This window comes from Urocitellus parryii, chromosome 4 (genome assembly GCF_045843805.1).
Source record: "Urocitellus parryii isolate mUroPar1 chromosome 4, mUroPar1.hap1, whole genome shotgun sequence".
Classification (NCBI taxonomy): domain Eukaryota; kingdom Metazoa; phylum Chordata; class Mammalia; order Rodentia; family Sciuridae; genus Urocitellus; species Urocitellus parryii.
The window spans coordinates 23012766-23155626 of NC_135534.1; the positions used below are offsets into that span (position 1 = coordinate 23012766).

At 48.9% G+C, this 142861-nt stretch overlaps 3 protein-coding genes and 1 pseudogene across 3 annotated transcripts; 1 reads left to right on the top strand and 3 right to left on the bottom strand.

Annotated features, from left to right (window-relative positions):
* Positions 1–19066: 19066 nt before the first annotated feature.
* Positions 19067–35342, bottom strand: LOC144254375 (1-aminocyclopropane-1-carboxylate synthase-like protein 1). Its single transcript, XM_077797466.1, has 15 exons — positions 34550–35342; positions 33221–33511; positions 30246–30305; positions 28296–28366; positions 27131–27200; positions 26222–26288; positions 24766–24863; positions 24194–24271; positions 23376–23476; positions 22299–22388; positions 20975–21020; positions 20723–20864; positions 19541–19683; positions 19286–19439; positions 19067–19194 (listed from the first exon to the last, which is right to left on the bottom strand). Exons 2-15 carry the CDS (start codon positions 33509–33511, stop codon positions 19151–19153), a joined length of 1455 nt encoding a protein of 484 aa, XP_077653592.1. The 5' UTR covers positions 34550–35342; the 3' UTR covers positions 19067–19150.
* A 6464-nt stretch (positions 35343–41806) lies between these two features.
* LOC113193789 (sperm motility kinase 4A-like) lies at positions 41807–43452 on the top strand. The gene is made up of 2 exons (XM_026404571.2): positions 41807–43117; positions 43204–43452. The coding sequence occupies exons 1-2, from the start codon at positions 41807–41809 to the stop codon at positions 43450–43452; spliced, it is 1560 nt and encodes a 519-aa protein (XP_026260356.2).
* Positions 43453–49832: 6380 nt separating this feature from the next.
* On the bottom strand, positions 49833–50425 carry LOC113193785 (translation machinery-associated protein 16 pseudogene; annotated as a pseudogene).
* A 522-nt stretch (positions 50426–50947) lies between these two features.
* Accsl (1-aminocyclopropane-1-carboxylate synthase homolog (inactive) like) lies at positions 50948–107658 on the bottom strand. Its single transcript, XM_026404874.2, has 15 exons — positions 107576–107658; positions 60923–61464; positions 59684–59743; positions 59206–59276; positions 58789–58858; positions 58493–58559; positions 57298–57395; positions 56997–57074; positions 56208–56308; positions 54952–55041; positions 54206–54251; positions 53967–54108; positions 52456–52598; positions 52216–52369; positions 50948–51269 (listed from the first exon to the last, which is right to left on the bottom strand). The coding sequence occupies exons 2-15, from the start codon at positions 61421–61423 to the stop codon at positions 51187–51189; spliced, it is 1704 nt and encodes a 567-aa protein (XP_026260659.2). The 5' UTR covers positions 61424–61464; positions 107576–107658; the 3' UTR covers positions 50948–51186.
* Between the last annotated feature and the right edge of the window lie 35203 nt (positions 107659–142861).

Consider the following 142861-nt stretch of genomic DNA (forward strand, 5'->3'; position numbering starts at 1 on the left):
AAACCTGAAACCTGAAACAGAAACCTGAAACCAGAAACCTGAAACGAGAAACCAGAAACCTGAAACCTGAAACCTGAAACCAGAAACCTGAAACCAAAAAGCAGAAACCAGAAAGAGGCGCCTTATTTACCCCGAGAGGAGCCCATTGGTGTCTTTCGTTCGCCGCTGCCGGATCTCGGTGGGACCTCCAAATGTTAAGGTTGGGCGAGCGTTGGAGAAGGAGACAACCAAGAGACTGTCTCATGCAACAGCAAAGGGTTTATTGGGGGTCCAGCATGCTGGGGCTCAGAGCTCACTAGAATAGAGCAAAGAGCCCTGAGAACAGCTTAAGCAGAGCTTATATACTTTCCTTGGAGAGGGCAGGGAGGGAAGTTACATTCTGCAGTTTGGCAGTTGGGGACAGCACATTCTGGGAACAAGATTAGCAAACAGTTCGCAGTTGGGAACAGCACATTCTGGGAACAAGATTAGCAAACAGTTCTTAAGATTTCAACAGTGTTTTGTTAAGTATTTAGAAAAACGGATTGACAAGTACTTATTTTATTAACCTTTCAGAGCCTTGATTGTTCTTTCATTGGTGCCGATACCTGGGAGGGGGAATGCCTTGCTGCTCGAGGGCCCCCCAATCTCTCAAGGCTTGCTGTCCTCATCCACTCTTTCAAGCGCTGCTACTACTCGCACAACACTGGCTCTTCAGTAGGTGAGTTCCCCTATGGGGTATCCAACTTCAGATGGGCCAAGCAGGGGCTTTGACCATGATCATCTGACAAACTTCTGACACTCAATCTGGAGGAGAGAACGCACCCCACCAGGACCTTCACTGTCACGGTGGACTCTCTGGAACCCGGCTCATGAGCGGGAGGTACTGAGGGGTGGAAGAACATACACTCCTCTCTCTCTCTCTCTCTCTCTCTCTCTCTCTCTCTCTCTCTCTCTCTCCCTCTCTCTCTCTCTTTCTCTCTCTCTTTCTTCTTCTTCTCTCTCTCAATAACCACCCGTGTATGAGGGCCTCTTCTTCCCTCCCTGCAGACTCCCCCTTATTAAATTCTGCACACAAGATTGGCCTTACTATCAATTAGACAATCAAAGTCAATGGCCTCCAGGAGGATCCCTAGATCCCGCAATTCTCAGAGATCTTTTTAACTTCTGTGAGTGCTCAAAAAAGTGGAAGGAGATCCCCTATGTTGAGGCTTTTTCTCTTCTTCATTCTCACCCTGACCTATCCGGAAGATGAACACCCTCCCTACCTACCTCCGCCATCGGCTCCTTCCAGCCCCTCAGGTGCTCCCCCTGACTCGCCCAACACTTTTAGTCCCCCCAAACTAGGTCCCACAAACCATGGCTCCTTTAAGAGAGGTTCCTGGACCTGAGGGCATTATCTGGGTACATGTCTCATTCTCTATGAATGACCTCATGCAACTTGAGCAAAGGTTGGACTCATTCACCACAGAAGAGAGTTTCAATGGGTCCTCCAGGCTTATAGCCTCACTTATATATTATTGGCTAATACTCCCCTTCTTGAGGAACGTACCAGAGTCTGAGAACTTGCCAGAGCCCACACAGATGAAACTCACCAAGTTAATCCCAATCATCCTCTGGGGCCACTTTCTGCCCCAGAATCTCCCAACTGGGATTATACACAAGCTGGCATACTGAGTAGGGACTGATTCTCTGCATGTATTATTTCTGGGCTCAAAAAAGCAGCACGTAAGGCCGTGAATTTCCAAAAATTACAAGTGACCCCATCGTAATTTCTGGATCGGCTTATGAAAGCCCTTCAGCAGTAACCTAGATCCTGAAACCCCAGATGGCCGTCATGTCCTTATGACATATTTCCTCTTGCAGAACTACCCCGACATCTGGGCCAAACTAAAAAAGCTCAAACAAGGCCCTGCCACCTCCCAGACTGAGAAATTTCAGATGCTCGCCCAGGCCCTGCAGGGTGCTTCCTTGGATCATCACCCATCACCGCAGGTGAAACCCCCCCCCCCGGGTGCCTCCTTCAAGTGTGGCAAGGAGGGACATTGGGCCAGGGCATGCCCCGCACCATGCACTCTGTGTACCCCATGCCCTAAATATCAACAACAAGGTCATTGGGGCTCTGACTGTCCTAGATCCCGTAGGAGGCCTATGGCCAGGGAACCCTCCGACCTTCTGGGCATGGCAATCAATTGACATGCCTTAGGTCCTTGTCCCCGGACATAACAATCAATAGTCAGGAACCCAGGTGGATGGACACAAGGGTTGACTTTCTCCTTGACACGGGGCTACCTTCTCAGTCCTGACAGAATTCTGGGGGCAAACAGTGCCATTCACCTCTTCTATTGTCGGGGTAGGTGGAAAGACCATCTATCCAAAAAAGACTCCCCTATTACTCTGTTCCTTAGACAACTTCCCATTCTCTCAGATGTTCCTAGTTATGCCCCAATGTCCAGTTCCTTTGCTTGGCCAAGATATTCTCTCTAAATTCAATACAAGAATCAACATCTGGTCTCCTAGCATCAGTCAGGCCCCAGAATCGGCCTGTTTATCTTTTCTGGCCCTTTTGGCAGAATACTGGCCATTCTGCTCCACTTGTGAGGCTGATATGAAACACCATACTAAAAAGGACCCCTTACCTATGAACCTGGTCGACCCAAATGTATAGGATACCCACACCCCCTCCCTCATTTCCTGCCCACCAGTTAACATTCATCTCAAAGATCCCAACACCTTCCCCAATCAGGCTCAATACCCCTGTCCACAAAAGCTCTTCTAGGCCTACAACCTATTATTCAGGACCTTCTTAGCAAGGGGTACCTCCGTCCAGCTCATTCCCCTTACAATACTCCAAAAATAGCGTTAAAAAAGCCCAATGGGTCCTATCGCATAGTTCAGGATCTATGACTCATCAACATCTCTTTTAGGCCCATACATCCTTTGGTTCCCAACCCATACACCCTGCTGTCTCAGATCCCCCTCAATGCCACCCACTTCTCAGTCATAGATTTAAAGGATGCTTTCTTCTCCATTCCCCTTGCCCCAGAATCACAAGATCTTTTTGCTTTTAACTGGACAGATCCCACCACCAGACATTCTGGACAACTAACCTGGACTCTCCTTCCTCAGAGGTTTTGAGATAGTCCACACCTCTTTGGACAAACCTTGGCCTCCGACCTCCAATCTTTTCACCCCCAGTGCCCCGGAACCCACCCTCTTGCAATATGTTGATTATCGTCCAGCAAAACTCTTTGCCCACCTGTGGAGAGGAAAGCACTCCACCACAGCCTTTAAGGTTACAGTGGCTCTCAGGAACTCCTTCCTTGGGCAGATTGCTAAAGTCCTAGTCCTCTCACTTTTAAGACTCGGCCGCTAGAGAGATGCTTACCCTCCCCTTCCTCTCTCTTGCCCTGCCTCTCCCCTCTTTACGGCCCTGGGAGTATCCAGCCTCTCCAGGATGGGTCCAGAAAAGCCTTGTCCAAGGTCTCCCACAGCTTCAACTATCAGTATTTGGTGATGACCAATCTCTGCAGCTCGAACCCACCACTTAGGCACTCCTGATTTTTGGCTCTAGCAGGGACTCCCCTTTTGCCAATAAATCAGTTTCCTTCTTCTCTGCATCCTCTTCCCTCCTCCTTAAATGGGTAATGTGTCCTCTCTGCTGTTCAACTCTCCCCTACAATGCTTCTTGGATCAAATATAGCACCCAGGCCTGGCCCACTTATCCCTTAGACAACCAAAGCAGATGGCCCCTTTTTGGATCCCTGGATCCGTCCATTCTAAAGGGTCTCTACAATAACTGTGAGCATTCAAACAATGGGTACAGATCACTTATGTCCAGGCTTTATTCTTGCTCCGATCCAATCCTGCTCTCTGCACCTCTTGCAAACCTCTACAAATTCTTCTAGCCCATCCAAAGCCCATCCAAAAGGCGCTCAACACATGACACAGTTCTCCTACTTAATTTCTTGGCCTTAAAGGGATATCAGGCTTCTCCATAAAAGGCTCAAATAGCATGTAAAGAGATCACATATCTAGGGTTCTCTATTTCTCAAGGGAAAAAGGCCATTACAGTAGACATAAAATAGCTTATTGTGTCTATACCTACACCAAAGATCAAAGGTGACATACTCTCCTTCTTGTGTTTGGCTGGGTACTTCAGGGCCTGGATTCCTATCCCTCTATTCAAAGGGATCTCTACAATTAATTTCTCCCTCCTCGCCAGGCCAATATATAATCTGGCCAAAGACCCCCAAGATGAACCCCTACTCTCAGAGGTAGGGAAGCCCTTTAAAAAGGCCCTCCTCTGGGTATGTGCCCTGCATCTCCCCCACCTCTCCTGACCCTTCACCCTCTAGGTACATGAAAAACAGGGACAAAGTCTGGGTGTTCTGGGTCGGGAATATGGCCCGACATTTGCACCAGTGGCCTACCAATCCAAACAGCTTGACCCCTCCATCAGGAGCTGGCCCCCATGGCTCAGAGCCCTAGCAGTGGCTCATGACCTCCAGAAGGAACAAGGGGCTACTGTCACTTCCTCTTTCCAGGGTTCTATCCCTCCTTGTCTCATTCCTTGATCCTGCCTCCCTCCTCCCATCTTCTCCCTCACAAGCAAACCTGGAGAGATCTGACTGCTCTCAATGGGAAATCTGGTAACAATGGGCCACAGTCCTCCCTTGGCCGCCTTCGTTCAGAGCGTGGGAGAAAATGCCTTCTTTATTACAAAGCCCGTGCTTTCTTGGTGTGACTAGAACAGTGATAAGTGAGAGAAGCAAGCTGGTTTAGAAAGCTGGGATATTTTGAGAAAGGTAAAGAGAGAAGCAAGCTGGTTTCAGAGACACCCAGGTAGGAGAGAATTTGAAGAGCAGCCTTAATAAAGAGGAGAGGGAGCTAGATTGGTCTAGGAATGAAGAGTGGAATTGAGGTTGTTAGGTGCAAGACAGGCTGGTCTGCAGGGCATGCCAAACAAAGTTAGCTGCAAGATGACCTGGCTTCTCAAACCCTCTGTCTGTTCTTTATCCCCTGTTTGCTTCAAGCTCAAATGCCCAAGCCCCTGCTCAAGGCTGAACCCCCCTTGTGCCAACAAGGCAACCTGCAGACTCAGAGACCCCATTAGATTTGGGCTATAAAAACTCCCTGTGCCTGTTCCTTCCCTTTATCATAAAGTTCATTCAGACTCAGGTGGGTAAAAAATTTCTAATCAAGCTTTTAACCAACTTCTCCTCAGGGATTACCAACTCCTGGCTACTGATGATACCTCCAGTGGAGACCTAAGCCGAATGGACTGACATCATCATGGATCTGTGGTGGCAAGGAACCTTCGTTGATCTGGTTCCTGAAGTTATGCCGATCTTTTCTGCCCTCCTGTGGGGGCTCCTTACTTCCATCCCCTCTGATTCTCCCAAACCGCCCCATGTCAGCAGGAAGCAACTAGAATGAGTGGATGCCACTCTCATTTAATAACAAAGAGGGGGGAATGTTGGGAGTCGCCCCTGCTCCAAAGATTAACTTCCCCATCCCCCATGAAGAGCTGTCCAATGGTGAGCCCTGCTGGCTCACATGATCCTTACCCATCAATCAGAAAGCACTCCATGACAACTGTCAAAACATAAAACTGTTAAACTGTTTCTGGCCCCAGCTTGAGGAGGTATCATGGTTGCTGCGGATGCTGGGCACTGCTGGTGCTCCAGGTGGACCTGTCCCCAGTGCCAGAGCAAGGATTCTTTGGCAGTGACTCCTCCATGAAAGTGCAGAGGGGTGCTGATGCTGGGGAGCAGGGCCCCTGGTTGGGGAGCCATTTTGTGGCAGGCAGGACAGGTGGGTAGAGGCCGCTGGGCCCAGAGTGCTTTTGTCCCCAGGACCACCATCCCCACCGCTGCTGCAGCTCAGGCTGCTCTGAACGTGCATGAGCTTCTGGCTCAGGACCTGCTGCTGGTGGGAACTGAAGGCCGGGAGAGTAGAGGCCACAGTGAAGAGCAGCAGGAGCTCATCACCAGTGCGGCCCTCCTTGCGTGGCAGCCCATAGTTGGGGACAGTGGAGTAGATGCGAGTAACCTTGTGAGGGAGCAAGGCCACAGCCTCCTGCAGCTCCGAGCCCAGCGGCCAGCCACCCAGCAGCTTGCTGCGCCACCTCGTCCATCCGGTTGGTGGGGCTGCCCAGGTCATCTGCGTTGTTGACCTTGATGGCCAAGTCGCTTGTAAAGTGGTAGCAGTCCTTGGCGAAGTCCTCGAAGGAGGCGAGAAAGTGGTGCTCAAGCTGAATGCACAGGTCCCGCAGGCCGCAGGGGACCTGCACACGTTGCGGGGATGGCAGCTCCCAGAACCAGTGTCCACACCTTCCCTCTGCAGCAGGCAGCGCTTCTCCAGCTTCTCCACCATGCCACCTCCAGCGTGGGCTGTGGCCGGAGGCTGGGGGCACGCGTGCCTGGGGCCTGGATCGGCAGTGGGGCTGGAGCTGGGCGAGGAGGGGCTGGTAACCAAGGCAACATGGTTTGGCCCACACTCCCACACCGGGTCTGTCACTGCAGGCTGCTCCCCAAGGGAGTCGCCCTGCCCACACCTGCGCCCAGGCCAGCCTTAACCCGGGTCATAGGGCCAGCATCACCCTAGCAGCGGCTATGGCCAGACCCCTCCACCAGGCCTATGGGCTGAAGAAGCCCAAGAGCAGCCTCTCTTGAAATTGCATTTTAAGTGTGAGAAGCCATCCATTGGAGGCCTGAGAGGGACATCACATGATCTTGATTAAATTTTAAAATCACCCTTGTTACAGGCTGGGAAATATATGAGAGCAAAACTCAATGTAGAAGCATGGATGAGAAGACTTATTCCAGGAATAAGAATATGGTGGTTTGGTCTAGAGACTTCTTTAATGAGGAGAAAATGATTCCCATAGAGTTTGAAGGTAGAGTCAACAGAGTTAACCATTTGCTAATTGCTTCAATGTCAAGTATTAAAAAGGAGAATCTTGACAGACTCTAAGGATGTGCATTTCCCTAACTGCTAATGAGGTTGAACATTTTTCCATCTTTTTATGTTGGCCATATGTATTTCTTCTTTCCAGAAGTGTCTATCTAATTTGTCTACCCAATCATTAATGGTGTTATTTGACTTTGGAATGTTTTATGAGCTATTTATATTTTCTAGATATTAATCCTCTGTCAGAAGCGTAGCTAGCAAAGATTTTACTCCATTATAATAGGTCGTCTTTTCACATTCCTGTTTCCTTTGTTGTGTAGAAGTTTGTAAATTTGATGCCATTCCATTTATTTATTCTTGACATCATTTCTTGAGATTCAGGGATGTACTGAGAAAGTCATCTTCTGTGCCTGTACGCTGGAGTGTGAGCCCTATATTTTCTTCTAGGAGTTGCATACTTTCTGTTCTAACTACTAGGTTTTCAATCCATTTTAGGATGATTTCTGTGCTGGGTGAGACACAAGGCTCAACTCCATTCTCCTACATATGGGTAACTGTTTTCCCAGCATTATTTGTTTAAAAGGCTATCTTTTCTCCTATCTCTGTTTTTGGTATCTTTGTCAAGGATTAGATGAATGTAGATGTGTGGGATTGTCTTGGTGTCTTCAATTCTGTACCACTGGTCTCTGTGTCTGTTTTTATCCCAATACCATACACTTTTTAAAAAAAATTACTATAGCTCTATAGAATAATTTGAGTCAGGTATCACAAGACCTCTAGCATTGCTTTTTGGCCTGGATTGCTTTGTCTATTCTGGGTCTTTTATTCTTCCTAAAATGAATTTAGGGCTATTTTTTCTATTTCTGTCAAGAATATCATAGATATTTTTTTAAAGAGAGAGAGAGAGAGAATTTTTTAATATTTATTTTTTAGTTTTCAGTGGACACAACATCTTTGTTTGTATGTGGTGCTGAGGATTGAACCTGGGCTGCACACATGCCAGGCGAGTGTGTTATGGCTTGAGCCACATCCCCAGCCCAAGAATATCATAGGTATTTTGAAGGACGATTTAATTGAATCTACATATTGCTTTTGGCAGTATATCTACTTTAATTATGATACTCATTCTGTCTACCCATGAATAAGGGGTGTTTTTTCATTTCTGAAGTCATCTTCAATTTCTTTCTTCAATGTTCTATAGTTTTCATTGTAGAGATCATTCACATCCTTGGTTGGATTCATTTCTAGGTAATTTTTGAGGCCATTGTGAATGAAATTGTTTTTCTAATTTCTTTCTCAGCAGAATAGTTATTGGTGTATAGAAAGGCCATTCATTATTTGTATGTTAATTTTGGAACCTGCAACTTTGCTAAATTGTTTATTAGCACTAGCAGCCTTTTGATGGAGTTTTTGGGTCTTCTACATAAAGGATCATATCATCTGCAAACGGAGATAGTGTGCATTTTGCCTTCCTACTTTAATTCACTACTCTTTTTTTTAAAGAGAGAGAGAGAGAGAGAGAGAGAGAGAGAGAGAGAGAATTTTAATATTTATTTTTTAGTCTTCGGCAGACACAACATCCCTGCCTGTATGCGGTGCTGAGGATTGAACCCGGGCTGCATGCATGCCAGGTGAGCGCGCCACCGCCGGAGCCACATCCCCAGCCCTAATTCACTACTCTTGCAAAAATGATCTAGCTTTGTATTGAATAGAAATGGTGGGAGTGGCCATCCTTGTCTTGTCCAGATTTTAAGGGAAATGCTTTCAGTTTTTCACATTTATTATGAGGCTGGTTTTGTTTTTTTCTTAAATATCCTTTTTGATCTTGAGGTAAGCTCTTTCTCTTCCTAGCTTTTTCCTGTTTTTATCATAAACGGGTGCAGAATTTTGTCAAGGCCTTCTCTTCTTCTATTGAGATGACTAAGTCCTTCAGTCTATTTATGTGATGAATTATGTTCACTGATTGGTTTATATTAAACTATCCTTGTGTTTATGGAACAAAATAAACTTCTTTATGAGGTAAAGTATTCTTTATGAGGTAAAGTATTGTTGAACATGATTTGCTAATATTTTATTAGTATTTTTTCCTTTAAGTCCATGAGGGGTATTTTTCTGTAGTTTTCTTTCCCTGATGTATCATTATGTGGTTTTGGTGTGAATGTGAATATTGGTTTCATAGAATGAATTTGGAAGTATTCCACTTATTTCTCTTTCATGGAATAATTCAAGGAGTATTGATGTTATTCTTTAAATGTATGTAGAATTCACTGAGAATCCATCTGGGCTTCCCTTTACTTTGCTGGAAGGATTTTTTTATTGGTGCTTCTATCTCATTTTTTTTCTGTTTGGGTTTTCCATGTCCTCTGGACTCAGTTTTGGAAGATTTCATTTGTCAGAAATGTCACAATTTGTTTGAGGTTTTTATAATTTATAAGAGTGTAAGTTTTCAAAATATTCCTGAATGATATGCTGGATTTCTGTGAGAATGTATTGATTTCCCCTTTTACATCACAATTTTGTAAATGTGGGCCTTCTCTATTTTGTTAGGCTAGGGACTTATTAATAATCTTTACCTTTTCCAAAAACCAATTCTTTATTTCATTTATCCTTTGTATATTTTATTATGTACATTGATTTCACCTCTGATCTTAATTGCAACATTTCTTCAACTGGCTTTGGAATTGGTTCATTCTTCTGTTTCAAGGAACTTGAGATCCATCATTAGGTCATTTATTAGGGTCTTTCTGATTTTTCCTGTAGGTACTCAAAGGATGAACTTTCCTCTTACAATTGACTTAATAGTGTCCCCAAGGTTCTGATATATTCTGTCATTATTTTCATTTGAGTCTAAGAATTTTTGAATTTCTCCTTTCATTCATTCTATTACCCATCATCATTCAACAGCCATATTGTTCAATCTCCATTGTGTTTATATAGTTTCGTAGGATTTTGTTTTGTTGATTTCTTTCTTTGTTTGTTTGTTTCTTTCTTTCTTTCTTTCTTTCTTTCTTTCTTTCTTTCTTTCTTTTTTGGCACACATCCCCAGCCATATTTTGTATTTTATTTAGAGACAGGGTCTCATTGAGTTGCTTAGGGCCTCTCTTTTGCTGAGGCTGGCTTTGAACTCACAATTCTTCTGCCTCAGTGCCCTAACCACTGGGATTACAGGTATGCCCCATCCCACCTGGCTGTTTTTTTTTTATTTCTAATGTCATTCCATTATGATATGATAAGATGCAAGGAATTTTTTTTTCATATTTGCTAATTTTTTTGTAAACTAGAATATTGTCTATATTGCAGAATGTTCCATGAATCACTGAAAAGAAAGTATATTCAGTTCTTGTAGGATGAAATATTCTACAGATGTCTGTTAAATCCATTTGATTTGTAATATTTTTCAGGTCTTTAAAGACTAAAGAGTCTTTACTGAGTTTATGTCTGCATGGTCTATCTAATGGTGATAGAGATGAATTGTAATCACCAAATTATTATACTGGGGTCTATCTGATGCTTCCATTGGAGTAGTGTCTTTTTATATAATTATACACACCCATGTTTGGGGCATACATATTTATAATTTCTATCCTATTTGATTGTTTCTTTTACCAGTTTGTAGCAAAAAAAAAAATAGGTAAAGTAGAGACATGTCAAAGAAGCAAAAGCTAAGAGCCCCACCAAAGGATATTCAAGTGTCACCAGACAGAAAGAAAGGGACCCCAAACAAAAGACCTAGATGGTTGAAATGAATATGTGACAAATCCAAGCAAACACTGCCAATGTAAAGCAAGATTTTGCAGTTAAAAGGCAAAATTAAAATAGACAACAAAAGAGACTAGGGTTGTGGCTCAGCAGTAGAGTGACTGCCCAGCACATGTGCGGCGCTAGGTAAATCCTCAGCACCACGTAAAAAAAAATACATAAAATAAAGGTATTGTGATCGAACTACAGCTAAAAAAATACTAAAACAAAATAGACAACAAAAATATCCAGGGATCATAGTTTACAAAAGATTACTGGTATTCTAAGGCTCTTTGGAAGAAGGGTAAAGGTACCAATTTTAGACTAGAAGTTATACATATGTGTTATAGTATATAGGCTAACAACCAGAAGGAAAAGAAACAGGATATATAATTTACAAAAAAGTAGAGGAAGATAATTTAAAAATCCGGAAATATCTAAGAGAGAACAGAGAAATAAACCGATGCTGGGAGTTGGTTGATACTGGAAAGAGCACAGAGTGCAACCCAAAGCAACTCTGCCTGCACCTGGCTCTGAGGCTGGAGCTCTGTGACAGTTCAGCCATTGGTCACTCTCTTTAAACTCAGTCTCTGATTTATAAATATGGAAGATAATGGGGTCAGCTCCCAAGGACTGTGAGTCAGAAATGAGGCATGTGATTCCCCCAGTGTTGGGTCTGCACACCTTCAGATCAAAACAGAGGGAGAAAAGAAACTAAAAAATAACATGGATTAGAGAATAGAAGTACTGGTTTCACTTCTGTTGTCTTAAAGAAGAAGTTAAGAGTCAGAGTCCAGAGAGGATCCAACATGGCGGCCGGCGAGGAAGCAGCGACTCCCACGTCTCCACTTTAACGGGATAAGAAAGTCCCACCTGGACAGCTGCAGCCTACATATGGAGGAGCTCCTAGCAAAATTCCCTTTAGAGGAGAGCAGCCGTGATCTGGTAGGTTTATTGGAAGTGACAGTTTGTCCCAGAGAAGTGGATCTTGGGCGGCCACTCGGGCACAGAGGTCTAGTCCGCAGACATTAGCCACCCCGGCAAGGGGCTCCCCCGGGAGGCCTAGCTCTCGCTTTGCAAGCAGCCACCCCACCTGTCCGGTTCCTAACCACGCGGCCACAGCTAACCAGCTCCACAGGTGGCAACGCGGCGGGTGCAGAAGTAAAGTCCCGGAGCCAGAAATCGCTTTTGCAAGCGGCGGTTACCCTGAGCGGCTTGGGCCGCCCCGCCCGAACCCGCAGTGGGCCTCCGCCATCCGGGCTCCCCCGGAAGGCATAGTGCTCACTCTGGGAGCAGCTGTTTCTCCATCCCGGTCCCTAACCACGCGGCCACAGCTAACCGGCTCCACAGGTGGCAACGCGGCGGGGGCAGAAGTAAAGTCCCGGAGCCAGCAATCGCTTTTGCAAGCGGCGGTCACCCTGAGCGGCTTGGGCCGCCCCGCCCGAACCCGCAGTGGGCCTCCGCCATCCGGGCTCCCCCGGAAGGCATAGCGCTCGCTCTGGGAGCAGCTGCTTCTCCCTTCGGGTCCCTAACCACGCGGCCGCAGCTACCCGGCTCCAGAGGTAGCACCTCGGCGGGTGCAGAAATCAAGTCCCGGAGCCAGCAACCGCTTTTGCAAGCGGCGGTCACCCTGAGCGGCTTGGGCTGCCCCGCCCGAACCCGTAGTCGGCCGCCGCCAATTTCCAGCGAAATCGAGGGGCTCCAGACAGATTTCCATCGTGAAAAGTTCGGCTGTGGGAGCTCCTTTTCTCCGCACGGAGGGGTGCATAGCCTGATAGGCAATCGCCCTGCGGCTGGAGTCTGTGGCGCACACTGGGGAGCGGCAAGGTGCCAGAGCGGGGGGAGCAAAGATACCTGCAGCCCACTGGAAAGACAGGCCAGGGGGTAAATTTCAAAAACACAACAGTTGCACCAAGCAGAAAGAAACGCGAGCAGTATGAAAAGACAAGGAAAGAAAGGACTACAAGCTATGCAGGTCAACTCAACATTAGAAGAGGTAATAGCTGCAACTGATGGAATGTCAGATAAAGAGTTCAGGATATACATGCTTCAGATTATCTGGAGTCTCAAGGAAGACATGAGACAGCAAAATCAGACAATGAAAGATCACATTGACAAACAAATCCAGGAAGTAAAAGATCAATTTCACAGGGAGATAGAGGTAATAAAAAACAAACAAATAGAAATCCTAGAAATGCAGGAAACAATAAACCAACTTAAAAACTCAATTGAGAATACTACCAGCAGAGTAGATCACTTAGAAGAGAGAACATCAGACAATGAAGACAAAGTATTTCAACTGGAAAAGAACATAGACAGCTCAGCAAGTCTGCTAAGAAACCATGAGCAGAACATCCAAGAAATATGGGACAATATCAAAAGACCAAATTTAAGAGTCATTGGGATACAAGAAGGCACAGAGCTCCAAACCAAAGGAATAAACAGTCTATTCAGTGAAATAATACGAGAAAACTTCCCAGACTTGAAGAATGAGACAGAATCCCAAATCCTAGAAGCCTACAGGACGCCGAATATGCAAAATCATAAGAGATCCACACCTAGACACATTATAATGAAAATGTCCAACATACAGAATAAGGAGAGAATTTTAAAAGCTGCAAGAGAAAGAAAGCAGATTACATTTAGGGGTAAACCATCAGGATAACAGCTGATCTCTCGACACAGACTCTGAAAGCTAAAAGATCCTGGAATAACATATTTCAAACACTGAAAGAAAATGGGTTCCAACCAAGAATCGTGTATCCGGCGAAATTAAGCTTCAGGATAGAAGATGAAATTAAAACCTTCCACGATAAACAAAAGTTAAAAGAATTCGCAGCTAGAAAACCATCTCTTCAAAAAATCCTTGGCAAAACATTACAGGAAGAGGAAATGGAAAATAACATTGAAAACCAACAATGGGAGGTAGGACAGTAAAGGGGGGAAAGTAGTCAAAGAGGATAACAAATCAGGTTTAGTAACATCAATAAATAAATATGGCTAGAAGAACAAACCATATCTCAATAATAACCCTAAATGTTAATGGCTTAAACTCACCAATCAAGAGACACAGGCTAGCAGAATGGATCACAAAACAAGACCCAACAATATGCTGCCTACAGGAGACGCATCTGATAGGAAAAGATATTCATAGACTGAAGGTGAAAGGTTGGGAAAAATCATACCACTCATATGGACTGCGGAAACAAGCAGGAGTGGCCATACTCATATCTAATAAAATAGATTTCAAACCAAAGTTAATCAAAAGGGATAAAGAAGGACACGTCATACTGCTCAAGGGAACCATACACCAACAAGACATGACAATCATAAATATATATGCCCCAAATAATGGCGCAGCTGTGTTCATCAAGCAAACTCTTCTCAAGTTTAAGAGTCTAATAGACCACCATACAATAATCATGGGAGACTTCAACACACCTCTCTCACCACTGGACAGATCTTCCAAACAAAAGTTAAATAAGGAAACTATAGAACTCAATAACGCAATTAACAATCTAGACTTAATTGACATATATAGACTATACCACCCAACATCAAGTAGTTACACTTTTTTCTCAGCAGCACATGGAACCTTCTCAAAAATAGACCATATATTATGTCACAGGGCAACTCTTAGACAATATAAAGGGGTAGAGATAACACCATGCATCTTATCTGATCACAATGGAATGAAACTGAAATTCAACGATAAAAGTAGGAAGGAAAAATCAAGCATCACTTGGAGAATGAACAATAGGTTGCTGAATGATCAATGGGTTTTAGAAGACATCAAGGAGGAAATTAAAAACTTCTTAGAGTTAAATGAAAACACAGACACAACATATCGGAACCTATGGGACACATTGAAAGCAGTTCTAAGAGGAAAATTCATTGCTTGGAGTTCATTCCTCAAAAAAAGAATAAACCAACAAATAAATGATCTCATACTTCATCTCAAAATCCTAGAAAAAGAAGAGCAAAACAACAGCAAAAGAAGTAGAAGGCAAGAAATTATTAAAATCAGAGCTGAAATTAATGAAACTGAAACAAAAGAAACAATTGAAAAAATTGACAAAACTAAAAGTTGGTTCTTTGAAAAAATAAATAAAATTGACAGACCCTTAGCCATGCTAACGAAGAGAAGAAGAGAGAGAACCCAAATTACTAGCATACGGGATGAAAAAGGCAATATCACAACAGACACTTCAGAAATACAGAAGATAATCAGAAATTATTTTGAATCCTTATACTCCAATAAAATAGAAGATAGTGAAGGCATAGATAAATTCCTTAAGTCTTATGATCTGCCCAGATTGAGTCAGGAGGATATAGACAACCTAAACAGACCAATAACAATAGAGGAAATAGAAGAAACCATCAAAAGATTACCAACTAAGAAAAGCCCAGGACCGGACGGGTATACAGCAGAGTTTTACAAAACCTTTAAAGAGGAACTAACACCAATACTTTTCAAGCTATTTCAGGAAATAGAAAAAGAGGGAGAACTTCCAAATTCATTCTACGAGGCCAACATCACCCTGATTCCGAAACCAGACAAAGACACCTCAAAGAAAGAAAACTACAGACCAATATCTCTAATGAACCTTGATGCAAAAATCCTCAATAAAATTCTGGCGAATCGGATTCAAATACATATCAAAAAAATTATACACCATGATCAAGTAGGATTCATCCCTGGTATGCAAGGTTGGTTCAATATACGGAAATCAATAAATGTTATCCACCACATCAATAGACTTAAAAATAAGAACCATATGATCATCTCGATAGATGCAGAAAAAGCATTCGACAAAGTACAGCATCCCTTTATGTTCAAAACTCTAGAAAAATTAGGGATAACTGGATCATACCTCAACATTGTAAAAGCAATCTATGATAAGCCACAGGCCAGCATCATTCTGAATGGAGAAAAATTGAAGGCATTCCCTCTAAGATCTGGTACAAGACAGGGATGCCCTCTCTCACCACTTCTGTTCAACATAGTCCTTGAAACACTGGCCAGAGCAATTAGGCAGACGAAAGAAATTAAAGGCATAAAAATAGGAAAAGAAGAACTTAAATTATCACTATTTGCAGATGATATGATTCTATACCTAGCAGACCCTAAAGGGTCTACAAAGATGCTATTAGAGCTAATAAATGAATTCAGCAAAGTGGCAGGATATAAGATCAACACGCATAAATCAAAGGCATTCCTGTATATCAGCGACAAATCCTCTGAAACGGAAATGAGGACAACTACTCCATTCACAATATCCCCCCAAAAAATAAAATACTTGGGAATCAACCTAACAAAAGAGGTGAAAGACTTATACAATGAAAATTACAGATCCCTAAAGAAAGACATAGAAGAAGACCTTAGAAGATGGAAAAATATACCCTGCTCATGGATAGGCAGAACTAACATCATCAAAATGGCGATATTACCAAAAGTCCTATATAAGTTCAATGCAATGCCAATCAAAATCCCAACAGCATATGTTGTAGAAATTGATAAAAGAATCATGAAATTCATATGGAATAATAAAAGACCCAGAATAGCAAAAACAATACTAAGCAGGAAGTGTGAATCAGGCGGTATAGCGATACCAGACTTCAAACTATACTACAGAGCAATAGTAACAAAAACAGCATGGTACTGGTACCAAAACAGGAGGGTGGACCAATGGTACAGAATAGAGGACACAGTAACCAATCCACAAAACTACAACTATCTTATTTTTGATAAAGGGGCTAAAAGCATGCAATGGAGGAAGGATAGCATCTTCAACAAATGGTGCTGGGAAAACTGGAAATCCATTTGCACCAAAATGAATCTGAATCCCTATCTCTCGCCGTGCACAAAAGATAACTCAAAATGGATCAAGGAGCTTGATATTAAATCAGAGACACGGCATCTGATAGAAGAAAAAGTTGGTTATGATCTACACGCTGTGGGATCGGGCTCCAAATTCCTCAATAGGACACCCATAGCGCTAGAGTTAACAAATAGAATCAACAAATGGGACTTACTCAAACTAAAAAGTTTTTTCTCAGCAAAAGAAACAATAAGAGAGATAAACAGGGAGCCTACATCCTGGGAACAAATCTTTACTCCACACACTTCAGATAGAGCCCTAATAACCAGAATATACAAATAACTCAAAAAATTAGACAATAAGATAACAAATAACCCAATCAATAAATGGGCCAAGGACCTGAACAGACACTTCTCAGAGGAGGACCTACAATCAATCAACAAGTACATGAAAAAATGCTCACCATCGCTAGCAGTCAGAGAAATGCAAATCAAAACTACCCTAAGATACCATCTCACTCCAGTAAGACTGGCAGCCATTAGGAAGTCAAACAACAATAAGTGCTGGAGAGGATGCGGGGAAAAGGGCACTCTTGTTCATTGCTGGTGGGACTGCAAATTGGTGCAGCCAATCTGGAAAGCAGTATGGAGATTTCTCGGAAAGCTGGGAATGGAACCACCATTTGACCCAGCTATTCCCCTTCTCGGTCTATTCCCTAAAGCCCTAACAAGAGCATGCTACAGGGACACTGCTACATCGATGTTCATAGCAGCTCAATTCACGATAGCAAGACTGTGGAACCAGCCTAGATGCCCTTCAATAGATGAATGGATAAAAAAAATGTGGCATTTATATACTATGGAGTATTATTCTGCATTAAAAAATGACAAAATCATAGGATTTGGAGGGAAATGGATGGCATTAGAGCAGATTATGCTAAGTGAAGCTAGTCAATATTTAAAAAACAAATACCAAATGACTCCTTTGATATAAGGGGAGTAAACAAGGACAGGGTAGGGACGAAGAGCTTGAGAAGAAGATTTACATTAAACAGGGATGAGAGGTGGGAGGGAAAGGGAGTGAGAAGGGAAATTGCATGGAAATGGAAGGCGATCCTCAGGGTTATACAAAATGTCATATAAGAGGAAAGGAGGGGTAAGACAAGTTAATACAAATGGAAGAAATGATTTACAGTAGAAGGGGTAGAGAGAGAAAAGGGGAGGGGAGGGGAGGGGAGGGGAGGGGGGATAGTAGAGAATAGGACAGACAGCAGAATACATCAGACACTAGAAAGGCAATATGTCAATCAATGGAAGGGAAACTGATGTGATACAGCAATCTGTATACAGGGTAAAAGCGGGAGTTCATAATCCACTTGAATCAAACCGTGTAATATGATGTATTAAGAACTATGTAATGTTATGAACGACCAATTAAAAAAAAAAAGAAACAAATGAAAGAAAAATAAATCCAGTATTTACTTATGATAGAATGTTCATCAATTGTTTAAATTTTGTGGTAGATTTTTATGTTATAATGAAAAAAATGTAAATACATATATTATAATGAAAAATTGTAATATTTGGAAAGACACTAAATCTTACAGTTTACACATATGTTTCATTCACAGAGTCCACAAAATAAATAAAAAATATGCTAAAAAAAAAAAAGAGTCAGAGTCCACGTTTTCTTCTTTCTCTTTTTGAAGTGGCCTCTTGCATTGTTTCCTAGGCTGACCTTGAACTCATGGGCTCAGGAGATCCTCCTGCCTCAGCATCCTGAGTAGCAGGGAGGACAGGCGAGCACTCTGTGCCCAGCTGAGTCAGCTTTCCTAAGCAGGGGTGTGGGCAGCTGAGAAGCTCCTCAGCACACAGCTTGAGGATCAGAAAGCACATTTAGGCTCTCAACTAAAGCACACCTGCAGGTGGGGCAGGCAACCTCGGGTCCACTTAGCCAGGCGGGTCACCCTTGGTCAGCCCAATACCATGGCAGCCTCGGTTCTGGGTTCCAGTCCCAAAATTCCCCCATAGCCATTGCTGGGCTACTCTGCTTTGGGGATGTCAGAGAAGAGAGCTCCTTTCCAGGTAGGAGGAGAGTCCCGATCCTGAGGGGCCACTTCAATGCCCATAGAGAAGCCCCTCCTGACTCCCACCTTGGGGTCCTGTCCTCTGGTCCCCAGCTGAGACCTTACTAGGTTCCTGATGTGCTCAGATCTGAACAGACTGACTTTACCCCCTTCCCCCTAGCAGGTTGTCACTTCCTTTTCCTTCTTGGCTTACTCTGTGTGCACTGCTCCTCTGGTTTGTTTCCCTGGCAACAAAGAAGCATGCAGACGCCATCACCAAGAAGGTCCAGGTGGCTTGTGGGCTCTGCCCTCCTCCTGTAGCTGAGGGCGGTGGCCAGGAGCCCTCTCCACTCCCCTGTTCCACAAATGACTCAGACAGAGACACAGAGACGTCTAGGGGTCCCAGGTTGTTTAATAGGGGACAGCAATGGCCAAGATGAAGCTCAGCTTAAGGAGTCTCCTGCTGCCACCCAGACGGGCAGGAAAGAGGTCCTCGGGGCAAGTCCAGCCCGTCTTGCAGCCCCAGATCCAGATGGTCCAGGTGGGAAGCAGTGGCTGCTGACCAGACACTGAGCAGCCCATCTGCCCTGGTCCCTGGGCTCCTGGGCCTGCCAGGGAGGGGCTTCCTCTGTCACTTGGGGTTGCTCTCAAGCACCTGCCGGACCCTCTGCATCCCTGAGAAGGAGAAGTGAGGGCTGTGAGCGCTGGTGCTGCTCAGGTGGGGACCAGCAAACCCTTGCGAGGGGCGCGACAGGCGGCTGCTCACCCAGGCGAAGCCGCTGAGGCCTGTCTGAGAAGACCACGCGGAACCAGCCGGGCTCTTTACACTCAAAGGCCTTGCCAAAGGACAGCAGCACCTTATTGTCCAGGAAACGGCGCCACAGCAGCATCTCCTCCTCAAAGGTGGCCTTGCGCAGGTACTGGAAAGGGGCGGGTAGAGGCTCAGGACACAGAGGAGACCCCCAGGCCTCTCACCTGCTGGAGGAAGGCTTGTGCCCCGCCAGCCTGCACCCCAGCTCACCTTCCTCAGGTCAACCCAGATGAAGAAGCCTGCCCCACGACTCAGGAAGGGGACCCCCAGGGCCCTGAGCTCCTCTGAGACATAGGTGTGGGCAGCCTTGAGCCGGGCAAGGTTTTCAGGCAGGTACACGCGGTTGATCCAGTCTGAGAGGGAGGATCAGGAGGGGCAGGAATTCAGGGGTCCCTGAAAGCCCCCCCCCCTCAACCCTGAGGCCTCCAGCTCCAGCCTCCACACGCCCAGTGGGAGCCCAGAGCACAAAGCTCCTCAGGATGCAGAGCAAACCGAAGATGTCCCTGGTTACAAAGTGAGGCTTTGGAGCCACAAAGACCAAGGGCCAGATCCCAGCCAGGCACTGACGGATGATCACCCATCTATGTAATTGTGTGCCTACCACCGTAGGCAGGATTAGGAACGGTTCCCTCACTCCAGAAAACACCCTCATGCCACTTACAGCCACGTTGGCCTCTGCCCCACAACCTGATCTGCTTCCATCACTCTAGTTTGCCTTTTGCAAAATGCCCAGGAAGTGGAACATTATGGTATGTAATCCATTGAGACTAGCTTCCTTCACCAGCCTAACACCTCCAGGACGAATCTGTGCTGTCGGGGATCTTACTGCAGAAGCACTTCATGCGTGGATGTGTCCATGTGGTGGTGTCTGTACCCCTCACTCAGGGAAGAACAACCAGATTGTTTCCAGCTTCATTTCCACGTGGGTTTTTGCATGCATGTGTGTGCACTATCTAGAGGTGGGATGGCTGGGTGGCGTGGTCATTGTTTTCATGAGAAACTGGCAAATGGCTGTCAAAGTGGCTGAACCACCTGAATCCCCAGCAGCAATGCATGAGAGTTCCAGCTGCTCTGCCTCCTGCTCAGCCGGTGACGTCGCCTGTGTTTTTCACAATGTTAGGTGTTACTGTGGAGGTGGGGTATGTGGTCTTTCTTTTCCTCATGATGAAGAAAATATAAGATTTTGAATTTCCTAGGATCCTGGGGAGGAACAAATGAGATACAGCAAGAGCACCTGCAGGGCTCAGTAAATGGTGGCCATGACAGGTCTCTTTGCCATCTGACCTGGCTTTCTGAACCTGCAAGCAAGATACAGCCACTGATCCCTGGAGGGCCAGAGACAGACCATAACCCTCCCCCCCCCCTTTCAGGGCACCAAACCCAGGCAGTCACCACGGTCCTGGAGCAGCTTTGACACCTGGTACTGGACCAGGCCACTGAGGCCGTGATAGCGACAGAGGGAAGCCACAGCGGTGGCCACGTCCTGGTTTTCTGTGTACAGCGTGCCAAAGCGGAGCCCGGACATCCCGAAGTCCTGCAAGAAGAGACAGCCGAGGCCGTGACCACCCTCCACAGAGGGAGCTGATTCCACCCACCTGTCTGCCTCCCATCCCTCTGACTCCCCGCAGCCAGCCAGACACTCACCTTGCTCATGCCCCACAGTACGTGGGTCTTCTGGGGGTCGGGCAGCCTGCAGAGGGCACAGTGTGGGAACAGAGGCAGCCAGAACCAGGGTGCCCAGGCCCATTTCCACGAACAAATGAGGAGATGGATGGACGGATCTGGTCCTGGGTCCTGGCCCTGTTTCCATCTCTCAGAACCACCAATTCCTGTGCATCCCTTAGAGCAGGGTTAGCAAACAACAGACTGCAGGAAAATCTACCTGGGGTCTGTTTTCATAAATAAGGTTTCATCAGGTCAGAGCCGCGCTCACTGGCTGACAGAATGTGCATGACAGAGTTGAGGGAGAGGCCCTAAGGCCTGTAAAGCCTTAAATTTATGTGCCATCTGGCCCCTTAGAGGAGAAATTTGCCAACTTCTGATCTAGAATACAGCTCAAGTATCAATTCCTCAAAGACCTCCCGACTCTCTCCAGCCAGTGGGGTACCCCACCAGGTCATCCCAGAGCTCCCCAAAATTCTCCATTTAGCACTTGCCACCACCGAGGTCAAAATGACTACCTGGGTGTTGTGCTGCTATGGTTTGGGGTTTATCAAAGATTCGACATGGGAAGGGCCAAGGTCTTGGTCGTTCACTGATGTTCCCCAGCACTAGCACAGGGCCAGGCACAGAGAGATGCCCCATAGATATTGTTCCCATGACTACCCAAGGCTCATGGGCAAGTCTCTATTTTCTCTGTGTCTCACTCTCCTAATGCATAAAATGAATGGGAGTCACACTCCACATGCCATCGTCCTCACAGAGCTTTTGAGAGACAAGTGACAGAAAGGCCACAGCAGGGCTGAAAAGTCGGTAGGAACATCAGGAACTGTCATCCTGCCTCGGGGTCACAATACAGACTTCGCAGACGATGTGGTCCAAGTGTGTCCAAGGTATCTTGGTTATAAATTCTGTGCTCAGACGCAATCTAATGGATAAGGCCACTAATTTAAACAGCCCAAAGCGCTTATTTGCTCCTTGAATGAGAGGAAGGAAGGAAGGAGGGAGGCAGGGAAGGAGGGAAAGAGGGAGGGGGGAGGAACCGCAGCTCCACTGGACACGAAGGAACGGCCAGCAGCCAGTTTCCCATCTGCCCTCTGGAGTCCGAGGGCCCCGGGTTGGAGGTCTCAGGGTCTCCACAGAACAATCTCAAATCCACGGATGCAGCCCAGCCACCACCTTCTTGGGGCCTGAGGACCCTTTGGGTCAGCCAGGTGTGAGCAGCATGGCCCTGGCCAGGTCACACCCTGTGGGCCCAGCCACAGAGAGGCCAGTGGGGCTGGTGGTCAGCGGAGCCCAGGAGCCTCACCTCTCCAGGCTCAGGACGCTGCGGAACTCGAGCGACTCCTGGAACACGGACAGCATGTAGATTTCATCCATGATCACGTGCAGCGAGTGCCTGCCACGAGCAGAGGGCGGGAGGAGAGCTGGGCCACATGGTACAGCCACATGTGCTCCCAGGGAGCAGCAGGTCACAGCCCAGAGGGACCCGCCTACCCAGGGTGTCCAGACGCGTTTTCTCCAGGAACACCCTCCTTTTGCCTATTTTCTCAACCAGGAAGCAGCACTTACAAAGCAAAGGGGAGAGGAGCTTGAAGCCCTGTCAGGGAGAGCCTGGACCTCGGGGTCCTCCCTGGAGAGGAACATTTAAGGAGGAGGCTCAAGGCAGACGGACCCACATTCAAATCTGGCCCGACTCTTGACGGGTCCACTCCAGGGCTCCCAGGGCTGGGAGCATGAAGTGTCTATTTCTTTCTTTCTTTTTTTAATATTTTTCAAGTTATACATGGACACAAAATCTTTATTTTGTTTATTTATTTTTACGTGGTGCTGAGGATCAAATCCAGGGTCTATCATGTGCGAGGAGAGTGCTCTACCCCTGAGCCACAACCCCAGCCCCAAGTTTCTATTTCTTATGGAGCTGTTATGAGGATTAAAAGAAACAGCAAGCAAAGGGCTGGGCCATGCAGTGAGGGAAGCCATTACTATCACGAGGAAGAGATGAAACCCCTGTAATCCCAGCACCCAGGAGGCTGAGACAGGAGGAGGCAAGTTCAAGGTCCACCTGGGCAACTTGGCCAGACCCTGTCTCAAAATAAAACTTTGAATACGGCTGGAATGAAGCTCAGTGGTGGAGCACTAGCCTAGCACGTGTAAGGCCCTGGGTTCAATCCCTAGCACCACCACAACAACAAAGAGCTTAATTTTAGAAATAACATGGAACAGAGAGAAATGGCATCTACCAAAGCCCTACCCTGTCACTGCCGCGCTGCCAGGGAGAGGCCAAGGCAGGTAGAAGCCCGTGGTGGGGTGAGAGGGTGCAGGGCCTGCAGAAGAGCCCACCCCAGAGCCTGGATGGACCCAGGACCTACTCGGGGGAACTCACCTCTTGGCAAATCCCAGGAACTCCTGCAGCTCTCCCAGGGAGTAGATGTCCCCCAGAGGATTCTGGGGGTTGATGAGGATGAGGCCCTTGACCTTGACACCCTGAAACCATCCACAGGCAGAGACCTCAGCTCCTCCCCAAGGCCACGCAGACCCACTAGATGGGGCTGATCCCTGGTGGCTCCCAGGGAAGTGAGTGTCCTGGGGACATGGTCAGGACCCACATGAAGCACAGTAGGACACAGAATGACATCTGCAGCATCGGGCTGACTATGAAAAGAAAACCAACACAGAGCACAGAGGGGAATGTGCCCACGAGCCAGGAGAGGGCCTGTGTTGCAAAACTCAAGGGCACGGGTTTCAACTTTCAACTTTCCTACAGTGAACACGTGACCGCTCTAAGGTCCAAGGTAAAATCACCCAAGTAGACAGAGGGTTGAAAAGTGGATTAAAAGGAGCCCCCAGAGAAGGGGGCCCTCTGCGTTTCAATCCCCTCGAAGTGAACAGGACCACCCCCTCCACCTCTCAGGAGACTCACTAACCCACAGTCCCCCAGCTCCATACTTGACCCCTAGAAGCCGAGTCAGAGGCAGTGGGGAGAGGGGGCCACGTTCCACGAAGCTCCCGGGTTGACTCTCTGCACAGAGGCATGAGGGTCTTGTTCCAATGGGCAGAACCTCCAGGTTCTGTGCCACCACACTACCATGTGTCCCCATCATGGCCACCAACCAGCTCTCAGGAGATGAGCCACGGGAAGAGGGGTCCAGGCTGTGTCCAGACCCACCCACTCCCAGCCCTGGTTGGACTCCATCTGCAGACCTCAGATCTAGCTCCTTGCAGGGCCGTCTCCAGCTTCTCCACCGTGAGCTGGAAGGGGCGTGTGTCCTGCCCAGTGACCTGGAAGAAGATCCACCAACGTCTCCAGCCAAATTCAGGGACCCCCAACCCTGAGTTCTCAGGTCCCTCACCCCCCATCGCCTCAGATCAGTCCCTGGAAAACAGGTGGGGCCACTTCCTCTTCCTGTCCTCCATTCCACAAGTCACAGCAGGGACACCTCTTATGGCTCTCAGGTTTCCAGCAGAGACCCGTAGGGGTCCTCTGGTGGGATCCCAGGGCTTCCATGTGAAGGTCTCTGTCCCCTGTCCATCACCCTTATTTTGGTGGCTGGTTCTTGGCTTCTATGTGGACCCCAGGAATCTTAGAGCCTAGAGCAGGGGACCCTCCAGGACCCAGGCACAGGCAGCCATGTGGCAATGGAGGGCTCCAAGCCCTTTCCACAGCAGCTCCAGAGCCCTCGGCATGGACTTCCTCCCGTGCCCACCCACAATTCAGGCCCAGGGAACCCCTGGCCAGGAAGGCCCAGGCCCACCTGAGACACAGGAGCTCTCACCTCACTGTCCAGATAGACATAGGCCAGTCGGACGTTGCCATAGAGATAGATATGCTGTGTGATGGCTCCGTAGTAAGGGGTGGGGATCAGGAAAGCCTCTGGGGACAGGAACAGGCAGGACCTGTCATCCTCTGGCTGGAACACTCCTGACCCCCTGGGCATCGTAGAGGATCATCTGGAGCATGTTCCAGCTCAATTCCCCAAACTCTAAAGCTCAGGCCACTGACATTGGTCCCCTTCCTAATACAGGTGCTCCTGTGCTTATGGGGGTTCTGTTCGGATAAGTCCACGTAAGTCCAAAATGTCGTTAAGTCAAAAGTACATTTAATCCACCTGACCTGCCAAACCTCCCAGCTTAGCCATGGAGGGTGGTGTCCATGATCTCGTGGCTGCCTGGGAGCTGGGCTCACTCCACTGCCCAGCGTAGCAGAAAATATAGTAGCACTTACCGACAGCAAGGACAAGGAATACAGTTCAAAATCTGAAGTACAGTTCCCACTGACTGTACACGCCTTCACACCATGGTCAAGGTGAAAACCCAAAAGTCAAGATCTTTTGCAATTAATGACTAACATTGCTGAGCACTTACTATGCTGGGGACTGTGCTCAACTTTGGTTAGGAAGGTCCCTTTCTTTGATTATTCTAGAAAGGGTTGGCAATTGCCTATTATATTCTGACCAGGGATCTTCCTGGTGACTCTTTTTGTGTGACAGTTCCTTAACCTCTGGGCCTCAGGATCCTCACCTATAGGATAGGTTTGCCATAGAACCAACCTCCCTGGGACACTGCGAGGTTAAATGAGATATTATGGATGTGTGGAGCCTTATGCCAAGGCCTGGAATGTAGAACGTGGTCGATAGACCCACGGCCATTACCAGTATTGGTTAAGCCATGGTGAACAGGCCTCTGTCCCCGGCAACAGACACCCCTGACCAAGGCCAGGTCTTAAGAGCATGGCTTGTGCAGCAGGCCTGGCTGGCTGCCTACTCAACAGCCATCCCAGTGTCCCTCCTTGCTAAGACACGAGGGGATGGCAGGCCTTCCCCAGCCGTTGGGGACAAACTAAGTTTGGCTCTCTCCTCCCCTTTGACCCAGGACTGCTCTGGGAATGGGTTCAGTCATTGTAGGTCAGTACAAAGGGGCTCTGTGGAGACCCTTCTGGGAAGTTCTCCCCCCTCTCCCCTCCCCCGATGTAAAAGAGATGGCACCAGGTAACCTCCTCCTGTTCCTCCTGCTCTGGGCCATGGTGTCACAGGAGGAGGCAGAAAGCCCAGAGCCAGCTCCTCTACCCTCCCCTGGTATGGCCACGCCCTGGGAGTCTCCTCAAGCCATTGATGTAAGACCTCTGTGGCCTCCTGTATTCTATTCTAAGCACATTGGGCAGCCCGTGAGGTCAGACAACTGGGGGTCCTGCCGTGTAGACCCCAGTTCAGAGCAGACCCTGAGTTCACTTACCCCCCACCTCGCACAGCACCGTGGCCAGAGCAGAGAAGACAGAGGCACAGCCATTCAGAACAACCACCTGGGGTGACATAGAGGGACAGGATGACGGAGTTCCAAGAGGGAGTGAAAACCCATAACCTCTGTCCCAGTTCATCACAGAAGAGAGTCAGGTTCCCCCTCAGCATCCTGGGGCTCTGTCTAGACAAACACCCTCCTCCCCTACAGCCAAAGTCATTTGAGGGGACCCTGCTCTCATCACCTGAGCAAGAACCCAGGAGCCGGTCACTCAGAGGGTCTTGCCTGAAGGTGAGGAGGCCAAGAGGGCTCACAGCACAATGTGGGGCAGAGATTCTACCCCAACTCTAAATATCTAGGGCCAGCTGAGTGCAGTGGTGCACGTCTGCAATCCCAGCACATGGGGGGCTGAGGCAGGAAGATCATAAGTTGAGGCCAGCCTCAGCAATTCAGTGAGACCCTCAGCAACTTTGCAAGACCCTGTCTCAAAATAAAAACAATAAATAAAAAAGGGTAGGGATGTAGCTCCTTTATAAAGCACCCCTGGGATCAATCCCCAATACCAAAACATAAAAATTTTAAAAATGCATCCAGGGTCAGGGGTCAAGAAGGGAGCAGGCATTGCTCATTCTGTTTTGAACCAAATGAAGATTGACAGCTGGGCTGGGGCTGGGGCTCAATGGTAGAGCACTTGCCTAGCATGCGTGAGGCACTGGGTTCGATCCCCAGTGCCACCTAAAAATAAATAAATAAATAAACAACAAAAAATATAAAGGTATTGTGTCCATCTACTACTAAAAAAATATTTTTAAAAAATAAGCTGATCCCAACCCACCTTGCCCTTGGCCAGCCAAGAGTGGGAGCAGAGCAAAAGGGCAGGAAAGAGCAGAGGAGGGGGCTACTCACATTCTCTGCTTTGAGGGGTGCTGGGCTCTTGCAGTAGTAAGACAGGAACTTAGCCACTTCCTCCCGGAGGCTAGAGATCAGACAGACAGATAGGCCGTGCTTTCCAGAAGGTCCTCAAACCACTGGCCACCCCAAAGCTCCTCTGGGGAATTCTCAGGCCCCTGCCATTATTCTCCCCTCATGTCCCACATGGGCATTATGCTCTGCACCTGTCCTCACTCCCAGGTGCCCTCCCACATGTGCTGAGTTTTCTTTCCCTGTAGTTCTACATTTATCCTACACCCAGATGTTATTTTGAGAACACAACACTATAATTATTAATATTTCCATTTTACAGACAAAGAAACAGGTTTAGCCACTGTAATCCCAGAAACTCAGGAGGCTGAGGCATGAGGATCTCAAATTCAAGGCCAGCTTCAGCAATTTAGTGAAATCCTCAAAAATTTGGTGAGACCTTGTCTCAGAATAAAATATTAAAAGGACTGGGGATGTAGTTCAATGGTAAAAGGTCACTGGGTTTAATCCCCAGCACAAAACAGAACAGGTCTGAAGAAATTGAGCCACTTGCTGGTAAGTACAGAACACAAACACAAGCCCAAGCCCAGCGGCCTGTCTCCAGGCTCAGCATCCTAACCACTGTGTTTAAGAACATGTGCTTTGGAATCAGTCTTGGGATCAAGTCCTCAGCCACTGAACCCCTGTCCTCTGGTCCCTGGTGTCTGCTCAGGCAGTAGAGCCAAGCATCAGTGTTGCCAGACATGGGATCTGACTTCTATCAGCTACTGACAAGAAGAACAGACTCCTCACCCAAAGGCCCTGCCAGTACGTCAGACCCAGGTCCATGGAAACCAAACTGGGAGCTCCTGAGCCAGGCGGGGACAGGCAGGGAACCCCAGGATCTCCAGGCCTCCAGGACTCGGCCCTTGGCCTTCAGAAGGCTCTCTCCACCTGCCACCCCTGATATTTGGAGCTGGACAATTCTTTGTTGGGGAAGCTGTCCTGTGCACAGTAGGTCTAACAGCATCTCTGGCCTCTACCCACTGAAGGCCAGGAGCATCTCCACCTCCAAGTTATGACCCTCCAACCTGTGTCCAGGCCTTGCCCAACATCCCTGGGGGAGCAAAACAGCCCATGTGGAGATCCACTGTCCCACAGCAGTACTTACAACAGGTGCCCCCTCCAGTCAGGGTACTGCAGCAGGGGCGGCTCCACGCGCAGCATGTCACTCTGAGTCAGCTGGGGACAAAGAGGAGAGGGACTGGCTGAGGGACCCACTGCCTCCTGCTTCCACACAGCAGTGGGTCCCAGAGAAACCCCAGAGGGACAGCATGTCCCATGCCCATTTTGCAGATGAGGAGACTGAGGATCAAAAAAGTGAGGTGACTCTGCCAAGGTCCCACAGCCATTTAGTGGCACAGCTGAGACCCAAACCCAGAAATCTGGACTCTGGTCGAGTGCTCTTCATACAACATTGCCACCAAAAAAAAAAAAAGGTGTGGCTTGCACAGACAGTGCCAGGAGAGGGAGCAGGGTGCTGTCACCTCAGTCTTGGCTCCAACTTCTAGAAGGACTGAAGACCACTTGTTCTCTGGCAGGTTTGGCTTAGTATCACGTTGTGGAAAAGGTGGCATTTTCTGGACCATCACCTCTGTGACCAGGTGCTGGGTTAGACCTCTAGGGCATCACAGGCCAAATGTCAAAGAAGAACTAATAACGCAGGGTCCTTGGGTGGTGGGAGCAGAGGAAGGGAATCAGCCACGTGTCCAGCCATTTCCCTCCTCCTGGCATCCCTCAGAGCTGGTCCCACATGTCCCCATGGCCCACTGTGGCTTCTGAACTCTTGGTACGTGGTGAGTCTAAATGAGACACTGGATTTTGAAAACTTACTATGAGGAAGTATGTAGACTATGTTGACAGTCGTTATATTGATTACATGGTAAAATGGTCATGTCTTAGTTACACGATGTAAATGAAATAAATTATTAAATTCATTTTACCAAGCTTTCTTTTAACTTTTTAATAGAAAATTTCAAATTACATATATGACCCAGCTTCTATTTTTTTTCAGTGCTGAGCTGTCTCAGGAAGAGCTGGCTTTAGGGAAAACCGGTTTGAAGACCCTCCCTACAACCCACCCCCTGGGGCTTGGATTTTTCTCCTTTGGAAAGCTGTCCTCTGGGGAAGCATTGCTGCCTCTACAAACCCAGCTCCAACTGGAGACCCCCTGCTCAAGGAACTGGATTATGACATCCAGGAACTTTCCAGATTTCCAGGAATGCTGCAAGCTATGTTGGAATCAGTCATTTTTTTTAGTTGTAGATGGACACAATACTTTTATTTATTTTTATGTGGTGCTAAGGGTCAAACCCAGAGCCTCACTCGGGCAAGGTCCATGCTCTACTAGAGAGCCACAACTCCAGCCCGGAAACAGTCTTTTGAGAAATAATTTAAAATAGACCAAGCAAAGAATTATAAAAGCAAGGGAATGAGGACATGAATATAGTCACTTCCCGCTTGTCCTGCACTGTGCTGCCACCCCACTCTTGGGGTCACGTTCCATATGGTGGGAATACAAATGAGCTTGGGCCACCATATCTCTTTTCCAATCCTGCTGCTCCAGGATGGCACACCTGGAGCTTGAAATTGGTAATGGAAATTGCCAAAGTCACCAATCAGGACTTTGGGTTCCCCTGAAGGGCACAGTGGTACATGCCTCTAATCGGGAGGCTGAGGCAGGATTGAGAGTTCAAGGCCAGCCTCAGCAACTCATCAAGGCCCTAAGCAACTCAGCGAGACCTTGTCTCTAAATAAAATATAAAAAGGGCTGGGGATGTGGCTCAGTGGTGAAGCACCCCAGGTTCCATCCCTGATACAAAGAAAAGAAAAAAAAAAGCAGGGCACTGAGTCCCCTGGAGTGAGGGACCCAACACAGCAGGAGGGGCAAAGGGGCAGAGCCTGAACTGATGAAGAATCAGGATCTCAGGGAAGTGATGGGCCTAGATCACCCAGAAAGTGGTTCCCAAGGCAACCCGGGTCCCCTGACCCCCTGGCCAGGCCAAGAGCCCACAGCAGGTTCTTTAGGGAAGTATTCTAAAGAAGGTTCCCCTGGACTCACCCGCCCGGACAGCAGGTCAAAGCAGAGTTTGTTCTCACTGGTGCCCAAGTTAATGATGCCCTGGAGACGAGAGGAACAGGGCCACGTGAGCATGGCAGAGGAGTGCCCGCGAAAGGAGCCCACAGGGTCAGCAATCGGGGAGCTCTGCCACCCTGCCCTCCCGCCACCCCTCCTGGTCTCACTCCAGCCCTGCCCCCCTTGGCCTCAGGCTCTCTCTTCCCATTTCTAAAGTTCTGCTCAAGTGCCATCTCCTCCAGGAGCCTGCCCCCAATCCCACCTAGAAGGACCTTTCTTTTCTAGGGTTCCACGGCTCTTAATCTGTCACCCTCTAGAGCACTGCTGACTTTTTGCTCAGGGCCATGGGGACAGAAGTCCATGCTCTACTCCCCTGCTGCAGGCAAACTCCTAAAGGCAGATGCACACCCAGGACGTTACAGTATCTCTCAGCCGCTTAGCAGGAATCCATACATGTTTACAGGATGAAAGAATGTACACACAGAACTATGTTCTCCAGGATCAGAAACCAGGTGGAGGTCAATAAGAATGAGCCCTGGGCACATGCAGTGGCACACACCTGTCATCCCAGCAGCTTCACACACCTGTAATCCCAGCAGCTTGGGAGGTTGAGGCAGGAAGATCATGGTTCATAACCAGCCTCAGCAACTTAGAGAGGCCCTAAGCAACTTAGTGAGACCCTGTCTCTAAATAAAAAGACAAAATAGGGCTGGGGATATGGCTCAGTGGTTAAGCACCCCTAAGCTCAATCCTCGTACCCCCCCCCAAAAAAAATGAGCCCTCATAGGCCTGGGATATAGCCTGGGTTCAGTCCCCAGTATCCTCCCCACAGATAAAGAACGGCCTCGTGTCAGTGTAAATGTTCCCCCTGGAGACCCAGCCAACACCTGAGCCCCACTGCAGAAGGTCTTTATTCTCATAGGAGAGATATGATGCAAGGCCCAGCCCAAGCTCTCCCTTAGAATCCCCAGGGACGCAGTGCTGCCCCCCACCCTGCTGACTCCCGACTTCCAAATTTAGAGGGGCAAAGGGAGTAAAGGAAGAAGGAAAGATGCAACATAGACCTGGAATGAGCAGAGATGAAGACACCTAAGAGGCTGTGATCTCCCCCTGGGGGACAAACAGCCAATGCACCTGCGAACCCTGACAGCTCTGCCTTCCAAATACACGCACAATCCACCCGCTGCCAAGCTCCACTGCAGAGATCCTGGCCCAACCCCATCACCCCGCCAGCTTCTCCACTTCCTGTCTTCCCCACTCCCTCACCTATCGTCCAGCCTCATGCACAGTCCAAAGCATCTCTTAAAAACAGACATCAGATCATATCGCATCTCCCTGCAACACCTCCTCGCCCACTTGATCCGAAATGAGAAGGCTCACCGTGGTCCTTGACACCCATGGGACCTATGACCACACCACCTCATGACCTTCAAACCTCACAGCTTCATTGCAGACCAATGGTCCCTTTTCTGTCCCTTGAACCATCCAGCATGGTTCCCCCCTGGGCTCTTCCCCAGGTACAACATGGCTCACTCCTGTTTGGTGAGCAGCCTCTACAGTGGCTCCCAGGGATCTCCACCCCCTCTAATCAAACACTCGAATGTGGGCTGGACCTAGCGACTCATCTCTGATGATCAAAATAAAACATGCAGACGTGATGGGATGCCACTTCTGAGACTGGGTAATACAGAGTCTGTGGCTTCATCTTGGGAACACCTGGCCTCATTCTCCCAGGTCATTTGCCCTGCAAAAGCAGCTGCCAGGTAGGAAGTGGGCTGGTGGGAAAGCCCTGTGGAGGGAAATGAGGCCCTCCAGTCACCAGGTGAGTGAGCTTGCAAATGGCGCCTCCCCACCCTCTCCCTGTCCCTCCCCCTGGGAGATGTCACCACAGCCCCCAGATTCAGGGCAACTCCACAGAAGATCCTGACTGTGAGGCACCCACCAGGATTCCAGAAACTGAAACTCTTCCTACCTGAATTTCTGAGATTTGAAGGAATTTGTTACAGCAATTGATAGCTAATACCACCTCTCACCCTTCTTTTTTTTCGGGTTTCTGTCCAAATGTCACCTCATTAAAGTAGCTTTCTGTGACCACTTTTATTGAATAGCAACATTAGCACCATTCTCTATCCACTTCACCTGCTTTATTTTTCTCTACAGCACTTATAACCTTATATTATACAGAGATACTTTTGTCTGTTCGCTGTCTCCCACCCAGAACATAAATGCATAGAAGAGAAAAACTTTGTTCTTGCTCACTGTTAAAAATGCCAGCACCTACTAGAGCGGCTGGTACCTGGGTGCTGCTGAAGACATAAAGATTATTAAAGAATAATTTGTGCAGCTCTCTGATCTGTGAAGGTATTACTAACAGTAGTAATAATAATAACATAAAAATTGGGCAGGTAATATCACTATAATAGCAGCAACATTTATTCCCTGTACCCCAGAGCAAGCCCTGAGCTAATCCCATCATAAATCCCATTTAATCTCCACTCTTCTGCAGCAGGTATAATTACCCCATTTTGGAGATGAGCAGAGATTGAAAGAAACGGAACCATCTTGCACTGAACCCCAGCTCTGTCCTAGCTCCAGAGTTGAATGGTTGGGGCTAGGGATAGCTCGGGGGTAGAACACTTGCCTGGCATGAGGGAGAGCTTGATCCTAACCCCAGCCCCACAAAAAGAAAACAAAATCAAGGTGACTAGTGGCAGGTTATCCATGCAGGATCACTCTACAGCTCTTGAACTCTTCCTTCACAAGTCCGTGTCCACTTAATTATAAATGGGGGGTCACTATAATAGGCCTCTGCTTATGGGCCTCTAGGACCTCCATCAGAAGCCCTCCTGGAGGCAGAGGACCGTGATATCCCCTACAGGTGCCAGCTGGGTGCTGCCCAACAGTCAAGGAAGGTACCCGCCCCGCAGTTCCCTCTTGGGCCCGGGAAGGGCTTTGCTCACATTGGGGTTCTTGTCCTCATCATACTCATCCCTGTGGTAGGTCCTGTAGCCCTCCTCCGCCGAGTCCCAGAACCATTTGATGACTCTGCCTCTGGAGGACAGGCAGGAGCTGGCAGAGGAGAACATGGCGATGGGATCACCAACTCCACAGATCTCTGGCAGCTTCAGCTCTGCTCTTCTGGAGCATTCTCCTTCCACGTCACCCCGACAGTATCGGCCCATGTCCTGGGTGGAGGCCAAGCCCAGACAGGTGGCAGGCTCCCTGCATTCCTTCTGAGGAAGTGGGAACATCTGCAAAAGACAGAAGCAGTCAGTGCCCAGGGCTGCTCAAGGCCCTGGGAAGCACCACCCAGAAATACAGTCGGTCACCATCCCCACCCCCATCCCCGCCCCACCTCACTTTATTTTGCAACAGGGTTTCCCTGTGTTGCCCAGGCTGGCCTCAATGATCCTCCTGATTCCACCCACTAGTCATCTGCCCCTTCCTTTAAGTTCATGCACTCACCACTTCCTGTGCCCCTAACTAGCTGCAACCATATGTGCCACCACTTCAAGGAGCAAAATCTGTTAAGGACATATAGTGAGCCAGGGCCTGTGCTGGCTACATCTGAGTCATTTCAATAGATTGCTGCTTTGGCTCATTTCATTTCTGCATACGTTTTTCCTTGACCAGCCTAAGGGGTCACCAGTGTTCTTTTTCCATCTTTGCTTATCTCAATTTCAAAACTCCAGGTTAAGCTGGGTGCAGTGGCACAGTCCTGTCATCCCAGTGGCCCAGGAAGCTGAGGCAAAATCAGCCTCAGCATCTTAGTGAGGCCCTAAGAACTGAATGAGACCCCGTCCCAAAGTAAAAAATGAAAAGAGCTGGGGATGTGACTCAGCGGTTACAAGCCCCTGAGTTCAGTCCCTCATCACAAAATCATCATCATCATCATCATCATCATCATCATCCAGGCTAAAATTCTCCACACACATCACTGCCAGGGAGTCTAGATGTCCTGTGGTGGAAAGGGTGGGGTGGGATTACTTGGTGTCTGGAGCAGATGGTGATGGGAACTGAGGGAAGGAGGGGTAGGAGTCTCCAACAAGGGCAGAGGCCCAGGTCCAGGTCTTCATGCTGCAAGCAGGAAGGGGCACCAGGAAAGGGTCCTCCTGCCAGCAGAGGTGAGCGCCTCCACTTCTCTGAGCCAGTTTCATCTGCACAGTGGGTGTACCAGCAGCCACCTCACTGGACACCAGTGAGGATGTCACATGATCAAGATCTTAGACCAAATCCTGGCTCGAGGCCACAGTTCTATAGAATATGGGTCCTTATATAATAGTCCTCACCTATGTTCCCGTCCTAAAGTATAAGCCTCCTGACATCAAGTGATGTCCGTGGGCAACCCAGAAACCAGGGTGCCCTCCGCGGTTTAATTTTGGTTTGGGAACGATGTCTTCTCGGGCTCCTCCCCCAGTTGGCAGGGCTCACGGAGGAGCTTCCCTAGACCAGACAACCGGGTCTGAGGAAGGACAGCGCGGTGGGTGGTGGCCTGGTCAGCTGCACAGCCTGGGGCCTGGGCCGGCCCGTTTTCCTGTCCCAACAGTCCTGGAGCGCAGGGCCGGTTCTCCGCGTCCAGCGAGTCCCAGGACAGACTGTGGTCACCCGCGAGGGATCAGCCCTCGGAACCCCTCTGGTGGGGCGCCCTGCAGGACGGGGGCGGCTGGGGCTTTTCCAGGAAGAGGAAGCGCGACCAGTGCCCGGGGCTTGAGCGCCAAGCGCTGAGGCTGAAAAGTGCCCAGCGGCCCCGCCGCGTCCTCCTCTGCAAAGCGGCGGGTCGCACCTACTTGGAGACCGGCGCTGGCGCGGGGCGGACTCGCGATCCGTGTCCGTTTTCTTTGCGGGGAAAACGCCGTCCCGAGCTTCCCGCGCGGGGAAGACGGGTGCGGGACTCGGGGACGGGGACCCAGCGCCTGGGCCGGGCTTCCGGGATTGCTGCGCGCAGCTCGCCCCCTCGCGACGCCGGCGGGAGGCACCCTCGCTGGGGCCTGCGCGGTGATGGCCGCACAGGTGGGCGCTCGGCGGAGTCCAGGCCTCCCCCGCACGGCTCTATGGGCGGCGAGAGGCTGAGGAGTAGCTGGACACCGGGAAGGGACAGACCTACCCCAGGAAGGGGCGGGCCGCCAACTCCCACCTCCGCCCTCGGTGGCCGCGCGCGCGACGCTGGAGCAGATCGGTCCACGCTGGCACGTGGGGCGCCACCCGCGGCATCCCGCCCTAGTCCCCCGGTTCCCTGAGGCGTTTAGCGGCACAGAAGTTTCTTGGCAAATGTTGCGACCCACGAAACGTCCTCCCCGAATTATGGTAGGCGCATCGTGAAAACCTCCTTCCTCCTGCGCCTCACAGCCTTGTGACAGATCTGTGTGGGGTTTCCTCAGCCCCCTAGGTCCTTAGTGGGAACAGACTCCCGCTGAAAGAAAGGAAGAGAGGGAGGAAAAGAAGGAAGAAACGGAAGGAGGCAAAGAAGGTTGTTCAACAGGAGAAAAACCGAAGTTTGTTGACATTGTACTTAATGGACAAACGCGAGCCACCCAAGGATTGCAACAAAAAACGGAATTTTAGAGACATGACAAAGGAAAAGGACTCTGAGTCTCTTTAAACTGCACTTTAGAAAAGGCAAAGAGAGAGAGAGGGCGTGGGGGGGTGTGGATGAGAGATAAAACCCAGGGGCGCTTCACCACTGAGCCACATCTCCAGCCCTGGCTTTTTAAAACGACCTATTGGTTGCAAATGGACACAATACCTTCATTTTTATTTATTTTTATGCGGTGCTGAGGATGGAACCCAATGCCTCCCTGCTAGGCAAGCACTCTACCACTGAGCCACAATCTCAGCCTACCCCAGCCCCTTTTTATATTTTATTTTGAGACAGTCTCACCGCCTTGCTTGGCAGTCTCCCTAACTTTCTGGGGCTGGCTTTGAACTCTCAGTCCTCTTGCCTCAGCCTCTGGGATTACAGGCATTCACCTCTGGTATAGTTAATGTAGATTCCTGTAGCACCATCTCTCAGCCAATGGGAGTTCAAAGTGTCTTCAGTGGATACTGTTCTTCTCCCTGTGGAGGGGAGGGGGACCTTGTCTTTGTAAATCTGTGTCCTGTATTTAGGCAAATAGAGGGAGGGCAGCGAGCTCTCCAGCATCTGCTTCTTAAGGACTTCAGCCTGACAATCTATATTTTGAGGAGGCATATGCTGGCCTGCCACACGTTGATGCAATGTTTTCTGACCTCTACCTGAACCCTGAATACTCTGGCCCTGGGTGCATCAAGCAGGTAGAGTCACTCATCTCTGAGGGATTTCAACAAGAAAGTCTCCTTTTCTTGTGAAAGGAAATAAGCAGACTCCCTCCACACAGGTGTGGCTGGGAACTTCGTCATCTGGCCACTCCCTGTCTTCACTTTGTCCTTGCCACTCAGTAACTTTGTGACCTTGTGCATGTCTCAGGAATTTTTGGCCCTCCATCTTTTCTTCTATAGGATAAAGAAGTCACTTCCCTCCATGTAAAGAATTCTGTTTAATTCAGCTAAGGTGTCTTAATGAAGGCCTGTTTTGTGGTAGATCTCTGCAGAATACTGGGATACCTCTATGGGCAAAACAAACCGCAAGACTACCCACAGGACTGCAGTGAACAGTGGGAAGACTATTTTAAAAGGGCAGGAACTGGGAGCACTGGAGCACACCTGTAATCCCAGCGGCTGGATTGCAAGTTCCAGACCCTGTCTCAAAATAAAAAGGTTGGGGATGTAGCTTAGTAGTAGATCACCCCCCCCCCGCCAAAAAAAGGGACATGCATGTAGTCCCAGCACTTGGGAGGCTGAGGAAGGAGGATGACTGTGTCTAGGAGTTCAAGGCCAACCTGAGCAACATAGTAATAGCCCATCTCAAAAGGAGTGTGGTGGTGGGGGTTCTATAGACATAAGGGGTAGTTAACCCCACCCCTACAAACACTGGCATCACATCCCACCCCGTACACACACCTTGCCTCTTAGGAAGAGATGGTTGGGTTCTGAAGGATGAGTCCTAGCACTATGGAGCCTGAGGTGTTGGAAGCAAAGGGGATGGTTTGAAGACGTCCAACATTACTGGGGTTTTTGGAATTTGGTGGAAAGGCTGGAGATACAAACAGGAGGGAGACCATGAATCCCTGAAAATAATTCATGATAACGACTGTGAACTTCTCACTGAGGACAAAAGTGTGGAGAACTTTTAAAGTGCTATATATATATATATATATATATATATATATATATATATATATATATCATATATATACATATATATATAACATATATATATATTTATATGCATATAAATGTGTGTATATGTGTAATATATAGAGATTTTTTTAACTTTTGTCAAATAACACAATCACAACAATTAACTTTTCCAAGCTGGAGGAAAAAAACAGACTCAGGATCAGTTTCTCCTACAGTACACTCAACACAGAGCCTGGAGATAGCAGTGGACTCCCTGAGGTTGACCACTCACACCCATAAATCTGTTCCCACTTCTGTCACCAGAAGTCTGAACTCATGGAACTTCAGATCAACTAGCTGTCACTTGGAGTTCCCTCGACCCCCACTTTATACTTCGTTAATTTGCTAGAGCAACTCCAGAACTCAGGGGAATACATTTAACCACTTATTAGAAAGGATATTTGAAGAACTGGGCATGTGGCTGAGGGGTAGAGCCCTTGCCTAGCATGAGTGAGGCCCTGGGTTCAAAACCCAGGACTGCAACAAGTAAAAATAAAAGGTGTTTCAAAGGATAAAAATAAGTAACCAGATGAAGGGGTAAACAGGGGAAGGTCTGGAAGGGTCCCCAGAACAGGGGCCTGCGTGCCAGGGAGTTGGGGTGCATGACCCTCCCGGGATGTGGATGTGGTTTTATTCCTCCCCCTGTAAGCTTCCACATCTTCAGCTGGCCAGAAGCTTCCTGACCCCTCCCCTTATGGACGCATCATGGTGTTGACATGACTGAAGCATAGTAACTGGAGAAGTGTGAGTGGACAGAAAAGGGCCTGGTCCATGCTGACGGACAGCTGGGACTCCCAGCAAGGCCCGAGTGCAGGTTCCCCTTGGCCCCTCTGACAGCCTGCCTTTCTCGTGGTCGGTTGCAGTTCCTTTCTAAAATAGGGGTCTCATCACCTACTGTCAGACAATTTCCGTTAAGGTAAGTCAGAGAATTTCCGTTCAGTCACTCTAAGACCCACAGGCAGGGGAATAGGAGTCTCCACCGCCCGGGCTGGAGAAGAGCAGTTCTGGTTTCTACCGCCTGCCTTGGTCAAGGAGTTCTGAACCAGGGACCACGGATGAAAACCAAAGTATACTTCTTGGATTTAGTTTCCATTCTAGAATAGGGCAATAGGTCATTCCACAAAATTGAGTAAGTGTTCTGATGACATGAGCAGAGGCAGCTACCTTTACAGAGAGGGCTGAGGGGAGCAGCAACATGCTAGGCTGAAAAGCAAGTTGGTCTTGCAAAGTTCCTTCATGTGTGTGGCAGGGGGTGGCAGAAAAATCGAAAACATTATGAACATCAGGTCACTTTAGTTTTATCATTTTTGTGAAAAGATGAAAGCTGAGGGAACTTACTTATCATTCCAGTTGAAAATGGCCTCTGGGAAAGTAGATTATCTTTAAAATCCTGGTTTCTGAGATGAACAGGTTAGTTTCAGCTTGGTGACTGGAACTTCGACGTAAGTCCATTTTTGTTTTTAACTAGGCCTCTCGGGCCCTAATGTAGGAGCTCAGTCCAAAATAAGGCCCCTTGTCATTTTTATTGAACTCTTTCACTTAACACAAACTGGTATGGCCACCTCAGGGATCCACAGCCTGGCTAGACTTTGTGCAGAGACATCAGCTTGTTACCTGCAGAGTCGGGATTGGATTTGTGTTCCATGGAGTCGAAGAATGAACACTGCCCTGGAGGTAAGCAAGGAAGCAGGAATTTTATTTAAAAGGAAAGTGAGAGAAAGATCTAGAACCCCCTGCACAGAGCACCTGGGAGGAGCAAGAGTGCCCTTTAAGTCTTGCAGCGCTCCTCCTTTTCAAGGCACATAAGGAAAAGTTGATAAGTTCCTCTTTATTGGTTTTGGTATTACAACTGTCCCACAGCCAGCATGGGCCAGATTATGGATGATGCAGTCACTTTGGGCAAGATGGAGACTTCCACCTTTCTAAGAAGCAGGAACTGTCTTATAACATGTTGCAGCAAGTTAAGATGGCTGCCCTTGTGCTTGCTCTCTCATCAACCTGTACTGTCCCTTCCTAGTCTCCAATGCCTAGCCTTTTCCACCTCAAGCTCAGTCTGGTCCCTTGAAATACATGTACTGTAAACCTTAGGGCAAACTTTCTTTTTAAATCAGAAGGAATAGGCAAAGCCAAATAGCCCATAATACTAAATAACACTTGGTTAATCTAAAAGAAAGGAGAGAAAAAGAGCATGTGGCACCAACAGGAAACAGTCAATTGAAGCCAGTCATATCCATTAAATGTGAATGGACTGAAGACCAACTGAGAGATCACCATGTCATCATCAAGAATCAAGAAGAATGCGTTTGCAAGAGACCTAGTTTATATTTAAAGACAAATAGCTAAAGATAAAAATGGAAAAATAGGCCAGGAAAATAGCAATAATGAAAAACGGAAGTGTTCATAGTAAGTGTGACATGGGAGACTTCAAGACAAAAGAATTTCCCAAAATAAAAAGGAGCTTTTCAAATTGATGAAATTGATACTGGTCTTGGAAAATCAGGATTGGGTTCTTGTTCCCCTGGTGTTGAAGATTAAACACCCAAGAAATGCTGAGGCAAGTGTACGAAGCAACGTTTATTTAAGAGACAGAAGAGAGGAGAGAGAGAGGTAGAGAAAGACTTGGGGGTGGGGGACCCAAAGCTGGTGCCCGTGGGAGGGGGTATATGTTATTCCTTTCTAGATCTCAGTTTTCTTCCTATCTTGCCTCCATGACCAAGAGGCAGGAAAAGAGCCGCCCAGGGGTGCTCATTAGCAGCTCCTCACGTTGGGAGGAGCAGTTCCTGGAGGTATAGGTAGCTTTGGTAACTGGCCGAGAGGGTGGGAAGTGCTGTGGAGGTGTTAGCATTTCATTTCCTTGTCGTTGAATCAGCCCCATCTTCCCTAGGAATCATTCATTATCTATGCTGACTGTCTGTCCCTTGTCCCCATTTCATTCTCCCCTCTGATTAAGGGAACCCTGACTGCTGTAAGGGGAAATGGGTGAAGACCACTCTGGCTGCTTCAGGCTGAGAAGGGGTGACATGGGGTAAGCGGTTTAAATTTCCCTTTCAGGAATGTTTTGGGTTGGTCAAGAGGTCTCTGGTAAAAGTAGGGTTTGGAAAGAGCAGGTTGTAAAGTCTTCTGAGAGGCAGGTGTTCTAAGAAACAAGAAGCTGTGAGTGCTGGGATGAGATGAGTACAGACATTTGAATGTGATGATAATTTTTTTTTTTTTTTTTTTTTTACCAAGCGGTGAAAGAGCTGAGCTGTTTTCATGGCCATGCGGGGGTGGACGTGGCCTCTGTTTGGCTTGAAAATCTTTAAGGATATTAGTTACATTATCAGATGTGGGAAGCCATTTCTGACACGTGATTGGGTGGCTCCCGTTAAGGGTCTGAGGCGCTTTGGCTGTGTCGAAGCTTTCCTGGCCCTTTCCTGATGAGAGAGCCCATCCGTGTGGGGGTGTGCCTGACCACTGACCCCGGGGACCCAATCACTGACCCTGAGCTTGGAGTGCAGCCCCCCTCAGCCTTCATTGGATGGAATTCTCCCCTGAATCTCTTGTACCCCAATAAAAGTCTACTCCCAGGCGTGTTCTCTCTCTCTCTCCTGCTAGCCCTGAGTAATCCTTGCTGCCCTGCTGGGCGGTTAGAGGTAGGAACCAGAGAGGTGAGCCGTCTCGGATCTAGCAATAGAAATAAAGTAACTGAGTCTGTGTGTTTTATTTCGATCTCATCTAGCTAACTTTATGCCTAGAACCTCATTAATGAAACCATTGTGCAGGCCGCATGGTAGAATCAGAGTTATCGGGAATGTAAACTCAACACTTAGTTTTTATAATATCACAGATGTCCCCATAAGATATAGTTAAGATATCTAACACCATGTGTTTTTTTTTTTCAGCCTGAATAAGACAGAAACAGCTTGGGCAGAACCCAACATGCCTGACCCAGCGGGACCCTGCGTCCTTAGAAGGAGAAGTTTGAGCCCTAGGTTCGGCACGGCCACAATGAGGGAATTTCAAACTGTATATAAGAGAGTGGCTGCGGTTGGGTTTTGTCCATAAGAACAGAAAGCTCTTGGTGGTGACCTGTTGGACTCCCAGAAACTTAGCACGTTTGGTAGTGGCTGATGGTTGGTGGGTGGTGGCTGGTGGTTGGTGGCTGGTGGCTGGTGCCTGGTGCCTGGTGGCCGGTGGTTTTGGTCTTTGAATATTGTTTTTTTTTCTTTCTTTTTTTTTTCCTTTTGTGTTTTGGGATTCTTTGGGGGGGTATTTATTTTATTTATTATTATTTTTTTAGCTAGCATCCTAAGATGGTGTTCCATTTTAGGATAAGCAGTGAGAGTAGTGAGAGCAGCCTAGAGCCCCCAGAGCTGGGCTCCTATGAGCCCGCCTTCACAGACCATTATGAAGTTGTGCGGGGCATCGGGGAAGGGGGCTTCGCCACGGTGAAGCTTGCCCGCCATCGCCTGACTGGGACAGAGGTTGCAGTGAAGGCCTTGGCAAAAGTACTCTGGAACCTCCCCTTCCTATCTGAGCCAGATCTGATGGCGGGCTTGGACCACCCAAACGTGATCCAGCTCTTCCAGGTCATCGAGACCATCAACTACGTCTATGTTGTCATGGAATATGCAGGTAGGGGCAACCTACGGAAACTCATCGCAGAACCTGGTGGCATGCCGGAGGAGGAGGCCCGCAGGCTGTTCAGGCAGACCATGCAGGCCGTGCAGTACTGCCACATCAAGGGCATCGTGCACCTGGACCTCAAGCCAGAGAACATGGCGCTGGATGACAGAGGCAACGTGAAACTCATTGACTTTGGCCTGAGCGCCCGATTCACAGCTGGGCAGAAGCTGAACAGGTTCTGGGGCACTCTCCTCTACTTTGCCCCTGAAATCGTCCTGGGGAAGGCATACGAGGGCCCCCCTGCCGACGTCTGGAGCCTGGGTGTCACTCTCTACTTCATGCTCACGGGGAGACGCCCATTTATGGCCAGCACTGCTCAGCAGGTGAAGAAGCTGATCTTGGAGGGAACTTATGACACTCCCCTGAATGTTTCCGAGGGAGCCCAGAGCCTCATCCGTGAGATCCTGACAGTGGACCCCACCCAGAGGCCCACCCTAGAGCAGGTAATGAGGCACCCGTGGCTGAGCCAGGGTAAGGCAGCATCGCCCAGTCCTTCTGTCCAGGTGCTCCCTGAACTCCCAGATCCCACAATTATAGCAACCATGGTCAACATGGGTTACGACCCCTATAACACCTGGATGTCCCTGGCCAAGAAAAAGTATGACAATGCGATGGCCACATACCTCCTGCTCAAACACCAGAGAATCCAGGGGGCGGGCTGCAAGCTCCAGGTGAAGCGCATGAGTCATGGGAGAGTTGGGCCTCCCCTGGGGCCTGTGGATTCCCCCTGGGTCCTCCCCAAGAAGCGTTCCAGTGAGCCTGCCCTTCCCTCACCCCGTGAGCAGCTGCAGCAGCCTGGGGAGGCCAAGCAGACCCAGCACAAGGGTGGTGGCAGTGCCAGCGTGCCCGCCATCCAGCTGCACTTCCTCAACATGGACACACCCCCTCCCAGCCTCACCTCCCAGCCCCACTGTGTGCCCAGCTCACCCAAGCCCCCCGTGAGCCTCAGTAGGAGGGCCCCAGAAGAGGACAGCTCATCCTCCCAAGGGACCCCTGAGACAGGGCAATCCCACCACCGCGTCAGGGGTTGGAAGAGGGTGAGGAGGAGCATCGTCACCTGCACCCAACAGCTGTGCTGCGTACCATGCTTCAGTCGCTCAGCGATCAGGAGCACAGTGGCTCCAACGGACCTTCCAAGCCAAGTCAGAACCAGCAGAACCGACGGCCAGCCAGAACACTTCAGTGCCACCTGGCCCCGGCTTCCCCGCCCAGGTCCCAGGCCGGCAGGAGCACCTCTGCATCCACCAGGAGTCTCCTCTGCCCCTCGCTGTGAAGACACATCATAGAGACTTTTCCCTGCCCTTTGTCCTTTCTCCCATGCTTTGGGAGAAATTTATTTTTAATTTCTTTTTTTCACAAATCGTCTAATAAAATTGATCTTTTAAATATTTTTAAAAAGGTAGTTTTGTTTGTTTGTTTATTGTTTTTAAGAGGGAGGCCTCAGGACAAAGGCCTGAGCCTAGCAGCCATCCTCTCCTCTCACTTGCCTTGAGCCAACGGCGATGGGGACTTGCTCCCCTTGACCTAGTGTAGACAGAGATTCTCCTCTTGAGCCAGTGTAGACTTGATTCACTTTGAGCTGGTTGCCTTAGCCAGAAGGAATCCTTCTCCGGGTCTTCAGGCCCTTCCCTGCAATGTGGAGAGGACACCTGTGGCAAGGCGTTGGAGAGTCCAGAGTGTTCTGTGGCTTCCTGGCCACAATCCCCTGTGCAGGGAGCAGAGCTGGGCCAGTGGGCAGGGGTGGGCCTCTCTGCAGTGGGGGCTGGGTGCCTAGCCAAGAGCTCCTCTGGTCACAGCTAAAGGTCATGGAGAGGGGACACATGAGATTCAGGGAGTGGAGACAGGGATGCTACTTAGGTAAAAGCATGGTGCACCTGAGTGGAATGGCTCTTATCTTTGGGGTCTGTTGACAGAGAATTCTGTAAAGTGAAGTGCACACAAATAACAAGTCAGCGACGCTCAGGTTAGGACAGGGGGCTTCGAGCACCTTCCAGCCCCGGATCTCTGCACTCTGGACGCCCACGGCTGCTCTGGCAGCTCTTCCCGCCCTTCCCTGCAGCGGTCAGAACTTGATACCGCTAACAAAACGGTGTCCTGTGTGTCACCTTAACATTCTCCCCGTTTTCACCTTGAGACAAGAAGAAAATTTTAATGTACAAATACTCTCTCAGGCTGTTTTTTTTTTAAAGATTTCTTTTTTTAGTTGTAGATGGACACAATACCTTTGTTTTGCATATTTTTTATGTGGTGCTGAGGATCGAAGCCAGTGCCTCACACATGCCAGGTGAGTGCTCTGCCAATGCGCCACAACCCCAGCCCCTTCTCATGCTGTTTTCACCATATATATATTATTTTGTAAGAGTCAGGAGAGAAGAGAATCAGTATTATCAGGTTCATATATAATAGATTTTCTCCAATATATCTAGAAAGTTGCTCTCAATCTATAATAAATATAGCTCCTAGAATTTTGATTTTTGTAGCACTTTAATAATGATTTGGGCCGGACTCATCTTAAATAACTCCAAGTTTTAGAGTCCAATTTGTTAAAACTTTAGTCCTATAACAACATGGCTCCATGAAGAAATGCTTCCAAGGATCTCCTGAGCAGCTGGCAAGAGGGCAGCCCTATCACGGGCCACGTGCTACTTTGGTAGAAAATGCCATGTGCTTATCAAGCCCTCGGTCACACAAATGGCAATTAAACTCTAAAACTGGTAAAAGGTCTTGTTTGCTGAGAATTCCTTGTTAACACTGAAGACCCCGGAAGCTACTCCGCTGAGCCCAAATCCCTGCTTTACCCTCCTTGTGCCTCATTTTCACAAATGTAAAAGGTGGGCAGCAGTAGGTTCCTCTGACAGGACCGAAGGCTCAATTGAAGTTCAGAGTCGGATGTTGTCCTAGACCCATGCTGGCCACCGTCCCACACATGTTCATGCCTGTGTAACCTAATAAAGAAACTAACTTCCATGATTAGATCACTTTCAAAGTAAGACCTGGTTTGGGGAAAGTGTTGAGTTTGACCAAGGCCACCTTCACTTTATGTGATGAAATTTCCTTCCTGACCTGTCCCAAGTCCTAAACATAGGGTCACGTTCGTCTGATCAGAATCACTAGGAGTTAAGAAGATGTGAAGTATTTGAATCACCAAGGGGAGTTCTTCAATGGCATTTGGTGGAATGAACATGAAGTTGTATAAAAGATGTATACATGTTGCAAAAACAGACTGAAATATTCTGAGTACATCAGGAGAAGAAAAGGACAGAAGGTGTGTTTAGGATGTAAATTCAGAAAACACACACAGCAAGGGTCAGGTTGCAGCTTGTATGGGTCCTGGGGTATCGATCTATCTAGTGGCTTTGGTCCTGGGCCCATATAGTGCTGCACCCAGGAGAGAGCCTTCCACCTCCTTGGAGAAGGTGGACACAGCGGAGGGGCAGCCTGGAAACATCAGTGGCTCAGCATCCTTCTTCCTTGCACTTGTGACTGGGAGTAAGAAGCAGGTGCAGCTCCTTGCTCCTGTGATATCACTGTAGCCTTTTTGGAGAGTTTTAAAGTGGATGCCACACAGCTACCTTCAGGTATCACTGGCCATCCCGTGTGTACGATGGGCGTCCATCTTCAAAGACAGGGGCACGAGTTCCGCCATGATGGATAAACCCTACCTACTCCAAGTACTTCTTAGGCCACTCCTCGTAGGACACCATATTTTCTGTTGATTCACTTCTATTCCATCTGCTCAAGCTTCAAATTTGGGTTTCTTAAAATACCCAGTTACTCCAAGTTGCTCCACGACTAAGTAAGCTTAGAAAATTCTCCGTAGATTCCTTTCTTGGAGAACTGTCATTTACATCACTGTTCAGACTATCAACATTTTCCAAACTCATCTGTCACCAGGTAAAACTAGTGGATAGTTAGCAATACTAATATTGGGATACTTGATACTTAAGTTGAGGATTGTTATGTTGATTAAAAACAGAGAATGCATGTAGTTTCTAATGCATAAAACATAATCAGGGCTCAATAAATGCAGAGTGATTATTACTAAGCCTGGTAATAATACCCTGCTGTATTCTGAGCATCGCACAAAAAAGCTCTTCACATTCATCAGATGAATGCAAAAATGAAACAGAGTAAAATCTGTGCACCTCCCAGGGCTTAAGTTGAAGAGATTGTCCACACCAGATGCTGTCAAGAGGGTAAAATATCCAAACCTCGTGTATGTTGCTGGTGGGAAGGTAAAATGGTACAACCACTTTGGGTAACTCTTTGTTGATTTTTTTTTTAATGAAATTAAATCCACATCTACCTATGTTCTAAAAATTCCCCTCCTAGGTGTTTACCTGAGAGAAGTGGAAATATATAACTTCAAATACGTTGTGCACAAATATTTGTAACTTTTATTCCTGCAGTCAAAACCCAGAAAAAAAAATGTCGGGGCTGGGGTTGTAGCTCAGGTGTAGAGCGCTCGTCTTGCATGTGCAAGGCCCTGGGTTTGATCCTCAGCACCACATAAAAAATAAGTAAATAAAATAAAGGCATTGTGTCCAACTACACATCAAAAATATTTTTTTAAAAAAACAAATGTCCATCAATGTTAAATGGATACATTGCAACATTTATCTGATAGGCTACATGACAGCAATGAAGCAGAATGAACCACTAATACATATGACAACGTGGCTGAATATCATGTTGAATGTACAAAACTCCATACACAAGACACGCCTCTATGATTCCATGTACATGGAGTTCTGAACCTGGCAGGATTAATCCCTAGGAGCATATGAGGCAGGGATTGGCCAGGGGTGTAAGAAAAGAGTTTCCTGGAGTTCTCTACCTTGATTAGGGCATGGGTTACTTGAGTATAAATTTTAAAACTTAAGTGGATTCTTCAGATGTATGCATTCTAGCTGGGCATTGTAGCACATGCCTATGATCCCAGTGACTTGGGAGGCTGAGGCAGGAGGATTGCAAGTTCAAGGCCAGCCTCAGAATTTAGCAAGGCCCTCAACATCTAAGTGAGACTCTGTCTTTAAATAAAAAATAAAAAGGACTGGGGATGTAGCTCCATGGTAAAGCATCCCTGCATTCAATCTCCCGTACCAAAAGAAAAAAAAAAGATATATTCATTCTCACACATATAAAGTATATGTGTGAGAATGAATATAAAGTATAACTTGATTTTTTGTTCCACTAAAAGAGCTTTTTATCACCTGTGTATTCACTTTCTGGGATGCTTTTGCTTCCATCTGACTTGGATCATCCTAACTTATTTTGAGTCAAAGCCAGGACCTCTGGCATTGTATCTGCAAATGTGTCTCAGAGCTCTTGACCCCATAAACATGTACAGACTCTGTATGTCAGATGTGCTGGTACCTTCTCTACTTCACAGAGCATGCACGAATTCTCCTGCATGGGAGCACTTTGGGGTTACCTCACCAACCTGGGAAAACCCCCAACATCACCTTCAGCCCTGAGGAACATGGGTTTGCTGTTTTCCTACCCTTCTCCTGGTAAAAAAGGAATGCTGCTTAGAATTCTCCTCTTGTGCTGTGTCTCATTTGTTTACTCCAGCCTGTGGCCCACACTTGGCTTGACATTCTCCATCTGAATCTTGAAGAGACAATAGAAACAGCCTTTCCTCCTGAGGAAGGCACGATCCTTCCAGCCAGTGCCAATGAGACCGTCTATTAGCTCCACTGCGGAGGTCCCCAGAGCATCCCTGGTTTCCACGGGCTCCAGCAGCCTTCCAGGGAACGCCCTTTGCTTCCACGAGCCATAACTGGTTTCTGAACCTTGTCTGGTGTGAAACACCTTGAAGAGCCGGGAATCTAGGGTTGGGTCGGAAGAGTACAGTCACAAATCCAAGGGACCGACAAAAGCCATCAGTTGGTACTGAAAGCATTTTCATTAGCTTTAAAATAGTAGTAGCCCCTGCTCGGCCACTCCCCAGCCTCAGTACTCAGGTACACAGGGCTTTGCAGAGAACTCAGAGGTGGGGTGTGAATTGAATTTCTGAAAAGTTTAGGGATGGAAATGGAAGACCCTAGGTGCTAGAGATTGAATATCTTCCCTAGAAATTCATGTTGAAATCCTCACCCCAAGATGATGATAGGAGGTGGGGCCGTTGGTAAGTGATTATGTCTTGAAGGCAAAGGGAGACCCTCACCCTTTCTGCCACATGAAGTTATAAAAATATGGGTCCTCAACAGATACTATATCTGCTATATCCTCGATCTTGGACTTGCCAGCCTTCAGAACTACGAGAAATTAATCTTTATTGATTTATAAGCCATCTGGTTTCTGGTATTTTTTTATAGCAGCCTGACAGACTAAGATACCAAGATTGTCACCAGAGATTTGTTTTGGTTTTTTTTCCACATTTTTAAATTAAATTTTGTTTTTAATTTTCAGGAGTAAAAAAGTCATAACACTTAATATAAACTGCTGACAGTTGATATCAAGTAACTCCATTCATTAATGTTTTCCTTTCCTTGAAAAAATGAATGTATTTTCCTTTCCTTGAAAATGAATGTATTTAATATCACATCTTTTAAAAAACAAACTCAAAGATACTGTGCTTATTAACAATTTCTGTGAATAGCAAAATTCAAATACATCCATGTTTTTCATGATACTGTTATATGTCAATTTAACCTTTTAAAAACTTATTACTTTTCACAATGAGAAAGTAGAAAACAAAACGTAATCAAAAGGAACAAGCCTGAGTCATTTATTCTCTTTGTCAAAAGATAACAGGTTAAATGTGGGGTTCAACCTAACCATAGAGACAGACTGCTTCTGTTTCTAACCTTTACCTCTGGCTCAGGAAAAAAAAAAATCAATGATCATGCACAATCTATTGGTAAATATGAATTCACTATCAAATTCTTCCCTGTTTTATAAGGAAAGGAATTAGGTTTAATGCTGAAGAAAGGAATCAATTTAACACAATGTTGCTATTATCAGAATTTAAGAAATGTACACAGGAACCTCTTAGAAAACAGGTTACTGTCCATTCACCCTAGGAGATTAGGCAATCCTAAATCCACATAAAAATATTTCAAAACATGTTTTGTCCTCACACATATTCCTTTTCCTCTGCACCAAGTTAAGATTAAATGTCTTTAAATGACCACTTCTGGTATGTGTCCCTCAAGAGCTCATGTACTGGAAGCCTGGTGCCTACTGTGGCGATGTTAAGGGGTAGTGGTACCTTTGAGAGGCGGCCTAGTGAGAGGTCATTACTGGCCCTTCCCCACCCTCTGGTGTCCAGTCTCACCACCCTGTCACACCTTCCTGCATGGATTGTGATGTCATCCACTAGGAAGTGCTACAGCCTGAGGCCCTTGCCAGAGCCAGAACTAAGTTCTGGTGGACTTTCAGTTTCCAAAACTTTGAGCTAAATAAACATCTTAATAACCTAGCCTTGGGTATTTCATTATAGTAACTGAAAACAGACTAATACAACTTCTATTTTAGCAACTTAATGTAAATAAAAAGCAAACTTCATTTCTAAATAAAAATCATAACACCATTTTTTAAACTACAAATGGTGCTATTATGTAAGAAGATGACTTAAATAGCAAATTCTTATGTCTAATTATTTATGACATGAAGCTCTCAAATTATTTTCAACTTAAGACAATCAGGCTATTGGGGGGTCATTTCTTTGGCTGAGTCATTTGATTCACCTTTTAGTTCCGAGTCCCCTAAATTTTTTTGTCTACAGTTAAAATACTTTCCCTCTTGCCTTTCTTAGGAACTGCATCATTAGCACAGAGTTTTCTCATTTTAATGTTTGGCAGTTTCTTCCGATCAAAATCCCATTCCCTAAAACTTTTCAGATCCTTTGCATTTAAGATGCCTGGCACCTCAAGGCCACATCCTCCAGACTGCGGTCACTGTGCTCCATTGGCTGCTTGATAATGGAAAAGTGCCACCTTCCCCACCTGTCCCTGATGCTGGCGTGTAATTCCATCTGCTCCAGCTCACTGCTAAACCTATTTAAGTACCTTTCAACTAATTCACAAGCATCTTTGTTTGAACGCCCCAATTTGGGGGGATCCAGATGATTTTGAAACCGCTGCAGTTTTTCCACCAATAAGATGGAGACGCAAGGCCTTTTCATTCTTTTTTTTTTTCCTTGTTTGTGGGCCTTTCTCATAATCTGAGCCGATTTTCTACTACTTGGATGGATGACTTCTTTCCTGTCCTGTATTTCCTCCCTTTGGTACTTCAGGCATGGTGACATCCAGGAGGTCACAGAGAAACTCCACACTCCAGACCCAACAATCACAGACCCCAGCCGAAGCAGCTGTACTCCAGCCTGAACACGTGTAGGACCCAGAGATTGACGTTAAAATGCTTTTTGGAAAGGCAAACTCGGTAAGAACTCTGGCATTTGGAAGTAGAAATACCCACAGTCCTCCCCCCCCCACCACACCACTTAGCAGCTCCCGTGAAGGCAGACGGGATCGCGTAAGGATCCTCAAGACACTGCATCTGACACTTAGTGCTCCACCAGTCAAGGGACGCTTCTTTCCTCGTTTTCTGGTCTGCTCCAGACAGTATTTTTCACCTACAACCTGCCCTAGGACAGGAAAAATCTCATTCCCAAAGGCGATTATAAAGAATGTGAACAAAAAATAAAACAGGCATGGAATTTAAACAGGATATAGAATTTATTAGGTATTGACTATAAAAATAAAACCATCTAAATAGAAACCCCAAGAGATCCCTTACAGATCCCTTCAGGTACCTGTAGATCCTCCCACCCTAACCCCGATAAAAACACCATTTTGTATACACAAGGGCCAGTAAAGACTGAGACGCAAAACAGCCAAAGATGGCAGATGCTTAGCTTAGAGGGGCGACTGGGTCAGATGAGACGTTTCCTCCAGGAAATGTCTGTTTTGTGGTCAGTCGTCAGCTCCTGGACCAGAGGCCAACATCGGGGCTGAGCCAGCGTGTGCCTGGCAGAGCCGCTGGCCACAAGGCAGGCGATCTACTCCTTCATTGCATCCTCCAGCTCCTTCACCATCCAGTCGTAATTGTGTTCCTCTAGCGCCTGTTTGAACCGATGCATGGCTAGAGGGTCCACATGGGGACAGAGAGAAATGATATCATAGGTTTTCAGGTGGGACCCAGATGCCCCCAGGTCATCAGCGCCTCTTATGTAGGCACGTCAAACTTCAGCCCTCCTTCCTTTGGGCTAGATTCCCAGGCAACCTGTTATACCTCTGGTGGTTCTCTGTTACGGGTGGAACCAGAGACTGAACTCAGGGGTACTCAACCAGTGAGCCACATCCCCAGCCCTATTTTAGTAATAAAATTATTTAGAGATGGGGTCTCACTGAGTTGCCTAGTGCCTCGCTTTTGCTGAGGCTGGTTTTTCACTCGCAACCCTCCTGCCTCAGCCTCCTGAGCTGCTGAAATTACAGGTACGCCACCAGGCCCAGTTCTGATGTTTCTTTGGGAACTTCATTGTCATATCATTAGCCTGCCAGGCATTCAGGGTCTCTTATCAAATTCTGTACCCTGGGGCCTACCTGCTTCTTAACTCTTCAGTCTGTTTTCCACACTAGACCAGAAGACATTTCCACATGGAAATGAATGACTCTGCTATATTCCTAGCAGGTGGAACCATGCCTGGCATGTAGTGGGATATCACAATTGTTCAGATGTCACATTCCCCATGGAATAACCTGCAGAGACTCCCACAGTCACCCATCTTTCCTGGGCCACCAGCTCCACAAGGACAGGGTACCACTTCATACTAGCTTATGGTCTCAGTGCCTTGCCCAATGGCAGGTACCCAGAAGGTGTAATGAATGAATAGACTGATGCTCAAGGTGCCCATCACTTCCTGTTTACAAAGGAGCATAATGTAAAATGACAGTGAAAGCAGAAGGCCTAAAGCTAGAGGCTGCAAAGGGAAAAATAAAAATAGAAGAGGAAGATTCAGGAATTGAGTGAGAACAGTTGCTGAGGCATCTTTAAAGGATTCCAGGCCTGGGAGGTCCCCACCACTCACCCAGTTTGAGTGGAACGTGATTTTCTGCAAAGATGATGCGGAACCAGCCCGGCTCCCTACACATGTAGGATTTGCCGCGGGAGAGCATCAGCTTGTTGTCCAGGAAGCGGCGATGGAGTGCCCGTTCTTCCGCAAATGTGCACGGTTTCAGGTACTAGCAAAGGCAGAGGGACGGAGCTGAGCCCAAGATCCACCTGGCAGGTCTGCCCGAGAACACCCATCCTCACCCCCAGAGCTCACCGACTGCAAGTTGACCCAGACGTACAGGCCACAGCCATGATTGACAAAGGGAATCTTCAAGGCCCTCAGCTTCTTGGTGACGTACTTGTGAGCTGTCCGAAGCCGGGAGTGATTAGCAGGCAGGTACACTGTGTCAATCCACTCTGGAGGGGAGGAGGGAGAGCGCGGGCACAGACCTTATGCAGACCTCTGCCCAGGGTTGCTTCCCGAATATTCTTTGCCTGGGCTTCCTGAAAACGATTTCTATTCATGATGAGTGATCTGATATTTGAGCTGATGGTGTCCACATCCAATGCACCCATCTCTTACCAAGGGCCCTGGAGGACACTCTGGGCCTCTCACTGTCCAGTAGGAATGCTCCCTTGGGTTTACACCCCTGAGGTACGCCAGGGTCTTCTATGAAGGCGTTGACGCTGCTGTCCTCAGCGAGCAAGTCAGCAGGAACTCGAAACTTCCCCTGCCTCCTGCCTTGGACCTCACCCAATGGGCCGAGAGGAGCCTAGATTGGCTCAGGTTTGCTTTTAGCCTAGTTATTCTCAGCATTGACAGCAAAAAGAGCCACTTGGAGAGCTTTGAGAAGCCCCAATGCCTAGGTTATCCACTCGGTAACTAAATCAGCACAGTTTGGGGGTGTAGCTCGTACATCAGTATTTAAGCTTCAAGGTCTCCTACATCCTAGGTTGAGAAATGGTGTTCAAGGGGCTGGGATCTGGTCTGGCCAATTGTCAAAAAATCCTGATTCCATGTAAGGAAGCATTCAGTTGGATTTCTCCATTTCCCCATCCAAAGCTGAACACAAAATTTTTCTCTAAACCTACTAATCTAATGGCATGAGTTTGGTTCATCATATGGCAGGTGTTCATTTTTTGATACCTTCATTTTATTTTTAGGAGGTGCCGAGGATCAAACCTAGGGCCTCGCACATCGCTTCTCACTGTAATTCTAACTCATTTTCATTGATGTCCTTCTCTGGATATAATGCCAGGCAAGCATTCTACCACTGAGCCACAGCCTCAGCCTCCTTCCTTTTAAAAAATACCTTTATTTTATTTATTTTTATGCAGGTATTAATTTAAATCTTCCAGCCTGGCATCTGTTTTATTACAGGCAATTTAAAAAGGGGGGGGGGGGTCTCTTCTAATCTTGGGCCAAGGTATTAAAGAGGAATGCTCCTCTGAGGCACTCTCTTGGGATCCAGGGAAAAGTAAATCTGGGAGCCCAGATCTAAGCACACCAATTTACCCACATGGCTATTCTCCTTTGGCTACCTTGGAGAACAAGATTTAGCTGTATTGGAAGAGTCGAGAGGTTTCTTTATAATCTTTGCCTGAAATAAGCAGGGCCCTGGGACGGGATCATAGACGTTCACATAAATACTGAGCTAGGGGTAAACCTGAGACAACGAGCCGGGTCTAGGTGTGCAGAGGGCATGTCAGAGGCCCAAGAAAACCCAGAATTCCCCATGGCCACGAGGTCCAGCCAAGATGCTGCCCTGGGGTGGAGCTTGGTACCTCTGTCTTGGAGCAGTCGACGCAGCTTGTACTGGGTGATGCCAGAGATACCATGGAGGTAGCCAAAGATGCTCACGGCAGAGGCCACCTCTTTGTTGTGGGTGTACAGAGCACCGAAGCGGAAACCAGAGATGCCAAAATCCTAGAGGCAGAGAAGGAGGGGAAGGAACAGCGGGTTTGTTCGCTTTCTATTCCTGGATCCCCCTCCTTCCAGACCCAAGGACACAGCTGGGGCTCACCTTGCTGGTACCCCAGATCACATGGGTCCTGTCAGGGTCAGGCAAACTAGAGAAGAAAAGGGAAAAAAATAAAGTCAAAATCTATTTCCATCTGGAGGATGGCGACTTGAGTGTCTATGAGTGGAAAGGGGACAGTCGACTTAAGGCCCTTTCTAGATAACAAGGCCTAAGGGGCCCACAGTTCCAGGAACAGTTGGCCCAGTTAAGCCAGGAACATAGGTCTCCATGAAGAACCAGATGGAACAGCCCCCGAGGGCCCACTGAGTGAAGTCCAGACCCTTGCCTGGCTGACTCTCCCACAACTGGGCCACGGCCACATTCTGGCTTGGCTCTCCAGATGTTTGCTGCCCACCATTTCTAGCACACGTTGGCCTGTATTTCTTCTTGTCCCACTTTTGGTGAAGCTGTTCCTTCCACTGGCATGCCCTCCCCTTGCTTTGTTGGAATCCTATCCCCGGGGCCAAATACCACCCCTAAGAAATTTCTGTTCTTGGTCTATTTTTGCCTGCGCCAACCTTCTGAGGCACTTTAACTTGAGGCCAAGGTAGAAAGGACATCAAAGGTCAAGACAGCAGATATATGAATCGACATTTAAACTAGAAGATACTTGGGAGGGAAGATGACACTTTGGTCATGTTTACCACCTCTGTTGCCCACCTCTTAGGGCATAGCCAGGTAAGCAGATATCTCAAACTCACCCTGAAAAGCAGGCACCTCATCCCTAACCTCATCTGAGACCAACTTACCATTCTATGCTCAGAACACTGTGGAACTTGATGGATTCATCAAACACAGACAGCATGTAAATTTCATCTATGATCACATGTAGATGATGCCTATAGTTGGGTGAAAGAGGGGGAAACAAGATCTAGCTTCTCACTGTGATTTTAATGCATTTTCATTGATGTCCTTCTCTGGATACAGATCAGACGGTCCCATCACCCCAGGAGCCCATCCCAGCCTCCCAGGGGGCACAGTAAGACAAAGAAAGGTCTTGAAAAACCAGAAGAGACCTCACACCTGGCTTAGGGATACTGAGAGGGAATAAAACAAAAAAGAAACATGAGAACATCTTATCTAACCCGTCAACCATTAAGCAGAGATCACCGTCTTTGGCCTTGCCAAAGATCGTGGGGACAAGTGACCACGGACTGAAACTGTCCCAGAGTCTTTGCTCTAGTGCAGCCAGGTGTTGTCAGCCGGGGTCTGAATCCAGTCGTGGACTAGTGGGCTGTGAGCACCTGTGCACCACCCATCTGCTGTCCCAGCAATCCCTGACAGCATGCCGTCATGCCCATTTCACAGAGGAAAAGGAAATAAGGTCTAAAAATGTAAAGTTAATCCTCCAAATAGCAGGTTCAAGATCTGGTATTGACACTCAGCTCTGTGGGGTTGCTGCCCACAACTCTTGTATTTTTCCTGTCCCTATGCCCTGCCACTAATTGGCCTCAGTTAGTTCTCAAGTTTGAATAAGTCCGCATCTTCTAGAAAACAAAAGATTATCCGCCTTAACTCAGAGCTATTTCAGAAGTCTGGAGAGAACAGATGTTGGTGTGTTCTTAGGAGGGGGCGTGAAAGTTCTACAGAAATCCAGCCTCGTCTCACAAGGACCGAGAGCGTCCTCCTTGGAACCTCAGGCAAAGTAGTTGGGGAAACAGATGCTTCTGCTGTAATAAGTAGAAATGCCACAAAAAGACATTATGACTACTTCATAGATGTCTACAAGGGAAAACTCCAGAAAGGAAAGGACAACAATGTTGGGAATGGTAAGCATGCAGGCACCTCAGCCTCCAATTCAATCTCCAGAGTTACATGCATTGCTCATGGTACATAACTCTGCAAAGAACAATGTGCACCAGGAACGTTTAGGCAGATGACCTCTGGTTCTGCCTTCCTGACTACAGGTGACAGGAACTCTTTCCAGGGACACCATCTAATCTCGAGGGATAGAACTCATACCTTTTGTAAAGTGAAGTGCACACAAAATAAACACTCGGGTTACCTTTTGGCAAATTCCAGATATTCCATCAGTGAGTCTTGGGAGTAGACGACACCCAGAGGATTCTGGGGGTTGGTGAGCACAAGGCCTCTGACCTTTTTTCCCTAAAAAGGACCAAACCACAACAAAGGGAATGCAAGTCCTTTATAGCTACTCCAAATTCTGCCAAGGATCCTTCCTGGACATCTTAGTTTGATCTTTAATGTCCCTTGAAGCCCATTCTAAAGGCTTGGTGGCCAGCCTGAGGGGCTCTGGGAAGGTGGTGGGACCTTCAGGGAGTGTGGCCAAGTGGAAGGAAGTTAGTTGTTGGTGTGCCCTGAAAGGTGATGTTCATACCCTGGCTCCCTTCTAGCTCTCTTCACTTCCTGGTCACCATGAGGTGAACAGATTTCCTCTGCCATACACTCCGGCCATGATGTTCTGCCTCGCCACAGGGCCAAAGACAGTGGGGACAAGTGATCATGGAGCGAAACTGAGACAAAATAAATCCTGCCTCCTTTAGGTTATCTCAGATATCTTGTCACAGTGAGAAAAATCTAACAGATCAGGACATTCAACATAGGACACCTAATAAGGCCGAGATAGGATCTTGAAGCAGCAATTACCAAACTGCCTGCTGAGCTGGAGGAAGCAGCCGTGAGCAGGACTCTCAGCTCTTATGGGGACCTGCCCCTGATCACTGGCAGCCTCTTCTAACTTCAGGTCTTGGTGAGCAGGTTGTATCCGTCTCAGGGACTCAACTCTTTGTAAGGCCAAGCAGTGGCCCCCCTGAAAATATGATTCCTTCCTTACCTTCTGCCTAGCTTCAAGCAGGGCTTTCTCCAACTTGTCCACGGTGAGCTGGAAAGGCTCCGAGTTCTCTTCAGTTATCTGGAAGAGAGCCACTAGTGAGAAATGCCCATGGAAAAGCATCTGGATCTGGATCCTGCATCCCCATCCACCAGGGCACCAGCCCAGCATGTCATCACCCCAATTTCTCCAACCCTCCCCCCCATCACATACATGGGGACAGAATAAGGTCCCCTATACTCCCCAAGTGCCCCAGAACTATCCCTTGCCAAGGTGGGCTGAACAGTGAAGGGCCCATTCTGACCTCACTTTGCAGGTGGACGGGAAAGAGCTCAACTTTTGCATACAGGTGGGAGACAAAGGTGAAGCCACCATAGAAGGGAGTAGGGACCAGAAAGGTCTCTGGAAGCACAGAAAGACACAGCTATTAGTCGAGGCTCTGTCTGTCAGAACCTTCCAGGCCCCCCAGAATGACAGCAATCCCTTCTATCAGGGGATTGATGTTCTCGGGCTCAGGTTTCATAAAAAAAAATTTTTTTTTTGATACTGGGGATTAAACCCAAGAGTGCTTAACCATGCGCCCCATCCTCAGTCCTATTTTGTATTTTATTTAGAGATAGTGAGACCCTGAGTTGCTTAGTGCCTCTTTTACTGAGGCTGGCTTTGAACTCGCAATCCTCTTGCCTCAGCCCCCCAAGTACCTGGGATTACAAGCTTGCGCCACTACACCGGGCAAAATTTATCCATTTTTATAGGCATAATGTGGAGAAGAAAAGTCTAGTTTCCCTTTGATGGTGAAGTAGACAAGGAGAAGAGGAAGGGTCACCGTTGTGAATGGCTCAGAATCGGGGGCCTGGATCATGCTGGGCTGGCTAGTGGAAGGAACACTGGTCATCAGGAAAGTCTTGTGTGCTTCAGCCAAACACTAGAGGCCAAGGTCCATGCCCATGAAGGGCTCCTGTCATTTGGACCTGGTGACCTCCTATGTTCTTTTCTTCCTACCCATTTGGCCTCACTGATGAGCTAACCAAGGCCCCAGACTTTCATCTTGGCCACTTCCTCCCATGTAACCGGATCTCTTTAATACCTGAGCCTCTTGCTTGGGCAAAGCTAAAGAGAGATTGAGGACAGAACTCTCAGCTTTATGTGATCCAGAAATAATTCGCATTTTTTGAGAAACAGGGGATCTATAAAGCCCAAGCCAGTGACCAAGGCTCCCTGTATTACTCTTGAGCCCAGCTAGGAACATAATGATTCGGCAGCCATTGTCAACATTCCTGGGTGTCCCTCCTTGAGACCTGACATGTCTTTTTTTCATAGTAAATGAGGACTCTCCATCCCTCGCTTCCCCAGAAACAATAGCAGCCAGTGTAGACGGGCCAGCTCTTTGAGGGAAGGGCCTCGTATCAGGATGCTCTTCCTCCCCCGCCCCAGTGCCTGGCTTTTCCTGCCCATGTGCCAACATTTCACCGAGAGGGAGAGCCGAGCCGCCGACTTACCACCTGGATCGCCGAGAACCATGAGCAGGGCAGAGAAGATGGAGCAGCAGCCATTTAAAACAACCACCTGAGGACAACACACCGGGTGGGGGAGAAGAGCAGCACCCATGGAAGAAGGTGAAGATGTGGCCGTGCCATCTCCCGCCCTCTGAAGGGGACAGGCACCAGGCGCCTCCTGAGCTGGGACCCGCTGGCCTCTACTCTGCCTCGGCCCGGAGGTCTCCACTGGCTCTCCCCGTATTCCCCAGTTAATACAGAGGTTCCCCAGGATTAGAGCCCTCCCCAGGCTGACTCACATTTTCTGGATCCAGGCGAGTGGGCGCCCTGCAGTAATAGGTCAGGAACCGAGCGACTTCCTCCCGCAGGCTGTGGACAGACCCAGAGACACCTTCCTCACTCGGGGTCTAGGTGTCAGACTTTTTCAAAGGACCCAGTGTCCGACTTCAAAGAGATCTTTGCCACCTAGTCCAACCTCGTCCTATAGGTTTCTGGACCAAGGACATCACCCACCCCAGCCCAGGTGACGGGGAGTCCGTGAAAGCCGGGGTTTGGAGTTGGAGGCGAGGCTAGGGCACCTCAGGCTGCCTCCTGCCGAGGTTCCTCTGCAGGCATTTCCTGGAAGTTGTTACTCAGAAAGACAAGAATAGGGCATGTCAAATCCCTCCCTGGGTGAAGATCCGTGGGCCAGGATCCTGGGGGTGCAGGTCACTTACAGTGGGTGCCCTCTCCAGTCGGAGTACTGCAGCAGGTCCTCCTCAATGCAGTTCATGTCATTCTGACACAACTGTTGACAAACGGAGCTTGAAGCAGCTGAACAGGGTAGCCCAGGAGACCTCGGCCCACTCCCAGTCTGCATGCAAGTGTCTGCTGTCCACTTACATGGCCTCCCAGAAGAGGCGTGGCACTAACGCTGCCCACTCCTTCGTGAACAGACGCCCCATCTTGTCAGATTATGCACAGAAATGTCCCATTGGGAAGTCGGCGACAACCTCCCCACCCCAAAGCTTCCTTGGCAGCCTACCAGAGAATACCCCTGGCCACCGCCAGCAAGGCCCGGAGGTTAGGGTGCTGTTCTAGAAGCTCTCCGTCCACTGCCTTTCCCCGTGTTCTACTCATCTCCCCCATGAGGCCGAGGAACATGCTAGAAGACTTGAAGGGGCGAGTCTCAGCACAGCTCAGAACTCGACTTACCCTTTCGGTTATCAGATCCACGCAGAGCTTGTTCTCACTGACACCAAGGTTAAGAAAGCCCTGGAGGTGGAAGAACCTGAGATCAGCCTCTGGTAACCCTGCAGACACGCCAGTAAATACTCTCAGGTGAGCTCAAAGGAAGTCTCGCTGCCCCCTGAGGCAACTCAGTCCATGTTTGACAACTTTAAGCATTTAGACCTTTCCAAGGACCAAAATCTTACAGCCTGCCAATTTCCTCCTTTAGAGCCACAAAGATAATGGTAGCTGTATTGTGTCCCATCTACCAGTCACTGGGTTATCACGTGCCGGGTGCTGGACTCAGTGCTTCACAGTGAGCAGCCTTAACTTCTGAGAAGAGGGTCTTCAGTGAGCAAAAAGAGTGAAGATGAGAAAAGTGGAACAGTCAACCAGCCATGTGACCTCGTGTGATGGGCAGAGCGCCACCTGCCTGACCTGGACCCTGACCACCACGGGCCCTGACTGGTCTCCATCTCTGCTCTTACAGGTCAGGACGTCTCCAGGAGATGTGGCCCTTCACAGAGCAAGAGAGACGGCCCACCGAACCCCTTGGGAAACAGATGGCCTTTGGCCACACTTCCCCGAGATGGGGACAGACAGGGGATGCGTGGCTAGGACTGGCCTCCACCTTTAGCTGAAGAGCTGTTGGCTCTCCTTGTTGGAGACTTTTGTCCCCTTGTTCCACCCATAGAGCAGCATCTTAACAGCTCCCGCCCACTGCTGTCTGCACTTCCTGCCATGGCACTCACTGTCCCTCTTGGGCCACAGGGGCCTTCTTTCCAAGCCCTCCCTCTGGGAAGCTTTTATGGACCCTGCTGCTCCTTCCTGGAAGGGACCCAACAGGGCTGGCTGGGTCGGCCTTTAAGACCCTTTCCCAGACCACCTGAACCGGGGCCCCCTAGGGCTCTCAAAGCATTCACGTTTGTTTCCCTGCTGGCCGACCACAGCCACCACACACCACATTCCACAGGCCAGCGTGGCTCTCCGCAGTGACCCGAGGGACTGACTCCTAGGGGTTACGAGTTGGGACTTAGGGAAAGGTGGTGGGGGTAGAAACCCAGGTCCCATTCTCCAGCTCCCTGGGCCATGCCACCTTATCAGCCTTGCTGGAAGGAGACGACCAGGGCTCATCGGGTGTGAAAGGCAAGATGGCAGACAGCATTTGGCACAGGACTCAGTACATCCCAGGGATGGGGCCTCCAAGCTGTCCCCTGTTCTTACCAAGGGGTTCTTCTCCTCGTGGTATTTGTCTTGCAGGTAGGCATCATAGTCCTGGAAGTGTGACTGGTAAAAGTCAGAGATGTCCACCCCGCGGTTGGACAGGACGTGACTGACGAACGAAGGTTGAAAACTACTTTGCCAAACTGGCTGGTCAGGTTGCCTAGGTGATGGGGACTTCTTCCAAACCTCTTGAGAGTTCAGGGAAGGGAGAGACTCGTGGAGCCTCTGGTCCGCTGCAGCCTCAGTCCACAGGAGGCTGATCACCTGGCACACAGTATCGTTTATGACATCCTCCTGCTCACGGACAACTTGAATGCGATTTGCTTCTTCCAGTGACTGGGCCTGCCTTTGCCTGGTTGTCAGCTTCACGAAGTGATCCCCTATGGTCTGCTGCAAGTTGAGCATCAACTCCAACAGCTGAGCATAGATGCCCCTGTCTCGGAAGTCCATGCCACTCTTCTGGTTACAAGGTGTGGGGTCAGCATCCAATGGGTTACTCATACTTCAGGAAATTTTATTGTCCTCAGAAGACTGACTGGAACCTACGAGAAAGAGAACATGCACCGACACCAAGGAGATTCTCCCTGCCTCGGGTCCAGGCAGGGGTAGGGTCAGAACTTCTTGATCTCAAGCTCATCACTGGATCTTTCCAGAGCTCTGCCTCCGTTTCAGGTTCAGAGTGGTTCGGGAAATGACCTACTCATGTAAGGGCGATGCCCAAGTGACCAAGCACAGACACTAGTGCACCTCAATCAAGTGGCATTAGAAGGAGGTCTGGGAAAGAGCCTCAGGGCCCAGTGAGGAAGGGGACTGAACAGGTGCTCTCGGTTTTCCATCCTGTGCTTCAACCAGAGCCTGCTTTATCGGGATCTAAATAGCAAAACCAGATTCTGCTGTGGAAATTCAGCCCTTCTCTTTACTGGTTTCCCCCAAGTTTGCCAGACCAGGTACCCAGTCCTTCCATCGTATCTCACATGGCTTCCTGTTAATGACTTCAACCTACTTGCTAGGAAGCTGCCTTAGGCTCACATCACTAGTGACCAGAGCCTGAGAAGATGCTTCTCAAACTCCGAGTCCACCAGAGTCACCTGGAGGGCTTGTTAGGCCACAGGGGGTGGAGCCAAACCACTGGACTTTGGTTCAGTATGTCTGGGGCCAGACCCGGGAGTCCTCATCTCGACCAAGTTCCCAAGACCACACATGGAGAATATCGGACTGTTCAAATCAACATTATTTCTGAAAACATGAAAAAAGACAGGTGATCTTCTTAAAGCCTTAAAGAATCAAAATAAATTAGATCGCAAGAATCTAGAAGGTAAGGCAACTTGAGGCAAACAGCTCTAATTCTTTCAGACAATGTCCATATCACCAGATAACAAGACCCATTTCCCAAAATCGAGACTTACGCCGCTTCCACTAAGTGCTACAATTTCAAGTTCTTTTTCCATGAACATCCCTCCCATGAAATACAGCCTTATTGCTGCTTCTCCAGATTTATGGCACCAGCACTTCAGATACTAAATGCTCCTCCCAGCCTCTCCAAACCATGTCGTCTGCTTGAGATGTTCCCATGGCAACCTCTATTTTTCCTCCATGACCCTTAATATCATACTTGTCCAGTGTATGCCCAGACCAGCCATCACCGTCACAGCCTTAGCACAGTGCCTGGCACACAGCCGACAGACCCAGCTACTGAGCAGGAGAAGCCCAGCCGCAGTTGGTGAAGACAGGAGCCAAGAACTAAGACCTGGCTCATGGCCGATGGAGCAAGGGCTGCGGAAGCCACAGGACAAGGCCGTGCCCAGGCTCATGGTGCAACCCTCACCAACAGTGGTACAAAGACCGTTGTTCACCAGCCAGGGGATCACACTATTGAGAAAGTCTTTGAACTACTGGGTGTCTACACCTAGAGTAACCCTTTATCCCACAAGCAGAACTTTCTAGCTTGTCTGAACTCACTCTCCCACAAGGAAGAGGGTACCTCAGTGGGGCCCTCAGCTCTGGGTAAGGCACCCGTCCTTGGGGACTCCTGGACAGCATGGAGAGGCGCTTCAGGGAATTCCCTTAACTTTCCACAGGCAGCATTAATCATCTCTGCGGAGCCTGAGGAGAGCTAGTAGGAAGGCCAAGATGGCAGCGGCGGCCCTCACAACAGGGACGAGTTCGTCACCTTCACCCAGGCCTAGACTCACACATCAAGGGTCTCCATCCCGCGTCACCTAAGAAAATCAGAGACGGCAGCTCTGTGGACAGTTAGAGGACTTCTCAAACAGAAGACAGGGCAGAAAATGGGGGTCACAGCAGGCAATGGGAAGGAATGATTTTCCTGAAAAATGTGTTTTCTGGAAAGAAGCGAGCAGCGGCAAGACCAGGAGGAAGCCTCGAGGTCAGCCCTCTGCCCAAACTTGCCTTTGGTACAGGAAAAGGGAAAGCCAGAGTCAGAGGTCAAGGGTCGGACGTTCTATTTCTCCTCCAGCAGAAGCAGAGGCTAGAGGAGAAATGAGGCATTTTTTTTTAAGAGGTGGATTTCATGAAAATCAAAGGGAGAAGAGCGGTGTAGGGAAAGGGGACGGAGGGCCTGGAGGAGGGACGGAAAGGGGAGGAGCTACAGGAAGAAATTGACAGAACAGTGTCAGGTGCAGGCATGTCTGTCACAGTGAATTCCACTTTCAGGTACCAATGTGCCAATTAAACAAAATCAATTAACAGGAACACCAACAGTGTGTGTGTGTGTTGGGGGGTAGCACTGGAGACCAGAATGGAGCAAATTAAATGTATTTATGAATGTCAAGATGAATCCCCCAACTATGTGAATCATAATGCACTAATTAAAATCCTTCACCAATGACGCTGTTCCACAAGGCAACGTGCCCCTAAGATTCAGCCCTAATTGCCTCTCACTGGGGCGCACAACCCTTTCCTCCAGTCTTCTTGGCTAGTCCTTGGTTTCAGTGTTCCTTGGCTTCCCATCGCCTGCCTCCGGGTTGTCACTCAGGGACCTCAATGGCAGCTACCAGCAATGCCTCAGATAAGATCAGCTGCTGCCAACTGCCCCTGACAAGCGCTGAGGGACCGACCTTGAACTGTAGAAGCTGGGAACATGTCAAAACGGGTAGGAACGGGCTGCCCTCCTGTTCCTTACTGTGCGGGCGCGTGACTCTGGTCTAGGACCCTCGTAGGCATCACCTGATTTCCAAAATGGCTCTTTGAAGAAGCTACCACTGTTAGCCTCACTTTATAGGTGAGAAACCAGAGGCTCAGGAGAATGAAGTGAAGCACACAAAAGGGGCCCGTTTGATGGGGGAGCTGTAGGCCACCTCAGTCAGCTGCCGAGACCCCAGTGTGCCCTTCAGGCCATCCGCTCAGAGGCCTCTTCTGGGAAGAGTGCGCAGGCCCTCAGTGCTTGGCCCTCCCTTTTGGGATGCCTGGGCCCCTGAGCCCCAGGCACAACTTGGTGCAAAGCTCCTCACTCACTGCCCACCCCAAGGCCTGCACCACCCACCACCCACACTTACCTAGTCTGTGTTCACCCAACCTTCACCAACCTAAACTCCTTCCTCGGGATGAAAAGTGTCCTTACAGGTCAGGGCTGAGACCCGGCGCAGCCCTCCTCTCACTAAGCTTGCCTCAAGTTCTGCCCTGAAAGCTCTGCTTTTAAGCACAAGGTGGTTTCATGGGTAATAATAAGATCCATCCTTTCCTGGGCGTCTCCCCAGGGAATCCTTATTACCTCAAATGCCTTTCTTTGCACCATTACAGAGAAATGGCTTAGCAAGGAACCACGTCCTGAAGCCTGGGCTCTCAAGCTTGAAGGGTATGAGCATCACCTGGAGATCTCAGAAAATACCAGGCCCAGGCCCTTTGAAGGAGTTAGGGCCTGGGCCTGTGTGCTTTACCCAAGCCCCCAAGTGACTCTAACTTAGCAACCACTGGGGACTACTGCAGCAGGGAAACCCAATTACAGCGCAAATGAGCTTCTAATTGTTCCCTGTTTCTGGGGAGGCCATGATTTGAGAGCAGGTTGAAGTGAGTTAACCCAAAGCAGGAAGGAAAACTTGGCCAGGGAGGAGGGGGCGTCTCAGGACGGCTGGGTCCCTCCTCCAGGCCCATCTGCACGTGTGTGGCCTTGGCAAGCTGACCCAGCCCTTCTGATTTTCCCTTTCTTCTTGTTAAAGATGGAGGTAATAAAATCTCTCTCTTGGGAGGTGATGTGAGACCCAGGGGAAGGCTGTGCACATGCTGTGTACAGGGCAGGTAGAACCGCCACGTGAGGGGTGTGGTGGGGTTGTCAACTGTGCTCAGCAGCTCCTGGTCAGCCAGAAGCAAAGCCAAAAGCAACCTGTGGCCCCAGGAAACCGTGCTCTGTGACTTCCCCCCTCCCCCAAGCACTGGGGACTGATCCTGGGGTCTTGCACGTGCTAGGCAAGCTATATCCTCAGTCCTGTTCTTCAATTTTATTTTGAGACAGGGTCTCACTGATTTGCCCAGATGGGCCTCAAACTTACAAACTGATGCCTCAGGCTCCTGAGTAGCTGGGATTGCAGGCATGTGCCACGGTGCCCAGCTATTCTCAAACTTTAAAAGGTGCTTATTTAAAATACAAACGCCTGAGCTCCATTAAGGTTTTGTAATTCAGGTCTATTGTTGGGTCCAGGAATCTGCACTTTAAAATAAGCATGGCAGGTGACCCTGGACACTCGACACCTGCCATGGAGACTCCACTCTTGGGGGAGCATGAGCTGTGGGCAGGCACTCTACCCAGAGGCAGGGCCTCACGTTTCCCCCACCCTGGCTGCACGGACAGCCCATCTCCGCCTTCGTTGGTTCACCTCCCATCTCTCTGTCACCTGTTAGAACATTTACTGCAATGTTCATCTCATTCATTAAAAAATACAACTGGAAACAGTCCACTGAGCATCTCTTGGGTATCAAGCACTTGTTAGAGTCTGGGATTATCAAAATGAAAGACAGTTTCCTAAATTCAAGGAGTCCTCGAATAAGCTTCCTAGAGTCTGGTCACCTCTTTCCTTGACACAAGACACTTCAGTGGTTCCCTTACAGAGGCAGCAAATTCAGACACCCCCAGGGACACAAAGTGTAACACACACGAAACTGACACAAGACAAGGGAAGACAGGGGAGGACGCTGGTGAAATGCAGCTGCCACCCCTCCTATATGCATTCCAGATCAAAAAGCAAAAAGTGGCTGGGTGCTGGGCACACCCCGGAAATCCCAGCAACTCAGGAGGCTGAGGCAGGAGGATCGCAAGTTTGAGGCCAGCCTGGGCAACTTAGTGAGCTCCTGTCTCAGAAGAAGCAGGACTGGGGATCTAGCTTGGTAATAGAGAACCCTGGGTACTGCAAAAAAAAAAAAAAAAAAAAAAAAAGATACATATCTATCTCTCAGGCAGATAGGGCTTCAGGGTGTCGGCTCTTGCTCACGTCCACTGCCTGGACTGCTCTGCCCCAGACACCTGCCTGGCTCCCTCCCTCCCTCCCCTCCTTCCCCTCTTTACCCAGATCTCACCTTCTCCCAGAGGACCACTGTCACCACCCCTGAACTCTGAGACCTGCTCCTCCCCGTCACAGCGCCCTGGCTTCCCCTCCAAAAGCATTATCTGACTGACTCATCGTGTCATTATTTATGCCCAGATGCTTCAATGCTGATGTCCAACGCTTTCAATCTCTAGAAAATCAACCACAGGAGGACAGGGGTCTTCAACTGTTTTGTTTACTGATATTCATACAAAGAAGGGCGTCTGGCCACGGAGGAACTCAGTGATTGCTGAAGTTTGGATCTGAAATGTCCCCCAAAGACCTATGTGTTATTAAAGGCTCTGGGGAAGTGGAGACCTCTATGTCGGGACCCTTGGGAGGTCTTAGGTCATCAGGGTGCATAATGTGCCTCAGAATGGGGAGGGGGGACTGTCTCTTCCGCTCTCTCTCCAGCTTCTTGGGTGCCAAGAAGAGAGGGCTTTCCCCGACCCCAGTCTCCCACTTGCCCCAAAGCAGCAGGCCAACCTTCCATGGGTAGAGACCTCTGCTCTTGGAGCCAAAATAAACTCTTTCTCTTTCTGAAGCTGATTCTCTCAGGAATTGTTAGAGCAGCAGAACGTTGTCTAACAAGGTCTGAGAATAAATGGGTAAATGAATGAGTAGATGAGGCATGGACGGATGGTGAATATCAAAGTGCCACTGCTGGAGGCTGGGTCCCTTCGGTTCTGGAAGCTTCTCTGGTCTACTGCTGTCACGGGTCTAAGTCACAGAGGGGTTCTTGGTTAGTGTGTGCTGAACACTCATTTGTAACCAACATCGATTAGCGACCAACAATGAAAATAAGGGAATCGTCCAACTGTAGGGACCTGGAGAATGTTGACCAGAGATTTTGCCGGAGGACCACCCTCCAGCCCTTCCTGGGAGCGCAGAGCCGCACCATGACGCGCCAACAGAGGTCGCTGGAACCTCGTTTTTCTTGTCCGCGTGGAAAAGGGAGAGACGGCGGTGCAGACGCGGAGAGGCAGCGGGTGAGAGGAACGAGGAACGGCAAGGCCAAGCGATGGCGGGCCACCCTTCCCAGGGAGCAGCCGGCGTCCGTCACCGAGGGCGGGCGCGGACGCGCAGGCTGCGCGGGACTGCAGCGGGCCAGGTGCGGCGCCCGGGGCGCCCGGCCCTTCCCACCCGCTGCGCCCCCTGGCGGCTGTTGGGACCTGGGAGAGGCGAGCCTTGGCCCAGGTCCCACAACTGGAAGACCTCTGGATGGGACTGGAAATCGGGATTCGGCAGAAGAGTTGTGGCATCTCCGCGCCCAAAGCAAACAGGATCCCAGGTCCAGCCCCTGGCTTGGCCTGAGTCAGGCGGCCGTGGGCTCTAAGGTGGAGGGAGGTGGCGGAGGTGGGGACTGGCCACACAAATTTACTCCAGAGGGAGCAGCCTGGCAGGCCCAGGTGAAGGCAGGTGGAAAGAGGCCGCAAATGCCCCTCTCGGCCCATCTCAGAGAAGGGCAGCACTGAACCTGAAGCCCAGACAGAGGCGGGGTCCCCCACAGGGTCCCTGAGACGACCCCAGGTGGTGCACACCTGTTCTGATGCGGCTCTCTTGGCTCCGATGGGGCCCAGGGCCACATTACAGGCCTCCTAACTACTCAGTAGGAAAGCCCCGAGGCTCACTTAGGAGGGCCAAACTGGGGCCAAGGTCGGCTACTTGCTTTGGGTGGACTGCAGGCCCATCTGAAGCCAGGGCCAGCATGTCCTCTGTCCAGATTCCTGGACTACAGGGACAGTCCCCTAATAATTTCATTAGGGCTGGCCTGGTCTGTAGGTTATGTGAGGTTCCCCGGTGTGGGGAGCATGAGGAGAAATGTCACAATGTCAGTCACCCAGCTAGTTGCAACCCTGCTGCCCTCTGGGGAATAGTCTTCCTTAAACCACTGGCCTTGCGGCCTGTTCTGCGAAGGCACTGAAAGCCCCCACCACAGCCCAAGCTCTGGCTGTTCTAAGAGGTTCTGGGAGTGGCACTCACACGGGACCAGGTCATAAAGACCCTGGAGAGGAAAACTAAGCCTTTGCTCTACTTATTCCTACTCTTCACTGATGGGGGCTGAGCTTACAGTAGGTGCCAAATAGCTGCTTTTTTTACTTGTTTACTGTTTACAAGGAAAAACAGATCGACAAAGCAGTGCTCTGTTTCCAGGAAATTTTTTACCCAATTTGAAAATGACATCTGTGTCCTATTGGACAATAGAGAGGAGCAAATTTGCATTATTCATTCATTCAAGAAATAATTATTGAGTAATTGCCATGTGCTAGACACTGTTCTAGGTGCTGACAATACAGAAGGTGACAAAACAGGAGCAGTTCTCTTGCAGTTTACCTTCTAAAGAAAGTGAACAGCATATATAAATAAATAGAACATAATTAGATAGGCACTGTGGAGAACACTCAAGTTAGTATAGGGGGCTGACAGCAAGAGAAGGTGCTATTTAGAGTTAGGCAAAGACCCACAGGAAGTGAAAAAGCAGCCCACATAGATTGCTAGGGGAAGAGTGTTCAGGCAGAGGAGTGGCACATGCAAAGGTCCTGGGGAAGGAGTGTATATTTGTTGTATTTGAGAAATGTAATCTGTAAGGTTTTGCAACCTTGATGAGGACTTTGGCTTTTATTCTGTCCATGGTGAAAAGACAGCACAGTTCTCCTTAATTGTCAAAGGAGTTCCTAAGTGTCTTATGGAACTGGCTGGAAGTCCTCCAACCAGTCAGGATACCCAGGGTTGTAAGATAGTCCCTGGCCTGGAGTCTATTGGTTCTCAGTGCTGAGAGAAGAGTGTCTTTGCTCTGAAGCCATCTGGGGCTGTCAATTCCCAGGGCAATATTTTCAACCAGGGGGCACATGGGGCTCCTGTGAAAGCTTTTCCAAAAACAAAGGCCAGTCTCCCCTCTGCTCCGCTGACCCTTCTCTGGGGTGGAGCATGGATAAGCACTGCGCACTAAGACCCACTGTCCTAGGGCGGATGGGTTTGTGGGGTGTCAGGGGGCCTCTCGCGCGTCCTAAATGTTATCTGCATGGACATTTGGTGGATAAGGACTGAGCTTTCATCAGATGTCCCCAAAGCTTGTCTGCCTGAAGCTCTGTCTGGCCCAGGAGGCCCCGCCCCCCGCCCCACCCTCGCGCGCGGCCTTTTCCCGGGCTCCTCCATCTCGCTATTTTGCCTGGCAGCCTCTCCCTCCTTTCCAGCACTCAGCAGGCTGCCAGGATCCAGCACCTCTTCAAATATGAATAACCCCTCTCCCTGCCAGGGCTGCGGCTCCGTCCCGGCAGCCTCCCAGGCTCTTCTATTTGCGTCCCCCAAAGTCTCACGCTTCGCCCTCAAAGAGGCCGTGTGTTGCCACCACCCTTCCCCCTGGACCAGGGCTTGGTGTGCTACTTCGACACAAAGAAAAGGGTTTTGTTTCATTTTCCATTGATGCGATCTGCTCCTGTCACCCACTCTTCGAAGCCAAGGGGCGCCCTTGGAGATCCCTGTGCTGGGAGAGACACCAAGTGCGCCAGCCCTGGGCTGGGTAGGCAGCAGGGACCAGCAGCGCAGGTGGCTGGGTGTCTTGGTTCCCGCAGGGACAGGTGGCTGTCTGGCTTTAGCGGGCACTGAACTCATCTGCTGCAGCCGGGGCCTGTTTGCCCAGGTTCCTTGAGCTGCTGCGTCTCCGTGGTTTGCTGTGGTCTCCCATGGAGATGTCAAGAGAGTCAGGGGTTCAAAGCCCAAGTTCAAGTCGCACTCAGTCACTTACAAACTGTGTAGCTACAGGTGATCTACAAAGCGTCCCTCCAGATCGCCTTCCTACCTGCAAAGTGAGGGCCGGGAGGAGCGGCTGAGAGACCGTGACCATAAACTTGAGCCCCTCCACTCCTGCCCTGCTGTCCCCAGACCATTCTTCACCTGCCTCTTAAGCTTTCCTTCTTTCAGTCACTTTTCCATGAGCCACACTTGAAGCTCTCGCCAGGTTCCTGAGACTGAAGCCCTTCCAGGGAACATTCCAGAGAGACCTCTCTCTCCCCACAGCCTCCACCATGCAGCAGCCCTGGGAGCCTCTGACCCATGAGGAGTTGATGGCTTGCTCCCAGTCACCCCAAGTTCACAAGCTCTTCTGCTGGGAAGCTCCTCTGCAGGAGGTCATCTCCTTGTCCCCCAGGCCTCCTCTGACCCATGAGGCTCTGTCAACTGGGTCTCCCCCAGAACCAGACACTGTGAAGTCATCTCTGCAGCCTCCCTTCCTCCTAGGAAATCTTGGGCAGGGACAGCACCGTGTTCCCCCTTGACCCCCACCCAGCCCACTCTGCTGTGTTCTCCTGGGAGCCAAGGAGAGCTCCTCTGACCCCCAGGGCCTTTCAGAGAGCAATCTTGGTGCCCAGCTGCTGTCCATGGGCACATCTCTTGAGGCACTTGGAGTTCTACCGAGCACGGAGCACCATCAGCACCTGGCCCCACACCTTGTGGCAGCTGAACGTTGGTGGCCCTCGGTGAGTCTTCTGGTATTCACGCCCTTGCATGTTGACTCTGGGCTTGACCAGGGGACTTGCTGTGATCCAGGGGACATTCACAAAAAGAGCTTGCTACAAGTGCAAGGGTTGCCGAGGAACGTTTGCCCCGCCCAGCCAGCCCCTATACTGCAAAGCTCAGACCAGACCTCAGAGTGGCCACAGGACCTGCGGAGGGACAGAGAGGATGGAGGCACCTGGCACATCCCAGCCCCAGTGGGTGACAGCCAGTCACAGATCAGGCCAAGCAAAGCAGAACCCCCAGCAGAGCCCGTGGGCTCTCACTATGAGCCATAACGGAAGGAATACCTGCTATTGTTCCCAGGCTGCAGATGCTGATCTGAGGTTCGGGGAGATTACCCGAGGCTCCCGGGGTCACCAGTAAGCCAGGGTGGGCTGCGGCCCTGCACCCCCTAGGCCTCTGGCTGGAGGGAGCTTAAGGGACTGACAGCCCTGGCCACTGTCTCTGGATCCATGTGGTCCTCTCACTGAGGCTGGTGACTGAGCACAGTGGGCACAGCACAAGCGTGGCCTCAGGGACTTTCCTGGACTGGCCTTGCCATACAGGACTCTTGGACCCCAGCCCCTCTCTCCTGGTGGGGCCTCAGCCCTGTGCCTCTCCCACCCCCTCTGATCCTCCCTCTGCTCCACGGTGAGTCCTCCAGCAAACCCCTGGCACCTCTGTCCCACCCAGTGGGGGAGCCGCGCTCCAGCCTTGGGGCCTGCCCAGGCACCTCTGTTCCCCTCTAGACACTTCTCCCAGGAAAAACAAACATCTTCACACATCACTCCCATCCCGACCTCAGAGTTCTAAGGCCGCAGGAGAGGAAAACCCCCAGGACAAGAACAAGACACAGGGTCCCCCAAGACACCTGGCCGCTCAGGAGCCTCCAAGGAAGGACTGGCAGCTGGCAGCGATGTTGACCTTTCTTTCTCTGCCCCAAGCACGCGACACACACCTCCCTGAATCCTCTCAAACACCCTGAGACACGCAGAGTGCTTCCCTTGTCACAGGTGAGACCCCTGGAGGTGGACAGCGCTGAGTGTTCAGGCCAGAGGGAAGCACCCCAGGTGCCCTGTCAGGGTTCCTTGGAAAAGCTACTTAGCTCCTCTGAGCCTCAGTTTCCCTGATTGTCAAACTGGGACCTCGCCATCTCTTCCTCCCAGGGCCACTGTGAGCGTGGAGTTCACACCTCCGGGCCAGTCCGTTTCCCTCTACACCGAGTGTCTGCGCCCGGCATTAACATGTGCAGGATGAGGACTATTTTTAACCGCCAGCTCCAAGCTGATCACCAATCGCAGGAGAGCTGCTATCAGGCCTGAGTCAGAATTCAGTGTTGGTTGCATTTATCCTTATGAACACACACACACACACACACACACACACACACACACACACACAGAGCACATCAACAACGAAAACCCTGATAAATTAGCAAGGGACACACAAAAAATCAAAGACTCCAAGCCAGAACTCAAAAAAAAATCCCCTGGATTCTTTCCCCATGAAGGGAGGTTTTCCACCGAGACCAGCCTGTGCCGTGGGGGACTCGGCGGCTCTGCCTCTCCTTGAGAAAGCTCCTGAGATAAAAATAGCCAAGCAGCAGGCCGCCCTTCTGGGACTGGAGAAGTGGAGGGGAAGGACAGGGGGGCTCGCTCCCCACGCTCCCCATGTGTCCATGAGAAACAGGAAGGAGAGTTCGGCTCCCCAATGCGGGGTCTGAGGGCCAGGAGGGGAGGCCAGGGGTGGGGGACTTCCTGCTGAGGGCCAGGAGGAAAGAGTTGACTCAGAGAACACAGAAAATTCTGCTTGTGTTCTCAGATTTACCCAAGGAGAAATAGACACCCCGAGAGGGCAGTCGCTGACGGACCTGAAGGAGAGGCCAGCTGCTACTGTCACCAAACAAGAAAGACTGGGAGAAGCCCCTTAGTACATTTTTTTAAAAAATCCAAACAAAAATTTACAAGGCCCAGGGGACCCTGGCTTGACGGTCTGGAACACACCCAGGGTAATGGCATCACTTCCAAGAGGCCCGCGTTCGGCACGGCTGTCCTGGCCCCAGGGACCCCTGTTAGATTCCGTCTTTCTCCTTCCTAAGTGATCTCAAGGCCAGCCCGAGATCACGCAGCGCCTCTGGAGAGCCACAGCCCACGCCATCAGGCAGGCATGCGAGCAGGACCTTCCAGAGGGTTCAGTGCCTTTTTAAGGCTTCAACATGCAGATGAAGCTTCCATCCAAGTCCAGTGACGGGGAGCAGCTGCCAGGTCACATGGCAGGTCCCCAGACCTCCAACCCAGCGAAGCTGCTCTGCCTGAGCCACCAGCGGTTCCCAACAGCAATGAGCGCACGCCTGCTGTGTGCCCGGCAGACCAGGTCCATGGGGCACGAGGGTGGGAGGCTGGGTTCATTTGTCACGAATCCAGAGCAAGCCTCTGGGATAAGGTGCCATAGGAGCAGAGACCTAAAGGCAGGATACGGTGAGCCACACAGATGTCTGCTAGAGAACATTCCAGGCCGGGACAGAAAGCACAAAGGCTTTGGGGCTTAGCATGTTGCAGGAGTAGCAAGAAGCTGGGCGCTGGCGAGGAGCTACTTGGAGATGACAGAGCAGCAGGCCCAGCAGCCCCTGGAAGGACTGTGGCTGTCTCCCAGATGGGGCTTGGCAGGCTTCTGAGCAAGATGGGTTCCCTATAAAAGAATCCCTCTGATTACAGTGTCGCCATTGAAGAGGTCAAGGGTGGGACTCTACAGAAGGACACTGCAGTTACCCCAGAGTGACAATATGGCCTAGGGTGGTCACTGTGAGGGTGGTGAGAAGTGGATTCTGAGTAGCCGTCAAGCCGAGACTTGATGCTCCAGTGTTCATGGGGTGGAGGGGAGGGAGAGAGGCCTCAAGGTAACCGCAGGGCCTGGGCCTGCACAAGGGAGGACTGAGTTGTGGTCTCCAGGGGTGGAGGATGGTGGGAGGGGTGAGTGGGGGAGGGGCCGAGTGCATGGACCAGCCTCAACTCAGAGATTCCCCGCTGCCTTTAGTATGCAGCACCCACACCCAAGCTCAGCGCCCCGCTGTGTGGCTGAGAGGTGGCCTCTGTCTAGGCTGCATTACAGCTCCGACACCAGTGCCCCATCCACTCTCACCCATCTCCACACCACCAGCTGGGCCCCGACATTCCTGTTCCGAGGGATGCACCCATTATGGAAATATGGCTTGAGCCAGCACTTGCTTCTGTCTACTGCTTTGTGGTTTATAGAGCATTCTTCTAGCATCCACACGGTCCTCCTCAGGAGCCTGTGAGAGATGTGACGGAGGCCATTGCTGTTCCTTTCCACAGAGGAGGAAACTGAGGCACAGAGGGTCCCTAGGGCCAGGCTGTTCCGCCACACTCTCAGGGTGGATCAGGACCCTTGTCTGCTGAGCCCTGGGTGACAGCCCCTGGGCCACACACTCTGCTCAGCGAGGGTGGATTCCAGGATGACCACAGAATGCTGCAGACCCTCTAGCAGCTGCAAAGAATTTGGTCTGTGGCTGACCTGTCCAGCGAGCAGCTGTGTGCAGCAGTCCCGTAGCTGTTTAAATGCATATTTAATTAATATTTAATACAATGTACATGAATTCTTCAGTCATATTGGCTACATTTCAAGTGCTCACTGTGGCTACTGGCTACCACAGTGGGCAGCACAGATGTAAAACTTTTCTGTTACCACGGAAATTCTACTGGACGTGCTGACAGGACCACCCTTCCTATCCCCGCCCCCCAGCCCCACTGCCAGAGTTGAGGGCCTGTGGGTAGAGTGTCACTGCTCACCGCCTCCATCACTGCCAGCTTCTTCCCTGGCAGCACACCACCTGTACTGGGACTTAATGGTTGTTTTTAGGTTGATTCACTTTTTAAGCTTAAGTACTTAGATATGCCTTGTCCTAAGCACAGAGCCCTGGGTTCAGTGTGCAAGTTACACACATGTGCATGCTCTCTCTCTCTCTCTCTCTCTCTCTCTCTCTCTCTCTCTCTCTCTCACACACACACACACACACACACACACACACACACACACACACACTGTGAGGATCCATCTCTCTTCTTGCTTGCTTTAAAAATATCTTAACATCATTTTTATTGGTGCATTACAATTGTACCTAAATAGTGAGTATCACTGTTACATATTCACACAGGCACATAACATTGGGTCAATTTCATTCTCCCATCCTTCTCCTGCCCCTCATTCCTCCCTACCCCTGGCCCCTTCCCCTTCCCAGGTTTCCCCCCATTTTCCTCTCTAGCTTCCTCATACGAAGGAAAACATAAGACCTTTTACTTTCTGAGTCTGGCTTATTTTGTTTAACATAATGCTCTCAAGTTCCATCCATTTTCTGGTAAATGACATGATTTTGTTCTTCTTTATGGCTAAGTAAAACTCCGCTGTGTATCTATACCACATTTTTTGACCCATTCTTCTGAGGATACTTAAGCGGATTCCACAGTTTGGCTATGGTGAACTGTGCCACTATGAACATGGGAATGCATGTGTCACTAGAGTACGCTGACTTTAAGTCTTTAGGATAAATACCAAGGTGGCATAGAGGGTCATATGGTGGCTCCATGCCTAGTCTTTTGAGGAAACTCCATACTGATTTCCCTAGTGGTTGTAGTAATTTACAATCCCGAAAGAGTGTGGGAGTGTATCTTTTCCTCCACATCCTCATTAGCATTTGTTAATATTGTTATTATGGCTGCTGTTCTAACTGGAGTGAGATGAAATCTCCATGTAGTTTCGATTTGCTTTTCCCTAACTGCTAAGGATGTTGAACATTTTTTCATATATTTTTTGGCCATCTGTATATCTTCTTTTGAGAACTTTCTATTTAGTTCATTTGCCCACTTGTTTTTTTTGTTTTTTTTTTTTTTGGTGGTTTTTTGAGTTCCTTATTTTGAATGGTAATCCTCTTTGGAAGAGTAGCTGCCAAAGATTTTCTCTTATTCTGCAGACCTTCTCATTTCCTTTGCTGTGCAGAGCTTTTTAATTTGATGCCACCCTACTTATTAATTCTTGGTATCATTTCCTGAGATGTAGGAGCCTTATTGAAGAAGTTGGTGCCTGTGCCTATATATTGGAGTGTTGACCTATGTTTTCTTCTAGCAGTTGGAAAGTTTCAGGTCTAATTTCTACATCTCTGATCCACTTTTTAAAAATTTGTTCTAATTAGTTTTATATGACAGTAGAATGCATTTTGACACATCATGCATAAATGGAGTATGACTTCTCATTCTTCTGGCTATACAGGATGTAGCATCACACAGGTCATGTCATCACATACGCACGTAGGGTTTGGTCCACTTTGAGTTGACTTTTGTGCATGGTGAGATAGGGATCGTCTACATGTGGAATTTCATTCTTCACATATGCAATTCTACATAACCAGTTTCCCCAGCACCATTTGTTAAAATGGCTCTCTTTCCTCCAGTGTATATTTTTGGTTCTTTTGTCAAGGAGCAGATGTCCGTATCTATGTGGGTTTGTCTCTGTGTCTTCTAGTCTATTCCATTGGTGTACTGTTCTATTGGTCTATGTGTCTGTTTTTAGGCCAGTATCTTGCTGTTTTTGTTACTACAACTCTGTAGTATAATTCGAAATTGGGTATTTTGAGGCTTCCAACATTTGCTGTTTTAGTTACAATTGCTTTGGCTACTCTGGGTCTTTTATTCTTCCATGTGAACTTTAGGACTCAAAAGAATGTCGTTGATATTTTGATAGAGATTGTGTTAAATCTGTCGATGACTTTTGGCACTATGGTCATCTTAACAATGTTGATTCTGTGTATCCATGAACGTGGGAAGTCTTTCCATCCTCTGGTATCCTCTTCAATTTCCGTCTTCATTGTTCTATAATTTTATTGGAGTGGTCTTTCATCTCCTTGCTGAGGTTTATCCCTAGATTTTGTTTTGTTCTGAGGGTACTGTGAATGGAATTTTTCCTCTGATTTCTTTTTCAGCAGTCTGTTATTGGTGTGTAGGAAAGCTATTTATTTTTATATGTTGATTTGATGTCCTGTTACTTTGCTGAGTTTGTCTTCTGGTGGAGCTTTTTGGGTCTTCTAAGTATAGGATCCCATCATCTGCAAACAGTGATAATTTGACGTCTTCCTTTCATATTTGTATTGCTTTTATGTTCTTCTCTTGCCTAAATGCTCTCGCTAAAAATCCAAGTACTGTATTGATCAGGAGATGAGAGATATGATGAGAGAGAGAGAGAGATGAAAGAGAGACAGACAGACAGAAATGGTGTATATACATAATTAAAATAATAACCATAGAAGGCAGAGGAATAGAGCAGTAGAGGAAGTGGACTGCAGGAGGGAGGTGGAGAGGGAGGAGCAGGACTAGGGAATGAAGTGGATCAAATCACGTCCTCTGCATATTCAAATGTGGCATAAGGAACCCTTCCGTTATGCATAAGGATGATGCACCCATCCAAAGAAAGAAACAGAAAATATGCCCTATACAGGGGGGGGAACAGCCCATAAAACTACCCATGAGGATGCCCAGATATTGAATTTGTTAGACAAAGGCTTTAAATTGGCTCCTATAAATATGGTCAAAGAACTAAAGGAAGCCAAATATAAAGAATTAAAAGAAAGTGTGAGAACAATGCCTCACCAAACAGAAAATTCATAGTCTCTTATGATTAAAAAAAAATGTGGGCTGGGGCTCGGGCTCAGTGGTAGAGCACTCGCCTAACATATGAGGCCCTGGGTTCGATCCCCAGCACCACATAAAAATAAATAAATAAAATAAAGGAATTGTGTTCACCTACAACCACAAAATATCATAATAAAATTTTAAGAAACATGCATCCAGTAAACTAGGGAGAGAAGGAACCTTCCTCAGTTTGATAAAGGACAGCTATGAAAAACCCATGGTTATCATTATTTTTCACAGTGGAAGACGGAAAGCTTTCCTTGGAAGATCAGGAACAAGAAAAGATGTCTACTCTCTTCTTCTCTCCTCCCTTCCCTTTAGGGACTAAACCCAGAGCCATTTAAATTTCACTTCATCAAAACTAAGAATTTCTGAACTTTGAAAGACACTATCAAGAAGGTATAAAGATAACCTCAGAAGAGGAAAAACAAATGAAAATTGTATATCTGAGAAGGATCTAGTATTTGTAACACACTTAGAACTCAATACTAAAAAAGACAACCAAATTTTTAAATAGGCAAATGCTATGAACAGATATTTCTCCAAAACATATATGCAAATGTGTCAATAAGCATAAGAAAAAGTCCTTAACATCATTAGTCATTATTAATTATGGGCAAAGAAACCAGATACCATGTCCTGCTCACTAGGATGGCTAGAATCAAAAGTAATGACAATAATTAGTAACTAGCAAGGATGTAAAGAGACGGGGGCCCTCATAGGCTGCTGGTTGGATGGTAAAAGGATGCAGCCACTTTGAAACGGTTTGGCAGTTCCTCAAAAGGTCAAACATAGTTCCCTATGACTAACAACTCCTACACTAGGTTAGTACCCAAGAGAATTTTATAAAAATATGCAGGCAAAAACATGTATACCAATGTTCCTAACAGTTACTATTTGTAATAGCCCAGAGTGGAGACAACCTAGTCCATCAACTAATGAGTGGGTAAACAAAATGGGGTACACATCCCTAACAATGGAATATCATTCGATAATAAAAAGGAATGAAGTGCTGACACGTGTTGTGCCCTGATGAACCTTGAGAACACTGCGTTAAGTGAAAGACAGTGGCCCCAGGAGACCACGCAGCACAGGACTTCATTATGTGAAATGTCCAATTTACAGATCATGGATGGATGGTGGCAAGGGGCTAGGGCCACGGGGAATGGAGGGTGACCATGGATGGGTACCAAATTTCATTTTGGAGTGATAAAAATATTCTGGTATCAGTTAATGGTGATCATCGCACAACTTGGTGAGTCTATGAAACCACTGAATTGCTTACTTTTAAAGAATGAATTTTAAATGTGAATGATATCTCAATAAAGTCTTATTTTTTAATGAGTTCTTATTATGATGATTTTTATATGATCCTTGCCCCAAGCCTAGAAGAAATCCTTCTATCCTGGGTCCGAGGGTGTTGGCACACCCCAGCAGGCCCACGACGAAGGCCCCTCAACCTCAGGCTGCACACGGCTGAGCCAAGTCTGGGGAAGAAGGCCCTGCCCTCACTGAGCAGCAGCTGCGGCCTAAGGACTTGGGTCAGGAGGATCAACCTGAGTGGGTCTGGAGCGAGTTGGGCTCTGGGTCTGGGCTGCTAGCACGCACAGGTGGAAGCACAGCCCGGCCAGCACAGGCCCCAGGGCTGAGGTCATCCAGGTCCAGCTGAATTGTCCACCCAGAGTGCTGAAGCTCCCCTCCCAGGTACCAGATCTCCAATCTCCTTAACCAGAGCCCTGGTGGTCAGGGGCCCAGTTCCTTCCCCTGGTGGGGGTGGTGGACAGACAGAGGCCCAGAGGCAGGGAGTGGCCAAGGTCCCTGCTGGGTGAGGAAAAGAACTCTCGTCCCCTGGGTCCCTAGCTTCAATGTTCTTCAAGAAGCATTTTTCCCAAAACAGTCCTCCCTTGAGACGCTGCTGGTGCCCCGGGGAGTCATCTATATTTACAATTTATGGCAAGATCAGTACTATTTGGCAGTGGCTGTTGCCAGCCCAACCACGAGCCGCTCGCCCCCACTCCTCCCCTCCCCAGCACCCAGAAGCTTCCCGGAACCACTCCGCCCGCCTTTCTCTCTGTCCCCAAGGTCAGTCACCATTACGTGCATCATTTTTCAGGCCCAAGGCTGAGCACTCTACATATGGGACCTGCTTCCACCTCCTCCATCCAGAGGGTGGGGAATGCTGAAGAGGCCCACTCTCCAGGAGGAAGCCGAGGCAGAGAGTTACGTCAATAGCTCAGAAAGGCACCCACCTGGCTGCACCCTCCTCACGAACACTTGGAACCTTCTTCAGGTAATATACACGGCTGGTGCCCTAAGGCCAGCAGACAAAATAGGCAGCCCCAGGGGCCACCCTTCCCCTCTGCTGCAGCTTTAGCAGACATCAGTCACCTACCCCAGCTCCTTTTCCAGGGCTTTTGCATAAAGCCTGGCAGACTGTACACAGGGAGATTCATCATACAGACCACAATGTAAGTGGTGCCCTGGAGTTGTGCAGTGCACAGCCTACACAGCTGTATGTGTGGGCCCTGCCTTTTCACCAGGCCCTGCTTCCTTCTCCTAACTTAGTGACTTCTGTCCATGTTGGAAGACCTGCCTCAGACCTCCTGGACACTCTTCCTCTGGACCTCCACAGATAAGTGCCTTCCCTTGGGTATTGGAAGGCTGCCTCTGTGCTGTGCCTGTGTATCCGAGTGTCCTTGACAAGCTCAGGAGGACAGAGGCTGGCCTTGAAATTGCTTGTCTCCCTCCTCACCTGACAAGACGCCAAGGGCTCTATAAATATTTGCTCACTGGCAGGTCTCCAAATTATGAGGGATGAGACAAAAACCCCAGAAGCGAATCAGAGATTTTCAGAGCTGGAAGGGTTTCTAGAAGAACAGCAGTTTTTAGTTTATTCATCAGGAAACTGAGGCTCGGGGAGGGAAATGACTGGCCTGGAGTCCTAAGATCTGTTCGAGCTCTGATTCCTCTCTCCATTCACCACCCTGGGGGGCTCTGTTCTTGGCCCTGCTTCTTCCCCAGAAATGTGACAGCAGGTTTATGCTACAGCCCCCAGACTTGTCTACTTGATCTCCACTAAAGTCCCAAATCACAGAGTCCTTTAATTTGGGGATTAGAAATGACCTTCAAACCAGGTATGGTGGCACACATCTGTAATCCCAGCGGCTGGGGAGGCTGAGGCAGGAGGATCTCAAGTTCAAAGCCAGCCTCAGCAACAGTGAGGTGCTAAGCAACTCAAGGAGACCCTGTCTCTAAATAAAATACAAAATAGGGCTGGGGTTGTGGCTCAGCAGAGTGCCCCTGAATTCAATCCCCGGTACCCCCTATCCCCCCAAAATGACCTTCACGGCCTGACCCAGCTACCCTTCAGCTCCTGAAGACCACCTATTCTTTGTCCTGAGTAGGCTTCTATATTTAGATGCTGTCCTTTTCTGGTTCTATTAAACCAAATATTTATTATTATTATTATTATTATTATTATTATTATTATTTACAGTTATAATGCTTCCTTTATTGCTTAAAGCTAATAACTGCTTACAGCAAATATTTTTGAGCAATCACGTTACAAGGGCCTGATTTCTCATCAAACCTCAGGTCTGAGCAGCTGGGAGGAATTTGGACCGTCTCCAATCCTGCTGATGACTAGTGCCTCTTCTCCCCTCCCCCAGCTCAGCCAGGACAGCAGCAGCTGCTCCCCAGGGGACCTCTGTTGCTAGACTCCTGCCTCCTCCAGGCCTGCCCACAGTGACTAAGCCAGCCAGCAGCACTGCGCCACCTCCCAGCAACCCGGGGTTTTTCCACTGGAGAGCTGCAGGCTCGCCCTGCCTGGCCCCCTGCCTGGCCCCCCAGAGCAGCCATGGGCTGAGAACAAGCCAGGGTCTCACGGCCCCATCTTCCTGGGCCTCAGCATTGACTTTATCAAGACGCAGAAGTGGGGGACCCATCAGTGCCACCAAGGTCTTCACTATCTGGAAGGGGAGTCTGGGGACCGTGAGGCCACAGGGGGAACAGTCTAAAGGGAGGGTCCCTTTATTCAGTCCAAAGAACATTTGTTATCAGAAGGAGAGTTGAAACTTTTGAAAATGATCAAAAAAGACTAAAGAAAACCAAGAAATGAGCCCAAGAAACTAGCGGCACACCGGACACCCTCACTTCTTATCCTCCTCCTACTCCTCACAACTGGCTTAGCAGTTCAGTGTGTTGGGGCAGGGCTGGGGCTCAGTGGTAGAGCGCCCGCCTAGCACGTGCAAGGTGCTGGTTCAATCCTCAGCACCACATAAAACAAATAAAATAAAGGTGTAAACAAAGAAAGAAGCTTAGTGTGACTGTCCCATTTTACAGGTATGGAAACAGAGACACAGGAACACTAAATACTCGCCCAACGCCCAAGGTCGGAGGAGTGGATCTGACTGCAGAGCTGTGATGCCATCGCCCATGGCCCAGGCTCTTTCTGGTACCCCATCCTGCTGGGAATCAGCGCCACACTTGAACCCAGCCTCATTCTTTGGTGAGAACCTCTGCACCAGGACAGGCCTCCAGGCAAAAGTGGAGCCTCAGGTCTGGCTCTTTTGGGTCTGTGCTTTGTCCTCGCTCAAGGAGCGATGTCGCTTTTCGCCTTGGGACCGCGCCTTCTCCACCTGCTTGGTAAGGACTTGGTGGCCTGGAAGCTCACGTCCTCCCTGCTGAACAGCCCTCTCTGCCACTGGAAGGGAGTGGGTAGGAGGCAGGGCAATGCTGGAGACAAGAGTGGAGGCTTTGCCACCGAGGCCCCTCTGGGTGTATCCTGTGCAGCTTTGGGCAATGGACTTAACCAGCCTCAGTTGCCCATTCTGCAGAATGGGGCTGATATCACTACCAACCTCACTGTGTAGGGTGGAGAAATGCTACTGAGTGCATGAGTCGTGCCTTGCAAAGTTGGAATACAGTGAGCAGAGCGTTCAGGGGGGTCCTCCTGCCCGCCCACCCAGGGATCAGCCCAGGCTTCCAGAGTAATGCACTCCCAGGAATTGTGGTCCCCATCCTCTAAAATGACCCCAATGGCCCCACCTCCAGTAGTCACACCCCGTGTGGTCCCCTCCCACACTATGCCAGGGTGGGTCTGCAGGAGCCATAGAATACAGCAGAAGTGATGGCATCTCACATCTGAGCCTAGCTGAGGACAGCCTCTTGTCTTTCCTCAGCTCATCCCTGGGAGTGGCCAGCTGCCACATCCCGAGGACACGTGGGCAACCTGTGGCCACGTGGTGAGGACTGAGGTGCCATCAAGGCCTGCCAAGGACCACAGGGCAGCCGGGAAGTGGCTCCTGCCCCAGGTCAGCCCTCTCGGGAGTGCCCGGAGCTGGACAGAGACCCTGCGGGAACGGGGGCGGGACCACGTGCTAAGCCCCGCCCCAGGAGCAGGAGAGGATGGGTGCCCCTGGCAGGCAGGAAGATGCCACTCAGACACTGTTTCCCAGCAGGAGATAACTGCACTACCTGCCCCCACGTGGGCAGAGCAAGAGGGGCACCTGCAGCTTGTCCCCCAGAGAGGCACTGTCCTGAGCCTATTTCCTCAGCAGTAAGAGAAGGGCCCGGAGGGGCCTCCCCTGGGCTGACACGATGGCCAACAGAATGAGCTCCAAGCCAGGGGCGCTTGTTAGATAAGGAGGGGTCCCCTGTCTGCTGTGAAAACATCCAGCTGTCACCCACCCAGAAGGCTCCACGCACATGACTAAATGCCACTCTTTACAGCCAAGTCTTGTCATTGCTGAGGGACACCAGGCAGTCCTGGGTTTTGGTTTTGGTTTTTTATGTTTGGCGGTGGTACTTGTTCTAGAATCACTGTCTTCTCATGATACAAATCTAAAAGAGCTCAAAACCCTGTGGCATAAAAGGTGACTATCTTTCCTTACTCTTTGGTCTAAACTGTCTCACTCACAGATAGCTATTATTGGGATTTATCTATAATCTTTTAGATAAATTTCCTATGCATAGACAAGTGTATTCATTTACTTATGCCTATTTAACTCCAAAGTAATAATAACATATACATTGTTTTTCACTTTGATTCTTTGTGTGTGTGTGTGTGTGTGTGTGTGTGCGCGCGCGCGCACTGGAGATTGAACCCAGAGCCTTGTGCATGCCAGGCAAACACCCTCCCTTTCCTTTTTGACAGTGTATCTTGGGCTTCTTATTGCTGCACTTAGAGCCACTTTTTTCTCTTTCCTTCAATCGTTTAAGAATTATTTATTGAGCAACTACCATGTGCCAGACCCTGATCACATTTCACAGACTTATAAATACTCAGTAGATTCCAGGCACCTTTCTACCTAGGGTTTCTCAACCCCAACACTATGACATAGAGAGCCGGATAATTATTTGTCTTTGAGAGATAAATAGAAAAGAACACTTAGAAGGAGCACCCTCTCTCCCTTTTCTTTTTCCTAGAATGAACTGAGATTGGGCATTGTACTTTTTATGTCATTATTTACAAACACATCTAACATGCTATGGGAGTGGAGTAGTTTGACTTCTTCTTCTTCTTTTTTTTTTTTAAGAGAGAGAGAGAGAAAGAGACAATTTTTTAATAACTATTTATTTATTTATTTTAGTTCTCGGCGGACACAACATCTTTGTTGGTATGTGGTGCTGAGGATCGAACCGAGGCCGCACGCATGCCAGGCGAGCGCACTACCCCTTGAGCCACATCCCCAGCCCAGTTTGACTTCTTTTACAACGAGAAAGGACACTCTTGAGTCAGGAAGAAAGTCAAGAGGGTGGCACATGGAGAAAGCCATGTCCACCGGCTGGATCACAATGCGTTGGACCATTTCCTAGGACATCTAATGGCTCTATGTTTTTGCTAGCATACATAGCACTGCGATGAACATCTTTATACATCCCTCTCTGTACACAGCTTCAAGCATATCCCTGAGCTATATTCCTGAAAGAGAATTTGCCACCATCAAGGATATATGTTTTGGATGTTTGAAAGAGAATGCTAAATTGCCTGCAAACAGTTAGTCAGACTCACCCTCCCCTCGTATATAAGGGAGCCAGCTTCTCCACACCTTGGCAGCACCAGGTCTTTTTGGAGTCTGAGCACACAAAGTGGGTATAAATGGGGACTTGTGGCGAGAGCCAAACACTTGCCTCACTGACCACAGCAGACCACTTCCTGGGCCACCACCTTCTCGGGGGAGCCCACAGGGTCATCCAGAAGAAGCCCTTAGCAGGACAGACAGAGAAAAGGCTGGGAGGGGAAGGTGCTCATCTGTTCTCCTGCATCCTCTTAGCATGTGTGCATGGCTGATTTTTCACCCCTGCACTCGGCACACAAGTACTCAGCCGCACGGTCATCTCTCAGTGTCCCGGGGGGCTGCAGGAGCCTCCATACCACAACCTGCAGAGGCTCAAGTCCTTTATATAAAATGACCACAAATACCCTCCTATATACTTTCCACTGCCCCTAGATGACTTATAACACCTCATGTAAGTGCTCTATAAACAGCTGCTTCACTCTATCGTCTAGGAAATAATAAGCGGAAAGACTGTATATGGTCAATACAGACGCAATTTTTTTCAAGTATTTTCAATCCTTGGTTGCTTGAATATGTGGATATAGAACCATGAGTGTGATAAAGAAGGTCACCTGCATTTGTGCAAATATTCATTGCACAGCACAAGTATTTACTATAAGACTCCAGGGCGCTAGGTTGGATGTACTTGTATTGTAGTTAAGTTATCAGATAAAATCCTCGCCATCTTCCTATTTATATTCTTACCTGGGAACACTTTTTTCACTCCACACATGTGTGCATATTTCACCACCCCATATGAGCTTAGAATAGGCCAGTTCATCCTTCCAAACACAGTCTTGATATATTTCTTTAGCATTTGTTGGGGGGGACTAATTTTATACATGCAAAAATTATCTTTTTTATTTTTAAAAAAACTCCCTTATTCTGCCAGGGATGATGGCTCATGCCTATAATCCCAGCATGGGTTCGGGAGGCTGAGGCAGGAGGATCACAAGTTCAAAGCCAGCCTCAGCAACTTAGAGAGAGACCCTAAGCAACTTAATCAGATCCCATCTCAAAATATAAAAAGGGCTGGGGATGTGGCTCAGTGGTTAAGATCAGGACAAGGCGAGCCAGAGACAAATGTAGGAAAAGAGCTAACTTCTACGGTGACATTTATAAAGCATGGGTCAAAATACACTTCAGGCTCCTTCCTGGCTTTGTGCTGAGTGCAGGGGACAGAGATGAGCAAAGCCAGGCACAGTCCCTGGACTCAAGACGTGATACTGAAGCCGGGAGGCGGCCAGAGTTTAAACAAACTCAGTGATAAATCATGGTCAGAGCTGCCTTAAGTGCTCTGAAGAGCCAGAGCTGGCCAGGGAGGACTTGGCTCCAGGGGATGGGATGGGGTGGGAGGTGGAGGTCAAGGTGGAGGGGCCATGTCACAGATGTCCAGGGGAGGTGAAGGTAACATGGCCGGGAGAGGCAGCGGGGCCAGGCGTATAAGATCCTAATACTGAGGGAGTAAAATCATGGAGCGGGGAGAGAAAGGTGGGGGACTCAGGTTTCTGGTTCATGGGGTGGGGGGGGGGCTTGCTAAAGAGTGGAAACATTGGAAGAGCCCCAGGTTACAGCCTGGAGCGCAGCACCATTTTTTAACTTATTTGGACTTTGATGTCCCTGCTTTTCCATCCCACAGTTTGCCCAACTTGAGTCACCCTCAGTGCCTGGGGATGGAGGTAACCTTCGTGGACGTGTTTACGAATTCTTCTTAAAATATAGTGCAAACTGCTCACGCCTGGCTCCCGCGTCAGCAGGGCCTCGAGCGACGGCAGCACTTCTTGTCCCTGTTCCATTTTTTAATTTTCTTTTGCTATTTTCCAGACCAGACAACTTCTCAGAAGGCTCCAGAAAGGGTCTTAAGTTTGGAGAACAAAGTAAATCAGTTGCTTCTGGCTCTGCAGATTCCATTTCAGCGTTTGGAGAAATGGAATCTGCTATGGGTGGCTACCAGGAACAGGACAAAGCCACTCCGCACAGACAGCTCAACAGTTCTCACGTTGCCCACTTAGACATGAGAGGGGTCAAGGCAAACATACCCAGTCCTGTATGAGTCCCCTCTGAAAACCTGACTTAGCTCAGACCCCACGCTCACTTTGTTTCAGGGACTTTTATCCGGGTATCTTCAGCACCCAGAGCAGTCCTGCACAAAATACGTATTCAGCTAATCTTGTTGAATGAATGAACAAGGGGTGTTTTATCTCTCATTGACACATCAGCCCCTTTGTCTATAGTTTTTCCATCACCAAACAGGTGTTTAGAGTGGGCAGCTCTGGTCTCACATTTAGCATCACTTAATAAGAAAGGAGACCTTTGTGACCAGAAGGACAGAGGAATGAGAGAGCTGGTCGTGGGGACTTGTCCACTCAGAGAACAAGGATGCCTTGTCAGGGGGCAGGAAGAACTTCTTTGATACCAAGACGCACAATTTGTTCATGTTTTAATAAGCCTGGGGATGTGAATGGGCTTTCCGATTGACATAAATATTTAAAAGGCAGTGCTGTTTTTTATTTCCCAAAGATGCAGGATTAAATCAGTGGTTTGTCATGCAACTCGGGGAAAATATACAGTAGATTCATTTCAAAAGCACTGCCGGTCACCCGTCAGATTTCATTGCTTCAACCCCACGAGCCGTGTTGGCCCTCCCCTGGGGATGTAGGTATGGTGACTGTGGGGCCCCATGCGGTGGTTTATCTGTCCTGCTCCTGACCAGTGACTCTCCTTTTAAAATAACCCCCACTTGCCTGCACCAGACTGTATGAACAAGGGCGCCCTGGCCTTGCACAGAGACACTGGGTCCTCCCTTCTCCCTAGTGACCCTGTCCTCTAACCCTCGCTGCCCAGCAGGGTTGCCTGAAGAGGGATTAAGCCCTCAATGGAAAGCAAGTGAGGCCCCTTCACATGCACCATCCCGGCAGGGGCCAGAGAACAAGGGAAGGTACAATGTTTAGTGTCACCAAGGGGAAGGCACCCATGAAATTTGCAATGATTCAAGTAGAGTATTTTTGTTGTTGTTGTTGTTTTTGATACTCAGAAATGAACTCAGAGGCACTATACCACTGAGTCACATCCCCAGCCTTTTATATTTTTTATTTTGAGACAGGGTCTCACTAAGTTGCCTAGGGCCTCTGTAAGTTGATGAGGCTGGCCTTGAACTTGTGATTCTCCTGCCTCAGCCTCCTGAGTCCCTGGGATTTCAGGTATTCACAACTGGCACTGGACTTCCAGTCCAGTTTTGATGCACCAAAAGTCAGCTCATGCTCACTAACTCCCCAGGGGACTCCAAGGCTTCCCAGGAGGCCTGGGAGCACATTTGCACTCAACACTGAATGTAACCCTGCCGGGGTCAGGACCTCTGTGGTTCAGCCTCTAAGTGGTACTGGATTCAAATAGCACACCCCAATAGTGAGCAATTAATAGAATTGTTTAGTTCAGGTTAGAGAAACCAGTTCAGCACTGAGCAAGGCCCCTCGGGGCAGCCTTCCCTCCCCTGCCTCATTTCCCACCTGTGTTCTCTAGCTGTCCCCTCCCAACTCCGCCAAGTCTTTTGCCAGTCCTCGGCCAGGCCCAATAGATAAATTTTGATAACAGTAACATAAAATCTGACACTTATTTGTGAAAAATGTGGGCTCTAAAGCTGATTCCTTTGGCTCTGACATTACTAGCCACATGACCTTGGACTTCAGAATCCTCTTGGGTGTAAAGGAAGGGGAGAAACTGAGTCACAACAGAGTCTTCTTTAGTTGGGAGAGCAAATGACTGGGGACATTGATACCACAGCCTCTTTCTTCTGATTCAGTAATAACAGTATCTCACATTTACGGAGCAGTAGGCACTGTGTTAAATTTTGATAAAAGTAACATAAAATCTGACACTTATTTGTGAAGAATGTGGCTCTAGAACCGATCCCTCTGCCTCTGGTGTTACTAGCCACGTGACCTTGGGTCTCGGTTTTCTCAACTGGAAACCTGCTTCTCAGGGCTGTTGGAAAGATGTCACGCCCAGGCAGTGCCTTCCCCTGGAGGGTGTTCTGCACAGGTTACTGGGCTCCTGGGACTGAGCACAACAGCAACCGATGGGACAGGTGCTGTCATTGTGGCCATTTTACAGATGAGGAAACTGACACAGTTCATATGAGGAAGGACAACATTTAAATTCATGCCGCTGGCTGCAAACCCCCATTCTCAACCACTCTTCTCCAATTCCCTCTCACGGATGAGAAAAAGGCGAGGCAGATTTGCCCTGTTCTCCCCAAGACAGAAAAAAGAATGGCCCCTGTGATGCAGAGCAGTTCTTTGATGTTGCTCTTTGTCCCGAGAGCCCTAGGACATTCCCAAGAGGTAGGCGGGCCAGGGACCAGAACTCAAACAGAACCCTGGACCCTGGTGCCCGGGCCTGCTGAGTCCCTCTCTTAGCCTCCTGCAGTCTGTTGGCTGCCCAGGGAGGAAGCCTGCCAATCAGCAGAGCAGACTCCTCAAAAGCAGTGGCTCCAGATTCCGTGTTCAAGGGCATCTGGGAGTCTACAGCCTTGGGCCTCTTTCTTTTCCAGGCTCTGGCATGTCTGGCTGGGAGGGGGCCTGGAGCCAGGGGCTGCTTCTCTCTCAATCCAATTCCAATAAAATGTAGTCCCCAGAGAGTCATCCATTTGAGGAAAAAGGAGCCTGTGACATTCCGGGGGTGGCCCTGTGCAGATCTGGCAAAAACCATAGCAGGCTGAGGCCCCGTCTGCCCTGCTGCTCCCTGCCCCAAGGGGCTGCCAGGTGGCACTGACTATGGCCTTGTATGGGCAAAACTGTCCTGCCAAGCCTGGCTGGGAGTGAGCTTTCTCTCTATTTTAGGCCCCGGGGGTAGTGTCGGTCTCTCCCCCAGCTCTCATTGGCTCAGACACCAGGCCAAGGGGCCTGCCAAGATCCCTGAAGCAGCCATCGGAGAGAGGGGCAGGGGGTTTAGCTTGAGTCCCCCACCTCATGGAGGAGGAGGAAATGGCTAAAAATAAAAACACGACAAGCACCAACTAGCTATTACTTGCTGCTCGCTGGGCATCCTGTGGGAGCTCTCCCTGGACTGTCTGCTTAAGAACAAGAGGTGGGCGACATCCTTCTCCCCTTCACCAAGCGTCTTCTAGAAATTAAGTAACTGGCCCAAGGTCACGCAGTCAGCAAGGAGCTACAGCTGGGTACACTCGGCCAGTAGCTTATGAGTGGCCACCAGCTGGTACCCAGGGCTGGGAGGGACTTTGGACTGCACCCAAGCTGACCTGCTGATCCCACGCAGAGGCCTGGGCCCCCTGGGCCCCACTTGGTCTTGGACTCTAAGGCCAGAGTTCTGTCCTCCCCGTGGGTACTCTCTCCCCAAGGGTCTAGACAGGCCCTGGCTGCAGGAGGAGCCACAGGGGGCCAGAGTCCACACCTCCTGTGACTGGTCCAGTTCAGGATCCAGTCCGTACAGAGAAGGGATGGAACCTTGTGGGCAGGGGTGATAGGTGCCAGGTAGAGGTGGTGTTGGGTACTGGGGCCTGGACTAGAGAAAACATGGAGTAGGGGCACACTGCACACTTGGGCACTCGGACCAGCCCTCCCTGGCCAAGTCCTTGCATGGTGAATCTTTGGAGTTAATAGACCTGGATCCAAACCCAGCCTCTGCCACTTAGCAGCTGTTTGACCCCAGGGGTAAAAGCCCTCCACCCTTCTAAGCCTCAGTTCCTTCCTCTGCAAAACTGGGGTCAGGAGTCCACCATCTCCAGGCACTCAGAATCAGACAGCATGGCCACCTGTCCAGGTTGGCCTGGGACTGGGGTGGGGGGTATTGTGGGGATGTGAGACTCTGTGGTAAGAACTGGGAATGTCCTGGGGAGGCCAGGAAGAGCGGTGGCCCTGTGAGATCTGGGATGCAGAGCACGGGGCCTGGCGGAACACACTCAATGCTCAAAGCCACAGTGGCCTGCCAGGCTCGCTTCTCAGCTGCAGCTCAGCCTCGCTCCTGCCTTCATGGCAGGGCTTTGCCATCCAGAGCCCGCCCCCAGTCCAGGAGCAGAACAAAGCCCGGGGCTGCCCTCCATGCCCCCCTCCCCAAAGTGGAACCCTTTTGTCCCTGGAGGCCTCCCCTCCCCCACCCGCAGGCTGGGTGCCAGCAGCAATTACAGAATCACTTATTCACAGAGGCCCCATGCACGTGCAGCCCTCCATCAGCAGTAATTAGGCAGCTAAAGGCGCTGGAAAGCCTACGAGCCAATCCGGGGAGGGGTGCTGAATGGGACAATCAGCCTCGCCAGGCAGAGGGGGCTGGCGGTGGGGAAAGAGTGGGGCTCGTGGGGGGCAGCCATTGAAAGAGCTTCCCAGCCCCCCACTACAGCTGCCGCACAACGGGGTGGGGGTGCACCTGCTGGGACTGGAAAGCACAGGCCCGGGTGGATGGGCAGGACAGGTCGTGGAACACACAACCAGCACTCCTCCAGTCCTGTGAGGGAGACCTGCCCTCTCCAAGTAGGTAGACTCGCCCTGCCCTGCCCGGAAGTTGCGCCCTCTCCAGGGAAGGCCTTTCCCTCAGCAATGCTCTTCCCCTGGAAAGTGCCAGCAGATCACCAGGGCTCCCACTAAACGGTAGATTCCGGTGCCATGGCCTAGGGAGGGACCTAAACTCCACATGCATTTCCAATCCGCTCCTCCTGGCCTCGGATTAAGCTCCAGGAGCAAGAGTCCAGTGCATCTCGGGAAGACCCTTAGGTGATAGTCCAGCCCTGTGACCTTGGATAAGCCCCTCAATTCCCAGAGCCTCATTGTCGTGATGCTGTAAAGAGGGACCTGCAGTCCCACACCACAGGGCTGGGCATCACAGGGCTGGGCATCACAGGGCTGGGCATCACAGGGCTGGGCAGAGAGTGAAAAATAAGAAAACAGCTATGAACCTGCCCTGTGTGTCCCAGACGGCGTTCCTGGGAGGGGTGGGCTTGGGCTCGGCTCAGCTCGGCTCAGCTTGGCCCTGGAGGCCTGGGGTGGGGGGACAGGGAGCTATCCAAGCCCAGGCTTTCCCACCAGACTGGAGAAATTACTTCTCTAGATCTTGATCTTGGGTACTATTCTGAGTAGTTTTGGGGTCCTGCTGGGAGTGGGAAACTGGGTGGGCCAACATCAAGAAGAACTTGGCCCAGAAAACCTGCTCCATGCCCACCTAGGCTCCTGCCTGGCCTTCTAACCTGGTTCTCTCCAAGAGCTCTCTGCCCCGGCTCCAGCTGCTTGGAACACTCCCTCCCTGGTGGCCTCAATTGGGAGCTTCTGTTCCCCTCCCACATGCAGGCTCAGCCCCCCACCTCACCACCCTGCCTCTTTGGAACTGGAGGCTGTGGGTTGCTAGGTGGTCTTTGTGTAGGGTCCTGGGTGCCTGGTTCTGGTGACTCTGGCCCCTTCCAGGAAAGCAGCGTCTTCCCTCCCTCCAACCCACAGGTCTGGGGCACAGCTCCCACTGTGGCTGTAAGGTCCTTGCTTAGCATCTCAATGGCCATCTTAAGTGACAGCCACCATTTTAAGAAAAATTTTTCGCTTTCCACCCAAGGGCCTTTCTGAGAAAGGCTTCCCACTCCTTCATACCAATCTCACCCGTAACCACCTCCATTAGGACCCTCCCGGCTCTAATCCCTGAGCCTGACCTATCAAAATCCCAAACCCCAAGCCTGTTTGGCCTCTCTCCGTCTCTGGAGAGATGGTCTTTATTTGTCAGCTCTGACAAACTCTCTGGTGTATCTCTGCCTGGTCTCTGTCTTTCATTTCTCACTCGCCCGTCTTTTGGTTCCTCGCTTTCCTTTCATTGATGCCAAAACTGGGGTTCAGTTCCCCCGGTGTGTCCGCTCCCCTCTTTGAGGGTCACTGAGCATCCCTGGGCCCCGATCCAACCTCCATCATGGGACCAGGCCCTCCATTCTGCCAAACGCCCTCTCTGCATCCATCATGGGACATTCCAGGTAAGACCCCTGTCTCTGGTCGACCTGTGGGTCCCAGGAAGTGACGGTGATCATCCAGCACTCCCACGGTTACCATGTGGTCAGGAGCGCCCCCAGCCATGGCTTTCAGCTACGACTGATCCCTACTGTCCACTGGGTCTATAGGTGGTCTTTTATTTGGGTCCTGGGCTTTGAGAAAGACCACCCAGGCTGATTGGGAGTTGTTCCTGGTGAGACCTCCTACCCCTATGTAGTCCCAACCCTCTACAGGCCCTGCCCCCGACGCTTACCCAGTGACGACCCCCTGAGCATAGCCATCCTCTTGACTGGGTGATACTAGAGACTGGGGGATGCGCCACCTCTAAATCCACCACCTACGTCTCACCATGGGCTGCTCCTCATCCACTCCCTCCCATAGTCCTCTAGGCTGCCTCCTGGCTAACCTAGGGGATCTCTCTCTCACCCGGACCTAAAACCCCCCAAACTTATCCAATTGTGCAATCAGATCTAGCCTCAATATCCTTCGGATAATGACTCTAAATGGCCACTTAAGGACACTCTAGACCCCAATATTATCAGGGATATTTCAACTCTTGTGAGCATTCGGGAAAATGGAAAGAGATATCATATATTCAAGCCTTCTCCTCCCTACGTTCTAAGCCCTCTCTCTGCAACTCTTGCTCTCCCACACAAGTCCTCTCAGCTCTCACCTCCCCTACACCTGCTTCCCCAGGGACAGAAGATCCTACCCAGGACTCCTCTTCCTTCGACCCAGCGGATGAGCCCCCACCACACCACAGTTCTCTTTCTAACGAAGCCTCTGCAGCAACTGTCCCCTCAGCTTCTCTGTCCTTCTCTCCTCCTGCCACATGCTCACGGGCTATGGCTGCCCAACCCTCATCTCTGTGTCCTCCATGCGAGGTGGCTGGGGTAGATGGTGTAGTCCGGGTTCATGAGCCTTTCTCTTTGTCAGATCTTTCACAGATAGAAAAGCGGCTTGGGTCCTAAACTTCAAGCCCCACCACATACATCAAAGAGTTTCAATATCTGACCCAATCACATAATTTGACCTTCCATGATGTCCATATGATCTTGTCTACCACCTTCCTGTCCAAGGAAGGCAGGCGAGTTTGAGAGCAAGCTGGAAATTATGCTGATGAGGTGCATCAGACCTCCCCTGCCCATCCGATTGGCACTGAAGCAGTCTCTCATCAGGACCCTGATTGGGGTTATAATTCACCTGGAGGAGTAACTAGTAGAGACCAATTCATTACTTGCCTCATGGCAGGACTTAGAAAGGCCACTCATAAGCCTATCAATTATGAAAGGCTCCAGGAAGTCATCTAAGATAAAAATGAAAACCCTCAGCATTTTTAGATTGCCTGACCAAGGCTTTATTACAATATGCTAATCTGGACCCTGAGACTCCAGATGGGAGACAACTACTAATGACCTACTTTTTCTCCCCCAGTTTCCCTGATATTAAGGCCGAACTAAGGCGCCTCAAGAGGGGGCCCCTATCTCCCCAAGCTGAGGTTCTGGCCCTTAAGGTGTATAACGGGAGAGACGAGAAGGCCCAGAAGCAGAAGTAACAGATGCTCGCTTATCATCCATCTGGCCTCGCATCTATCCCTCGGGGTCCCTCGGGACCACCTGAACCCTGTTTTAAATGTTGTCAGATGGGTCACTGGGCTCGTACATGTCCCAAGCCTGACAAGCCTCTGGGCCCTTGTCCTAAATGCCATCGAGGGACACGGGCTATTGACTGTTCCGAGCCCACAGTGGCCCCCAGCCATCCAGCCCTTCTGGTTCCCCTCTCCAACTCTTAGGACTGGCTGCCGAGGACTGACGAGGCCCAGGTCCCATCACTGACCACTGCCATCACTCCACGGGGACCCAGGGTAACTCTGCGTATTTCAGGTAGGCCTGTCTCCTTCCTCCTGGACACTGGGGCTACATATCCAGTCCTCAGGAGTTCTGGGGGCCTACCACTCGTCCTGTGACCTTACCAGCCCTTACAGACACCTCGCCTTGTTGGCACTTTTGGCTCTAATTTTTACCCATCCCTTTTTGGTCAGTCCACAGGGCCCTGTTCCCCTTATGGGAAAGGACATCCTCACAAAGTTGGGGGCTACACTTTCCTCTCCCCTCCTATATGCTTCCATCCAGACTCACCTGCTGCTCCCCTGGTCCTCACCCTGACCTTAGGACCACCCCCTATTCCGTCTGCCAGTGCCTTCCCCTTAGCCCCCTCCGAGGAGGACCTACTGTCTGGGATGTTCCAAGTCAGGAAAATGGAAAGAGATATCATATGTTCAGGCCACCATGAGCCCATTCATATCCATCTCAAAGCCCCCTCCATTTTTTGGCCCAGTCACAATTCCCGCTGTCCCTCCTGGCTGCTGCTGTCCCTCTCTTTTTGCAGAGCAGCTTCTTACCCCAGGGGTAAGAAGTCCCTGTGTGACTAGTCCTGCGCCACTTTTCCTCATTGATGCCAGTGACCGGGTCATGTTCTCACGTCAGCCTTGCTCTCCCCTCCAAGGATTTGAGCTGCTTTGGGACCCTGGCCTGAGGGCCCAGGACAGTGACCACACACCTCCTTCCATTCACCCAGTACTCTTCTTCTTCATCCACACTCGGGCCTCATTTGGGTAAGTGACTTCACCCTTCCCTCCCTCCTCCTCAAAGGCCCATCGACCAGTTCAACCTTCTGATCTTCATAACTTTTGCAAGCGCTCAGGAAAATGGAAGGAAAGCCCTTCTGTGCAGGCTTCTCCTTTCTCCATCCTAAGCCTTCCCTCTGCTCCTCTTGCCCCACCCCCAGCTTCTACTTGCCACTAAAGCCACCAGAGACCTACTTCTAGGGTCAGAACCCTCCTACATCATAAAGCCTGGGCAGCCATCTCCCTGGCCACGGCCACACTGAGGCTAGCACTGAAATACACAGGACAGACTCAGCAGGATGGATAAGAGGCCTAAGGGAAAAAAAAAAGTGTCAGTTTTACTTTTCCCTTGTGTATAACACAGAAGAATGACTTCAAAACTTTTCCTGTCTCTCTGTCTCCCCGATCTCAGACGCCCATTTCACCTTTAGCAACTGAAAAGCAGGGATTTGCACTAGGGGTCCTCGGATGAGTGCTGGGGCCAGCCTTTGCCCTGTGGCTTATCTATAGAAGGGTCTTGACCCTACTGTTCGGGGATGGACCCCTGCCTACAGATGCTGGCTGCAGCCTCTCTACTCATTAACTAATGAGTCAAGAAACTCACCTTTGGGGCCCCACTCCCCATCCTGGCTCCCCATCCCCTAAAGCAACTGCTGCCCTACCTGGGCTTACGCTCCCTGCCCCCCTGCCGTCTTTATCTCCATAGGGTTCCCTGGTGAAGACCCAGCCTCACTTTCCCCACTGTTCACCTTTAAACCCTGCTCCTCTCCTCCCCGCTCCTCGGACTCTTCCGCCTCTTCTCCCCTTACCCATTCCTGCACTGAGACTGGAGGAGCTTCTTCCATCCCTCCCACACAGGAAGGCCCCTTGCTCCAGGCCACACCCGTGGTTCACAGACGGCTCCTCCTTCCTTCAGGAGGGAGTTCCTGGGGCAGGGTCTGCTATAGTGTCTCTAACCTCCTTGTGGAAGTGGCTCCCTCCCCAACAATACATCCAATCAGCAGGCTGACCCGGTTGCCCTCCTCAGAGCCTCCCTCCATGTCTACACTGACTCTAAACACGCTTTCCACATACTTCTCTCCCACTCGCTATTTGGAAGGAGCACGGATTCCTTACTACCAAGAGACCTTCAATTACTAATGCCCCCTTTACCTCTGATCTCCTTCAGGCCTCAAAGCTTCCCACTGCCACTGGAACTGCCACAAGGATGGCAGCTAAGTGACCCCCTTCTGCAGTGGGCACTTTCTTCCTGACCTCTCTCCTTGTCATAGGCCCTCTGTTAATGCTTGCCCCCTGCATCATTAGATTTATTCAAGACCAGATTCAAAGGATCTCTAACCAAACCGTGAACCAGCTTCTGTTACAGGACTTCCCACCCCTCACCAAAATTGGGCCATCTGGAGTCAGCATCACCCAGCACCTCCTGACCATCACCACTGCCTCAATGACACCATATGCCCCTAACAAGGGTCCAGACGCCACCCCTTCCCAGCAGGAAGAGGTACAGAAGATTGATCTATGCCCTGTCCCTTAAGGGGTCCAAAAACAAACAAAAAAGGGGGAAATGTAGGTGCTTGCTTAGCATCTGGATGGCCGTCTTAAGTGACACCTGCCATTTTAAGAAAAACTTTGCTTTCCCACCCAAGGGCCTTTCTGAGAAAGGCTCCCCACTCCCTCATACCAACCCCACCTTAACCACCCCAACAGGACCCACCCAGATCCAGTCCCTGACACTGCCTGACACTGCCCCATCCAAGTCCTGAACCCCAAGCCTGGTTGCCTCTCTCCGTCTCTGGAGAGGTGGCCTTTATTTGTCAGCTCTGACAGATAAACTCCCGCGTGCACCTCTGCCTGGTCCCCTGCACCTCTCTGCCTGGTCCCTGTCTTTCATTTCCTCGCTTCCCTTTCATGGCCGTTACCAGGGGCAAAGGCCTGGGAAGAAGCTGTCCCTGGGGGGCACATGTCCAGGGTGGAGCGGACCCACAGCCCGGGCAGAGTCAGGAGGGCTCCGGGAAGCCTCCTGGGCCGGCTCTCCAGGCCAGAACCCAGAGGGCTTCAGAAAGTCAGGGGACAGCAGCCATTGTTTAGTGGGGAGGGCTTCAGTTTTACAAACTGGAGAGCATGCCGGAGGGGGACGGGGCCTGGCTGCAGGACATTAGGAAGACCATCAACTGCCACTGGAACTGAAGGATGGCAGCTAAGTGACCCCCTTCTGCAGTGGGCACTTTCTTCCTGACCTCTCTCCTTGTCATAGGCCCTCTGTTAATGCTTGACCCCTGTGTCTTCAAAAGTGGTCAGAAAACTGACATGTTGTGTATTTTACCACAGTGAAAAAAACAACCAGATAAACAAAAGCTGTCCAGGGGAGAATCTGGCAACGGCTGAAAAGCCGTGTCCCCACCCGGAGGGGCCATCCTGGGCCTCACTCCTGCCTACACTTGGAACACTGTGCTGTAACTTTTCATTACAATCTTTCCCCTTTAATTGTTCTCTTCCTCTCTCACTCTTTTTTTTAATCCTTCAATGACTTTTTTTTATGATATCTTTATTTTGTTTGTATGTGGTGCTGAGAATCGAACCCAGTGCCTCATGCATGCTAGGCGAGAGCGCTACCACTTGAGCCACATCCCCAGCCCCGCTCCCACTCTTTTTTAAAAACAGTTACTCATAATTACTTTTCTGCAGAATGTAATAACATTTTACATTTTTAATGTTTATTATGAAATTTCAGATGAACCTGAAGGTCTTACCCAGGTGCCCCTCCCCTATACCATCAATAAAACATCACCACCTCCACAGCAGTGACCCTGCAGGGAGGTGCCCCACCCCACGGGGCCACCCTCACCGTTCCCACCCAGACTCCCACTCCTATGCAAGACCACAGCAACCATTCTTGCTCATGAGCTTCTCCATGAGGCACCTTGCTGTGGGCTTGTGCATATTATCTCATTTAATTTCCACAACAAAATCACTGCTCCGTAGGGTGACTCTCCATTTTACTATTGAGACTTGAAAGGCTCAGAGAGATTAAATATCTTGCCTGAGGTTACACAGCATTCAGAGCCACAGAAGATAGCAGCACTTTCTAGAAGCCAATTAGACACCCCTCCCATCCTCAGTAAAGTGACATCCTCTGGGGTCCAGGAAGGCTCCCAGGGTCCAATTTCTTGGGGAGGTGAGTGGTGATCACCGAGATGGATCCAGGGATGACACTGACCCTCCTGTGTCAGGATTAGCTATAAATAGAAGCCAGAGGGAAGAAGTTTGCTCAACTGCCAGAGACCCTTTCCCTAGAAACCATCTGGGGGCTTCTTCCAGAAGCTTCTCCCAAAGAGTGTGTCATTATTCCAGGGGTCCTGATTCATACTTCCAGGGTGGAAGCAGGCCAGCTGGGGTAGGGCAGGAACAGGTCTAAAGGGGAGGACTCCCTCGAGGCCACCCTCAAGGCCCAGAGCAGGGGGGAGGCTCCATCCCAACCTCCCCCTCCCTTCCTGCTCCACCTTGGCTCAGGAGCAGGGACACAAGCAAGGCCCTTTCCCCCACCCCCTTGCCTGCAGATGAAAGAAAAACAAAAACAAGGACAGAGCAGTAAACCCATCTCCTCCCCAGGCTGCCACCAAGGCCTCTCCCTGAGCCACACTGAGAAGGCGCTATTCTGCCGTGACAGGACCCATCACCAGGTGCTCGCCCTCGCCCTCGGGAGCAGAGGGGCTCAGAGCCTCCCAGCCCCTGGCAACCCCTCGGGGGAGAGGGAAGGACCCGGGGAGGAGCAGGGTCTCATCATCCACCCTCCACACAGACACACTCTCAATCACACACACACACACACACACACACACTTACACACAATGCACACTCAAGCACACAATCACATGCATACACTCACATATAGCACACCAGCACATTCCCACAATCACATACACTCACAAACATATAAACTCACAACCACACACACACACACACACACACACACACACACACAGTACATTCACACCACCCATCACCTCCTGGCTGTGCTGAATCACACCCTTCCCCTTGCAGTTTCGAGTTATCATCCAACTCCAAAGGTGAGCGACAGGAGCTCTAATTTTGCTTCAATGAGCCCAGGAATGTGTGAATGGAACTCCATTTAGCAGATGGATACACTGAGGCTTGACTCAGCCACCAAACATGTCACCAGCAGAGGAGGTGCGTGACCCCCATGTGTTTCCATACAGTCTTACCCCAGAATCATAACATTTCCCAATTTTAAGGCTTCTCCTCCATTTTTTTAAAGTGTGGATGCCTGTTGCTATTGTCTGCTAACAAATGACTAAAAACATCCGGAAAGGACTCCTGGGGGGCCTGGACTCAGTCCACCACCAGGGCAGGGCAGCCCGCGAGCTCCAGTGTGCAGGAGACCTCTCCTGTGGGGATTTCATTCCCAAGTTTTCTGCTGGTAAAAATGGCTCCCAGACTCCCCACTCCTTGGTATTGTGTGTCTGCTTATGTTTCTGTCTCCCCCACAAGACTATGAGCTTCTTGGAAGCAGGGACTTTCCCTATATGTCTGTGACCCCCATACCTGGCCTGGCACAAAGCAGGTGCTCAGTAAGCATTTAAGTAATAATTGCAAGTGCCACCGGTGAGCTCAGGACACTGCCTGGGTTTGAATCCAGGCTCAACTTTCCTAACTTCTCTGTGACTCAGCTTCCTCATCTGTGAAATGAACTTAGAGTGCTTACTTCCTGGGGTCAAGTAGAGAATTAATTGTGGATGCCAAACTGAACTTGACTTCTGATCGTCTCTGCCTCCTGGTGTTTGTGCCCTTGAGCGGTCCACTCTTCCTAAGTGCACACTACACATGGTAACTTGCTTCTAACCAATAGAGGACAGCCTGTCACCCCTGTGATGGGGAGACTCAATAGGATGGTCTCTTCCTCACTAGCTTCTGTGTAACAGGTGTCATGTTGGAGAAGCCCATGTGGCAAGGATATGAGGGTGGCATTCAGCCAACACCAGCCGGGAACTGAGGCCCTCAGTCCCAAACCCTCAGGAACTGAATTCTGCCAACCCCCAGTAAGCTTGGAAGCAGAGCCTTCTCTGGTCCAGCCTTCAGATGAGACCCCAACCCCTGCTACATCTGGATTGCAGCTTTCAGAGACCCTGAAGCAGAAGACCCAGCTAAGCCCATACTCGTAACCCATAGAGGCTGAGCTGTGTGTTGTTGTAAACCATTAGGTTTGTGGTCATTTTACAGGGTAATAAAGGATGAATCCAATGTCATACATGTGATATACCCATGACCCTGAGGGGGTCACGTGTGGCCGTGATGATGTCGTGGGCACCATGTTCAGTGAGTCCCACAGAGAGCCCCTGAATCTGTCACACCAACCCACTGCCCTGTCCAGTGAGGTCTGCTTCACCCCCTTTCACCGATGGGGAAGCTGAGGCAAGCCAGCCAGGGTGGAACTGGGATTCGAACCAAGGTCTGCCTCTCTCCATGATGCCGTGTTTTAAACCGCTGTGCTCTGCTGTGGCCGTCTGGTGACCAACCAGCATGGTTGGGTGGCTCGCCCAGCACCGTCCCCCACCCCACTCCCCACAGAAGCTGGAGAAGGGCGATGTCCTTTTTGCACAAGGCCAGATCAACAGGACTGTGAGCGCCTAGCCCTGCCTCAGCAGCTTCACTGGACAAACAGAACCACGTCTGTACGAGACCAACAAAGCCACGTTTGTTCCAGTCCCTGTCGCTGGGGCTTCTGTTACAGGCAGCCCAAAAGCCTTCCCGAGGAGACACGGGAATTCGTATCTCAAGGTGTTTCATACACGAACCTCGGCTGGGAGACACTGGAATTACTCATTTCCTTTGATTCCTCCCCAACCTCTGTGTCAAGGATGTTCTTTGAGGCACAAAACTTTAAGTATAGAGAGACTCAGAGAGGAAGAAGGAGCATGAACGGTTTCACAGCTGAGCCTGGCATGATGGCACACGCAGCTGACTTGCAGACCCCTAGATCTGAGTCCTAGCCAGCACTCAGGGAAAACTGAGAATAACTGGTTTCTACTGCGGAACCCCCTAGACAATCGGGAATGGAGGGCTCTCAGGATTTCTGGACGTGGGAGGGAGGGCAAGGTCACAAGTGAACTAAAACAAGAGGACTGGATGAAAACTTAGAGACACTTAGATTCCTGCGTCCCTGTCTAATTCCTTGCAGTTGACAACCTCTGTTCAGCCTCCAGGACCACCCAACCCCACCCTACCAGAAAACAGGAGAAAAGTGGAAGAATGTTCTCTAGAATTCTGCAACCTAAAAGAAACCAACACCAGGGGCTTTCAAAATCCAGTCCACCAGACCACCCCGCAGAGAAGCAGCAACCTGACGCCCTTAGCTGAAGAGTAAATATGGAAACAGTCACACGCTGCATGAGGACCTTTCTGTCAACGATGGACTGCATACACGGTGGCCCATGAGGTTATAAGGCGTGGGGACGTCGTAGCCATCTTGGTTTGTGTGAGCACATTCCCTGAGGATTGCCTAGCGGCAAATTGGCCAACAGTGCATTTCTTGGAATGCAGCCCCAACGTTGAGCAACACGTGACTATAAATGCGTGCAGACACACAGCTCTCTGTACTCGAGGGTTCCATCCATGCCTCTTTCTCAGCCCTGCCCTGAACCTGCTTGAGAAGTAACCAGCGGTGCGCCCGCCTGCAGCTTCCCTCGGTCCACAGACGGGCCTCTCCCCAGCACTCAGCCCACGTCTCTCCTGCGTCTCACTCACCTAGTTAGAACCTGACGGCTGTATCTGTACCCGCAGGTACAGACCTCTTGTCATTATTGGGTACTATAAGTCATCTAGAGATGGCTTAAGTGTATGACAGGAGAGCCTATGTTATATGCAGATACTACATCACTTACATAAGGGACGTGAGCATTCGTGCATTTGAGTATGTGCAGGGTGTCCTGGAATAAATCCCCGTGGATTCAGAGGGACAACTGGACATACATACTTACTGGTTCATACCCCCCACCCCAGAGATTCTAGTTTAATCAGCCTGGGGAATGGCTTAGATATTGAATTATTTTAAACTCCCACGAGTATGATGCGAGCTGAAGTTAACACCTCTGTGGAGGACCAGTCTCCTCACTGTGGCCATCAGAGCTTTCCCAGCCAGTTACCAAGGAAGAGGCTTCTGGAAACACCCAGAATGAGACTCCACCATTATCTCCAGTCCAGATGTTCTTCTTCTGAGGGACAGAACCTGTGCCACTGGCACAATCCCAAACTGGCACTGCCATTCACTGATAGAAGCCAGCGTCCTAGGAGTCATTTTTGACATAACCTATAAATTCTACCTTCAAACATCACCCCCACATCATCCACTCTCCTCCATCTGCACCCTCCTCACCAGGCTGCCATCAACTGTTACAGAACATGGCCATCTTCTCCTGACGGGTCTCCCAATAGCTGCTACATTCTTCCAGCACATTCTCTACACCATATCAGCAAGACCATCTTAAAACCAAACTCCTATCATGTCAGCTCCCTGCTAAGAGCCATATGTGGTGTATTAGTTTTCTGGGACCAAAAAAAGCAAAGTACAAATACACCCTGGTGCTTAAACGGCAGGAATTGGCCTCCCACAGTTCTGGGGGCTGGAGATCCAACATCCAGGAGTCAGCAGTTACGTCCCTTTGGGGGCTGCTCGGGGCTTCTCCCTTTGCTTCTGATGGCCTCAAGCAGTCCTTGGCTCGCAGACAGTGATCTCCCTGTGTCTTCACATGACCTTCCCTCTGTGTCCACATTTTTCCTTTCTATAAGGACACTAGCCGTTTTGGATCGGAGACTGCCATACTAATTTCATTTTAACTTGATCCTCTGCAAAGATCCTCCTTTCAAATTAAGGTCACATTCACAGGTTCTGGAGTTAGGACTTCAGTATCTTTTGAGGAGACCAATTCGGCCCATCACACATTACTTCCCACGGTTTTTAGGAGAAAGACCAAACTACTGCCATGGCCACCTTGGCCCTTTGTGGCCTGGCTAGCCACCTCTCTTGCTTATCGCTGCCCGGGCTGCACCCTCATGGACCTCGTTCTTCCTCTTAAATGCCCATGGCTGCTTCCAACTCTACCACAACTGTTTCCCTGGGTGCAGAACTGTCTCCTTTCTGTTCCTCATGAACCAGCTTCAATACGCCCTCTCTGTCCTCATCCTAGTCTTCTTGACCTCAGTCCCAGGTCAGGCCAGCCCCCTAGGATCTCTGGACATTCTCCTTGCCCTCTACTATTCGGTAGAATATCTTCATTGCAATTAACTATTTCCAGTCTGTGTTCTGCACTAGCCCGCACGCTCTGTGTGCTGGACACCTAATCAGTTCCATTCTCTCTGCCTTCCTAGGGTCTCACGCGTGTCCTCCGTATGTGTTGATTGTCAACTGTTTGGTGGAGACAGCAGTCACTGCTGAAGTCCTCCTTCAACATGGAGTCAGAGCAGCCTTCACAGTGGAATTAGTCCGAGGCTGGAATCCTGGCACAGTGACTTAACAGCTACACATCTCCTGGGCAGGTCACCCAACTTTCCTAAGCACAGAGTTATTTTAAAATGGGCCTCGTGAGACCTTCTCTAGAATACCCAGCTCAGCTGTCCATCGTGCAGCAGGCTCTTCGTAGAAGTCACTTCTCCTTTTCAGAGACAGAGCTCTGGACTAGGAGTCAGGGCACTAGCTAGGGTCTTGCCACCCGCATTGCACAAGTCATTGTGCCAGGCTGGGAGAGTGTTTCATACAGAGGCTCCTCAGCTCACCACAGTGTTACATCCTAACAAATCTACTATAAGGCAAAACTGTCACTAAGTCAAAAATACATTCAGTCCACCTAACCCACCAAATACTACAGCTTAGGCACACCGTGCACTGTAGGGTGTCGCCTGTTTTGGCATTGTCAACTGGAAGCTGTGACTCCTACTCCTCCTACTGCTGCCAAGAATCACGAGAGGACTGTAGTGCATATTGCTAGCCTGGGAAAAGAGCAAAATCTGAAATTCAAAGGACAGTGTCTACTGAAAGCATGTTGTTTTTACATCATTGTAAAGTTAATAAACCGTAAGTGGAACTATCAAAAGTCAGTGTGGAGGGTGGGCTAAATCCGGGGTCTCAGCCCTAACAGATGCAATGTCTCTCCTTTATAATAAATATTTAGTAACACCCCGTTTACCTTCCAAAATGAAATCTATAGAAAAAGAAACTATCCGCTCACTAAAGTGAAATGCGCAGGCAGACACACACACACACACACACACACACACACACACACACACACTCTGCTTTAACTATAATATAAAGGACAACTGTAGGGATCATAAGGTGGCCTAAAGTCACAATGGATCATGCTGTGGCTACACTGACGGGCTGATGGAGGCTGAGGCCGCCCTGCATGCCAGGACTCCCTAGGCACATCGCAGCTGGGCGTGCAGGCTGCCTGGAATCCTAAACTGGTGACTTAGATGTCAATGGCATTGCCAGCAAGGGCTGGCTGTGTTTTCTGAGATGGTGAACATCTCAGTATAGCTCAGAACAAAAAAGATAGGTCCATACGGTAGCTGCAGTCCAGGCAAATTAAGTGAATATCAAAATGGAAAAAAAAAACACCTTTGCATTAGATAAAGAAAAGAATAATATTCCAGGTTTGGATATTTAAAATCAGGTAGCCCCTCCACCCCCCACCACAACTGTGATTTTGTAAGTGTGACACCCAGATCAGCAGCATGAGGATCACCGTGAATTGTTAGAAATGGTGTTTCCTCACCCTGCCACAGACCTGACGAGTCAGGAAACCTGAAGCAAAGCCCAGTTCAAGTTTGAGAAATACTGCTCTAGAGCAGCCTGCGGCTGCATATAGGTTGTGCAGGACGAAGGGAGAGTTTCCTTGTACATTCCAGAATCTGCAGCAGCCTTGACAAATTCCAGTTCACCCCCCAATCACTGCCCCTGATACCCCCACAGGTCCCAAACAGCCCCACCGAGGAGCAGTGGACTAGATGGTCAATGAGGATCCCCTGTTGGGTTTCAGGAGATCCTTGGTCTTGGTGCAGGGCTGGCAGAGAAGGGGGCATGCAAAGGACTGGGCAGGCAGGGGGAGTCACCCAGGATGCCCGTGGTCCTGGTTGACAAAGCTGCTCACCCCTGCAAGGGTCAGCCAGGGGGCTGCTCTTTGCTCCTGATGGCTGGAATGAAGCAGAAAGAGAGGCTCAGCTTCCAAAGGCCCTTTCAAACTGCAGTGAGAGCACTTGGCCATGGGAATAGAACAGTCCCGGCTCTCTGGATGGTGCTGGGTCCACAGACATCTCTCCTCTAGGCAGCCGCAACCATGTGTGGGGTCAGGACGCTACTGAGGACGCAGCCCAGCCATGCCCAGCAGAGGAAGAAGAGCTGCAGCTTGCCTGGGTCTCAACCCCTGAGGCTGGAAGCCAAGTCCCAGAACCCAGGAGAGCCTCGGGCGTGGACACGCTTGCTTGGTCTGCTGGCCAACCCCACGGGCTGCACTGGGATGCCCCGCTTCCGCCCTGCCCCTGTCCCGACCAACAGCCAGACTCTGCTGGCTCCGTCTGCCCAGGAGAACAGGAGGGGCCATAGGCCATGAATTACTCGGGTTGTTTCAGCCCAGGGGTCTGGCAAGTGGGGTCAACCAGGCCAGTAGCATGGCCCCCTTCACTGTGGCCCTGTTGTCACCACACACTGCATTGGCAGAGATGGTCAGTGTTCTCTCTAGTCCGCATGCCCCCTTCTTCCAAGGCACCCGGCCCTTGCTCTCAGGCCAGCGGGGTGTTTAGGCACCAGCCAGCAAGGTGCTAGTAGAAACACGCGTACCGCTTCAGAGTCCCGCTTCTCAGAGCAGCTGGGCCTCCTCCATATTCTCAGTTGCTCTTTCAACCATCAGGATGCAGCTGACAAGGAACTAAACAATGGAAGAGCCCTGCCACCAGCGAGCTGGGTCCCTGAATCACTGTATGGAGGAGAACCACACGCAAACCAGGAATGGTCATCTCAGATTTCCATGTAGAGTCGAAATATTGTGAATTTCTTTTGAAGTTCAAAATTCTATTGTGTTGAGTCATTACGCATCCTGTGGTCTGTCTGCTACTGCAGTCTAGGCTAAGCTAATACAGTCCGTGACACTAGTATATGGTGACACTGGATCATATCTGCAGCACCTGGCAGTGGAGATGGAACTTGCCAAGGCCTCTTTCTACCAGTGGAAAGTGAATCTCTGACACTGATCACACCTTGCACTTGAGCAAAGTGAAGTAAGGCTGGCCATCAGAGGGCTCTGAGCAGGTACGCGGCACCCCTGTTGAAACTTAATCTCCAACATGATCGTGTTAAGAGATGGAGCTTTTAGGACATGATTAAGCCAGGAGGGCCCCAGCCTCCTAAATGGGATCTATGACACTATAGAAAAGGTCAAAAGGGGCATCCTAGTCCCTTTCCCCCTTCTGTTCCTTCTGTCATGAGCATTTGTCCCCTCCAGAGGGTGCAGACATAAGGCAGCAGCATATTGGAAGTAGAGCAAGCCCTCACCAGACACAGAATCTGCCAGCACCCTGATCTTGGACTTCCCAGCCACAGAATCATGAGAAATAAATTACCTAGCCTAAAGCATTTTGTTACAGCAGCAGGAATGAACTAAGACAGTTAGGTACCATCCTCAGCACCCAACCTGTATTAACTCCACATCTCTTCCCCACATTCCCATGAAGTAGAGTACTCATCCCATTTCACAGATGCATAAATTGAGGCGGAGAGAAATGAAAAGTGTCAGATCTAGTAAGTGGCAGAGGTGGGGCTTGGAGCCAGGCTTACTGGAGTGAGAGCTTTTGCAGCGAGGAGTCAGGAAGGCCCAGGAGCCAAGGGCAGCTCCCAGGTTCCTGGCAGGGTAACTGAGAACTTGTGGGGCCTCCGCTTTCCCTGCTGGCCTGGAATGCAGACAGGCCAGGCTGCAAGCCAGAGGGCTGCCTGACCTCCTGGCTGGGGCAGTACCCAGGGTGGCCCCGTCTCTGTGGGATCCAAGGAGTCTCTGAAGGAAGGAGTGCGTGGACTGCAGACCCCACCCCCCGCATCAGAACCCCCTGCCTGGTGTCCAGTTCTGGCAGTCAGTGGGCAAGCTTTGCACAGGGGGGCAGGCAGGCTGGGGCCAGGCCAGGACACCGAGGGGCCAGAGCCAGCCCCCCATTTCTCCATATTGCAGATGGGGAACCAGCCCCCCACCCTGAATCCCCTTTGGGTGCCCAACTTACATCACTGCTGCGTGGGGGCTATGGAGCCCGGGTTGGGACGCAGGATGCGGGGCCCAGGCTGCAAGGAAGGGCAGGGCTGGGAGTGAGGGGCAGAGGAGGGCAAGGTCGGGCCCTCTGAGCCCATCCTGTGAGCAGAGACCTGCAGCCACCACATGGCCTCAGGCAGGAAAGGAAACAGGAGGCTTCTCAAAATAGAGCAGGAGCGTGCAGCTCGGCTGTATTTCCCAGCTCCCACCATCTGGCCAAGCCGGGCCGGAAGAGAGGCGGGGGAGGGGACAGCCTGCGTGTGGATGGGCTCTCACTGTCAAGTCCAGACAAGAAGGCCGCCCAGCCCTCACCCAGCACATCCCCTGCCAGGCATGGTGTTCCTCCTTCGGACTCTTAAAGCATGACTGTAGGGCAAAGATCAAGGACATCTGACAGCTGGGGAAACCAAGGCTCAGAGAGGTAAAGTGATTTGTCCAAAGTCACACAGCTGGTAAGTGGCAGAGCCGAGTTGAGTCCAGTGCTCAGCCATCCCCGCAGCACCTGGAGGCCTAACAGCAGAGCTGCCGCCTGCACCGTCCCCGGAACCCGCTGTTAGTCTCTGGCCTTGAATCTAACCGTAGACCAGCTCCCCCAACAAAAGCCGAGTTTGTGATTCACCATGAGGACTAGACTGTCACAAGCCTGTGGCTGCCCATGAGGTCTGGCAGGAGGGGGCTCCATCCCTCTGGAGGCCTTGGTGACAGTGCTGGGCCTGCAGGACAGGGGTGGCTTTTACTCCCAACCGCTGCCCCTGCCAGCAACCCTTCCAGCTAGTGTTGCCCTGGGCGCCCTGATGCAGAGGGGGTCAGGAGGTGGCGGAGAGGGCAAATTCTTTGAGGGACACCAGGGGTCAGGGAACAGCATGAAGGGGAGGGGAGGAAAGAAGAGAAAAGGAGAAAAAGGGAGAGAACAGCAAAAGAAGGAAGGAGGAGAGTGGGATGGGAGGAGGACAGGTAAGTGCCACTGCATGGGGGAGGGCGCAGGAATGGAGCGGCCACTGCGCCCAGCTTTCCCACGGGGCAGCCAGCAGCAGAGCCTGGGTCAGGGGCATCCAGAGCCCGTGGGTGCCTGAGGGCAGGCAGGAGGGTTTCCTGGAGGAGGGTCCAGCCACGGGAGTGGAGATGGACAGGAGGCCTGGCTCAGGCCACCCGCCTCTGCAGGCCGCACCCTGGGTGCTTCTCAACAGCTCGCCCTCCCGAGAGCTCTGGGCCCTGGGACACCTGGCTTCTGGGTCTGGGTCGCTCCCGCATTTTCTCAGGTCCTCTGCACCGAGCCTGGGCTGGGGCCGGGACTCGGTGGTAGAGGCCCTGGGTTCCACCCTCAGCACCACATGAAAATAAATCAACAAATAAAGGTATTGTGTCCAACTACAGCTAAAAATATCAAAACAAAACAAACAAACAAACAAACAAAAATAAACAGGCCTGAGAGCAAAGGGGAGATGGGCTCCCCGCCTCCAGAAAGCTGAGCCCCACTCAGCCTGTAACAGGGCCGCCATGGAGCTGGGCCTCCCGGGCCTCCAGAAGTTTCCAGCAACAGTGGGAGCGCGAGACGGCAGGTGGCAGAGAGCATCACTGATGCCTTTCGCTTCTCTCCTCAGTCCTGAGTGGGACCTGGGGCTTCCTGGTAGGGGCCTCGTCCCCACTGTCTCACGGAAGCCTGTGAGCACATCTGAACCCCACCACAGAGCCACACGGCGGGAGGGCGCTCCCCCAGGGCTGCGGGGTGGCTGGGGTGGAGCACCCAGCTGGCATGCGCAAAGCCCTGGGTCCCATCCCAGCCCCGCAAAAGTGAAAAGGCTCTTGAGAAAGAGGCGATGAGTCCTGGTCCGAACTTCCCTAGTTAGTCCTCTGGTAAGTGTGCACTTGGGATCAGCCCGTCTTGCGCTGAGAATTGATGCTGGACACGTTGTCTAATTTCCATGGGCCTTGGATTCCCCCACTGTAAAATGGGAGCAAGAAGGGTCTGTAGCACCTGGAGCGAGGTCAGAGGAGGTGACCTGGGCAACGCACTCGGCAGAGCACGTGGCATTTAGAAAATACCCAGGAACCGTCAGCTGTCGGTATCCATCACAGCTATGGTGCCAGCCGTGTTACAGCACACAACAGGACCTTGCTGCAGGCCCCGTGCTTGGCACCAGAACTCTAAGAGGGAAAATTGCTGGGACCTGTCCCCGGGCCCAGGAGTGCACAGCCAAATGCCCAGAGCAGGCAAGAGCTAAAAGGGAGTTGTCACACTTGAGTATGAATTAGTTAGAAGCAGGGAGGACACCTCCTAGTGAAAGGACCAAGCCCACATGAGAAAGGCCCCAGGGGAACTCTAGCCTGAGGCTAAGGCATGGGGGATTTGTCCATCCTGTTGTGCTTTGTTGGGTGGGGGTGGGAATGCAGATCTGACCCCAGACAGAAACCAGGAAAAACAGTTTCCATGAAAATTTTTGCAGAATCTGGAAATTCCCTGCAGGAGGGAGAGGAAGAGGCTTCAGTTCAAAGTGCCTCAAAGGAAAGAATCCTCTCTGCTTGCCAAGAGCCCATTGTTGTTCTCACCACGGTCCAGCCGAGACCAGTTTCTGCCAGAGTCTCACCCTGCTCAGGCCTTGAACCCCGGCCTGCTAGATTTTCCTGGTTCTGTTCACTTGGGAAGAGACTCGGGTCTATTTTGGGAAGTGGGCCTGGTCTCGTGCTCTGTGCTGACTCCTCCTTCCCCAGATTGGAACACTCACTGACCCCGGCCTGGGTGACCTTTGTGGCTCTGGGGACACAGAGCAAGCCAGGGAGCCGGGCTGAGGAGTGATGGGCCTAGGGGGGGACTTGGTGGACTGGTGACCCAGATTTCACTTCCTGTCCTCTTCCCTCCATTTCCCAGACACCAGCTGCAGCGGACACTGAGCTGGGCCAGCGGGAAACCTTACACTGGCTCTGCACGAGAAGCCTCTCTGGCTCCACTTGTGCTCTGAGTCAGTCACCTTCAGCCCCTTCCCAGTGTCCCACTGGGGACAGAGAACCTGGCACTTTCTAATGGAGTCTGGAAATCAGCACACCCAGTCCAGCCACACCCCATTCCACAGAGGGGCAAACTGAGGCCCAGAATGGGGCAGAGACCTGCTCAGAGCTACACCACCGGTGGGTGGCACAGTCGCAGACATCCAGTTCAGGTCTTCCGACTGGTTCTCAGCCAGTTCAGCAGGTATTTGCTCAATAAATCAATGAATGGTTGGATGGACACAAGGACGGAGCCAGGACGCAGAGTCAGAGGAATGGAGAACCGAGAAGCTGGCTCTCAGGGGCGGCTGGGCCCAGCCCCGCCGTGCCCACTCCGGGCAGTGCTGGGTACTGGGCATTGCTGGGACTGCCTTCTAGTCCAGGACTCGCTTTCTCTGGCTCTTCCTAGAGAGCCTTTCTCTTTCCTCTTCTGGGCTGAGGGAGGTGAGGGAAAGAGTCCGGCATCTAGTTAACAAAAATTCTTTGGGGGCGTTCATGCCCTGAAGATGGAATTTGCACTGCCCTTGGGGGGCACGAACACCCAAGGAGCAAATAAAGGAAGAGGTGACGGCCAGCTGGGTCCCGGGCCTGGAAGCAGCAGTGCGGAGGGGCTTGGTGGAGGGAAGGATGCATGAGGGCAGGTCTTCGTGGCCTCTCTGAGCTGAGCCAAGAAAACGAGAAGGAGAGCGCTCAGGACCCTGTGGACAGGGCTTTCCCAGGCAGAAGCAGCAGCAGGTGCAAAGTCCCTTCGGTGAGCAAGAGCTTGGCACTGTCACCAAAGAAAGGCCACCACAGTGCCTGGGGCATGGTGAGGGGCAGGGCAGGCCCCAGGAGAGGTCTGTGAGGCTGGCCAGGCCCGGGCCAGTCCCACAGGGGCAGCTGAGGAGGCCGTGGGAGGAGTGGCGGGCTCTGGGTGAGGGTGACGGGGGTGGGGTGGAGAGGGACACTGGTCAGGACGGGAAAGGACGTCCCCTGCCTGGTGGCAGTGTGGAAGGGAGCTCAGGGTGGCCACACAACTGGGAGTGGCCCCATTGGTGGCTGCAGTGGGTCCGTGTGCCATTTCTGAAGATGGGGGTGGTGGTGGGCTGAAGCCCTGGGCGTGGGCCGAGCTGAGCCTGAGAGGCCCTTAGGCCTGCGGGGGACCCCGGGGAGGAAGGCGCTGGGCGCTCACTGACTAACCAGGGCATCACCTGGGCTGGGCCACTTAGGTGCCCATCAGACTGCGCCCTCGGGGCAGGGCTGAGCCTCTTTGCTCCTAGCCCCAATAAAGAATCCAAAGGGCAGAGACCAGAGGGACAGCTCTCCTACAGCTGCAAAGGGCCCACGGAGACAGTGGTCCCGGCCGGTCCCTGGGAGACTCAGCCTCGTGTCTCTGGGTCACGTGTCTCCCTCCTCCCTCCCTCCCTGCCTACCAGCTTCCTGCCAGGAAACGCCGCCCCCACCGGCCCCTCACCTAGATCACTAACTAGACTCAGCTCTGACTTCGGAGTCCACTTCCTTGCCAGAGCACTTTGCTCCCATGATCTCGGAGTGTCCTTGAAACCAGCCTGGGCGCAGTGGGCAGAGGGGTAGCACTGCTGCTGCCCACAGGAGACAAGGAGAAAGCACCCAGGGGTGGGACCCCGAGAGGACTCGGGCCTCCTGTCACCCTGCTTCACCAGGAAGTGCTAGAGACACCACATTTAAAATAAATGGCGAGAAGCACCTCAGCAGGAGAAGTCTGCCTGAGTCCCTTCAGGCTGCCGAAACACAATGCCAGGGACCAAGTGGCTCAAAAACAACAGAAACTTGTTTCTCACACTCCGGAGGCTGGGCTGTCTAGGTCAAGGCGCGGCAGACTCCGTGTCTGGTGAGGGCCTGCCGTCTGGTTCACAGATGGCGCCTTCCTGCGGGTGTCCTGGCATGGCGGAAGGTAGGAATTCTCTCCAGCTCCTGAAAGGCACTGATCCCATGCATGGGGGTCCCACCCCTAACCTAGTCACCACCCCAAGGCCCCACGTCCTATACCTTGGAACTAGGTTTCAACATACAAATTCAGAGGGGACACAAACATTCAGGCCGTAGCAGAGCATCCCTGATGGCATTACAGCCATGTGACATCAGACCAAAGGGTGAGCCGGGCTGGGCAAGGCCTCCAGGAACACAGGGCCGAGTGGCAGGTGACTGCTGCACAAGGCCTTGCCCACCTCTGCACGGGATGCCAGGGAAAAGCCAGCCTCCTCCACAGCCTCCTTCCGTAGCCTCCCAGGTTCTACCAGATTCTGTTAGAGGCCAGCCTCTCCTGACAGCTCCCAGCAGTATGGAGGACCCTGCAGAGGCTGGGAAGAATTCAGGCCCTCCTCGGGGAAACTCCTGGGGCTCAGTTTTCTCATGTGGCAAAGGGGGAGCTGGATGCGCTGTGGTAGGCTTCTTCCCGTCCTCATCCCGTCCCGCTCCGATCCAAAGGTTCCCGCGCTCCCACTCTGAATGATGCCCAGGAGGACCTAGAGACTGTGATATGATGCCCCCTCCCAGCACCACACCTGCCCAGGGCCACCCCTCTCTGGTGGCCGTGAGCCAGGGGGTCCCACAGGAGCACCCAGCCATTTCCCACCAGGCACACCACCTGCTCTCTGCAGCCAGGGCTTGTGGCCCCAGGTCTGAGCAGCTTCCCTGTTAGGCAAGGCTGTGACAGGAAGGGGACAGAATCTACCTCTGCTTGGAAAACCAATTGTGCAACTCTGTCCTTCTGGGGCCGGGGAGGCACGTGGCCAACGGGAAGGCTGTCTGAAGGAGCCAGGGCCTTCTTTGAAATGAATATTTTGGCCAGACGCACAAAGAAATGTCCTTTTGGACGTCACTAACTCTCGGTCACTGCTAATTGACTCAGAGCCTGGCTGCAGTGTCCTGTCCGGCATCCCTGGAGACGGAGCCTTGCAGGGCTGGTGTCCACTGACATGGAGTGGAGTGAAACCTGCACTCATCCCCTCGGTTTGTACCCAGAGGTGGCCTGAGCCTGTGGCACGTTCCTGGGCTTCCTCTCGAGGCCAGCAAGGGAAATCCTCCCAGTAACCAGTGAAAGTTGCTTTGGATCAAGTCAAATAAAGTGAACAAGGGACAGAGAGGCATGAGAGGCCCAAGTGGTTCTGAAGATAGTGAAATAACCGAGCCCTCGTCTGGAACCTGCGCATAGTTACACGTGTCGCACGCTCCCTCAGGCCAGGCTCAGGACGGGACTTTATGTGTGTCGCTACTCCGCTCACAGGGCCTCGCACAGCAGGTTGCCTTAGCAGTTTCCCAAGCAAGGAAACTGCAGCTCTGAGGGCTCGGGTCATTACCCAAGCCACAGTTACTGGGTAGAGGGGCTGGAATCCAAACCAAGTCCCCACAGGTTCCTCATGACTCTTCTGAAGGACAGCATTTCAAGTGCAATTCACAAAAGGGACTCTCCATCGCTCCATGGGTTCCTTGAAAAGTGACTGTGACTCTCATGATCTCCGCCTAACAGCACTCTCGGCTTTATCTTTGCGCCCCGCAGCCCTGAGCATCCGTCCTGGCCATGACACCTCCTTTCCCTCACTCAGGTCTGCGGGCTCTCGAGAGGCCTTCTCTGTCCCTCACCACAGAAACAGCCCCCCAGCTCCTGTCAGCCTCCTCTGTGCCTTCCTCTCTCTCTCTACTGTCCTCTTGGCAGTGACCAGCACCCAAATGCATCTTGTGTTTTTACTGCTAGAGACTGCCTGTCCCTCGAACTAGACCCCACAGTCATGTAAGTCAGGACCACATCCCCTGTCCTAGGCACATAGTAGATGCTCAATAAATATTTCTGGGTGAATACATAAATGAAAGCAAAGTTCATTCCTTTTTGCTTATAATATTCTCTAATGAAAATTTGGCCTCCTTTTTCTCTTTAATTAATTCAAAGTAATCGAGTGTTTCCTGAAGTGCCTTTTTTCTAGAGCCTCTTCCCAGCCAGGCGTGAAGGTGCTGCCTGTCACCCCAGCTGTGCTGCAGGCTGAGGCAGGAGAATTACAAGTCTGAGGCCAGCCTGGGCAACTTAGCAAGACCCTGTCTCAAAATAACATTAAAAAGGCTGAGGATGTGGCTCAGTGGCAGGGCACTTGCCTAGTGTGTGTGAGGCCCTGGGCTCCATCGCCAGCACCACCACCACAACCAAACAAACAAAACTCAACAATGAAACGCCTTTTTACCCAAATCCTTATCCTATTTTCCCATTCAAGGGCCTTGAGAGCTTGGGAGAGGGAGGTATGATCATCCCCATTGAGGAAGGAGCCAAATAGGGGGTAGGGGGCCAGGGATGGGGTGCACTCAGACCCCTCCAAGGTTCAGGGACTTGTCCCCCACCCTCATGCAGCAGCTGTCTCTGGGGAGCGCCTCAGCTAATGAGAGCTTCCTCCTCAGTGTCACACACCTTCCTGACTGACCCACGTGGAGGCCTGCCTCTGGATCCCCACATGGGACAGTGCCCCCAGGGCTGCCCACGCAGGGGACCTGGGTGGTGGTCAGCTGGCCCCTGGGGACCTGGCCCTAGACAGGGAGCTTCCCCTGCACATCCTCCAGCCAGTCCACTGAGGCCGAGCCGGAGCCTGGAGCTTCTGTTGCAGCGTTTGGGCTACTGCATGCCAAGTCCAGTGTGGTGGGGACCAGGCCAGACGCTCAGCAGACGGCCAGAGTCACACGAGCACCAATAAAGGGAGCTGACAAAGGAGTCAAGAAGGCCTTGGGGTGAGAGAGGGGTCGTTAGGTGGTCCTGGGAAGGCCTCCCTGAGGCACGGAAGGGGCCAGGGGCCAGCTGCGGGTCCCGCCACGCTCCACAGCTGCTGGCTACGGCAAGACTGGGGGGGCTCAGGCTCTGTCACCCTAAGAATTAGCGAGTTAGGAAGGCCAGTTGTTGGAGCCCCCTTCAGGTCACCAACAGCTCCCGCTCTGTTCCAGGGAGCTGGGTATGTCACCAACGTCTGTCAAAGCTTTGTCAGCAAAGGATCCTTGCCACTCACTGCCTTCAGAGTCACAAACAGAGCAGGACCCCACAGTGGAGACTCTGGGCTTTCACTTCTTTACAGGGAGGACGTTCAGTGGAGGTAGAAGGAGAAATGGAGGTGGGGACGGTGCCTGAGGCAGGCGGAGGGGCGGAGGAAGGGGTCAGCTGGCCTTCCTCACAACCTCCGCCAAAGCCATCTTGGGCACGGGCACCAAGGCCACGCCCTCCCCAGCTTGGGGAACTCTGCCAAGAAGGACAGCCCAGGAGCAGCTCATGGGCAAAGCTTTGGTGGCCAGAGCTCAGCTTTGGGCCACCTCCCAGGCCTCCCAAGGCAAACTCCCCAGAGTAAGAACAAAGGAAGAGCCTCCATCCTGTCCTCCCGTGGGCCCTGGGAGGCAGGAGGAGTGGGTAACTGGGAGGGGCGTGTGCCAGGCCACCTTGGGAGGAAGGAGTGTTTTCCGTGCACATGCCTGGATCAAAGATGACTGCTGTGTTCTCGATTGTATTTTAAAGGTAAGTGTGGCTGTTGCTGCACATCCTGCCAATCCACCCCACCTTGCAGCTTTGAGCTGAGAACATCTTCAAGCCCAGCCTCGAGGCCTGGGGCTCTCTTCCAGCCCCAGGATCCAGTTCCCTGGGGCAGGTCCTAGGGTGCCAGGGACTCAGTGCTCTCTAGGGGCTGAGCTCAGACAGTGGAACGGGAGCCTGATGGGTAAATGCCCCTGCTTCACGCCCCCCATGTGGGACTCCAGGGGGGTATCTGCTACCAGTCTCCCAGAGGTCCCAGGTGGACTGAGTCCACCTCCCACCAAGGCGACCTGCTCGGGAGTGCAACCCACACTGGTTTCCTGCCCTTGCTCCTTTCTCCTCCCCTCGCCGCCTCCTGAAATCACACCCTAAATATATTGCATGAAAATTCTCCCCTCAGGTTTGCTTCCAGGGGTTCTTATACCAACGACATGTTGGATGTCCAGGGACAGAGGACACGCAGTGAGGCCTGGGCTCCAATTCTGGCTTCACTCTCTGCCAGCCACGTGACAAGCGTGTGGCCTCAATTTCTTCACCGCTTAAATGAGGACGTTAATAAGAGCCCCAACCACAATAGTATGTTGTAAGGATGGAATGAGATAATTCATATAAAGCAGTGTTCAAAAAACCTGGTACTTGGCAAACACTCAAAATTATTACTAGCTGTCACCGGGCAAGGTGATGTCCGCCCTCCCACCCCATAATCCAGCTACTCAGGAGGCTGAGGCTCAAAGGAACATAAGTTCAAGGTTAGCCTCGGTAATTTAGCAAAATTAAAAGGGCTGGGAATATGGCTTAGTGGTAGAGCACCTCTGGGTTCAATCTCCAGTACTGACAAAAAAAGAAAGAAAAAAGAAAACCACAATAATGCAACCATGTAAAAATTGTTCAGTTGCAACATTTTTATTTTTAAAAATAAATTAATTTTTTTTTTGTACAGGGGATTGAACCATTGAACCCAGGGGCATTTTACCACTGAGTTATATCCCCAGCCCTTTTTATTTTGAGATAGGGTCTCCCTCAGTTGCCCAGGCTGGCTTCAAACTCGGAATCCTCCTGCCTCAGCCTCCGGAGTCACTAGATTAAAGGCAAGCACCACTGCACTCAGCTATTTTTTTCATCTTAAGCAATCGTACATATTTAGGGGTAGGTATAGTGTGACATTTCAATACATGTCTAAAATGTGAAATGATCAGATCAAAGTCATTGGCATATTTATCACCTCAGACATTTGTCACTCTTTCATGTTAGGAACATTCAAAAGCCCCACCACCACCAGCAGCTATTTGGAAACATTCAATGACCTGTTGCCAACCTCGGTTACTTACGGTGCTCACGAACACTGGAAGCCACTCCTGCAACCCACTGTGCCCCCCACCTGGCAGCGGCCTTCTCTCGTCCCCTCCCACACCCTCAGCCCCTGCACACCACTACTCTAGCCTCCACCTGCCATGAGATCAACATTTTAGCTTTCCATATAAATGATAGCACGCAGTATTTGTCTTTCTGCCGGCAATATTTTTTAAAGATTGGTAATATCCTGGGGTGATAAGGAAGCAGCAAGAACGGGCAGCTGATGAGAACGTAAATTGCTCCCATCTTTCAGCAGAGCAGCTGGTCGCTCTTACTCAAATTCACAGATCACTTGTCAGGATATCTCCTATAGGAGTCCCACACTTGGGCAAGAAGAGTCAGCTTCGAGAATATTCATTACGCCACTGGGTAAAGAAAAAATTTTAAAGCAGCTCAAATGATGATTGATAGGGAATCAGATAAAGAAATCGTGGTATATCCAAATAAGAGAATACTAGGCAATTAAGGAGAACAGGAGATTTACATGAGCTTCGGGGAAGAGAATACTGAGATTGATTATGAGTGGAAAAAAGCAGTTGCACAGGTCTATAAACAGTAAGATTCTATTTCTGATTAAATAACACTTTCATGTGTCCTTGTAAATTTTTGTAATTGTATAGATAAATCTGGAAATAACAGCAAGAAGTGGTAGTTCTTTTTCTTCTTTTAATTTTTTTGACTGAAAAAAATCCAGGGGTGCTTTGTCACTGAGCTACATCCCCAGTTCTTTTTATTTTGAGACAGGGTCTGGCTAATTTGCTAAGGGTCTCCTAAGTTGCTGAGGCTGGCCTCAAACTTGCAATCCTCCTGCCTCAGCCTCCCAGGTTACTGGGAATATATTTGCCTCTGCTTCTGTCAGTTGTAAGTTATTTTTGAGGTTTAGGATTATAGAAAACTTTTACATGAAGCCTCAAACATCTGTAGTGTTGGAAATTTTGAAACAGGCATATAATCAGGAACCATGCCAACTCCCATTGCCTTCCTCGCTCCCCATTTCTCTTGATCCACAGGTCATGGAGTAGATCCCATGCAAGTGTCACCCCCACCCCCAAAACCACCTGGGACATGCTGCATTCTACTGATTCTAGAGACAGACAATAAGAGACCTAGCCCCAGTAACAGAATAATTATAACTAAAGAAATCTCAAAAAATAACACATGTGCCACACGCTGACAAAATTATGTGCATCAAAGAAAAAATGGAAGGAGAAAAACAGCAAAATATTACCAGGAGAGACACATGGGTGATTTTTTTGTTCTTGCTATGATTTTTCTCATATTTCTCATATTTTCTATAAGCAAACACCTCACTTACACTTAGAAACAAAGCACACACATTTTAAAGAAATGACATCCAAGAGGGATGGCCACAACTTGGCATAACTCACCTTTCAGGCAATAGTGAGAATACTCTGAAAAATGTCGATATGGAAATCAAACATAAGGTGCCTCAGGTGGTCTAAGGCCTCTCTGGATGGTTGTAGTCTTTAGCTTATAGTTAAAGACCAGGATCTCTGCAAAAAAACAGGGCATCCATCCCTAGCTGTCATGCAGATGGCAATGTATCTCATCAAGCATTGATCCGGGTCAGGTTTTGGAGGAATAGAAACCATGAGCAATCTTACTTTGGCCAGACATAGGCCACCTTGAACCTGCCCTGAGGCTCTCTCCTTGGTCCCTTACTCAGACTTAAAGAAAAACAATTAGAACCTTTTTTTACCCAGAAATAATAACAACAATAATCAATAACAGTCTTCCCCCTTAAATCCCAAATCCTAGTTTCTCCCACGCAGAGTTGGGCTGACCACTAGAGGAATGAGAACTCCTTACCAGGCCAGTTGACCCTGGAGAACGTGCAGGACACAACTGGGAGAGGAGCAGCCTTCCCTTTTATTGGTCAAAGCCCCACCTCTCTACCAAGCAATCCCACCCATTTCATCCGGGGTTTGAAGCATCAAGGAGATGAGGTGTCTCATCAACCCCATCGAGCACTGTCTCAAGCAAGGGGAGGAAAACAAGTCTCCCCACTTCAAAAGGATGCAGCGCTGGGAGAAGGTGCCTCCCTTCTCCAGGTAGTAATGGGATCCACCTGTGGGTGGGGGCTCACGGGGTCTTGGCAATGGGGAGGCTGAGGAGGGAGCTTCTGGGCTCCTGGATCCCCCACCTTACTAGGCTCTCTTTATTGATCCTGCAGCCACTTATCACAGGTTAAGGCTTCTGTCTTTCATTATCCTCTAAGAGCCTCTTACAAAAATGTCAGATAAAACAATGGTCCAAGGACAGGACTTCACCAACTGAGCTGGTCTTCACCTCCAAGAGACAAAGGAAATACTTTTCCTGCCTGGTGACACCGTGTCCATTGTCAGTTGCCCGGTATATCTGGAGCACATCCTAAGTGTTGTACAAGCATGATGTCATCTGAGACCCACATGGTCCTCACCATCTTGAAGAGGAGGGAACTGAGACTCAGAGAGATGAGGTGACTTGCAAAGGTCACACAACTGGTGTGAAGTAAGGTCAGGGTTCACACCTAAGTCCACCCGACTCCAGCATTAGAGAGTACTGTTAGATTTAGAGAGAGAGAGAGAGAGAGAGAGAGAGAGCGCACTCTGAAACCCACTCAGTGGGTTCCTAAGATGTTAATTACCTTATTTTATCGCTATTGTAACAAATAACCACAAATGTATTAGTTTCAAGTTCAGAAGGAGATCAGAAGTCTAAAATAGTTCTCACTGGGCTAAAATCAAGGTGCTGGATGAACGGTGCTCCCTTCTGGTTCCTCTAAGGGAAATCCATTCCCCTTCCTTTTCTGCTTCTAGAGGCTGCCTGCATTCCTGGGCTCACGGCCCCTCCCACCATCTTCAGGGTCAGCAGGGGCCAGCCCAGTCCTTCCCACCTGGCCACCTCTTTGGTTCTCACTCTTCTGTCCTCCTCATCCCCACAGAAAGATCATCAGGATTATATTGGGCACCCTGATAATCCAGATAATTCCAGATAGTCTCCCAGTTTAAGGTTACCAGATTAACAGCCTTCATTCCACCTGCAGCCGTAATTCCCCCTTGTTATGTAACATGACATATTATTCATGGCGGTGGGGGAGAAGAGGATGTCTTTGGGGGACAGTCTTCGGCCCACCACATTCAGAGAATCAGTAAGTTCATGAGGTCATCAAAATCCAGGGTCTGGCTTTTACCTTCACACAGGAAGTGAGACACTGATTTAGCCTCACCAAAAAATGTCCAAGACAGGGAATCAAAGGCAAGGAATGGCCTATCACAGTGGGAGAAATAGCATTTCCAGAGACCATGTCCACTTAAGGGACCACCGTCCTGTCCCTGACAAGGTCAGAAAGACCCAGCATGGGCTGAGGTTGTGGCTCAGTGGTAGAGCACTCGCCTACTACGCATGAAGCACTGGGTTCGATCCTCAGCACCACATAAAAATAAAATAAGGATACTGTGTCCACCTCCAACTAAAAAGTAAAATATTTTTTAAAAAAGAGAAATACCCAGGGGCTGGGGATGTGGCTCAAGCGGTAGCGCGCTCGCCTGGCATGCGTGCGGCCCGGGTTCGATCCTCAGCACCACATACAAACGAAGATGTTGTGTCCGCCAAGAACTAAAAAATAAATATTAAAAATTCTCTCTCTCTCTCTCTCTCTCTCTCACTCTCTCTTTAAAAAAAAATAAATAAAAATACTTTAAAAAAAAGAGAGAAATACCCAGCATGAGGATTATTTACACAATCTAATTCACATATACTCTTATGAAAGTATTCTCTATAAGATATTCAAACACTACAGAAATGACAGTGAGACACTGTAACATGCTTACCAGAACCTCTTCCTGGTCTCCCTAGGAACACCCTCGCCCTCTCTCCAGCCTTTCCGTTATCTAGTGTGGCCATGTGTCTGGTGCCAATACCATGCCATTTTTGTTACTATAGCTCAGTAGTATAGTTTAAGGTCTGGTGTTATGATGCCTCCTGCGTCACTTTTCTTGCTAAGGATTGCTTTAGCTATTCTAGGTCTCTTATTTTTTTCCAAATGAATTTTATGATTGCTTTTTCTAGTTCTATGAAGAATGCTATTGGTATTTTAATAGGAACTGCATTAAATCTGTATAACAGTTTTGATAATATGGCCATTTTAACAATATTAATTCTGCCTACCCAAGAGAATGGAAGATTTTTCCATCTTCTAAGGTCTTCTTCAATTTCTTTCTTTAGTGTTCTGTAGTTTTCATTGTAGAGGTCTTTTACCTCTCTTGATTGATTCTCAAAAACAACAAAAAAAATTTTTTGAGGCTATTGGGAATGGGCTAGTTTTCCTAATTTCTCTTGCAGTGGGTTCATCGCTGATGTACAGAAACACATTTGGGTGTTAGTTTTCTATCATGCTACTTTGCTGAATTCATTTATTAGTTCTAGAAGTTTTCTGGTGGAATTCTTTGGAACTTTTAAATATAGAATCATGTCATTGGCAAATAGTCATAGTTTTAGTTCTTCTTTTCCTACTTATATCCCTTTAATTTCTTTTGTCTGTCTGATTATGCTGGCTAGAGTTTCAAGGATGATGTTGAATAGAAGTGGTGAAAGAGGGCATCCTTGCCTTGTTCCAGTTTTTAGAGGGAATGATTTCAATTTTTCTCCATTTAGAATGATATTGGCCTTGGGTTTTGCATAGATAGCTTTTACAATGTTGAAGTATGTTCCTGCTATGCCTAGTTTTTCTAGTGTTTTGAACTTGAAGCGATGCTGTATTTTATCAAATGCTTTTTCTGCATCTATTGAGATGAACATATGATTTTTTGTTTAAATCTATTGATATAGTGTATTACATTTATTTTATTTATTTTTTAATATTTTATTTTAGATGTAGTTGGACACAATACCTTTATTTTATTTTTATGTGGTGCTGAGGATTGAACCCAGGACCCCGCACATGCCAGACAAGCGCTCTACCGCTGAGCCACAACTCCAGCCCCTGTATTACATTTATTGATTTCCATATTGAACAAACCTTGCATCCGTGGGATAAACCCCACTTGATTGTGGTGCACTATACTTTTAGTATTTTTTTGTATGTGATTTGCCAGATTTTTTTTTACTTTTTATTCTAATTTGTTATATATGACAGCAGAATGCATTACAAATATTACACAAATAGAGTACAATTTTTCATATCTCTGGTTGTACACAAAGTATATTCACACCATTCTTGTCTTCATACATGTACTTAGGGTAATGATGTCCATCTCATTCAACCATCTTTTCTACCCCCATATCTCCTCCCTTCCCCTCCCACCCCTTTGCCCTACCTGGAGTTTGTCTATTTCTCCCATGATCCCCCTCCCAACCCCACTATGAATCAGCCTCCTTATATAAAAGAAAACATTTGGCACTTGGTTTTTGGGGGATTGGCTAGCTTCACTTAGCATTATATTCTCCAACTCCATCCATTTACTTTTTTTCTTTTTTATTACTGAGAAATAGCCCATTGTGTGTGTGTGTGTGTGTGTGTGTGCGTGTGTATGTGTGTGTGTGTGTGTGTGTATCACATTTTCTTTATCCATTCGTCTACTGAAGGGCATCTAGGTTGATTCCACAGTTTAGTTATTGTGAATTATTCTGCTGTAAACATTGAAGTGGCTGTGTCCCTGTAGTATACTGTTTTTAAGTCCTTTAAGGAGTGGGATAGCTGGGTCAAATGGTGGTTCCGTTCCCAGTTTTCCAAGGAATCTCCATATTGCTTCCCATATTGGCTGCATCAATTTGCAGTGAATCTTATTGAGAACTTTTGCATCTACATTCATCAGGGATATTGGTCTGAAGTTTACTTTCCTTGATGTGTCTTTGTCCAGTTTTTCTCTTTTTGTAGCAACCTTCTGGAGAGACCTAACTCGGGGTCCCACAAAAACCACTTAATCCTTTTTGAAGGCAGCACCCCAGCAAGACCTAATGACTTCTTAGGAGGCCCCACCTTTTAAAGATCCCACCACCTCTGAATATCATCACAATGGAGACCAGGCTTCCAAAGCATGAACACTTGGAGGACACATTCAAATGGCATCCAAACCATAGCACCATGTGACACATGCTGACCAAGGAGGATAAGCATGGGGGGAAGGGCCCCATTTCCAGGCCCAGCCACAGACAAGAGGACCCTCCCTGCTCCTTCTCCTCCTTAGGGAACTGTAACACTCCAATTTACCATGGCAGAGCCTCAGGATTAAACTGGAATTCCGGGTCACTGCTTGGAGGAGAGAGGCTCATTAGCACTTGTTTTAGACTTTATGAGCCAGAAATAATGCTTCATGGTGTATGCCAAGGAGCTTTGGTCAGTTGTTATACAGCTCATTGTAGAAAATACTCATTTAAGTTTTGTTAGATCATCCAGGATGATTTACATCACAGAAACATAAAGCATATAAGTCTAACGCAAATAGAGAAACTGAGTCTTGGTCAAAGAGTACAAACTTTCAGTTATGACATGAATGAGTTCTGGGGACTTGACATACATGGTGACTCTAGTCAGTGCTGTCTTGTACACCTGTCTGCTCAGACAGTCGGTCGGTCAAGTGTTCTCACACAAAAAATGTGGTAGCTACGTGAGGTGGTAGATGTGTTAATTAGCTCAATTGTCATAATAATTTCAAACGTACACCTTAAATACGTACAGTCTTTATTTGTCAATGCTGCCTAAATATAGCTAAAATAAGAAAAGATTATGTCTTGATATGAATGCTATTTTGAAACTCGTTATTTTCATTTAGTAGTAAACCAACAGCAGCTTTGGGTACATACAGGTCTACTTAGCTTTCTTAAAGGCGTCAAATTTCTCCACGCAAAGTTGCTCTGCGATGGACCTTGCCAGCCACACCCTTCATGGACATTTCAAATGATTCTTGTTTTTTGATGTGACAGCACTGCCAGACACCTGCATGTCCACCTTCCCACAGCCTTGTGGCAGCTCCCACACAGGAGAACAGCTGGGAGCCAAAGGCTCACTCACACATTTTTTTGAAAGGGTCATCATTCTTTCCAAAATATTATCTTGGAGGATTTTCATCAAAGCACCTTCTCCTAAGTCTGAACTGATGTCAACTCTCTGAGTGAAGGAAAATGCTCACGTTCCCAACTCCTTGCCAATCCTAGTACCAACAAGCTGTGCCATCTCTGCCAATGTGGCAGATAAGAAATGATAGCTCATTTTCCTTTTTATGTTTTAATTTTTAATTCAGTGAATTGGAAGGTTGCATTTCTCTCTTCATTATCCAGTATTTGGGTGGACACAGGATCACAGACTGGGAGATGGGCGGTCCTAGGGGTCCTCCATGTTATCAACCTCCCCAAGGGATTATGCTGGACCCACATAATAACATATTCCTGGCCGCCAGAATTCAGAGTCTATCCTGATCTGGATGAAGGGAACCATATCCTATCTTTTGGGCTTATAGCACTATTTTAGAAATAATTTTTAAATGGCTGCTGTGTATCAAGCACTGGCTCTACACTCAGGATAGGAGACGAGGAATGGCCTTCCCTTCCCTCCCTTCTTGCTAGAAGACCATGATTTTTTTCTTTACTCCTGTCCATGTGCTCCAGGCACTCTGGGTCCTTCTCCTTCCTAAAACAGGTCCGTGATGGGTCCTTCTAGACAGCTAAAACATAGGTACATAATTCCACCCAAGGAAATGCTCAGGGATATCTGAGAGGAGGGTCCTGAGATTTTCTTTGCACCTAAAGGGAGTCACAGGGCAGGATCCTGTTCAGAGTTTCAGCAAGCATCTTGGTACCATCAGACGGCAAGCCAAGAGGACAAGCCGGTGTCCTGGGGATGGTGCAGATTTGGAAAGGTGGAGGCTTCCTGAATGCTGAGAGACATCTCTGAGCTCCTGGATTAATCAACCCTCAAACCACCCAACCCTAGATTTCTGGTGATATGAGAATATAAGCAGTCCTTCCTGATTAACCACTTGGTGTTGAGTCTTCAGTTACTGGCACCTGAAAACGCGCTCTATGTCATGCTCTATGTTACCCCTTCCAGGGAAGGCAAGAATTTGTTTATGGAGGGAAATAGCCATACAACGGGACATTATTCAGCTTTAAAAGCAAGGAGAAACTTTTTGTTCTTTTTTACTGGCACATTATAATCCCACACGATGGTGGAATTCATTGTTACATATTCGTAACCTGCACACAATGTAACAATATAATTTGGTCAAGTTCATCCCATGACCTTCCCTTTCCCTCCCCAGGGAGAAAAAATTGACACTCGCTACAACACGATGACCCTTCATGACACGACTCTCAGTGAAAGAAGCCACAAAAAGAACAAACTTCACCTGATTCCTTTGATGTGGGGTTCCTAGGATAGTCACATGCACAGAGACAGAAAGCAGAATGGTGGTCACCAGGGGCCGGCGGGTAGGGAGAGGGAGCCATTTTGTATGCCATGGGTGCAGAGCTTCATTGTGGCAAGATGAAGAGTTCTGGGGACAGGTGGTGGGGACGGGTACACAGCAATGAGGGTAGATAATCAGGTGGTTCCTAAAAGTTCAGTGCCTTTCCAACTTGGAGTGACTATTGGGTGTCATCTCTGATTACGGTGATCAATCCTGTGGCTCTCTTTGGGTCACCTCCAAGGTGCCTCAGCCCCTCCTAGGAAGAGAGAGGACTCCTGCACTTAATGCCTGGTTTAGGTCAGGACAGATCAGACCAGCCTTTTGGGTTGGCGGCCTGTGCCCTCTGCAGAGCCTGCTGAGGCAGTTAGGCATGACAGGAAGGGCCTCCCACCCAGACTTGCTCCTGCTTACCTGACTGCAGCCACCAGCTGGGGGAAGGCTGTGGAGGAAGAACCCAAAAGGGCTCTCAAGATTCTCCTGGGGAGCTAGGAGGGGTTGAGGCACTTTGGAAGTGACCCTAGGAGAGCCACGAGATAGATGACACCTAACAGTACCCCAAGTGGGAAAGGCATCCAGCTTTGAGGACCCACATGATTGTTTATCTCCCTAAAAAAATCACTTCTTGCTTTTAATTTTGAATAATTTCAAATACACAGAAATTTCTAAAGCAGTCACTCCTATGCCCATCACCTAGATTAAATCGATTTAAATACTTAAGTCATATCTGAATCATTTCTATTCCTTTCTTCTTTCATAGAAGAAAGGAGTAGAAATTCAGCCAGAAACTCATTTATCCTACCCTGTTTCCCTTCTTCTGAGGTAACCACCACACACACAATGCAATCAGTTCCAGCTCATTCTACGACTTTGAATATCTAAGTTTTACTCCAAGCTTCCATTTGAAGTTTGCCTCAGTCACTCTGCAACTTGGCCATGTTGATATGTTCAGCTCTGGTTCAATCATTTTTAGCTACTGCTTAGCTTTTTGTTATGCAATTATGACAATACAGTTATATGATCAGACCACAAAGGGTTGATCCACTAGGAAGTCTTTTCAATTTTTTTTTACTTCCAAAACTGAGAAACTAATATCCTCATAGCTTTTTTAATTTTGAGATCGGATCTCACTAAGTTGCCAGCATTGACCTTGAACTTGTAATTCTCCTGCCCTAGCATTCTGAATAGCTGGGATTATAGCCACGTACCACTGTGCCTGGCTCTTGTACAAATATCTTTATGTACTGATAAAAAAGTTTCTCTCTTTTTTTTTTTTTTTTTTTAAAAAAAGGGTTTCTTGGGCTGGGAATGTGGCTCAGGAGGTAGCGCGCTCGTCTGGCATGCGTGCGGCCCGGGTTCGATCCTCAGCACCACATACCAACAAGAATGTTGTGTCCGCCGAGAACTAAGAAATAAATATTAAAAATTTTTTAAAAAAAGGGTTTCTTGATAGATACTAGAGGTAGAATTGCTGGGTTGTAATGTCATGAACATTGTTAACTTTAGTCAGTGTCTGATGGTTTGTACTCACCAGCAAGTACAATTGGACTTGATCCATTTTTGCTAAACTGACAGATGCAAAATCATATTATTGCAATTGGCATGATACCTATGGAGTGTATAGCCTCTTATCAGTAAGGCTGCCAGATAAAATGCAGGAAGTCCAGGACGTTAAGTACACCAGGAACACAGGATCAACAGGACATACTTATACAAACAAGATATCTGTTGTTTATATGGCCTACTTTTTATTAGATGAGTTCTGTGAGTTGCCAATTCAAAAGCTGTGACCATTTCTCTATTGACTTTTTTTTTCTTATTAACTGGGAGATGGCCTTTGTAATTCTGGATACAATCAGTTTTATGAGTTCCAAACATTTCCACCCCATCTGTGGCACATCCTTTTACATGACATATGATCTCTTTGTCATCTGGAGGGTCTTTTGTCTGTTTTTATTTATCTCAGTGTGATTAGTCATGAAGACAAACCTTTTCTTCTAAGAAGATTTTTGATTTATAACTGCATGGAGTGGAAGTAAATCCCCACTCTGAGTTGTGCTTCGTCATAGGGAAGACCACTTTTTCCTAGCAGGATATGTTAAATTGTCCACATTTTCCTCACTGATCTGTACTGCTTCTCCATCTAGTCCACACTCCCATCTTTGTGTGTGTCTGTCTCCAGGTTCAATCCTATTTCACAGCTCCATCTATTCCTTCCCCACAAAACACAGTATTTAAATATCACTGCTTTAGTAAACATTACTATCTTTTAGGATTATCTTTCCATTTTCCTCCAAAATTGTCTTTGCTCTTCCAGGTTCCAAGCTCTTAGGTGAGGATTTTCCTCCAATCAGATAGCAGAGATTTATGTAAAAATAAAAATTATTGGGGCTGGGATTGTAACTCAGTGGTAGAAGGCTTGCCTAGTATGTGTGAGGCCCTGGGTTCGATCCCCAGCACCACATAAAATGAACAAACAAAATTAAGCACTTGTCCATCTACAACTAAAAAAAAAAAAATTAAAAAAAATTGTCATCTGTACAACCCCAAAGCCCCCTTTTCTCTATCCTGAGTGCTTGATGATGATGCCATGCCCTTCAGCAGAGCGGTCAGGCACAGGTGCCCTGCAACTGGACTCCAGGGTCCATTCCTGGCTCTGTACCTTTCTACTTCTTTGACCTTGAACGAGTTACTTAACTTGTTTATGTCCCAGTTTCCATCATAAAATGGAGATGAGAAATAGAATCTATCTCATAGGGCCACTTGGAGGGTTAAATGAGTTGACACGTGTAAAGCTCTTTACCTATTATTAGGTAATTTGTAAGCACAGAATTAACGTGATTAAGGGCTCATGGTCTGATGTCAAGCTTCCTGGAATAGAATCACCCTCATTCATTCATTCAAACAACAACCAAACTTTATTGTGAAATATGACACAGAAGAGGAGAAAAGCAAAGGTACAGTGTGTCCCATATTCAGTAATTATAAAGCAAACACCCATATAATCACTATCCAGGTAAGAAATTGACCGTGGGTGGCCACCATATGCCCCACCTGGCCCCACCCCAAGGTACGCACTGTGCAGACTCTCACAGTAATCAAAATGCTCACTGCTCTTTAATAACCCTCTTCATCTCTACCAGGGCTCTTCTCTCAACATCTGCTTTGTCTGATATTCATATAATTTCACCATTATTTTTATTGCCTAGTATTGACATGGGATAATTTTTTCATTCTTCTACTTCTCATTCTTTGTAGTTTAGATTCATCTCTTGTAAAAAGCATATTTTGATCTTTGAAATCTAATTTGACCATCTTTTAAAACTAACCCATCTATCTAGTTTTCTTTTAAAACTAACCATTTTTAAAATTTACCCACATGGTTGGCTTCAAATCTGCCACCTTATTTTGTGCTTTCTGTTTAGTCTGTCCATTATAGTTTCTTTTTTAACATTATGTTTTTTCTTCTTTTGGTCTTTGGAGGGACTGAGTAGAATCCAATTTCTTCCCCACAATGATATCAGACATCATACACTCTTCATATTCTTTTTAAAATATATTTTTTAGTTATAGATAGACATAATACCTTTATTTTATTTATTTATTTTTATGTGGTGCTGAGGATCAAACCCAGTGCCTCATATATGCTGGGAAAGCTCTCTACCATTGAGCTACAACCAATACAACTCTTTGTACTCTTGAAGCTATTATCTTAGAAGTCGTAATATGAATCCAAAATTTACTAGAGCCCAGTGAAACTCAATACCAATCCCTCTTTCTTTTTTCATTTTGTAAAAATTTTTTAAGTTGTAGATGGACACAATACCTTTATTTTATTTATTTATTTTTATGTGGTGTTGAGGATCGAGCCCAGGGCCTCATATGTGTCAGGCAAGCGCTCTACCACTGAGCTAGGACCCCAGCCCAAGCCCTCTTTCTAGAACATTCAAGGACCTTCCACCACTTTAATTCCATTTATTGAATTTCCTAATTACATGCTTTTGTTATGGTGGGTCTTTCAATTCTATAATTTTAGGATTACGTAGGGCAGTGCTATAATTATTTTACATATCAACGTTCACTTTGATTTACTTCTTCATCACCATTTTTTCCATCATTCATTCTTACACTTCTAACCTTCCTACAGTAATCACCTATAGAAATTTCCTTTCTGCCTGAGAGTCCTTTAGAGCATTCTTGACTTTAGGAGGTTTGTCTGAAAAATCTTTATTTTGCCTTCGTTGTTTTTAAAAGATATTTTATTATGAAAACACAGCAGGAACGGGCACACTGAACCCCTGTCTACCTAGAACAGGTTTCAACAATTATAAACACTCAGGGGCAAGCCTGTGTCCTGGAGCCTTCTGCCCACGTCCCCTCATCCTGAACTACTTACAAACCCCAGACATCACCCTGCTTCACCTCTAAATATTTTAATTTGCTTCCCTTAAAGGAGGAGGACTCCCTTTTTAAACCCAGCCATACCATCCAAAACCTGTCAGCAATCGCTCCTTTATATCATCGGCCGTATCGTCAGAGTTCACATTTCCCCAACTGCCCTGTTAATGTTTTTTCTTACGATTTGTTTGAACTGAGATACAAACAAGTTCTTTGTATGGTTATTGGGCAACGTGTTGCTTTAGTTTCTGAGGCTCTTCCCTTCCACTTTTCTTTTTCTTGCATGTTGGTGCATGTTGAAGGAACAGTCTGGTCTTCGTGGACCATGCCCAATCCTGTTATTTCACCAATCTCTGTTTTCTACATTTTCTAAAAATTCATCACTGGATTTGGAGACTTGATCAAATTCAGGTTTGATTCTTTGGCAAGACTAATGCATAGGTAAGATTCTATTTTCCACTAAGAAGGACAGAATGGCCAGGCACACGTCTGTAATCCCATGGCTTGGGAGGCAGGAGGATCATGAGTTCAAGGCCAGCCTCAGAAATTTAGGGAGGCCCTAAGCAACTTAGCAAGACCCTGTGTCAAAATAAAAAATAAAAAGGGCTGGGGATGTGGCTCAGTGGGTAAGTGTTCATGGGTTCAAATCCCAGGGTTTTTTTTTTGTGTGTGTGTGTGTGTTTTTTTTTTTAAAGCAGCACTGAATGTCTGTAGCTCTTCAGGTGACATAAACAGGGACTGATGGCCATTACCCAAACCTGTTCATTCAGAGGTTGGAAATGGATGATGCTCTAGTTCCAGCAGTCCCTCCTCATTAGTTAGCTGGAACACGTCTATGAAGAGACCTTTCCTCATCTATTGTTGGCTAATCAGTTTATATAGGAAAGTAGAAGAAGTTATTCTTTTTCTATGTTTTGCATTTTCAAATATAGTTGGTTCCTTGGTATTTCCAAAGGTGACTCATGAGATTTTCTTGGTAGCATTATGGACTTAAGGGATGGAACATATCTGGTGTGTTTCAGCCCACTGCAGTATTATCCTTATTGATGCTTCAGTTGTCTGTCTATGGTCAGAGAGAGCTTATTCCAGTAGGCTCTTAGGACCTCCTGACTGACCTAGCACCACCTGATAGCTCCTTCTTTCTGGTAAGAAAAGCCCTTCCAGGCTCACCATGCATACTTCTCCAAAGATCCGTAATAACCTTTAGTGGTAACTGGTACTTAAAGACCATAATCTAGACACCAGGGGTGCTTATTATATACTGGGATAGTCATTGTTTATGGACTTTCCAGTGACCAGAACAAGAAAATGTGTTCTCATTTCTATGAAAAATACATCACAAGAAGAAAAACATTAGGAATTGATGCTGATACTTCTGACTCAGATTTAAGATCACCGGGTTTTTATTTAATTTCCTCAGTCATTCTTCCACACCAAAACTGTGGCACTCAATGACACTGACATATTCATTCATTTTGTTTTATTGTATATGGAGCCAAGATTAGGGTGAGGGAGGTGAAGCACCTATTGTGCAATTTTTAAGGAGGTCACCACTCCTGGGAGAATGCAGGTGCATGGATGTGTCCTTAACTTCTGAGTCCCAAGGATCTCACTTGCCTTACCTTAGCTCTGGCCCTGATCCGACCCTGTACATACAACACTCCAAGAACAATAACCCCCAAACCAGCACCAACAATGTGGTGACAAGAAACAGCCCAAGGTGGTGGCATTGTATTTGATGCTGAAGTTCTTATTTCCTCATGCATATTCTTCTAAGGACATGCAGAAAAATTGCCATGTTTTAAATATTTGGAATAATTCATCTCTATATTGATATGGCACTCACTGGATACACACTTGGACTCATTCATTTTATTCTACATGTAGTATTGGGATTCCTCATGAAATTTAATTGTTTTGTAATTCTGCAAGTGATTTACATGGTTCCAAAGTCAAATTTATAAAACAAGTTTACTTAAAATGTCTAGTTTCTATCTATATCACTATACTCTCCAACCATGCTGCTAGATTTGCTTTATCTTTTTTTAAATATTTCTTTTAAGATGTTGATGGATCTTTATTTTATTCATTTATTTATATGCAGTGCTGAGAATCAAACCCAGTGCCTCACACATGCTAGGCAAATGCTCTACCACTGAGCACAACCCCAGGCCTATCCTTTTTAGAATATAAATAGGTGTGTGTGTGTGTGTGTGTGTGTGTGTGTGTGTGTGTGTGTGTGAGATAGATGTATGTGTGTGCCCTCACAATTTCAGACAAAGGGCAACATACTGCACATGCTTCTTGCACTTCATAAGCCTTAGAAGTCACTCCGAAGTGTCACGTAGAACTCCTCCCCCTCCCCGTCAAGGTTACACAGCCCTTCATTATGCGGATGTCCCATGGTTCCTTGGACCAGTCCCCCATTGATGGAATCTGGGCTGCTTTCAGTCTTTTCCATCACACACAATACTGTAGTGAACAATTTAGTTTTTCTGTCTTTTTGTCTTTTTTATTTTGCTGGAAGAATATTGCTTCAATGTTCCTGAATAATATTTTCACAGGGGATATAATTCTAGGTTGACATTTACTTTCTTTCATCGCATTGAATAAGTGATTAGATATTTTCTACGGCCTGGGGGTATAGCTCAGGGGTTAAGTGCCTGCCTAGCCTGCACAAGGTCCTGGTTTTGATTCTCCGCACCAAAAAAAAAAAAAAAAAAAAAGGCTCTCTATTTTCTGGCCCTGTCTGTTACTGCTGAGGGATCAACCCTCAGTCTAACTGCTGCTCCTTTGAAAGTAATCTGTCTTCTTTTTGGTTGATTTTAATAGGTTTTTCTCCATTATAATGATTCCCTGCAGTTTTTCCATGAAATGTCTAAGTAGAGATTTCTTTCTATTTATTTTACTGGGGGTTATTTGGGCTTTTGGGATTTGTAGATTGGTATTTTCCTTCAATTCTGGAAAATTCTCAGCCATTATCTCTTTGAATATTACCTCCTACTCTCTCTCCCTTTCCTCTCCTTTTGGGATAAAACATAGATTAGATTTTCTAACTCTACTCTTTAAATCTCATATCATTGCGTATATACTTTACTTTTTGAATTTCCTTGCTAGATTCTGGATGATTTTCCTCTGACCCATCTTTGAGTTTACATATGTGTACTTATTTTTCTGGTTTCATTTCTTTCTTTCTTTGTTTCAAAAGCAGAGAATCTCATTTTCCTCCCCCATTTTTCTCTGGGGGTGGCATGCTATGGAATTTTTGCTTTATTTTATCCAACATTCTTAGATATTTGCAAAAGAACTATATTTAGGTTATCGTGTGTGTGTGTGTGTGTGTGTGTGTGTGTGTACTCTATCAGCTTATCTTAGTTAACCATTCTGAAACTTGGAACACATCCAGAATGTTAAGTGCCAGAGAAGAATACTGAGGCGAGGGAAGAGAGATGCTAAGTTTGAAGTGTCTTCTGTAAACTAATCTTAGAAGTGATCTCTCATCACTTTGTGCCATATCGTGTTGATCACATAGATCAACACTGGTGCACGGTAGAGAGGACAATACAAAGATGTGAAGATCAGGACACATCCTGAAACTGGCTACATGTGAGATACACCCACCCCGATCCTAGGACCTCCAAAGTCGTGCCCTATTACAACATCAGCTTGAAGTCCAGAATTTCATCATCCAAATCAGACCTAGAAATTGAGGAGGACCCTAGGGTCCTCAAGTACAGCTGCTTGAATACATTTCTTAACAATCTGCAGACTTATAAACTCAAGAAACAAGTTATTTTGCTCCCTACACACACAACATACAATAGTGAAATAACAACTGTATACACTCCTGTTTGGACAAAGTGGGAGACACAAAGGAGATACTGCATAGAAGTGATAAAGTGTAGATTGTGCAAATGTTGTAGGTTCCTTGATTAAGACTCAGTCTTGGGCTGGAGCTGGGCTCAGCAGTAGCGCACTTGCCTGGCATGTGTGAGGCACTGGGTTTGATTCTCATTACCACATATAAATAAATAAAATAACAGTCTATCAACAACCAATATATATATAAAGACTCAGCCTTATTCATGTCAGGAAGTCATTCTCTCCAGGCATGGTGGCACATGCCTATAATCCCTGTAACTCAGAAGGCTGAGGCAGGAGGATCTCAAGTTCAAGTCCAGCCTGGGCAACTTGGTGAGACCCTGTCTCCAAACAAAAGAAAAAGGGCTGAGGGTGTAGCATAGCAATAGTGCGCCCCTGGGTTCAATCCTAGCCCCACCAAGGAAACGAGAAGTACTTCTGCAGGCCGCCAATCTAAGCCTAGCCCCTCTCTGAGTCGCCCCTCCTTCCTGCCAGAGGCAGCACAGTTGCAGAGCAGTGGTTCTCTTAGCCTGCTTTCCCTTTGTCAAAATCTGAGCACCCCAGGGCTGGGGCTGGGTCTCAGAGGCAAAGTGCTTGCTTAGCATGTGTGAGGCTCTAGGTTTGATTCTCAGCACCACATAGAAATAAAGAAATAAATAAAAGGTCCATCAACAACTAAAAATATATATTTTTAAAAAATCTGTAGGCCCCAATCATTCTCTTCCTTTTGTACCTTCTCTGTCTCTTTCAGTTCTAGCTGTGATGTTTCTGCTGATAAAATTTCTTAAAGAAGCTGTGCGTGATGGCACATGCCTAGAGTCCCAGTGGCTTGGGAGGCTAAGGCAGGAGGATTTTGAGTTCAAAGCCAGCCTCAGCAACTTAATGAGCAAGACCCTGTCTCTAAATAAAATATTGAAAAAGGGCTGAGGATGTGGCTCATTGGTTAAGTGCCCCTGGGTTCAGTCCCAGTACAAAAACAAAAACAAAATTTCTTAAAGATCTCTTGGAGCTCTGTGAATCCTATTGGGTTTTTTTCCATCACACAAAAACCACATACACAAGTCTAATTGAGATAAATCCTTTTCTATCTTTTTTTTTCTATCAACAACCCTGAGCTTCTTAGAAGCCCTATCCTTTGGTAGAGTGAGCCTGAGACACAACCTTAATATTTCATTTATTAAATATTTTGTTTTTCATCACTGGGGATTGAACCAGGGTGCTTTACCACTGAGCTACAACCCCAGCCATTTAATTTTTTCTATTTTGAAACAGGGTCTCACCAAATTTCCCAGGCTGGCCTTGAACTTGCAATCCTCCTGCCTCAGGCTTCCTACCAGCTGGGATAACAGGCCTGTGCCACCGCACCCAGCACAGCCTTAAAATAGCAGGGTCTTCCGTCTGTGTGCAGAGCATTCGCAGGCCTCCTCTTTTTCGATTTTTCTGAAGTTTTAACAAAAGATCTGACAGTTACATCCTAGGCCTCATTTTTAGACCTTTTTTTCCTGTCACTGATAGTACCTTGGATTTGATCTTTGTCAGAGGTATGTTTTATTATCAACATTTTGAATTTTTAAGAGGTTTAGAATTTTCAAACCTATCAAGGCTTCGCTTTTTTTGTTGAACAGCATGGCTAAATTCCCTGCCACTACACAATGTGACTCTCCTCTCCTCTGGTTTCCATAAGATCCCTGTGTTTCTTTATAGCCATTACTGGAAGCCTCCATGAAAGATATGATGCTTCTCCCAATGGCTTCTTTAGGACACTCAGATTTCACTAACACTGCCCTCAAAGTTCTTCCAGTTTCTGTCCACTGCCTACTTCTAAAGGCATTCATACTTTTTTTTTTCTTTTTGTACCTGGGATTGAACCCAGAGGCGCTTAACCACTGAGCTACATCCCCAACCCTTTTTTATATCTTATTTCGAGACAGGTCTCGCTGAGTTGCTGAGACTGGCTTTGAACTCCACAATCCTCCTGCCTCAGCCTCCAGAGCTGCTGGGATTACAGGCAAGCACCACTGCGATCAGCCTATTCAAACATTTTTGGATATTTTTTATGATAGTGTCCTGCTCCTGGTACCAAAAGCTGGGTTTTACATTCTATTGCTGCATAAAAAACCTAGTAGTTTATGCTATCAAACATGTGTTCTCTCTCAGTTTTTGTGTGCTGGGATTTGGGAGCTGCTTAGTTGGGAGGTCCTGGCTCAGAGCCTCATTCAAAGTTCAACCGAAATGTTGGCGAGGACTGCAGCCAGCTAGCGGCTTGGCTGGACCTCAGGCTCTGCTCCCAGCTTCCCTAGTATGGCCTTTAGCCATGGGCTTCAGTTTCTACCACATGGTCCTCTCCATGAGGCTGCTCATGACATGGCAGCTGGCTGTATTCTGCTGGTCACACAGAGCAACTTTGTGCCCTGGGAGAGCAGAATACAAAAGAGTTTGAATAGTGGGAGGCAAGGATCCTTGGAGGCTGATGTTGGGGTTGAATGGTACCAAAAAAAAAAAAAAAAAAGTGAGTTCATCTGCAACCTGTGAATGTGCACTTATTTGGAAGGGGGGGTCTTTACAGATGTAATTAAGTTAAACATCTAAAGATTGTGCTAGATTACCTCTTAAATCCAAAGACAAATGTCCTCTGAGATGGTATAGATAGAAGACCATGGAGAGATGAGGAAGAGCTACCAGTGATGTGTCTACAGTCCAAGGAATGCCAAGGATTTCTGAAAGCTTCCAGAAGCCAGAAAAGAGGCATGGGATGCATTTTCCTCAGAATCTCCAAAAGGAATCAACCCTGCCAACACTTGGACTGACAGCAGCCACAGTGCACTCACACAGCTGGCCACCAGACGTCAGCCATGATGCGATTCTCACTCAACACAAAGGGGAGACGGAGGCCTCCACCCATTTTTGCCTTGTGGAATCTCATGACAGTCATTCCACAGGTATTCACTGAAGACCTCCAATTTGCCAGGCACTGTTCTCAGTGCTGAGGACACCTCAGTGAACAAAAGAGCCCAAACCTCTGCTTTTGTGGGACTTTCATTCTATTGAATATCAACTCAATATCTTGGAACTGTGGCTCCCTCAAATTCCCCCCCTTATAAGGATCCTATGGAGCCACTGGAGGGAAATAAGATTCTGGGGTAGGAGGATGCATTTAATAATGAAGAAATACAGAGTTCTGTGTCACTAATTCAACAGAAACATGGGAAGTGAATTATCCTCTAGCAGCTCTGCCCACAGACCTCATTCTCTAAGTGAGAAAGCAAAGACAGCTGGCCCGACACCACTGAGACCACCTCTGCGGCTCCTGCTTTCCACTTCATTAGATGTTTCTCTTTCCTGGTCTGGAAGCCCCTTTTGTATGGACGGCAACCAAGTTGTGCCCCTCTAGCCCACCATGGGGTTGAGGGAAGGCTAAAGCAATATCTTAGGTGACTGAGAACATGGGGTGGCATTGGTTAAGCATTATAACTTGCAAACTATTATTACACATACGGAGGTTTCTTTTCCAGTCTCCATATCAAATCCAAGCAAAGAGCAGGGCACCTTTGTTTAAAAATACATGCTGTGTATACCTATCCACAAATGAACTTTACATGTTAAAACTACCAATCAGAATCATTTTTGTGATCAAAACTTATTACACAACAATTACTTCACTGCCTGAGATAAACAGTATTGGATTTTCTCACAAAACCCATGTCTCTTCTATACATGGCCCTGGACATGACTCATTCTGGGTCATGTCATGCAGTCTTTTCTCTAAGACACTGGATCTCAAGGCCCAATGAACATTATTGTCACTTTGGCTGGATGAGTGCTTACAAGAGATGAAAATTCCTCATAGAAGTTGATAGTTGGCATTTGTTGGGGTAGAGTCTAAGAATCTGCACCTGACCAGCTTTCTCAGTGATTCTGATTCAGAGGAAATGCTCCTGGGTTTCCCCCACCTGGCCCTGGTCGCTGCTTGGGCTATAAGTGACCTTTTGCTTTTAGGTGATATCACCCTCACCTGGCCCTGTTGATAAACCTGATTGCCATCCTTCCCCATGTAGGGCAAGGATGGCAATCCACCTGTTCCCTGGGGTATGTCCCCTAATCCACTGGGTTCAGCCCTGACACCTACCATTACAGGTGGATCCTGACTCTCCTGGGAGGTGTGAGAGTGTCTTCCAGAAAGGTGTCCTCTGGTTACCCACAGGGCTGGGCAGCCAGTATCACTGTCCCTTTGAGATGAGTTGTAAGGCCACTCCTGGTGTCAGATGAATCACCAGCAACAACTTAATCACATAAATCTCAAAGTCAAGTATCAGGAATATAAACAACTCCATTTTCCTATGAAATATTCACCACCCAGAGTCTGCCTATGTGTGTTTCCAGAAGCCCAGGGCTACCCCCATAGGGCTGTAAAGCCAAATGCTGAGAGAAGGGCAGAGGGGCCAGGTGCAGGGAGGAGGGCTGGGCCCTGGTCTGGTTCCAGCTCTGCTCCTTGCCTGGGTGCAATTTTGGGGTCAGGCCCTTTCCTTCTCTGCACCTGCACCATGTCCTTATTCTTTGTAGCCCGGGACCTCTCTACAGGGCTCTTGGGAACTCAGTGGAGGAACCGGGAGAAGGTAAGGGGCCCATGACACATTCAGTAAGTATTTGCCATGTGCCTCTCGAGGCAGGAACGCCAGGGGCCGCAGAGGCAGCCACGACATCTGCTTCCCCCAAACCCAGAGCTGATCAGAGCAGACGGATACGAACTGACCAATCAGATAAACAACTGAAACTGCAACAGTGGTAAGTGCTAAGAAGAGGGTGAGTGGTCGCAGCAGGAAATAAGCCCCAGGAGCACGGGGCAGGGCCTGACCCCAGCTGCCAGCAGGGTGGAGCTCTGCAGGGTTGAGAAGGGACAGGGCAGCAGGAAGGCAGAAGGCAGCACGGGGGTCCAGAACAGAGGACAGCGCAGATCAGCGAGAGAGGCCATCAGGGGGCCAGGCAGGAGGACTGTCCAGGGGGCTGGACCTCTGCACCTGTGCTCTGTCTTCCATGTGTCAGGCCTCCTGCTGGCCCCTGTGGGTGACTTTCCATCCCCAGTGTTCTAACCCTTCCTGTCTGTGCACATCAGTTGTCTGTCTCACTCTTACACATAGATGCGCAACGGGGCACGGTGATCACGGCTGTGGGCAAGCACACCAGATCCTGGATCCACTCTTTGTCACCTGTGTGACCTTGGACAGACACTTCCTCGCTCTCAGCCTCAGTTTCCTCTTGGGTGAAATATGGAAATAATATTACTGATCTCATTCCATCAGTGCAATGAATCATGTGTAAAATTTTTGAACAGTACCTGGTACAGAGTGAGTAGGGGAGAAATATTAGCTTCTAATATTACTGGTGTTCCAAGAACTTTACACACAGAAGCTCATTTACTTCCTGCAAAAATCCTGTGACGGCCACTATCATTACTGCCACTTTATAGAAAAGCATTCATTCATTCATTTATAAAGTATTAGTATGTATTAGTAGCTAGGATTTGCAGAAAGCAAACCAAACACAGGCCCTGAACAGTTAAAATGCTACTGAGGACCCAGGTATAGTGACACCTGCCTGTAATCCCAGAAACTCAGGAGGCTGAGGTAGGAGAATGGTAAGTTTGAGGCCAGCCTCAGAAACTAACAAGGCCCTCAAGCAACTTAGCCAGATCAGATTCTGTCTCAAAATAAAAAATAAAAAAGGACTGGGGATGTAGCTTAGGTAAAGCACCTCTGGGTTCAATTCCCAATACAAAAAATAAAAATAAAAAAAGCTACTGGACTCACACTGACCAAATCTGGGGCATTGAGATAAATAAAAATCATACAATTATAAGGTGTTAAATAAAACAAGAATCCATGATTCCACACTGATGTAAACAAACTAGCATATAAATAAATAAACAGGGTGGAGAGAGGAAAATTATTCACTATGTTAGGATGCCAACAAGTAAATGTTGAGAAAGCGACATGGAGTTTTTAAAAAATCAACAACTGACAAAATCACACAAACGTTCCTGTGTATTTTTGCCCCTTTTTCCCCCCTAAATCTGAAATCATTTAAAAATCAAAATCATAGTGATAGTTCAAGCAAGAATTGCTGATGGTTGCTAGAGCCACAGAGTGGAAGCATGATCATGAATGGGATGTGACAACCCAAATCTAACCCTGAAGACACATCAGACAAGCTCGAAGCCAGAGACACTCTTCAACATAACTGGTTGGTAACCTTCAGGATGTTAAGATGTGAAGACAAAGCAGGCCAAGGGCCCCTCGAGACCAGAGCACTGGCAGCCAAGTGAACATGGGATCCTGGGCCAGGAAAGAAGGTTTATTATTTTTGCTACAGTGGAACACGATTAGAACATGATTGGAACAACAGAAAAACTGTGACTGACTCTAGATTGCCTCATAGTATTAAGTTCATGTTACTTCCTAAGTTTGATCATCACACTGAAAATACAAAAAAAAAAGAAAGAAAATCCTTGTTTTTAGGAATGGACACTATTGTTAAAGGGGTATAGGAGCTTCACACGTGCAACTATCTCCCAAATGGTCCAGAAAATGATGACGACGATGATGGTGATGTTGATAAGGATGGTGACAGTGATGGGGGTGATGATAATGAATGTGTGCATGTTGTGTATGTATTGAAAGATTTTTTTGTTGTTGTTGGGTGGGGGACCCAGGATTGAACTCAGAGAAATTCGACCACTGAGCCCCATCCCCAGCCCTACTTTGTATTTTATTTAGAGACAGGGTCTTACTGAATTGCTTAGGGTCTCACTTTTGCTGAGGCTGGTTTTAAACTTATGATCCTCCTGCCTCAGCCTCCTGAGCCGCTGGGGTAGAGATAAATTGATGGATAGAAGTGATAAAGCACACAAGGTCAAATGTGAACCATTGAGGAACCTGGTAAATCACACAAAAGTTCCTGTGTATTTTTTCCCCTTTTTCCTCCCTAAATCTGAAATCATTTAAAAATCAAAATTAAGGGCTGGGGCTGTAGCTCAGTGGCAGAGTGCTTGCCTCACATGTGTGAGGCACTGGGTTTGATCCTCAGCACCACATAAAATGAATAAATAAAATAAAGGTATTGTGTCCATCTACAACTAAAAAAATTAAAATTAAAAGCTATCCCCCCCCAATTCAATAAAACTCCAACCATCCCCTTAGGTCTGTTTGGGGTAGGGGACAGTGTGGCTGTGAGGGAAGGAGGGATGGAGGGAAGGGGCAGAGAAATTGAGATTCCCTTGGGGACTCCGCAAACCCACCAGGGACTGGGCCTCTCTACAGACAGAGTTGCTTCAGGCACAGGGACAGTGCTGACTCGAAGAAACCTTATTTCTGGCCCTTTTCCAGTGAGGGAGGAAACAGCCAGGGGACATAAGGCCAGGGATGTCCCTGGGGGCTGGCGCCAGGGAAGTGGGGTGTGGGCAGGAGGTGAGGATTTCAGTTGGTCCACTAACCTGCCATCTGCCAAGCTCTGTTCCAGTGACGGACGTGTGTACCTCATCCTCACAGAAATGCTTGGGCTGGCCTCTGCCATGATTCCCATTCTGGAGGCCAGGAAACGGAGGCCTAGAGAAGTGAGGACAGAGAGTCTGTTTGTGGCAGTACAGAGGAAGAGACCCACCCGCTGACCCTTGTGCTACAGCAACCTAAGAAACTGACTAAATAAGAGTTTTTAAAAGAATAATAACAACAATTGGTGATCTGGCAAGAAAGTTCAGAACACCCAGAAGCCAACAACTAAGTAAAAGCAGAAATACTGAGCAGTGGCCAGGGCGGGGTGGCCTTTCGCCCTGAGGGGTTTGCTGCATCCTGTGAACCTTACCTTCTCCCCAGCTGACAGAAATGTGGACAGGAGTCCACTCCCAGAGCCCACTCGAGGTGGGGTCTAACAGGAGTCCCCACCTGGCCCAAAACTAGTGGTCTCCACTGCCAGGTTAGTGACATCCTTAGAACAAGACCCACTTCCACGCTCCATCACCTCCAAAACCTACAAAGAAATCAGTGCTGGGTTGAGGAAAAAGCATTTTCCCTGAGAATTCGTAATCCCAAATGGGCCGTCAGTGGTTTTGAGGCCTGAATTCACATTCCCTGGTTAAACGGAAACATCTGAAGCTGAAGTTTTAGATTAAAGTGGGCCTCCAGAGATTTGGGTAGGAATGGGGAAGCGGGAGGCAGCAAATCCACTCTTCTTTTCCAGGAAGCTCAAAAAGCAAAAGGGTAAACAGAAAAATGATGCAGACTCCATTATAGAAACCACAGATTCAAAAACACATGGAGACTGGCAGGAGCAGAGGCTTCACGGAAAAGCCACCAAGGTGAAATTACTACCCCACAGAAATTACCTGGGGCCAGGGGAGCGACAGGTAAGGAAGATTTGCTGGCTGAAGGCCGATTTTAAAAGACTCCAGCAAAAGTCCCTGCAGCTGAGGGCCTCCATGACTGCTTATTGTGGGGTCAGTAATGCATTTGTAGAAGACTCAGAAGAGCCACTGGGGTCTACCCTCTAGATGTCACAGCATCAGCCCCACCTGAATTGTGGCAGCAAGTGTCTCAGACATTGCAAAATATTCCCTAAGGGGCAAAACTGCTCCAGGTTTAGGACTTTTGCTCTAAAATAATAAACTTGGATCCCTGGATACAACCCATGCTACAGAGCTGAGGAGCACAGCAGAGGGCCGGGAAAGCTCCTGGCAGTGGGACGTGGGGCAAGGCATAATGTGCAC

What these genes read in the sequence shown, in the direction of transcription:
- LOC144254375 (XM_077797466.1), bottom strand. Translation starts at nt 33,511, where the DNA reads ATGTTCCCACTTCCTCAGAAGGAATGCAGGGAGCCTGCCACCTGTCTG. An exon ending in GGTGCTGTGCGAGGTGGGGG is followed by an intron (nt 24,864 to 26,221) that starts GTAAGTGAACTC and finishes TCCTGTCCCCAG; the next exon opens with AGGCTTTCCTGATCCCCACC. An exon ending in GCCTCAGCGGCTTCGCCTGG is followed by an intron (nt 19,195 to 19,285) that starts GTGAGCAGCCGC and finishes TCTCCTTCTCAG; the next exon opens with GGATGCAGAGGGTCCGGCAG.
- Accsl (XM_026404874.2), bottom strand. Translation starts at nt 61,423, where the DNA reads ATGAGTAACCCATTGGATGCTGACCCCACACCTTGTAACCAGAAGAGT. An exon ending in CTCGCCTGGATCCAGAAAAT is followed by an intron (nt 58,560 to 58,788) that starts GTGAGTCAGCCT and finishes TGTTGTCCTCAG; the next exon opens with GTGGTTGTTTTAAATGGCTG. An exon ending in CCGTCCACCTGCAAAGTGAG is followed by an intron (nt 57,075 to 57,297) that starts GTCAGAATGGGC and finishes GCTCTCTTCCAG; the next exon opens with ATAACTGAAGAGAACTCGGA.
- LOC113193789 (XM_026404571.2), top strand. Translation starts at nt 41,807, where the DNA reads ATGGTGTTCCATTTTAGGATAAGCAGTGAGAGTAGTGAGAGCAGCCTA. An exon ending in CCAGCTCACCCAAGCCCCCC is followed by an intron (nt 43,118 to 43,203) that starts GTGAGCCTCAGT and finishes CCACCGCGTCAG; the next exon opens with GGGTTGGAAGAGGGTGAGGA.